At 45.2% G+C, this 107,416-nt stretch overlaps 3 protein-coding genes and 1 pseudogene across 8 annotated transcripts; 2 read left to right on the forward strand and 2 right to left on the reverse strand.

Moving 5' to 3' along the window:
• Positions 1–3,153: 3,153 nt before the first annotated feature.
• ODAD3 (outer dynein arm docking complex subunit 3) lies at positions 3,154–26,626 on the reverse strand. 3 transcript variants are annotated; one of them, XM_066616328.1, is made up of 13 exons: positions 26,531–26,626; positions 22,155–22,273; positions 20,952–21,029; positions 19,550–19,729; positions 16,585–16,686; positions 16,097–16,222; positions 13,180–13,302; positions 11,019–11,174; positions 7,445–7,605; positions 7,085–7,241; positions 6,473–6,628; positions 4,179–4,263; positions 3,154–3,652 (listed from the first exon to the last, which is right to left on the reverse strand). In XM_066616328.1, the coding sequence occupies exons 2-13, from the start codon at positions 22,209–22,211 to the stop codon at positions 3,525–3,527; spliced, it is 1,509 nt and encodes a 502-aa protein (XP_066472425.1). In that variant the 5' UTR covers positions 22,212–22,273; positions 26,531–26,626; the 3' UTR covers positions 3,154–3,524. The 3 variants fall into 3 exon arrangements, with proteins under 3 accessions (XP_066472425.1, XP_066472424.1, XP_066472427.1); XM_066616327.1 differs by having other exon boundaries at positions 22,155–22,276; XM_066616330.1 differs by lacking the exon at positions 26,531–26,626 and adding an exon at positions 26,018–26,235 and having other exon boundaries at positions 22,155–22,276.
• A 173-nt stretch (positions 26,627–26,799) lies between these two features.
• Positions 26,800–74,385, forward strand: PRKCSH (PRKCSH beta subunit of glucosidase II). The gene is made up of 18 exons (XM_066614015.1): positions 26,800–26,852; positions 30,043–30,158; positions 32,378–32,494; positions 35,225–35,320; positions 35,414–35,471; positions 37,595–37,712; positions 37,892–38,021; positions 40,676–40,760; positions 41,219–41,297; positions 43,731–43,817; positions 45,673–45,828; positions 47,180–47,276; positions 61,465–61,534; positions 67,045–67,134; positions 69,717–69,791; positions 70,308–70,407; positions 71,193–71,330; positions 71,628–74,385. Exons 2-17 carry the CDS (start codon positions 30,071–30,073, stop codon positions 71,322–71,324), a joined length of 1,578 nt encoding a protein of 525 aa, XP_066470112.1. The 5' UTR covers positions 26,800–26,852; positions 30,043–30,070; the 3' UTR covers positions 71,325–71,330; positions 71,628–74,385.
• Positions 74,386–84,631: 10,246 nt separating this feature from the next.
• Positions 84,632–103,148, reverse strand: ELAVL3 (ELAV like RNA binding protein 3). Of its 4 annotated transcripts, XM_066613630.1 has the most exons (7): positions 102,929–103,145; positions 98,750–98,853; positions 98,039–98,192; positions 95,911–96,136; positions 87,978–88,016; positions 86,144–86,146; positions 84,632–84,959 (listed from the first exon to the last, which is right to left on the reverse strand). In XM_066613630.1, the coding sequence occupies exons 1-7, from the start codon at positions 103,134–103,136 to the stop codon at positions 84,632–84,634; spliced, it is 1,062 nt and encodes a 353-aa protein (XP_066469727.1). In that variant the 5' UTR covers positions 103,137–103,145. The 4 variants fall into 4 exon arrangements, with proteins under 4 accessions (XP_066469727.1, XP_066469726.1, XP_066469728.1 ...); XM_066613629.1 differs by lacking the exon at positions 86,144–86,146 and having other exon boundaries at positions 102,929–103,148; XM_066613631.1 differs by lacking the exons at positions 86,144–86,146; positions 87,978–88,016 and adding an exon at positions 92,475–92,477.
• On the forward strand, positions 90,607–90,726 carry LOC136642560 (5S ribosomal RNA; annotated as a pseudogene).
• Positions 103,149–107,416: the final 4,268 nt, after the last annotated feature.

Genomic DNA, 107,416 nt, shown 5'->3' on the forward strand with positions numbered 1-107,416 from the left:
ATGATGACATGACATCACTTCCACTGGGACCTGACAGATTCTCATTCTAAAAAGTGGGTCCTAGTGCTAAAAGTTTGAAAACCACTGAGATAGATAAATAGATAAGTAAGTGGGGAAGGGGAGAGGTGCAACAGGGAATGATTTCGTATGAGGGCAGGAATAAAGCCATCTTCTGGTTCACCAACTGCCTCCTCTTGCCCCTTGGCACCAACCAGTCAGTGCCCAAGACCTACTAGGGCCTACAAAATTTCATGGCTGTCTACCCATCTGGAGTTGTGTTCCGAAAGACCCCAGTGGAAAACCTCGGGCACAATGGCCTCACCTTGTGCCATACTAAGTATGCCATAAAGCACATTGCTGGAGTCATCATCACCTCTGAACCTGAATCCTACAGGTATAGATAAGTTAATGAAGTGAATGTGCTTCATTCTGAGCACATCCAGAGTCAGCAAGCTGCATGAGCAAGTCATTCAGGCGATCTGTGTGGTCTGTATAGTCAAGATGTAACCACTGGTCCTCACCTCCGATGAAACATGAAAAAGAGACATCTGCGCCACTGATAAAGGGCCGCCTTATCAATGGCACTGTACAGTATCTGCTGCTCATATAGCACTTTCAAGTCTCAGCAATGGGGACATGTTATTCTTTCCCTAGCTACCCACCTCTGCACAAGGAATAAAAATGTTGCATTGCCCTATGTGAAAGATTGCTGAAAAGAAGTGGACCCCTGAGGGGGTAAAAGAAGGAATTTGCAAAAAGTGATTGCTCTGTTTTAGCTTGGCGTCAACACACTGAGTGAACATGCAATTGGATGAATCACTCACCAAAACAGAAGATAGTAGAGGAAATTTCTGCATATCAGGATCATAGAAGGGAAATGCAAAACAGAATTCCTCCAGTGGGTTTCACATATATATCATAAGAGTATGTGATCTGTACTTAGGTGAGATACTTCAGATGACTCAGGGCCAAATCCTATCCAATTTTCCAGTGCCGGTCCAGCTGTGCCAGTGGGGCGTGCACTGTGTCTTGTGGTGAGGGGGCAGTCACCCAAATGTTCCCTTACCTCAGGGCTGCATTGCCGCTGCACTGATGCTAGAAAGATAGGATTGGGCCCTAATTCATCATGAGCACAATTCCCTCCCTTTCACCAAGTACACTCAATCATAGTGATTGTGTGATTTAGCCCAGAGTCTGCCTGGAGGCATGAGACGGGATGGGGGCTTTGGATAGGAGATCCATTAGGCAGACTGGTGTAGTAAGGCATGGGGGACAGAGTATTCAGATTGAGTCCAAGTGCATCTGTTTCCTGATTGGTGCTGTAAAGCAAGTCATCGTCCCCTCAGCACTTCAGCCTGCTCCTGGGTTTCTCTGCATGTTACTATACACACCTACCCTGACTGCTGGATGCTGAAGTCCCCTTGCCACAGTAGATTCGTGCATGGACACCTTTTCCCACACATGACTTCTTGTTGCTAGATAACAGTGAATGCTGTTTTTTTTTTTTTTTGTATTTGCCTGGGACAAATATAGTTTATGTGGAGATGACAGTAGAGATTCGTAGGAGCTGCCCCAGTCAATCACACAGAATAATCTGTGTGTTTTCCTGTGTTCAGGGTAGCAGAAGGCAATCAGCAGCTCAGTTCAGCTCCAGCACCTTCCCATTTGTCCCCAAAGACCTCTCCTGTCTGTTATGCTACTTTCTTCTACCCTGAGCCACAAGCCAAGTGCTCTTAATGACTTTTTCTCAAAGAATAGAGAACCCATGATAAGGGGGTGCAGGGGGTAAATTGTAGCCAGGCCCAGGATCAAAAAGGGGACCCAGGAGCCAAAGAGGGGGACCCGAACGTTTCCTGGGATCTTACATCTCACCAGGGCCCTTGAAAGAGGGGTACAGTAGATATACCAATCATACCTGATTGGTATATCTACTTCATGGGATCTCAGAAATTTCCTGGAATCTCAGAAAATGTTTACATATACAGTACTGTGTGAAGACTAGCATTCACATTTTACATGAGCCTACATAGTCTTATATATCGTAATTTGTAGAAATTAGGGTGCAATGGAGAAGGGGAGGATTGTAGAAGTGGAAATCCTATTGGTCATTATTCTCTGCATGACGCACTTTCAAGAATGGCGTTGTGGAAGGGAAGAAGGCAGAAGCCTCCAACCAGAATCAGTTATACAAATCAAACAAATCTACTTGCACCTGATTCTTCTGCACAATGTATTTTGCTACCAGGTCATAGATTAAGGACTGGGAAAATGGAAGAAAACTGGGAATGGATGGGCTACAGAATGAAGAAAAAAAGAAGAGAGGCCAGGGGGTAGAACAAGGAGCTGTGCAGTGCACTGAGGACCCAATCCACCAGTGCTCCACCAGTGCCACTGACCTTGGCTGTCACAAAAAGTGTTGTAAGGCCTCATTGCCTGAAGACAGAAGGGGAGATCTCCCAGCGGTAGGCCGGCAGCAGGGTTTTTTGGGTGGGAGGGGCAAGAAGGAGGTAGAACTGGGTGGGGGGAAGGGAGGAGTGAACCCGGGAGGGGGGCAGAGATTGCAGAAGGCTCTGCTGCCATATCCCAGCCCCCCTCCCAGACCAGGAAACTCAATATGGGTCTCCTCGCTTCTATGCCAGCTCAATAAAAGGTGCAGATCCAAGGAGACCCATTGGGGCCACCTGGGTAAGAGAATGTTTATTGCCTTATCCTGAGAAGACCTGGTGCTGCCTCCCTGGCCCCATAGGATACAGCAGTCACCATTTTGGTGCCACTGTAGCCCTGGGCACTAGGGAAGCTTAGGATTGGTTGTCAATCCCCTCTCCCCCTCTTGTTTCACAAATGACTAAACCTTAACACTTTTATGTGTTAATGAATGCTAGGAATGTCACAACTGTCTTCTGCCTTGGCTGTCAGAACACTGGTTCCAATTCTGCATGTAATCCCACCCACCCTGGCAGAAGCACAGACATAGGGATAGGTTAGCCTGAGCAGGGTTTATTCTGTCATATACAGCAAACACAGCACTTGATGTCCCCACTCAGAATGTGACTGACTCCAAGACCGCCCCCCCCCCCCAATCTGGGTATGCAAAGGACATGGGACTGATAGTGGCGAAGGAGGCTCACCAAAAAAGCAGCAGACAACAGAAGGGAATAGTAGAGATTTCTCTGTTCAGGGCTTACAGATTCTGGAAAAATGTCATTCACTTGGAGCATTGTCCCTGACAAGCACCAGGATCAGGCCCACACCGTTGCTTCTCTCATGGCTGAGAGCTGAAAGACAGGGACAGGAGCTATACACAGGCTGCAGCTCACTGTGGGTCCCTGCCTGCTCTCCGCAGGGGTGGGGAACAGATCCACAAAGAGGGTCATGTTTCGCTTTTCCTGGGGCTTGCAGTCTTGGTGGGAGTGAAGTGTGGAACTGGCTCACACAGGAGACCAGTGACTAAGGAGGCACTTTTAATAGCCAAGAACCCTGAAGCACAGCAGGAACTGGGAAAGGCAGGGCTACACAAAGTACAGTCACTTCCCATCCTTCTTCCTGTAACGGGTGCGACGTTTGGTCTTGGCCTCGATGATCTGCTGGGATTGACGCTTCAGGGCTACACGTGTCACCACATCGGCATCATCATCCATACTCTCCTCCTCATCTGTAAGGAGATCAAAGAATCTATGATGCTGTGGAGCCATGTGACCCCCTCCCCCCCAAGACTTAGGTCCCAAGACCAGAGGGGAATATCACACCATGGCAGGAGGTTAGCATTACAGCAGTAGATTCCTCAGCCATAGAAAAATGCCTGTCTCGTAACATGACTTGTAGCCAGAAGGTCACAAAAAGAAGTAGTCCTGCAGCAGTGGTTTCACTGAGGAGGGACAGGACTTTATGCAGAGACACTAGAGCCATCTGTATAGGGACCAATAATGCTGTGCACAGAGAAGAATCATGCCACACAGCGGGGAAGTGCTTGCACTCTAAACAGAATCCATTCGCTGCAGACTGCCAGAATACACAGAACCTCCAGTGGGTTACAGTCAGGGCTGTATGGATTCTGTGCAAGCAAAAATGCTTCCAGTCAGTACAGTAGACAATCCTGACTTAAATGGTCTAATTCAGGATAAGGCAGCTTCATATATGTTGATCTGAATACCCCTCCCAAGACTCAATTGCTTACTCACCGTAATACATATCTGGTTTTTGTGCAGTGGGGAGTTTCACTCTGGTGTTGTAGGCAGGCAACCTCCTCTCGAGTTTAGAATGGAACTGTAACAACACAAGCTAGAGTTTAGTCTGGGATTTGGGTTGGGGGCAGGGGAAGAGCATCTCCTGCTTGCACGTTGGGACAGAGCTGGTAGCTCATCAATTCAGGTCTGGACTGTTTTCCACCAGGCTAGATATGCCTGTGCCATGGGAAGATTAGAAAATTATTTATTGAATTGCACAGGCCACTTCACCCCTAAGGCTCTGTGGCACAGTGGCAAAGACAATAAGCTGTTAGTTGAAAAGAGTTCCCAGTTCAAAAATCAACCAAGAACTCCCTAGGTAAAGTTGTGTCAATGTGGGGGGCAGGGTTACGGGACCCTGGGTGGCACTGCTGCCCCTAGTACAGTGATCTGGTTGCTATGGTCCTGTGTCCTTCCATCCCCCCTGCCGCCCGCTTAGAGAGAGGCCACCCGCAGAAGCAACCAGCCTCACTCCAAGTGGCATGCACCCACACTCAGAATGACTGAATGAACCTGCCCGCCCCTGCAGTCATTCTCGGTGTAATCAGTCAGATCAAAGCCAGCCGCTTCTCTGAAAGGGACCGGCTTTGCTCCAGCTGCACCAGAAGTAATTGTGGTGACAACATCACATCATTGCCATTACTTCTGGGTTGGAGGGGGTGGCAGGCTGACTGGCGTGCCCCGGGGTAATGCGCTGGTCATCTGTACGGTTGCCTAGGTAAACCAAGGCAAATCCCAGCCTTTCATGTGTAATATGTAGAGGTATTTGTTTCTTGTGAGTAAGAAAAGAATATAGCCCAAGTCTTACTGAGCACAATGGGTTTACTTCTGAGTAAAATAAATAACAGTTTTCAAACATGTCTAGTAATATGGAGTTAATACTACCGGTGTATCTTGTAAAGATTACTTAAAATGTATGAGTTGTGATTACTCTGAACACAGATCTTCTGCTTATAGTGCCCAACATGTCACTTGAAAGGGTCAAACATTTAACAAAAGAACCCTAATGTTTCTTATAGTGCAATTCTATCTTGCACTGGAACAGGCAGGCCAGGAGGCCTGCGCTGTATCCCGCGCAAGATAGGGGCCCGAAGTGGCTCAGCCAGAGGCAAGGGGAAAACTCTTCCCCTCACCTCTGGGTAAGCCACCACAGCCCCAATGGGTCTCCTTGGACTTGTGCCACCTCCAGAGGTGGCATATGTCAGAGGGAAGCAGAGCAGCTTGCAGCCTCTCCGTGCTACTCGGGAAATGGGGTTGGAATTCAGCATAACAGCCAGGTCCCAGCCCCACCTCCTGCTCCCTGCCCATTTGCCCCTGGGACTGTCTTCTGCTTGTCCTCCCCCACCCCAGAACATCTCCCTTCCACCTCCTCCCTGCCCTCCCCAGACCCTTGTGTTGCCTGAGGTTGGCTGACACAACCCTCCCTGCCTGAGGCTGGATTCTGCCTCTGTGGGCTGGCATGCATTCCTGCGCTGGCCCAGCCGACTCTTGAGGTGGAGCAAATGTGCTTTACAGCACGTTTGTGACCCTCCTGGGCCAGCGCAAGGGACTTGTGCCAGCCCAAGGTGCACTCAGGATTGCGCCCTTAATTACTTGGATGCTTTTAATTACATAGGCCAACACACATTTTAAAACAGTAAAATGTTAGACCTATAAGTTAGACCTATTCATGAGTATATTCGGGGTGCTGATTCCCAAAATGGCATCAGTTTTACCCTATCACATCTAGTTTTGGAGATACGGCCCAGCCTCATCAGCGAATGATTCAAGCAGATTCCTCATGAGGAAGCCTAAGCTATAGCTTCCTCACAAGGAAGCTGCATGAACCACTAACAAGGCTATGCCATATTTTCAAAACTAGACAAGGCAAAACCGATGCCATTTTTTTGGAATAGGCACCCCAAATTTATATAAAACCTCCATAAATTTAGGGAAAAGTTTTTGGAACCTCAATTTTGCAGGTGTTATCAGAGTGTCAATAATGCAACACCACTCAGTACTAAAAGAGTGGAGAAAGATTTTGGAGTCACCCTGAGCAGACAAAGCAAAGATAGGCTGTAACTAAATTTTAAGCAGTGGCAGGGGTGCACTCGAGGAAGGGGCACAAGTCACTCTCTTTGGAGACCCTATGCAGGATTAGAGGCTGCACTGCCTGCCTTAGGAGTCTTCACTTGAGTATTTGTAGATAATGCAAACATGACAAACGCACTCAAATCTCATCCAAAGGAAGGAACAGTATCTGGACCCACCTCCACTTCTTCGATTCTCCGGAGAAGCTCTGCCTTGTCTTGACCTTCAAGGGATTGCAGCAGGTACAGCAATTTCTCTTCTGCTTGGTTCAGGAGGTCAAGCACATAATCGTTGGCCTTCTCATCCAACTGAACGGAAGCAAAGCGGCTATTTTCCTAGGGGAAAGGAGAGGTGCATAATGGCTCCTGGTCCAACAGGGGAACACTTCCACTGCTGGGGAAGTATTTTGTCCAGAGCCACAAAGAGAAAGAGAGAGAACCAGGACAGAATCCAGTAACACTGCTTCCCAGTTGCCATGTCTTTAGCTTCCCTCTTCACTGATGAAATCCTGCTAAAGTACTAGACTATCCTGCCTCCCCAGGGTTGAAAAAAACACCCAGGTTTCATTCCTATCTCACCTATGGATCCCCCCCACACTTTTGCAAGCTGCTGTGATGAATGACATGGCTTAAAGGAGCATCCCAGTGCTGTTATCAAGCATTACAGGTTGGAAATCTGTGTCAGCCTTCATCAGGCAGAGGCTCTTCAATAAGATACTGGTCAAGCCCCTCACTAGATTTGGGGAGCAGGTAGCTTCCAGCAGAAACAGGTAGACACAGCTGAGCACTCACCAGCTTTATGTGCTGCAATTTGGAGGACAAATGCTCCACTCCAGCCTCGGCACTGAGCATAACCTGGGTCACCTTTTCTAGCTCTGCCTTGATTGAGTCACGCTTCTTCTCCTCCTTCTGCAGGTGGCCACGCAATTCTTTCATCAGATTCTCATTCCTGGGTGGGAGAGGGTGCAGGATGAGTGCCCCAAAAGAGGACCCAGTTTGTAGCCAGCCCTTTGTGTTTCCCACAACTGGACAGCAAGAGGCAAGGAATGCCATTCCACAGAGCTAGTGGCAAAAGTACATTACAGTCTCCCCCCCCCCCATACAGGTACAAAGTCTGTTGCCCAGAAAATGCAAGATGAATAATCCACTTACCCCACTTGCCGCGCCTCTCCAGAGTACTTCAGGTGTTGAAGCTGAGCTTCCATTGCCTCCTTCTCTTCCTGAAGTCGAACCAGAGACTCTTCATTCTCATTCTTCATTTGCTCCAGTTGTTTGAAGGTCTCTTCTTGGGCCACGAAACAGGCCACAACGTCCTGCCAAGAAATCACAGGGATTGACAAGCTACCAGAACCAAACTCATCTGCCTCCTGCCCATACTACAGGCCCCTGCTTTACATGCAAATATAAGGCAGAAGCGGGCTAGCAGGTCCCACACAGCAGTGAGGTAAGCCTGGTAAGTGAGATAAGTTCTTATTGGCCGTGTCTGTCAGACTTTCCCTCCCACCCAGATAAAAGGGGAATAGCAAAAGGGAATAAAAGAGAGAAAGAGGTCACCATGGACAGTTGCTGGCCTGGCTCTGCTCTATCAGAGGCTAATTCTCCGAAGGGGTTAAGTCAAGAGAGTAAAAGTGGTGGAATGACTTAGGGCACAATCCTAAGCAGGTCTACTCAGAAGTAAGTCCTTTGTGTTCAATGGGACTTACTCCCAAGGAAGTGAGGCTAGGATTGCAGCACTAGTGGCCTGCCACCAAATCATGGCAAGCTCAGAATGTGGCATCGATTTAGCTTATAGCTTTCAGAGCTCTGGGTGGGATGTTCTTAAAATGCCTGGAGAGGTCAGTGGAGGGCATTTGTCAGGTCTGGAAATAGCATGTGCATTACTGTTTCTTCTAATATTGTTGCCTCTCGTTTGACTAGCCTGGGTGCCTTGTAATCCTTCTTGTGAGAACAAATGTGTTGGAAATTGGTCCATGTCATATGAACCTTGATATGGATCTCAGGGGGTTTCAGACTTTTTTAAGGTGGCCCTCACCCCTGCGTGTTCAGAAAAACAGCTTCTTACAGAGTGAGGCATGAAATGCCAGGCATGAAGGATGCTGGAACAAGCATTTCTACCCAGAGCAGGAGACAGGTGGGGGCTCCAACATTCATGATTTTTACCATCCTGCCAGGCTTTATGGGTTGAAATAATCCAGCCCTGCCACATGCATACTCCCCCCCACAACCTGCTCAGAACTGCTAGAAAAGATCTTGATTTTACATCCTTGGCTTCTTACCCTCCAGGTATCAGCCACGGAGGTTCCTCTTACGGGTCAGTGGCCCAGATAAATGTTGTTTGCAGGTCTGGCTCTTGCCAGGAATCAGCAGTTGATTGCAGAGCAATAGTTTGGCTGTGAGCCTGCTGCTGGCACAGCAGCATTCCTGCTGAGGGCACAGAGTAGCTGGCCTGGCTGGGGGTGGAGACAGGCAAGCAGTTTGTCTACAAATGCTTTCATTCCCAGAGCAAATGCAACAGTGTCTTTGGAAAGCACTCGCACAAACCCCAGTGTAGCACCTGGCTTCAAACTAAGCCTGTCTGGCCATGATCATGGGCAAAATCAATTCCAAGGCCAAAAAATAAGTTTATGAATGGAATTGCCTGGAAAAGCATAGGGGCACAACCTGCAATCGAGCAGGCTAACCAAGTCCTGATTGATTAGCAGCAGCTGGAACAGGGAAAGCAAGGAACGTTTTGCTGTCACACATGAATGACTGGGTGCCCTGAGCAACTATCGACTTGTGGCGTCAAGCGCCTGTCAGCAGGGAATGGGAATGGTCATGGGACGTGCAGGAGCTGCTGCAAAACTGGAGTGAGAAGGCACAGATCGATACAGAGTTGTATTATTTGGCTCTCTGAGAGAAGCCAGGAAAATATATTTTCCCTCTATGAAAGGGGCTCCAAACTGGCTTCTGTTTGGATTATCTTATGCCTCTGTTCTCTTTATTGTTAGGTATTCTCTTCCCATTGGGTTAGTTTGGGGGAAAACTCTTAGGCAAGAATTGTATAATGGTATATTTTAAGTAGCTCCTGCACTTGCTTCATTTCTGTTGTACTGGACACTACTGGGGCGAATGATGATTTATAGACCATTTTTCAACAAACATTCACAATGCGGTTAATTAATTTTTAATTAATTTTTTAACTAATCAAAACAAATGCATTTGGGCTAGCATGTCATCGATATGTGGATAAAAGAAAGATGTGCCCGCAGTAACAATGGCCTCTTTTGCATTAGGGAGTGCTAACAGGGAAGACTGTCCTAATGCAAGATTTGTGGGGTGCTTTTTCAAGCATTTATCATTTGAAGTGGGAAAATGTACTCCTTTAAGGACATAAGAACATAAGAAGAGCCTTGCTGGATCAGGCCAAGGGCCCATCCAGTCCAGCTTCCTGTATCTCATAGTGGCCCACCAGATGCCTCATGACAACAAGATACCTGCATCCTGTTGCCACCCTCTTGCATCTGGCATTCAGAGATTGGTTATCTCTAAAATCCAGAGGTTGCATACAGTTATGGCTTGTAACCTGTCATGGACTCCCCCCCCCAATCTATCTAATCACTGAATTCAGTGGAGCCCACTCCCATGTAAGTGCCCACAGAATGTAACTTCAGTGCCACACAGTGGGCTTGCCAAAATTCTCAGAACATCTTGTTTGTGAAGATGAGGTGGGTAAGGTATGAAGATGCCTCAAACAGGCATCTCAAATCAGTTCTGATCTGTACTAAACAGATAGATAGATACTTTATTAATGGTCATCCGACCAGCTAGTCACAAAACAACACAACAAAATACACAAAATTAAAACCAACATCCCTTTACACATATATAAAATCATAAAATCATCAATTTATACTCTCAATTTTCTTTCTTATCAACTGTGCAGCATGGCAGAAACGGGCCACCCTGAGCGATATATCAGGATTTACATCAGACAGCAGAAAGGCAAGCTGCTCCTCCACCTGCATTCCCGTTACAGCGCCAAAAACCGGGGAAATAAATTTATATTGCAAATCATCATAATTTGGACATTGCAGAATAATGTGGGCAGTTGTCTCCACCACATTATTATGGCAGGGGCACAGTCTCTCTGAATAAGGACGCTTTGCGTAACGCCCCAAAAGAACTGCTGATAGGAGTGCATTGCACCTGGCTTTAGTAAAAGCAATCCTGAATTTTGGAAGAACGATGTTATAAAAATACCTGGCAGGAGAAAGCATAAGAGCTTGATCCCCAAGAAAAACATATGTAGAAAGTCTGGCTCTCGCAGATCTCATTTCAAGATCCACCAACCTCTGACGCAAAATTTCTTTTGCGTCTCCCAGGCTCATCATTGTTAAAGACTCAGGGGAAAGATCGCAAAAATTAAAGTAGTCCAGGCACCTCTTTTCCCAGGAGCCTATAAAGGGATCCAAAAAGATCAAATGAGTAAAATTACACTGTCTTGAGAGAATCTTCAAGAAATAATGCAAGGCATTTAGCCACATCGACATCTCTATACTTGGGGTATCTGTACTAAACAACTGATGCTAATGAATGGCTCCTAGACTGGGGAACTAGTACCCTGCATCTCATCCTGAAAAAGAACGGTAGGTTTGACTATAAACTAATGCTGTTCTTCCTCAGCTAAGGATCAAGGAGTCTGCAAGGAAAGGGCTTAGGAGGAGGAAGCAGGCAAGGCTCTCACGTCAGCATCTGTGACACCAGTAGCTGTTCGAATCTTGTCAAAGGCCTCTGTTGCAGTCAACATGGCCTGTCTGGCCTTCAGGATGGCTCCTTTTTTGATCTGGGGATCTCTGAGCGGGTCTTCAGCCCCAAATGGGATAAGGTCCTTCTTGGAATGCTATAAGAAAAAGACAGAACTCACTGAGAATAAGTGAAACAGAGCACTTGTGCCCAGACAACCAACCACTCCCTGCCTCTTTGCAGGATGGGCTCTCATTAGATTTGGGAATAACTGCTGTTGGTCCAAGGCATTTTCATTCCTTTCCTCCTCCATACTACTATATACTGTATTATGTTCCTATTTTCATTTTTAATGATGGTCATTTCCTCTACATTTCCTTTACAACTGTGACTGTGCCCTGGGGATCAGAAGACTTTTGGACATGTTCCCTGGTATGCAAAAGGCATCACCCAGCTAGTGAGGTGTGACACTGCCTCTGAGACATTAACATAGCTCAGAAGGAACCCCAGCAATGTTTACCTGCCAGGCAGTTGACTTGAGTGCTCAGGAAAATCAAGAAGGGCCTGAGACCCTCTCTAAAAGCAAACCTCTTTGAATGCAAGGTTGGAAACCTGTGAAAGGAGCTCTGGCTGTTCAAATCACAGGGCTCAAAGATCATCTAGTCCAGCCCTCTGTAATAGCAAGATGGACTTAGCCACATCCATTCTGATTAAAGCTCACCACAAGCAGCAATGAACAAAGTGGCCTCATATTATATTGGGGGGGGGGGAGCTCTAAGATTGCTGATCAACCTTGGTAAGGAAAACATGATTTTTTTTTCTCTATGTGTAGTTCAACTCTATGCAGAAGTATGAACAAAAATCCAGCCACTGACTCCAAACAGGAAAATGTGGTGATGGAAGAGGAACGTTGCTGGGGGAAAGCACTTCACAGTGGGATGCTTGGCCCCCTCCCACTATGAACTGGGACAATTAGCAAAGGCACTGATTGCCTTTGCTGACTGCCAAAGGCACTGAGTGGTAGGGAGAAGTGTCAGGTCTATGTTCTGGATAAGGCAGAAACACAGCCAACAAGATGGTTTAGGAACAGGTGCAGATTGCTGGAGTCAGCAGGATCAGCAAACACCTGTGACTGCCTCACCCTGGGTGTGGCTTAGCCTACACTGATTGGCCACTCCAAATACTTAATGTTTGGTATGTTGAGTTTCCAGTGCAGCAGTAGGAGTCTACTGAACTGCTGCCAGTAACTTGGGAGGCTGGATGTGAGTATATACATGTTGTTACTGACCATGGAATGAACTTTGACTGTGTATCTTGGAAAACTGATTTGGATTTGTTGTTTATGGACTGACTGCTCATTGTGCTGACTAGGACTGTTTACTGATTACTCTACCTGTGATAACCCTTGCTCTGAAATATAACCACTGCATTCAAAGAACTCTGCTGGTGTATGCTGTTTTGTGTGCCTGCTCATCCAAGGTTCCATACAACTCTTTACCAGACAAAGGGTTGCAACTCTAACAAGAAGGAGGTCCCAGACTCCAATGGCTAATTAAACAAACTAGCAAATGGGCCCAGGAATTTCCATATCCAAGGCTGTATGGCACTGCTGAACTTCATGGCCTATGCTGAAGGATCAAAGTTTAGATGTGGAGAAAGCAAACCTGGCAGTAATTACCACACTTTCAAAAGGAATGGCAGATTCCTGGGTGACAAACGCATGCATCCGTGCGAGCGCAGGGGTGGGGACTCAACAGGATTTCTAGTGACTGCAGCACAACCTCGCACAGTTTCTTTACCCTCCTCTTGGCTATCCAAAGCAAGGCTACATATAACATGCGGGTTAAGGAATTCAGCAGTTCAAGTGTCAGAATTGTCTAAGCACATCCAGCCCTGCTCAGAGGGGAGCTACTTGTCCATTCTGGTCTTTTCAGACCTTCCACTAATCCAGAGCCAAGAATTTATAACATTTCAATTCTTCTTGTCAATGTCAGGAGAAATACAGGCTAGCCACACGTGTGAGAGGAAAAGAGAACAGAGGAGGCAGCATACCTGGTCTGCCCTAGGGAGGTCTGACAGGCAAGGCAGCTAGCCTGCAAAGAAAGAATGGGCTTGGAAAGTGCCAGGCACTCCGCAGAGAGCAGAACTCTCCATCTCTTTACCCGTCTTTCCGCACGTTCATTCTGGGCTCTCTTCTCCTCCGCCAGCTTCTTCAGGTCCTTCAGCTTCTTATCACGCATTTTCCGTTCTCGATAGATGGTTTCTTCTTGGCTCTGGAGCTGCTCCTGAATTGCAGGGGAAGAAAAAGTGACTTACTGCTGGGAGCATCAATGCTTTCTTCTCCCTAAGAACCTGGTGCTTATTTGAGTCACACTACCACCAAACTTCCCATGGAAAACCATGATTGAGCTCTCATCCCTCTAAATGTTTTTTTTTTTTAAAAGTGGGGTGGATTGGGATCCAGTCATGTGGGGGGGGGGGGTTTTAACCCTGCCTCCCCATGGCATGTTGTTATGGAAAATCATTCCCCTGTTGCTATTTGACCCACCAGTCAATATATTTACCACATAAACAGAAACTCTGCTGACTGTTTCACCATTCTGGATACCGAGCATCTCAGTTTTTAATTTTTTTAAAAGCAGGGTTCTAGCTGATGTGGTTGCTTAAAAAACTATCTAAACTAAAAAATATCTCAAACAAAGCAGAAAGTATTTGAACACCTGAATCATGGAATCAGAATCATATATGTGAGTGTGAGTGCAAATATCGTTAATATTCACAATTACTAATGACTGCAAAATGGGTGTTTTCTGGTCACAGAATCGGAATAATTTTTTTTCTCTATCCAGAATGCACACCTCTTATGTTCTGCGTGGCCTGACCTGGAGTAAACAAAGTCATTAACACCACAAAAGAAAAGACTCCAACCTTAGCTTCCCTCACCAACTCCATGGCCAAATTCAATCAAGGAATCCATGCTAATGAAGCCACTGGCCTCCAGAGCTTGTCATGAGTTCTGTGTTGTACCCTTGGTATGATGCAAAACAATAGCATCCTTTTATCACCAGGGATGAACAATCAAAGGCCGTCAAGCAACAAAAGAATGAGCTTACCCCACAAGAAATCCTACAAGCATCAATGGAAGAAAAAGGTTTAAAAAGTTGGGTCACCAGACCCATGTGCTTTTGTCCCTCACTTGCCTGCCTGCCTGTGTTGAAGCTGCTGTATTCATTGGACCTACTGATACTATGTTAAGCCAACCGCTTTCCAGCTGCTACCTGCCAAGTAGCCAAGTTGTGCCAAGTTGGTGCCCAGGTCTGGTAACCACCCACTCCCCTTCTCATTTCCAACTTTCTTCCCTGCTTCTCTCCTTAAGTGCAACCAAAAGTTGCTGTGCCAGCACAAGCTGGACAGCCATCCTTCAAGCTGGACAGCCATCCTTCATGGGCTGCCTTGCAATGCACCTCTGTCACTCGGAAAAGCAGTTCAGGCTCTCTTGCCCTGCTTCCCTCCTTGAATCACCTATGCCTACTACCTAGCCCATGGGCTTATTTCAAAGTCCTTTCAGCCTTTCACATCCTGCTCTTGAACAGGAGATTTGCTTGGTCTCAGTACTCGAGCCCTGTGACTCTTCCAACATAGTGCACACAAATCAGCACCAAAAGGACAGGAAACCTGGCATCCTTGGCACAGCCTCATCATTGACCCAGAAAACCAATCTATCTTTCTGTGTCTCATGTGCAGTCAAATTGATGACAAATTGATGTATTACTACCTTAAATTGCTTTAGGTGAGTACTGTGCATGTGTTTGTGAGTCTAGGATGCTTGGGCCATCTTTTTTTTTTTTTTACATTTAGAGCAGCATTTACATTTTCAGCCTTTCCCATCTCACTGCACAAGATGCTAAAATTGTCACAGCACACCATCAGTTTTTCACAACTGCCTCCATTTGCCTGAAGATTAACATCCACAAGGTCGCCAGTTCTAGGCCACTGGCACTGTGCGACCTTGAAGCAGCTGGCAAGCTGCAGCTGAGCTGTTCCATCTGCTCGGAGCGTGGGAGGATGGAGGCCAGAATGTTAAACCAGATCGGAGTGTAACACCTTGAACGTGGTGGTTCTTGAAAGAGAGAACCTTCTTTCAATTTGTAAAACTCCCTGCGTGGATTTAATAAGCCTGCCTGTGTAAACCGCCTTGAATAAAGTCTTGAATAAAGACCAAGAAAGGCGGTATATAAATACTGTATATTATTATTATATTAACTCACAAGGCACACCACACTGCCAGCCAAGGATTCATATCCCCAATGGCCTTATACTAACAAATTACCCTCCCCCAAATGGTGCACCAGTGGCCATGGCACATTTTTTGAAAACAGCTGATTTAGAGCCTAGCCACTTGAATGACTAAGGGCGCAATCCTAATCCCTTATGTCAGTGCTTTCCAGCACCGGGGGGGGGGACGACATGTGCTGCACCCTGCAGTTGGGTGTCACACAGAGGCCTCCTCAAAGTAAGGGAATGTTTGTTCCCTTACCTCAGAGCTTCATTGCCCTTATGTCAGTGCTGGAAAGCATTGACATAAGCGGTTAGGACTGCGCCCTATGAGACATTAAATTACTTTGATTTTGATTTCTCTTCCCCAATTTGTAAAATTATAATAAAAGTTGACTGCATCTTCACCCTCATATCCTTCATCCTTCCCTGCTAAACCACTGAGCTATGTCATTGGCTGCTGCATAGGTTCCCAGCAGAATTCCTGTGTGCACACCTTGGTATGTGTCTAAAAAGCACAGCTGGTAACATTTCACAACAGGGAGACGATACATGGATCTCCTTACAGTGGGTTACTCAGTAGACCCTAAGAAGCTCCAGCATCTCCAAGGTCTCTGAATGCCCTTGCCCACACTCCTTTGGCATTATATTACTCCCCCACACCACTTTTTTTTTTACTACAAATCCCCATGCACCTTTAGTACCCATAATATATTGCTTTCACAATACATTAGTGGACTAGTGTCATGCCATGTGTTCCTGGCAGTACTTCATCCTGATTCCCATGCTGTTGTGACTCCCTACCCTGGCTGCATCACGAGCATGTAGTGCATCAGTGTTCACGCTTTCCAGGTCCTTGAGCTCATGGCGCAGGCGGAAAATCTCAGCTTCTAGGGCATCCAGCTTGTTCTGGAAGTGCAAACTCTCCTCCTGAAAGGAGATGAAGAATCTTAGAATGAATTCGAGAGCAATCAGTCTTGATGCCTCTCCCTTTCATAACAGGCTATGCACAAATATAGCAAGGGACACAACAGAAATCCATGGGGAGATATGAGTTTCCTAGAAGCCCCTGTAAACAATGCAGTGATTAACTCACTAGGTTTTTCAGGACTAGTCCCCACCCTCAGTCAGGCACAGAGCAATAAGTGGTACTGCTGCCTTTCGGTTATTGCAAAATAAACGGCAACACACCAAGTGCTGAAACACTTCTCCCCATCTCTAGGATGGAGAGGAGTGTACCAGAATAGGGTACTTCCTCTTAGCAATCACCTTGAATCATTTGTGTGTCTCACCTGCATATGTGCCTTTAGCTTCTGGTACATGCTGGTTATGCGTTGTGCCTCCTCAGCTTTGAATCGAGCCTTTTCCAGACGGTTCTCCAGGGTACGCAGAGTCTGGATGGAAAGAGCAAACTGAGCTAGCAGATAGTTGGGGAGCCTCCCAAACACCACCCAGTTCAAAGATGACCCTACTCTAAGGGTGGTGTATGGCTGTAAGAAGGTAGGCAAATTGCATGTTATTTGTTAGAACATATCCTTGTCCAGGATCTTTCCTACCCTGCCTCCCTTAGGTTGCCTTGGGCTGAACTGCCATGCCCTCTATAACTGAATGAGAATTCTCCGGATGGCCCTCCAAAGTGTGGGGAATGAACATGGAGGTTGCTCGCTTCATACAGGCCAAGGAAGTGATGGTCCCAGCATGTGGTCAACTTGGAAGGAAATGCAGAATGCCTCAGCTGGCAAGAGGGACACACTTTTATTTACATGGTGCAAGATTCCCACAAACAGGACAGGATCTTAAGCAGAGATGCTGCCAGGGACTGAACCCAAGGCCTTACACATGCAAAGGATGTGAAGCATCACTGAATCATGATTCCTTCCCTAGCTTCAAATTCTTAATCACTCATATTTTAAAAAGGGACTGAGGTTATTCAATGTACAGGTCCAGCCTATTTATGCACAGATTTTTTATACACGGATTTGACTCAACACAAATGGTCACTGTAAATGAGAAGGAATGTGCTGATTCCTGGAGAAGGGGAAAGTGCATCTCTTTAAAATCAGTTTAAAAAACTGAATGGCCCTTTAACAACAGCCTCCTTAATGAGAGAGAGAGAGAGGGCAGCTGGCTGAAAATCCATCAATCCTTCTTTCTCCAGGCGACCCCTCCCTTCCCCCTGAGCACTTGAAAGAAAGGTGATCACTTTGCATTGGTGAAGGGAGGGGCTGAGTGAAGTGTCTTTGGAAGACTGATTGATAGATTGTCTTCTTAATGACTCTTATCTTACATCACAAAGGTCAGCAAGGCTGTTTTAAAATCACCAGAGCAAAGAAACTTTGTTTTTTAAATGGATTTGCGATAGTGCATTTTTTGCCATCCACTTAAGTGCTTGGAATGGAACCCACTAATAATGAAACCTGCAAATGATGAGGCTCAACCTGTACTGTGAAATATGGGAACATAGTTCAAATGTTTGGGAAGGCATGCACCTGTGTAGCATTTGCCTATATATCCAAGTGCATAAGGCATTCTAAATCTGAGTAAGAAAGACCTAAAAACAGCAGAGCAGCTCTACTACTAGCTGGAAAGGCAAAGACATCTGGTAGATAAATGCTTGGGAGTCAGGAGGTTAACCTTCTGTCCTCAACTTGGCAATCAACCTGGTCTACTCATCTTCTTCTCTTCACTTTGGTGTGAATAGGGTCATGTGGTTGGTCCACCCATGGCATGAACAAAATGTCAGCATGGGGGAGTGGATTGGGAGGAGTGTCAAAGAAATGTCTACTGCCTCCCTCCAATCTGCTGCAGATTGGAGCGACCAGCCCCATTATCTTGCTCCTTCCTCCTCACAGGCTCTTTAAACAAAACAGGAATTTTGGATTGTGTCAGGAAAGCTCCCAGCATGTTCTGCATTTCCTGCTTTGGTTAAAGCACCCATGTAGAGGAAGGAATGGTATGAGAGACGAGCAGTCTGGGGAAGGTAGCAGCGGGGAGAGCGGCACTATTGGGTTGCCTCAGGCAGGCAGCCCATTAGCTTCGGTCAGCCCTAATACAGCACATAATGCCACCCCTTCCACACACGTGAAAGCTATGTAGCTCTCAGAATAAGGACCCATTTATGGGACAGTAACACAGAGGTTCTCTGCCTCCCTCTTGTGGTGTGTCCATATAATGTGCTAATAATAGCTGCAATTATAGACTGAGGGTCTTTCTAGAACAGGGGTGTCAAATTCATTTCAAACAGAGGTCCAAATAGCATTAATGATGTGTGCTGAGGGCCGGAAGTTCTGTCACTAGGCAGGAAGGGATGTCATTAAACAGGTCATAACCAAAAATAAGCACTTTTTTCTCACTTAGGAACTCATTAGCTGCAAATGACAGAAGAGAATATGTGCAAATTTTGATCATATTTCAAGATATAGGAGAGCCCAATTTTTATGTGGGCTGCCATTTCAGCAGTAATACCTCAGCACTGCTCAGCAGCTGAGAGCCTGAGGGCTGGATAAAAAGTTTCCACCGGCCACATCTAGCCCCCAGCCTTATGTTTGGCACCCCTGTTCTAGATTATCTCAGTGTGATAAATGCAAAATTTAACAGTGTTTGGGGGCTTTGGAATGCGAGGTTAGGATTCTGACTTATTGGTTAGGCAACTGTATTTTGCACTTAGATGTAATTTGGTGCTTGTATTTTGGTGTTTTGCAACATAAATAAATCCATAACCATGGGGGATCCAGATATCTTCCCCTCAAGGAAGCACTTGTATTGTGGGGCATTCCATTTAGTGCCCAGCTGAGCAAACTTCCTAGAAGATAATATCTGATTTAGGATAATCTGGCCTGTCCAGACATCCTGCACTATGAACTTGGCTTTTTGGTTGTTTGTTTTTTAATAAAAACAGTCTTCATGGTCTGCACACTTCTCTCCTGTAACACTGAAGCATGGGAGGCCTCATGGGGCACATCAGAAAAAGAAAAGAAGCAAATGCTGACAAGGCTACTTCCTCAATTCCATAATATTTGACTTTTAATTAAAACATACATGCCCAAGAGAAATAATATCTATATTTCAGGATCGTGGGAGCTGGAGGAGAGACCTGAACAGGAAAGCAGCTACCCGTTTTTATTCTGGCAAAATATTTAAACACAGCACTTCTTTACATGCTCAGACGTCTTCTTCACATTCCTAATTGATCGTGTGAGTCATGTGGCTAAGCTTCTGGTGTCGGCCTCAGCCTTCTAAGGATCAGGCTTCTCTCACCTTGGCTGCCTCAATGTTTCCTTCCTCCATTTCATGCATGTCATGGATTTCCTGCTCCTTGCTGCTGTATTGAGTTTGCAGCTCAGCCAGCCTGCGCTTCCGCATCTCCACTTGATGTTTCAGGTTGTTTAACTGATTGATTTTCTCACATAGCCTGTGATTAATAATCTGGATAGCACCCTTTTGGGTGGAGAAGAGAGGAGTGAGACAGTCTGGTCAGTCACACAGACAGTTCATTGACCCAGGTGAAGCATATTAGAATGGAAACAGACAAGGAGTTTTTAAGAGAGCTAAAAAGCGTTTGAGCGAAGCTTTATTTCTCATGTTGCACATGCATGCAGGCATGTACCCACTTATTTTGCTGCATAATGAATAGCAATCTCTCCCTCAAACCACCTTTGAGATTGAAAAAAATTATCATGATCTGCCTCTAGCTATGTTGTTTTCAGAAACCAAAGGGAGGAAAGTCCAGTCACCCATATGCCCTGAGATTCATTGTTAGTGCTCTTCTTTTACAGTGCAGTCCTAAGCATGTTTACCCAGAAGTAACAGCCCAGTCCTGAGCTCCCATGGCATGCAGCTTTGGCAGCACCAAAAACAGGCAACTTTTATCCCCTTCTCCCGGGTATGGGAAGTAGCCCTGCAATGGGGCTATTCAAGTTACCGCCAACCAAAAGGTAAACCTACATGGGTAAAGGCCTACATGGTTCGCCAAGTCCCACATGAATGCACAGGATCCAGTGGAGCAGAGCTCCACCGGACCCGCCTCCCTCCCCCCAGCATGTCTCCTGCCCACCTTCTCCCCGCCTCCCCGTCACGCCTCCTATCCACCCTCTGCCTGCCTCCCTTCTCCCTGGAACGCCTCCTCCCCGCCCCCTCCCTCCCCCTGCTTACTGTGCTGCGGCTCTGCGGTCCAGGTGACTGGAGACCGGCACTTGCCCGGCACTAGCCTTATGCTAGCCTAGCGCCAGCCAGCGCTGAGCTAGCACAGGCACTGGCCCAGCAGTAAGACTCGCAAACGTGCCTTATGGCAAACATGCCTTATGTGTGACAGTACGCACAGGCAATCACTTTCCAGCTTCACTGTCGCCACAATGCAGGCCCGTGGTAAGGGAACACATATTCCCATACCTTGAGGAGGCCCAAATGACTGCCCCTCCACCTCTCGATGCAGTGCGCGCCCCACTGGCACATCTGCACCAGCACTGGAAAATTGGATAGGATTGGGCCCTAAGGCAGCAATCCTCTGCACACGTATTCGAATGTAAACCCCACTGAACTCAATTAAATTTACTCCTCAGCAAACATACATGGGATTGTGTTTGACTCCATTTCCAGTCCTGGAAAACCAATTTTCGTTCTTTGCACTGATAGAAAGGAATTCACCTGGACAGTCACCTACCTCTCCAGTTTTATTTTTCACAGATCCTTGCTCAGCTGGGTGTTCATGAAAAGCAGCCCTGATGACTTTCTCCTCTCCCTGCAAAAGTGAAACAAACCATATTTCAAAATCTTGCTTAAATCCAAATGCAAACACTTTCCCCGGATCAGGAAAATGCCTCCCAGTTCTTACAGTCATGCATGGGTGAGACACAGCACAAGCAAGAGCAAGGTAAAACCGAGGAGGTATCAGGGCCAGCACCAAGGACCAGCATAGTCAGGCCCCATGCCAGTTTCCCAGCCCCACTTTGCTGTTGCCATCAACTGGCTGTTTGTTTGCTTGCAAGATTTGTATCTTGCCTTTCTCCCACACTGAAGGGGATTCAAGGTGGCTAACAACATAAAAACATTACAACTGAGTTAAAACAATGCTAAAAACATAAAGCTTAAAAACAAAACATTAAAATGTTTCATGCTCCCCCTCTGCCCCAGAAGAGGCAAGTGAGTGAGTGACATTGGAGGAATAGCTGTCATCTCCATCTGGTCTCTCACTCACTGCACTGGAAAGTGATGAGGTTAGATCCAGAGCCAGCTCAGACTGCTGCCCAGAGGAAAGGCAAGGTGGATAGCAGTTCCTCCTTCTCCTGTTCACCACTTGCTTACTTGTCCACTCTCTCTTGAGAGAATGAGCATACAAGCAGAGACAGCAGCAAGGAGCAACAGTAGAAGACAGTGGGGAGGAGCAGGGAGCCCACTGAGGACATCTTGCTAGACAGCCTCACCAAACCTACAGTGGTCAGTAGACAATACTGAAAGGTAATCTGAGCAAGGGTTGCAAGGTGAAATACTGAACAAAAAGCAAGGAGAATTCCCAACAGTTTGGGTGTCAACTTCTGATGGTTTGACAAACATGGACCATGTGTATTCTACATCCACACCCTTCCTGCCAGCAAAACTCACACAAGTATGGCACACTTAAAACTCACACAGTAAGTATGGCATGCTCTGCAACGCTCCGTGTAAGTGGCCCCACTCCCTTGCGTTGGAGCCATTCAAAGCAGTGATGCTAAGTTGCAGTCACTGCCTGAATGGCTCCAATGCTAAGGAGGAGGGGCTGCTTACACTGAGCGTTGCAGAGCTTGCCGTACTTACCGCATCACCCTCCCAACTCTGCTTCTGAATGGCATCCATTTTTCCCAGGGTCGAACACTGCTAGGAGCCTCACCGCTAAGAGATCTGCCAGCTTCTGGTGCAACTGCTTATTCTCCTGCCTCAATCGCATAATTGAGTCCTTGTTCTTCTTGATATTCCATTGTGAGTTCTCATAGAAAGCTTTCCGGTCACCTTCTGCAATGAAAACAAATGAAATTGCTCTGCTGACAATGTATGTATCGCTAATTCAAAAAGCTAAGCAAGGCTAAACTGGGCCAAGAAGGACCAGTTTGAGCAATATCAAGCCATCCTCCTTTCATTTCAGGGTACGCAGTGGTGAAATTCATTATGCACTGAATGAGAAAAAAAAGTAATATTACACTTCAAGATATACTTGGTAGAGGTGTGTGAATTTCTGTATTTCTTTGGACTCAGAAGTGCAGCCATGGACAAAAAGAGGCTTGACACACAGCCTCTTTCCTGTAGACAGAATAAAAACAAATGAGATTTTATTTCCTTTGATGTATGTTTACAGCCTGAAAACAAAAGGGTTTTATATATTTCTTAGCAGTTCCTTCCTGTGACAAGAAACAGGTTACCTTTGTCAATCATTCATCTGTTGTATGAAGGTCACAACTGACTGAATGTACCAGATTTGTATATTTAAATAGTATCTTTAATACCATGGGGAAAACTGGTATTGACTCACAGTCAATTGGATTAATGATACCAACATTCCTCAGTGTTTAATGTGCCCTGACAGTGGCATAATCATGGCTACCACATGGCTGTTCTTGCATTCTCTGACTTTAGTTGAAAGAGTTTTTACTCAAAAGGCACAGCAGTAGTAGAACCATGCCAGGTTCTTGCTATGCACAATTAGGCAAGAGAATAATTATCGCAGTGTTATTCAAACTGTGTGGCGTGGCTCTTTAGGGAGGCACCAGGAACTCAAAGGGGTGGTGCGGGATGTAGATTTTAAAGCAGAAGAAACAGGAGTTGCTCAGCTGCAAGAGTGGCTGCTGCCACCCGCCCTCTTCCTGCATGTTGTTTGCTCAGCATGCAGTCCTTAACCCTCGCTGATCCTTGTCTGGTTGGTTCCTAGTTCCCAGTCTGGGATTGCTTCTCATCAAAGTGAAATTTCTCTTTTCAACTGCCTCCCTCTTCCACTCCCCCCTTTTGATCTCCAATCCTTCCCACTTTCCTCCCCCTCCCCAAATAAAATGCTTCCTATTTTACAAGTCACCAGGGGTCTTAAAGTTGTTTCCATGCAGTTGGCAAATTGGGGTGGGTGCGTGGGAAGCACACTTTACTTGGCCAGGAGCAGAAAAGGTACTGTTTTAAAAGTGATTTATTAATCTTGTTGTTTGACTGAAGAGGAGAGGCTGTATTTTTAAAGTGATGAATCTTGCTATTTGAAGGGAATACTTATCAGCCATTGATGAAGTGATTGCCAGCCCAATCCTATCCACACTTTCCTGGGAGTAAGCCTTAATGGGACTTACTTCTGAGTAGACATGCATAGGCTTGAGCTGTGCATCTCCTAGTATAGGAGACAAATCAGCTTCCTAACCAAACCCTTATCAGCTCTGATATATTTTCATGGTCTATTTTTGTTTTCCCCACCAGCTACTGGAAAAATTTAATTTCATTAAATTAATAAAGGGTTCAATCCTATCCAAGGAGAATGGGAGAAATGACTAGTTGGATTGGGGTCCACAGGGGTGTGTGTGTGTAATGTTGGTCAGACTGGTTGTTCACAAAGTTCATTTGATAAAACAATTCTATTGGTATGCTTACAAAGTTTAAAAAAATGAGTCCTCCTGGACCAGACAAAATCTACCTACTCCAGCATCCTGTCTCCAACAGTGATCAGCAGCTGATCATTTATAAAGCATGTATATTGCTGTTTATTAATAATATATTTTTAAGATCTGCATTTAATTAATGATATGATTAATATAATTAATATAGTTAATATATAATATAATATTATAATATAGTTAATATTTCTGGCCACTTCCTGTTTAATGATGTCACTTCCAGGCCTCAGCAACATGATGGGGAGTCATGGCCAACAGCCACAGGTGTCAAGGGAGCCACTGGCCGGAAAAGTTTGAGTACCACTGAATTATAATTAGTCTTCATTTTACTAAGACTCGCAAATAGCCATTTGCCTGATTGTCACATAATGTATAAGACTTGTTTGCAGGAGATCAACCAGGGAAGTTTTTTATTCTTCTGTGTCAACAAATGACCACTACAGATATGGACAACAAAGTAGTAAATAATGTGGGTGACAGAAAAACAAAGTTTTACAGACAATCACAGAACTAAACTTACTATAATCAACACGCTCTTTCAATGAATTCTACTATAGCAGGAACCTCCAGTGAGAGCCTCACCTACTCCAAATGTTCATACACACAATCAGAGTGGATTACTAGTGGTATTCAACTTCCTCATAGAAGAGCTTTGAGGAAGATCAATGACTTGCAGCACAATCCTATAGGATTGCAGCTTTAGAGCAGACTGCACAGTTCTGATCCTAGCTCACCTATAACTCCTGTGCATCTTTAAGGAGGACCCTTCCCTTGTCCATAAGATAGTAACTCACAAGGTGTTAACGACAGGGTTGGCCCATTCACGAGGCTGACACTGAGGCAATTGTCTCAGAGAGCAGATTGGCAGGGATGCCTGCTTCCACTATTCCTCCTCCTCCTCTTGCTCCCTAGATCTGAAAAGCAAGAGAGAAATGGAATGAAAGAGGATTTGTGGAGGGGAGGAAGTTTTCGCTCCACCATATTTTCTCTTTCAACCTGTTCCCCTCTTTCTTTTCAAACCGAGAGAGCAGAAGAAGAGCACTAACAACTTGTGCACTGCGGGCAACAGGGCCCTCTTAGGGGGCACCATTTGATGTATCACTGCAGGCATTAGGAGCTTTGGGGCCAGCCCTGGTTCAAGGTACTATGAAGTGAGGTTGGAGTAAGAATGAATGAAAGAGATGAAAAAAAATATTACTACTTGGACCTGATGTTTCACTCACATAGTATAAACTATGTATTTATGGTAAATGAACCACAACCATTTCTGCCCAATGTTGCATATACACAATAGGGATCAAATGTGTATACCTGTGGGCAGGGAAGAAATGAGTTACACAACCACCTTACCTGTATTAGGACCCAATCCTATCCAGCTTTCCAGTACTGATGCAGCTGCAATGCTGTCCTGAGGTACAAACAAGGAACAAACATTCTCTTGCCTTGAGGAGGCCTCTGTGACTCCCCCCCCCCCCATTTGCAGGATGCAGCACACACCCTGTTGTCACAGTTGCATCAACACTGGAAAGCTGAATAGGACTAGGCCCTTGGGGCCCAATTCTATCCAACCTTCCAGCACCAGTGCAACTGCAATGCAGCCCTGAGGTAAGGGAATAACTGTTCCCATACCTTCAGGAGGTCTCTGTGACTGCCTCCCCACCACAGGACGCAGTGCACGCCTCAATGGCACAGCTACACTGGCACTGGAAAATTGGATAGCATTGGTCCCTTAGTCTTGAGCCTACATGGCAATTCACAATCAGCCCAACCTTATGCACATTTCACCAGAAGTAAGAAAATCCCACTGTGCACAAGGAAGCTTATTACTCCTTGGTAAGCATACATAGGGCTGCTGCTTGGTTTATGGAGACTCTCTGCTGGGGAATGAGGGCCCATCCGGTTTTCCAGCAGCCGCAATGCAGCCCCAAGGTAAGGGAACAAATGTTCCCATACCTCAAGGAGGCCTCTGTGACTGATGCCCCACCACAAGATGCAGTGCATGCCGAAGTGGCACAGCTGCACCAGCACTGGAAAACTGGATAGGATTGGGCCCTGAGTGGTTCTCCGTGTCCAGTGTCTCAAAGGGCCTCCAAAGGCCTTCCCTGGTCCTTACCTAGGAGCTGTATCTTGCTCTGCAGCTCTGTGATCTGCTCGTGGACGGGGGGCTTGATTCCTTCAAGGTGCTGCGTGGCTGGCATGGCGGCCCCAAAGCAGATCGTGATGGGGTGGTGTGTGGAGAGCCAGGGGGCTTGGCAGGTGGGGTGGGGGGGTGGCAGGCACAACAGGGGCAGGGCTGCTGGGGCAGAGGGGCAGGTGGAACAGTGGGTGTGGAGGAGGGGCAATGAAGCTTCCTCACACACAGCTGTAGGGTGTCAGCCTCAGCCCCCCACCTCGCCCAGCGCTTCAAGGCAGCCTCCCGCCCCTCTCCAGCACACACGACCACTTCCCCCTCCCCAGGCTTGCTTCTGCCCCTCTGCCAGCCTGCAGCCTCTTCACTGGTCCAGCTGCAGCAACATCCCTAGCCTTGCTCTGTCTCCATGGCGACCAGCACTGATGCAAAGCTCCCATTGGCCGAAGGAGAAAGCAGCCCGAGCGGCACGATGGGAAGAAGGTCAAGTCACCACACCTGGGGAGGGACTGGCGCCCGGTTGCTACACAGCGGTGGAGTCCCAAGGGCCCCATCTTGCCAGGGCGGGGGGTGGAGCCGGGGTCTTTTGTTTTTCCCTCGGGAAAAGAAGGAAGCGTTAAAAGGAGCCCATCGAAGTAGTTCTTCCGCCACACAAGGCCGCTGTCAACTTGCCACGCTCAAAATGGCGCCGGGGAAAAGGGCAGGGAAAGGCCCGGGAAAGGCCCCGCCCCCTTCCTATCTCCTAAACCGGAAGTCGTGTCGTGTCCTTCCGGTTTCTGGACAGTGGTCCCCCTTTGCACGAGGGCTCCCGCGGCTGTTGGTAAGAAGGGGACCGAAGGCGTGTTGGTTCTGTCCCAGAGGGGAGGGCGGCTGAGAAGCAGGGGCTGCCCCGTGCCCTGAGCTCGGTTGCGGGCGGGGGAGGCGGGCGGCCAGTCCCTGCGGGGTACTGAGTGGTTGCCCTTGTGTGGTCTGGGCCTGGAGCGCCCGGCTGCGTCCTCCGCCTTTTGGTCTCCATGAGTCTCATCTCAAGGCCAAGGGCTTGAAGCAAGGGGGTGTGTGTGAGAAAGAGTGGGGGGTGGGGGTGTGAGTGTATGATAGAGTGTGAGGGAGTGGGTGTATGTGAGTGGGGGGGTGTGAGAGAGGGAGTGGGTGTGTGAGGGGGAGAGTGTGGGTGTGGATTTGAGTGTATGACAGAGTGTGTGAGAGGGAGAGTGGGTATGTATGGGAGAGTGAGTGGGTGTGTGTGGGAGAAAGGGAGTGGGAGTGTGTGTGAGAAGGAGTGGATGTTTGTGTGAGAGAGAGATGCAGGCAGTTTCTTGTCTGGCTCCATAGGATCCTTTGCTGTTACCTCCACCCATGCCTATTTTCAGATTCCTCTCCTGTTTCATCACTCCCCCAACCAGTTTGTGTGGACTTCCTCTTTCCCCCCACCAGACACTGCTGGGCTGCACAAGACTCCAACCCCTTGATGTAAACCGGTTCAGGTCCAGTGCCCACCCCTGCATCTCAGGATCTGAGTCCTAGCAGCTCTGGCCACAGGATGTAGTCAGGCTTTGCCTGTTAGCTCCCACTCCTAAGTGAATCTGAAGTTTCAGGGTTTACTTATTTAATTTTATTTAAGAAATTTGTATCCTGTAGCAAATGCCCAAGGTGGCTAACAAAGCTTGATAATCATGTACAAAGTATCGCAACAGGTAAAAAAAAATAATCAAATAAGGTATTAAAACATAAAACATAAATTTTAACATTACATAGTGGAGCGCAACCAAAACAGAGCAAAAACTAACAATTATCATTGGGTCAATGGGGAACAAGTAAATCCTGCAAGATGGTCAAGTCACAGCGGTATTTCAGAGGCATAGAGGGCAAATATCCACTCAGCAGTCAAATGCCAGACAAACAGGTATGTTTCAAGCCCTTGCTGAAAAGCCATGAAAGACAGAGTAGTTCTCAATTCCCCTGAGTTTAAACCTGAAGTGGCAGTGTTTAACTTCTGGTAAAGGAGTTAAATCTTACAGTGGAGAGCCTGAAGCAAGGAGGTAACCTGTTAAACCTGCAGCCTCATTCCCACCTTACTCTAAATCACAGTGAAAAGGAGAAAAGATCTGCTTCTCCCCTGAATGCTTTGGCAAACTTGGAGTACTCAGTGGGGTGGGGGGATAGGTTTTCTCTCTTTTGCACTGGGGTTGAAGAAGGTGAGAAGTAATTGGGAGTCTTTTCTGAGCAGGAGGAGAGACTTCTGCTGTTGCCTTACATACTTGGAGATATTTATTTCTGTAATTTAAACCGCTTTATATATCATATATCAATCAAGATGGCTTACAGTTTTATGCTGCCTCTCTTCCAAGCCCTCTTTGGATTGTAGAGCATGTGGAAGGGGGATTGTAACGTTGTGGAAGTAGAACCAGTTGTTGGAAAGAAAGGGGCCATCCCCATTGATTAATTGCCCAGATAGATTGTGCCATTGTCTCTTAGGGTGCAATCCTAACCCCTTATGTCAGAGCTTTCCAGCACTGACATAAGGGCAATGCAGCTCTGAGGTAAGGGAACAAACATTACCTTACTTTGAGGAGGCCTCCATGAGTGACACCCAACTGCAGGATGCAGCACACATCCCATTGGCACAGCTATGCCAGTACTGGAAAGCACTGACATAAGGGATTAGGATTGCACCAGGAGTTGGTTAGCAGCTGAGCTGAAACAAATTTTGAATGTAAAACTCATGAGCATTTGGGTTTGATGTGTAGGGCCAGAACCATTGTGTTTGGGTGTGCAAAGTATGTTTGCTCTTGGTTTCAAGAGTTGGAAAAAATGTTAACCCACAAAATTACTGATGTGTATGCAATTATTATTTATATTGTTATTAAATTACCCAAAGATACCCTAGGTATTGTGCAATAAATAAGACGGGTATTAGTTTAGCTTATGTATTGTACACAGAGTGATTGACTTGCAGAGGTTCAAAAAGCTGGATAGGACAGAATTGACTTTGTGACTGAGAGAAGGATCTTCCACTTGTTTATTTGTTTTAGGCATTTACACCCTGACTTTTTGTTATAAAATCATGCCCATGTGCTCACTCCCAGACCACAGCTGTGCTATAATCAGAAAATGAAAATGCACTGGTTCTGCTGTATACCATGTGACCCGAGATCAGTAACTAGGTGTTGTGCTTTCTTCAACCACAGATGCAGCAGCTAATTAAGATGCAGATGTACAGCAAAGTCCACCCTCTGAGGACCAGAACACATGGTTGCTATGGGGATGCTACCTAGGGCCTCCCTGCGAAGAGTCATCCCTGTTTCAGCCAGAATATACAGAAGCATTTGCTCTGTGAATCTGCATCATTCTGTGGTGAATTGCCACTTGCAGAGCTTAGAGATTCACAATTTGTTGCTGAAAATCCATGGGATAGGTAGCTCTATTTATCATGGCTGGAACAGGATCCCTTTCCACACAGCAGCCTTTGTCAGCATCCCAGTAGTGTTTGTAATGAGTGTTTTCATTCAATTACACCTAAATATCACATGACCTATATGTCTTTCCTACTCAGCATTATGTCTGCGGTTCTGACAATTCCTGATGACCTGTATATTGTCAGACCCTTTTCATCATCAAAATGCATCACAAATGAACTGAGAAGGTGCATCTCAATTAAAAAAAATGAAAGCAAGAAAAAGTACTTCAGGATATAGATTATTTGTGCACCAGCCCTGTCCTGTAAGGTTGAGAAATCACATTTTAGGTATTTTCTTCAACTGTGACAAAAATCCTCAATTATATTTATTCTGTCCTGAAACTTGGATCATTAAAAAAATGGAGGGCAGGCTTTTAATTCAAAATTGGCCAAATAAAATAAAATATCTTCATTCCTTTCAACATGTTAAATTATCATGTTGAAAGGAATGAAGCTTTCCTTCATTAAAAAAGAAGGGAATTCTGTTTGCCCTTCTGTTGGTTTGTAGTCACATGGAGAGTTTTTCTAGTAACAACTTTTCACTTTCCCTCAGGAGCTACTGCTGCTTTTCCCTGTGGATCATGCTGCTTTTGCCTGTGCTGCTCTCCATACTTTCTGGCCTGGCTTCACCTGTGGAGGTGAAGCGACCCCGAGGCGTCTCCCTAACCAGTGAGTTCCTAGTGGGTGAAGTAAACCACATTGCTTGGTATTGCCTTCTGTGATGGACACAAATGTATACTTATTTTTCTGGTGCAAAGACTATAATTCCAGGAAGTTGGAGGTAACTCAGAATATGATTTGGAAATACAGGTGGTGCCTCTGTATCTTCAAGGGATTTGTTCCTGGGCCCTCAGCAGATACTGTAAATCACGGATAATTATATCCGTGTTTTTTGGAGCCCACCTGAGCTCGGAATACAGTCGGAGCTTTGCTCCAGTTGTGTCCTGAGCTATTCCATAGCCTGCAGAGGCTGCACACATCTGTCTGCGGCCTCTGAGGGCTTCAGAATGCCTCTTAGAGGGAGGAGAATGATTCAAATTTTATGCTGGCCATCATTTTCCATTCTGAGCACCAGACTTCTTCCAGTTCCAAAAATAGGACTCTGGAGTCTTATTTCCTGTCTTACAGCCACATTCATGCATACATTGTCAATAATTTTTTCTGTAGAAGATAGGCATGTTTCTTCTGGTAAGTACTGTATCTTTAGAACTGTGATCACCTTGGAAGCGTATTCTGATTCTCATTTCTTTCTGAACAAACTCAGTTCTTTCGGTATCAAATAATAGAGGAACCAACCTTCAATAATATGTCCAGATTCATGTCCCATTCTTTTTTTCCTGCCACACTATGTTTGTGAACCTTCCCAGCCAGTGCATTTCCTTACTACCCTCTTCTGCTAAAGAATTGGCTAGCTAGAATGTATGGTGAGAGGATGGACATGGTCATAGTCAGCTGAGGTGTGTTTGAAAGCTCAGATCAGTATTTGTCTTGGGCAAGCATGTATCTCACCCTGTTGAGAGGCCAGTCTAGTTTTTGAGCTGTCTGTCATAAAATGCTGAGATTTTATCTCTGTGCATCCCTAAAGGGTCTTTTGAGCCTCTTTTATATTACTTATGTCCAGATCTCCAAGAGCATGGAAGAGAGACTGAATGTGCATCTCACCACTGCACAGTTACATCTACGTTTATGGAGCAATTTAAGGGCAAGATGAATTCACCCTCTTGAGAAAGGCACTTTGATTGGAGCTCTCAGTAGGTGGTGCTACAAGTAGGCCCTCCATATCTGTGAATCAGGCTCAAAGCGGGTCCCCTGGACCCATGCTGAACCAGACTTGATCCAACCTGATCCCTCTGGAGGTGATTGAACCTGTACTCTGGCCACCCCTGGAGGGCTTTCTGAAGCCTGCAGAGGCTGTGCACATCTGCCCGCTACCTCTGGGGACTTCAGAATGGCCCTGGAGTGTGAAAAAAAACCTTGGAAGTGACGGTTTTTGCCCTTACAAGGCATTCTGGAGCCTGGGGAAGCCTGGAGGTCATGTTTTTTTTTTGCGCTCTGGCGCCATTCTGAAGCCTGCAGAGGCAATGGGCAGGCAACTTCAGAAAGTCCTCCAGAGGATTTAGCAGTGCCAACACATGGATTTCATTATCCATAGTTTTTGGTAACCACAGGGGGTCCTAGAACAGATCCCCCGTGGATACCAAAGCACTACCTGTATATTCTTTTTCTGAAAACTGTTAACAGCCAGAATACATCAAATACTTCTGAGTGACTTTGGGAGAATTCTAAATAACATATAGGCTTGTGAGAGGTCAGGCTTGTTTTATGAATAAATCCTGAATACTAAATGTTTGCACATTTTAGCAGCACTCAAAACAACCTTCTTTGGAAGATACATAAAGACTGAGTTACTGTTCACAACTGAAACATTCTTTCAGGAGGCACTAGCCATTTAGCTTCTTGAAGCTGTCTTTCTCACTCATTCCACCTGCATACGGTTGCTTCTTTCTCCTGGCTTTGGTTGCAGTTTTTGACATTTGAAAGCTACACCTTCTCAGTCCTGCCCCGCTTCACTGTGGATTGGGTGATGGGTGATGTCAATTATGATTATGGCTGTTAAGCTAGTGTGTGGGGAAAGAGGTAATAGCTGTGGTCTAATTAGCTTCAAATTTAAGGTTGTGACCTTGTCGTGTCCCCAAGCCACATATACAAGTTCATACCATAATACTGTGGTTGATATTGTTTTGTCACCTAAAGGATTGTTTATGCCTTGAATGTTGGCGGTACTCCTTGAATTCATTTCTAGATTGGACTGTTTGCACTTTAGTTCTTTCTTGTCTTTGAATCCAAGTTCTCTTTCTGAATCAAAGTTTTCTTCCCGTTGTTTTCAGACCATCATTTCTATGATGAATCAAAGCCATTCACTTGTCTGGACGGCTCTGCAACGATAGCCTTTGATAAAGTCAATGATGATTACTGTGACTGCAAAGATGGCTCAGATGAACCAGGTAAGTGAGGCTTGTCCTTCGGAGTCTGTCTTCCATGGCACACACCTTACTCTTGCTAAAAAAAATAGTGTGGCCATGCAATTAAATATTTACTAATAGGAGGCACCATAAGGTTAGCCATTTTCCCTGGCCTTGCTTCTCTCAACATGAGAGAGGAATGCACTCCAATTTTCTTATCCCCATTAATCCTCTTAGATGCTCAGCAGCGCAGTAGGTTTCCTTTCCCTAACCTCAGACATAACAGAATGCCCACAAATAAAAAGAATTGTTAGCAGGTGGAACTAGATCCGATCTTGTCCTTGAGTGACCTGTAAGGTGTCAGTGCCTTCATGGAATCTTCTCAGAACCTTGGTGGATCCTGACCAGCTCAGGACTGACTTGCAGTCCTAACTTGCATTGTATCTTGTGGCTGCATACATAACTCACAACAGAGAGCTTGTGTTGAAGACTGAAGTAGGTGAGAGATGGATTGGACTCAAACTAATGTCAGAGAATGAGGCAGAAAAGCTGAGTGTAAGAGTTGTTAATAGAAGATGATGATGATGGCATTAATTTTTGGAGTTCTGGTATCTCCTAATTTCCTTGTGATTTAGACTGTGAGGCTTTGTGGAAATGATTCATGTCTGGATATTGTAGAAAGGATTGAGAATAACTGCAGGCTTTTGTGCAGGCCGCTATGCCATATCTCCTAACAGAGTGATTTTGGATTATACTTTTTGTTACTGCGAGATCACAAAATAATTAGGTCTCCACATTTTCTATTTGTTGGATTTGGAATTTATCTGGCATTTCTTGCCTTAATTTCATGATCATAGATCGTTTTAAAGTATAAATTGATAGGACAAAACAGTTGGCAACCTTCAGTTGGCAACCTTCTGTCTCGAAAGACTATGGTATCGCGCTCTGAAAGGTGGTTCTGGAACAGCGTCTAGTGTGGCTGAAAAGGCCAATTCGGGAGTGACAATCCCTTCCACACTGGGAGCAAGTGCAGTCTGTCCCTGGTCTGTCTCCCTGGCTATGGGCCTTCCTTCTTTGCCTCTTAGCCTCAGACTGTTGGCCAAGTGTCTCTTCAAACTGGGAAAGGCCATGCTGCACAGCCTGCCTCCAAGCGGACCGCTCAGATACCAGGGTTTCCCACTTGTTGAGGTCCACTCCTGAGGCCTTCAGATCCGTCTTGCAGATGTCCTTGTATCGCAGCTGTGGTCTACCTGTAGGGCGCTTTCCTTGCACGAGTTCTCCATAGAGGAGATCCTTTGGGATCTGGCCATCATCCATTCTCACGACATGACCGAGCCAACGCAGGCGTCTGTTTCAGCAGTGCATACATGCTAGGGATTCCAGCGCGTTCCAGGACTGTGTTGTTTGGAACTTTGTCCTGCCAGGTGATGCTGAGAATGTGTACATTCAGTTTCCTCTCCTGTTGTGAGTGAAGAGTCCATGACTCGCTGCAGTACAGAAGTGTACTCAGGACGCAAGCTCTGTAGACCTGGATCTTGGTATGTTCCGTCAGCTTCTTGTTGGACCAGACTCTCTTTCTGCAGGAGACTCTCTTTCTCTGCAGGAGAAATGCTGCAGACTCTTTCTCTGCAGGAGAAATGCAGGGAACAACGACAGCCACTCTTTATAGCCTTCATAGATCTCACGAAGGCATTCGACCTGGTCAGCAGGGATGGCCTCTTCAAGATTCTCCCCAAGATTGGATGTCCACCCAGGCTCCTCGGCATCATCAGATCCTTCCACAAGGACATGAAGGGCACTGTTGTCTTCGATGGCTCCACATCAGAGCCCTTTGACATCCGAAGCGGCGTGAAGCAGGGCTGTGTTCTTGCACCAACCTTGTTTGGGATTTTCTTCGCTGTTCTGCTGAAGCATGCCTTTGGAACTGCAACAGAAGGCATCTATCTCCGGACCAGATCAGACGGAAAGCTCTTCAACCTCTCCAGACTGAGAGCAAAGTCCAAAGTCCAGCTGAAATGTCAGCGTGACTTCCTCTTTGCTGACGATGCAGCTGTCACTACCCACTCTGCCAAAGATCTCCAGCAGCTCATGGATCGTTTTAGCAAGGCCTGCCAAGATTTTGGACTGACGATCAGCCTGAAGAAAACACAGGTCATGGTTCAGGATGTGGACTCACCTCCCTGCATTACAATCTCTGCACATGAACTGGAGGTTGTCCATGACTTTGTGTACCTTGGCTCAACGATCTCCGACATTCTTTCTCTCGATACCGAGCTAAACAAACGCATCGGTAAAGCAGCTACCACGTTTTCCAGACTTACAAAGAGGACAAAACAGGAGGGCGGTATAAGCACTGGAAATTGTATAGGTGTATGTTTCTTGCAGTTGTAGGGAAGAGGGTGGGGCTTGCAGTTATTATCATGTGAGTTGTCTTTGCTGAGCACAGATCCCAAACCTTTCCCACAGTTCTTGTTCCTTACCCCTATACCAGTCATCCCTTATCAATTCATGATGCTAAAACAAAAGGAAACCAGTAATGCAGTGCAAACAAATTAAATCTCTTGCTAGTTTGTCAAATTTATTCCAATTACAGAATTTAACTTTTCTGGAATCGTGCGTGTGGCAGGGAGGATTGAATCTGGTTCTGTAGACAGTTGCAAGTGTCCTGTGTACAGGAGGGTGGGGAACTTCATCCCATTTTGGGATGTTTCCTCTTCCCTCACTAGGTAGATTTGATGCATGTACCCAGAGTTCTCTTATTTGTCTGTCCAGGGACTGCTGCATGCCCCAATGGTCGCTTCCACTGCTCCAATGCCGGTTACCGTCCTCAATACATTCCCTCCTCCCGAATCAATGATGGAATTTGTGGTAAGCTTTATTAGTTCATGGCAATGAGGTTCTCTAGGCAGCTAAGCCCAACTGGCTGGATGCTAATGACTCTCCTTGTCTTTTCCCTTTCAGACTGCTGCGATGCCACAGATGAGTACAACAGTGGCATTGTGTGCGAAAACACCTGCAAGTAAGGCTCAGTCTACAGCTTTTCAGGAAAGCCTTTTCTCTGTTTAGAGCAAGAACAAAGGCACACCTAGACTGGAATTGGGCTAGTTTAGAAAAGGATCCAGGATGGTGTAGAGTCGGCACCAGACAACAACTCCCTCAGGCAGTGATTTTCACCCTTTTTTCATTTTTGCAGCACGCTGACAGTGTGCTAAAATTATCAAGGCACACCATAAGTTTTTGGACAATTGACAGGGCACGCCATGCTGCCAGAAGGGACCTCACACACCCCAAATAGCCCTACTGCCCATAGCGCCTCTGTCCCCAGAAACCTCTGTAACACCAAGGTTTTTCAGGAGACAAACCGATGTGGAAAGGGTTCCCTGGAGGTTGAACTATGAAAGCCACTGACTTTACAGTAACAATCCAGCCCAGTTTTGTTTTTTAAAGTACTGTCTGTTGCACATATTTGCAAAGGGGAAACTTTAACATGTGATGGTATAAACTTGTGAAGAAGTCCTAAATTCTAGGCAAGCTATCTGTTTGTGTATATGCTAATGCAACGCTATTCATAGTGGTGATCCATTGTCTGCCAGTCAATGAACTATCGGCTACTGGTCTGTGGTGAATTTCCAGGGAAAAAAATAAACAATAGTAATAACATGGCACAGATATGGTACCAGCCTCTGACACATTGGGGGCAAATTGCTAGTGACATCAGATCATTGGAGAAGCACTGCACTAATATCTATAGGAGAAATAATCCCTTACTTGCATTTCTGTCATGGTGAGGATACTTCCACTTTGGCAGAGGCAGAAATGGACGTTGGAAGTCAATGCTTTTCAAGAATCCTCCTGTCCTTCCAAGAATCCTCTTTTCCATTGTCTGGTTATAGTTGAAATGGGCCCCCAAATCTGTAGATAAAGAGGTTTTGGAATGTTCTAGGCTGTCAGAGTTGCACCTTTGCAGATGTTAAGTTTCGTTTGCAATCCCATTCTAAAGAACTAAGCCTAGAGGCATTTGGTCATGGTACTGCATCTGTCTCATCTTTGGAAGCTTTGCCTTGTAAAGAGACTTCTAGTCATTGTTGTGAAGATCAGTTTTAAAATTGTTTAAGGTGTCTTTCCCAAAACGAACGTAGATTTTTGTCTTGCAGTGAATGTTGAGATAATCAGTCTTGCATTGCTTCTTTTACACTCCTCCAGGTCTCCCAATAATGTTTGTTCATGGCTTACCGATAGCTCTTGCTGTGCTTCCGCACCATCCTGCACATTTTATATATATGGAGCTATTCCAGTGGTTCCTAACTTTTTAGTGCCAGAACCCACTTTTAAAAATGGCAGTCTATCAGGACCCACCCAGCTTTGTGAGACTTAAAAAAAAAAAGTTTCACCTTACCAACTGCTCAAGCCTCTCTTTTTGTCATTTTTAATATGGTGGTGGAGGCACTTTCTGGAGTGTTTGTTGATCTCCACGCTCATCAGATCAGAAACATTCTGGTGGCATTGTATTTCTCTGTACTTGACCTTTAATAGGAGCCAAGACACACTTGCCTACTCATGACTAAATGCATACCTGCGCTCTGTTTGAGTTTCCATAAGGCTCAATACATTTTCCTGGTCAGCTTGGGGGGGGGGGGCACTTCCTTCTCCAGTGGTTTTTGGGCCTGATTCATTGGAGTGGGATCATTCTAGTCACATTGTGTTCCTCTTGGCCTGCCCTTCAAAGTGGACTGAGGCACATTTACCTGTTCACAAGTAAGCATACACATGAGGCTCAGTGTCGCTTTCCATAGGGTTCAATACATTTTCTTGGTTGGCATCAACTTACCAATTTCAGTTTCACGACCCACCAATAGTCAGGTCATGATCCAGTGGTGGGTTTCAAACCATAGTTTGGGAAAGAATGAGCTATTCTGAATGATTTGCATTATATTTTTAATTTGAGAGTTTGTGTGGCCCAAGGTAGTCCTTTTTTCAGAGTGGTATTATCTGAGTTGTGGCCTTCGTCAGTTCTGCCGCATACTGGTGCCTGGAGCCACAGTCTCTTCCGGGATCTCTTTCTGTGTACTGGTTGAAGCTGTGTTTGGAAGCTACCTTTTGGGCTAAATTCTGGTTGTCTTTTTTCACATTGCCCCTGTGTAGAGAGATGGGCCGAAAGGAGCGGGAGGCACTAAAGCAGATGGCTGAAGTGGCCAGAGAAGGCTTTGAACTCAAGAAGGCTCTAATGGAAGAAGCAAGTAAGAGAAAGGAAGAAAAACAGGTGAGGAGCCTGGGGCAGGGAGCAGATGGAGCTTGCTGGTAGAGAAACCATGTCTTTTGCAGTTTTCTTTTGCAGGTGTACTTCTGAGGCACCTGAGGAAGCCAGCATATGGCCACTATTCAAGCAGACATGAAGGCTGGGGTTTGGGGTGCCTACAAACGTATTAATTTTTCTCTTAGAAAAAGTTAGCAGAGCTACAGGAGGGAAAGAAGTCTGTGGAAGAGCAAGTGGAAAGTCTGCGATCACTGAAGGAAGCTGCTGAGAAGCCTGAAAAGGAAGCCAAGGAAGTGCACCAGAAAGCCTGGGAAGGTATGTTGGGAAGGTTTGGGGTGGGGGAATAAGGATTTCATGATGTTGAGAGTTTGTGTTGCTAACCAACAGCCATCCTCTCAAAGAACTGAGTCCAGACATGGTAGTCTTTGAGTGAGAATCAAGAAAGATAGGTCACTTAAGGTTTAGGAATGAAGATGACACAGGGGGTGGTAGACCTGCAATTTGTGACTCTTATGTTGGGACAGGCATACTGCCTATTCATCAGAACAGGAGGAGTCCTTGTATAACCTTGGACAGATATAATCTCCATCTCTCTCCTACCCTTTCTCCCCTTCTGGGATGGGTGGGTGGGTTTACAAGCATTTTTCACTGCCTCCCTCACCTGCCCCCCCTTTTCTTGTGATTTTTTTTGGAAGTGAGAGGTCTGGTAAATAATGAAAGGTGTAATTTTCCTGAACCAGGTTTATATGTGGTAAAAGGAACCATCATGCTAACTCTCTCCCCCTTCCATGCCCCAAAGAGCTAAATGTTTCTGAAGTCATGGTAAATTTCAAGTGGTTTTGTTAGCAGACAGTGTAATGGTGGCTTGTTGGGAAGCAGGCTTGTCTCATGCATGCCTGTGGGGCTGCTCCCAACTGCTTTGCTCCCTGCAGGGCCTTCCCTCCATGGTCTGTGATTCTCACAGCTGGGGTAAGGCTGTGTTAGTAGAGTTGTAGAAAAATACCCATTCACAACAGAATTGAGTTACATGAAGTGCTTTACTTACATATTTACTTACATATACATAAAATGTTTTATACACATCCCCTCAGGGGCTTGGGTGGGTGGGGACTAGGGAATCAGGGGTGGGCTAATCAGGTAGGGTAGTTGTTTGGACGTAAGGTGAGTTGGGTTCATTGGGGGTGACTTTAGATTTGTTAAGCCATGTTGGGACTATGTGTTGGGGTGATGGGAGGGGTGCAAGCACAGCCGCTATTAAAAGGGTTATGGGCCAGGGGAGATATAGTAGTGGAGGTCAGGCAGGCTGTTGCAGGAGATAGGCAGACTGTTTCTCTTTTTGGCCTTCCTCCAGCCTGTTAACCTGACTCTGGCAGCAGCCCCATCAGCCTGAAGCTGCTGTTGCTAAATGTCATGTCAGTAAATATTAAGACCAGCCTTATCCAAGATCTGATCCTGGTTGAGGGTGCTGATTTGGCATGTAACATGGAAACATGGCATGTATCACAGAAACCTGGCTAGAAGATGGGGATGGAGTTTCCCCTCTTCAAGTTATGCCCACCAGGCTTCTGTGTGCTCCAGCAGCCGTGGCTGTAGCTACAGGGAGGAGTAGTCACGCAAGTCCTTCTGCCAGGTAGCCTATCCAGCAATGTGCCAGGTTTGAATGCCTGGGTGTAGCATTAAGTAGGCATGGCAGGACAGGTCCACCTTGTTGTCCAGCAGAATCCCTTCCTGAACTGTCTGATGTGATCTTGGTGATTTATTTTTTTTAAAGCCTTTATCGGCAGTAGTGTTGGGATGACCTCCATTCGTTGTGCCAGGAATTTCAACATCCATGCCGAAGCCCATAGTATAGGTACAGCTCAGGAATTCATGGCCGCTATGGTGTGACCATGGACCTAACCCAGTGAATTGTGGCCCCCACACATGTGGCTGTGCATATTTTGGACCTGATTTTCATTGTGGGGCAGGGAGATGTTGATCACGCCCAGATCACTGTCACACCTCTATCACTTCCTGGTAGGCAGGGTATAGGGTAAGCAAAGGGCCTGATTGTGTGGTCTGCCCCGGAAGGCTGATCAACCCTATGAATTTCCTTAGGGCTTTGGGGAATTTTCCTGACCCAGTGTCTCATCTGCTGCTTTGATCAACCTCTGGAATGAGGAAATGGCCAATGGCCAGTAGATCAGATTGCTCCTGTGCTACCTCTATAATGCCATAGAGCCAGGGCAGCTCCTTGGTTTACTGAGGAGCTGCAGGCAATGAAACAACTTGTTAGATGGCTAAGAAATGGTGGAGGAATACTCAAATCCAACTGAACATGGCCTTGAACTCCTTGTAAAGCCTACTCTGTGGCGATGATGGAAGAGAAAAAGGCTTACTTCTCTACCATCATCGCATCTGCCACTATGTTGTTTAGCTGAGCTGTTTGTAGTGAGGGGTTTAAAACATCTATTCTCACATGGTGGTTGGGAGGATTGCTGTGTTGCACACTCTGGTGATTTTATGAGGCATTTTGTTGATAAAAATCACTCATATTCATCAAGACTTACTCGTGTTAACAGTCTGTGTTAATGTCCCTCAGGCCTTCACCCAGCCTGTGTTATAGATTCTTTTAGGTTATATAACCTGAGGATGTGGTCGGAGATATCTGGGGTGTGAGGCCATCCACCTGCCCTTATGACCCATGCCAGGCAAAAGCCCATTTGAAACTCAAATGTGTGTGTTTTATATCTATGAAACTTAATAAGTTGAACATGTGGAATGTAAATTGGATCTTAAAGATTGTCTGTCTGAGGATCCTAGCCCCTTACACACATTCTGCTTCCTGTTGTCTTCTGGGAAGCAAGCTCTTAGAACAGGATTTTGGGGTCTACGCGGAAATTAAAAGTGATTGCATGGAGCAGCAGACTTGGCAGGCTGTTCAGTTTTTTATATAAAAGGAAGCTTCATATCTGTCTACTTTGCAACAGAACTGAAAGCAGTTGAACAAGCGAAAAGGGACCAAGCCAAAGCTGCAGAGGCCTTTCAGGAGCTGGATGACGATGCAGATGGAGTGTGAGTCTTTTGAGTCAGTAGCCAGATATTGTTTCAGTGCCTGTGGTTGAAACCTATAGCAGGATAGTTGGTGATCCAGCTACAGATTCCTTTTTGTTCTGGTGTCAGATACTAACTAGAACATATTTGGTGCTTTTCCAATGACTGTGTTGGCTCAGGTGGCAGTAATGTAGATCTGATCAGTGCATGATTTCCAGCACTATCTAAATGGGAACAAAGCCCCTCCTGGGGATGTGTTTTGCCTTGCTTTACAATACTCTGTACAAAAGGCATCCCCATGCCTGGCAAGCTGTTGGATGATATTGAGGGCTAGAAACTTCTTTTCTAGCATTTCCTAGACAAATGCTGGGAATCTTAAGAACCAAAAATGCATTTGATATAGCAGTACCTGTGGGTTACTGTACAGCTACAAAAGTCTTGGTTAGCACCCTAACTAACTGTTTGTTCTATGTTTTTAGGGTGTCTGTTGCTGAGCTTCAAACACACAGTGAGCTGGATGTAGATGGTGATGGAATTCTCTCAGAAGCTGAAGCTAAGGTATGACTGGGCATATGACCCAGGTGTGAAAAGGGGCTGTCCTAATGCGAGCAGTAGTGGCTTTTGGTAGTTATCATTGGCTCTTTTCAGGAGATCTTTTCTTTTCAAGTGCTTTGTATGATTTGGAGTTCTCCCTACCCTTTCCTCTAAACAGACAAATAGCCATCACCTGATATTTGGAGGGAAGCAGCAAAGTTATGAATAAAAGCAGGGTTTATTGCCAGGCTATTTACTGCTGCCTCTAGAAACTTAGAGCTTGTACAGGGGTCAGGGAAGGGAGTGGGTAGAAGTGTCTTCTGGTGTCCTGAAGAATTCCATCCTGGTTGATGCATCTTCTCCAGACTGTCCCAGCATGCCTTGGCCTGCACACATAGTAGCGCTTTTTCTGGAACTTATTACACTTGCCAGTTGCTGTGGACCTTTCCCAGATAGTGCTTGAACTCTTGTACTGGCGAGCCTGTTCAGCTGTAAGAGCTCTGGTGAAAGCATACATGAAAGTGTCATATAAACTACAATTGGTGAGTGTTGTTCTCATTTTACAATATTTTTTTGGAGCTGTTGTAAGCCTTTGAAACATTGTGATATGAAGTCTTAAACTGAAGTTCATAGCCTATGATATCTTCACACACCCCAAATTAGACCCATTGATGTCTAATTTGCCATACTTGTGGCTGAGTTATGAAGCTGTGTTCAGTAATTTTTGTGGAAGCTCAGGGTCCTACTGGTTACCATCACTGGAGTTGGAAACAAGGCTAGTGATCTTCTGCTTGGGAATGTTGCTTCATTTTCTATTGCTTGGAAGTTGTCTTCAGGCATTTGCTGCAGAGGTTGCTGTTTGTGGCATGCTGCAGTGTGGATTCACTGGATTAGTTGCTGGGAAGAAGAGTCTGCCTTGCAGCTGTAGAGGGTTGTCTTGGCTGGGAAGCTCCAATAAAACTTTTTGACTTCCAGACCTCTCCAACCATGGTAGTTACAGTGTGAAAACTCACTCCCTGTTGAAACATAGCCTTGGCCATCAAGAAAACCTACTTAGAGGATTCTTTTGAGCTTTCTGTAACGATTTGGAGTGATTCCACCAAAAAAAATGTTCCTAGTTGTGGTTGGCCACTAATTGAATGATTGGACTTCACTTGGGGCAGATTGACTCTTCTTTATATGGCCCTCAATCTTTCTCCTTTGCAGAATAACTTTTGATTTATCATAACCACACAAAGGGTTGAGGTTCAGATTTTGGTTTGTTAATTCATGGGAACAGGCCTTGTTTGATTTTAAGAACAGATGGCCCCAAGTCATCTTTGATTGGAGAGTGGTGATCTTTGCCCATAGTGTCCACAAGATGGCAGTAATGTTGCATCTGCTCTACTGCAGAGTGTCTTTGCAGACCCCTGTTTGCTGGCTGCTGGACTGGAGTAGAGGAACTGCAGGTCACTCCCATTCCATTCTAGCTCAGTTCTGTATAGTTACACAGTTCCAAGCAATTAACCCTTTCATTTTCCCCTAATGAAACTGATTCTCAGTAGATTGAGGACAAGAGAATACTGTTATATGGCACATAGTTAACTTATGGAATTTGTTGTCTCAACATGTGGCGATGATGGCCACTAGTTAAGATGTTTTAAAGGGAGATTGCAGAACACCTGCCTGTCCTTGGCAAGAGGCTGCTGATGGTTGTTCCTCTTTTCCTTAGTTTGCTGTCTTTGCTGTTTAGCTATTAATAGTATTTAGGACAAGAGTAGAACAAAATGGCTTCTGATTCCTGTTGTGCCAACTAGAGTACATGTTTTTCAGTACCATAAATGCCTTAATTTGCCACATTTCTGAAATTCAACAGAAACATGACAAGTTTGCAGTTATACCACTCTTTTGGACTTCCTGGAAACATCTGGCTAGACGTTATGGGAAACAGTAACTTGACTATATGAACCCTTGGTCTGACGTTGCCATCAATGATCTTGTGTAGTCCGCTTAGCTTGAGAGGGATACCTCTGTATTGTGTGACCAAAGTCTATTCCTGCTGTGGAGTGGAGAGCAGGGAAGAAGCTTGCTTAATGGATACATTATATCAGTGCTTAATTTGAATTACGGTTCACTGTTGGAACATGTGAAATACTAATTCATAAGAGTGCTTTGGTGCATGTCCAGAGTAAATTTCCATCCTTCACAATTTCTGGAGCTAAGGGCCAGTTCTTGTACTTGCATCTTGGCAATCAAACTGTGTGTTTTACTGACATTTGTTTTTACATCACTTTCTTCTTTTAAATGAAAAATGCCTTAAAATGGCTATTTGGAGGCAAATTCCTATTTGGAGCGGATTTCAGTGAGATTATGGATTCCGTAGCCCAGTTTTCTGAAACATATATGAACTGATGACCTTCTAAAAATACATGGGGAACAAGAAGCCAGTCATGGAAGCAAACCTGCTTTCTCTTTCAGACCTTGCTGGGCAACTCCTTGCAGGCAGACGTGGCCAGTTTCCAGGATGCAGTATGGGCGTTGATCAAGGAGAAGTACAAAGCAGAGGTTAGTGTGCCAGGCTTATTTTCCTCTATCACAGTTCCAAGCAGTTCAGATGATCCCACCCAAGGCAATTCTTAAGGTCTTCTGAGTGCCTGCCCTTAATTCATCCAGTAGTTGGAACTACAGTAATTTGAGAAGGGCTCTCATTAGGAGAAGAAATTGCATTTTTCTTATATGTGCACCTGCCCAGTTCTGTTGCGTTAGGGGAGTTGTAGAGACTGATGTAACCCTTTATCATTTCATGTCCCTGGGCAGTGAGTAGTTTGGGGAGGGGGGGTGTTGTTGTGCTGAAGCTTGTACTTCCTCCCTTCTCCACCTGAATGAGCAGTTGTATCCATTCCTCTTGCATCAGCAGATGTTGGCTTCAACATTGAACTTGCACTCTAACCTAGAAAGATTTTTGCCAAAATCCTGTGTCCTTGGTCATCCAGGAAATGGTAGTGTTGAGGTGGAATTTGTTGCTTGACTGTCTTTCAGTGTGTTACAAAGTGGTTTTATTTAGTAGATTTGTATTCTACTTTTAAGGGATATCTGAAAGCAGCACGTGGCTTACCTAAAATGGGACCTGTCACCTTGCATTTTGATAGTTCAGCTGAAACTGGACATCCTCTGATCTCTTTGCCTGATCTCTTTGCCTGATCTCTTTGTCCTTTTCTGAGTTTCCCCTCAGTCTTTGAACCTGTAGTGGTCAGGGATTGACCACTATGGGTCTGGGTCTGACTGGGGTGTGTGTGTGGTGGGTTTTTTGTGTTATGGTGATCTTTGGTTGGGCAGTTTGGAGCTTTTCCAGGGCAGATGGTAGCCCTGACTATGGCAAAGGAAGAGTTACAAGCCTACCCTCTCTCACTGGGTTCATCTGGAAGGAATCCCCTCCCCAAAGAGATAGTAGCTGCAGCTAAACATCTTAATGATTTTAGACACATGCCTTCTTCATAAATACAATCATCACTGTATTACATGGGTATGTGTAGTTATGCTCACTGTATCATGTTATCTATATTTAAGAATATCTGTTATCCTTTTGCATTCTGTGTAAGAGAAATAGCTAGGGCAGTGGTTCTCACACATTTAGCACCGGGACCCACTTTTTAGAATGAGAATCTAACAGGACCCACTGGAAGTGCTGTCATGACCAAAAGTTACATCATCAAGCAAGAAAATTTTTTTAACAATCCTAGGCTGCAATCCTACCCACATTTAGCAGGAGTAAGTCCCATTTACTAGCATTGTTAAAAGAATATACATTGTAGCTTGTTAAAAGTACAGGTCTGTAACATCTCCCCTAATGCAGTCACATCCCATGGCAGCATCAAGTCTAATATATTAAAAATAAAATATTGAAATGAGTGGGGACCCACCTGAAACTGGCTCGCGACCCACCTAGTGGGTCCCGACCCACAGTTTGAGAATCACTGAGCTAGTGCTTTGTAAAGAGATGCCATCAACCACTGCTCATGTATTTCTTTGTCCGTCGCCTGCTGTATGTTTTTGTCTGATTCAAAAGAAGAGGTGGAGTAGAAGTAGTTTGAGCTGGTGAGTTGATTGATGCTGCCTGCAGCTCTAATAAAGACTGATAATTTTGGCAGAAAGCAGGTTTCTGAGAATCACAACATTTTAGCAGGCATTTTTCTTAGGCTTCCTCCTACTGTTGGGACGGGAAAGGCCCTCTTACACATTACAAAACCTTCTATGAAGACTCGGCAGAAAGATTTCTGCTTTTTCTGATCCAGATATTCCTGAACTGACATCTGTAATATTCATTCTCCCTGTCCTTCAAAATTATTAAAGCAGCAGAGTTGGGTTTGCTAACAAAGGGCAGCCATTTGGCATGGTTTGAGTGAAAGTCTTTTCTCTTCAGAGTTTGGCTGATACACAGCCTTTACCGACAATCCCAGTGGAGGAGGAGCCAGACACTCAGCCTGATTCCCATGTGGACCAGCTACCTCCTGATGAGGACTATGATGAGGAGGAGGATGAAGAGGATGACACTGATGAAGACAGCATTGATGAGGAGGTAAAGTACCAAACTGAACAGTAATTCACAAGGGATATTGTGAGTAGGATTATTTGTCATTCTCTTCCCATCTCCCAAGTTAAATTCTTCATGCAGAGTTGTGCACAACAATCCAACTGCACAGCTATGAGGACTAGAAACTTTGTTTTTAAAATGGGAAAAAATGAAATGTCATCCTCTTCCCATCTCCGAACTTCAGAGTTGGGAGAGTTTAAGAGTTGAAGTTTTGACATTCCTTACAGTATTCTGCATATGTAGGATCCTAGAAGATGAACACACTGTTTCACACCCATTTGGATGAGAACTGGGTAAAGTTGGAGTTGCCCTCTTTTTAATAGGAATATAATGGTAGGACCTGTATCTTCTGTACGAGACAGATCATTTTTAGCAGGAAGGAGGATTGAATTCACTGCTTTCACATTTGGAGTTTTGCCTATGTTCTCTTCCTTTCTGAATCTGTTTATGTGATTGTACTTTTGTTAAACATTTAAGGTTCATGGGCCTATTAATTCAGCTGGATAGCAATTTGCTGCTCTGAGCCCTTGGAGGAGGGTGGGATAATATTAAATCCCAGTTAACTTATGTCTCCGCACCTCATATATTGTACAAGAAGCAGCTAACTACTAGTCCCTTAGTTCTACTAAAAGGAAAACTGATCATGTAGGTCATTTCCAATTAATATTAGGAGCTTGATAAGATCTGGGTGGACCCTTGAAACATGGTTTGTGTTTGCCTCTTTACCTCTTGTTGCACATGTCTCAGTGTCCCCTGTTCATAACAAAATATCCACACTGGTCTATCACGTGAACATCCCCCACCTCTCAGTCTTTCACACAGAGCATAATTAAAGTATACTTTTGCTTCCTTTCTCTTGCATAGCATCTCCCACTCATAAATGCAAGATCCTCCATTCCTGCCAAAACACTTGGAGCAGGAGCTGGATTGGACAGTATAGGGAACACAATTGGCTACTAAACTGCTGAGGGATTAGTGTTTTAAATGCTGGTATCCCATCTTTTTCTCTTTCCTATGGTGGTTGTCCATGTGGAACTGGCAGTATTTAAACATGCTTCCTACTAGTGTTAATCCAAACATGTTTACTTATTTGGAGTTGGCCCTTATATTACATTGGAAGCGAGTTGGGTGCTATCCCTAAGCTTACCCTGCTCTTCCTGCCCTTCAGACCCAAATAAAGCTGTTCTTTACTCTTGGTCACCTGGTATCTGTAAATGCCATCTATTATCACTGCTTGAAGGTTTCTCCCAATATTCTGTCTTTCCCTCTCTTGCATGTAGGTTGAGTTTTAAGCTAAAAGCTGCACTGGCAACTTGCTGCTTTGATGTCTCTGCAGGTTCTCCCTCCAAAGCCAGCATCTGATGACAAGTCAGTGGAGGATGAATTGGATAAGATGCCGCCTTACGATGAAGCTACACAAGCTCTGATTGATGGTAGGCTATTCTGCTGAAACAAGTGCTTTAAGATGATACTTTTTAGTAAACTAAGGCCTGTGCACAGACTGGGGGGTAGAAAAGAGGCAACCATTTCAGCTGAAGGAATGGTGGTCGTGAGGGGGCAGGTTGATGTGGTTCTCTGTTCCTCATCTGTAAAATGGGAGTTGCATTTGCCCCCTTTGCAGGGTTACTGTGAAAGTGACATATAACCTGGAAAAGTGCATTGTATTCAGCAGCTATAGAAAACATAGCATTGAAGTTGCCCAAGGATCCACCTGGAATCTAGAAAAGAGGCGTCTGAGGGGGGGAAATGATTGAGACATACAAAATTATGCAGGGGATGGACAGAGTGGATAGAGAGATGCTCTTTACACTCTCGCATAACACCAGAACCAGGGGACATCCACTAAAATTGAGTGTTGGGAAAGTTAGAACAGACAAAAGAAAATATTTCTTTACTCAGCGTGTGGTTGGTCTGTGGAACTCCTTGCCACAGGATGTGGTGATGGCATCTGGCCTGGACACCTTTAAATGGGATTGGACAAGTTTCTGGAGGAAAAATCCATTACAAGCCATGATGTGTATGTGCAACCTCCTGATTTTAGAAATGACTCTCCCTTGCATCTGGCATTCTGACATAGCCCACCAGGATGAGGTCTCTTGTTATCTGGTGTGCTCCCTGAGCCATTTGGTGGCCGCTGTGAGATACAGGAAACTGGACTAGATGGGCCTATGGCCTGGTCCAGTGGGGCTGTTCTTATGTTCTTAATCTGCCTTTGAATGGAACTGGGAAAAGAGAGTGAGCAAATAATTGCAAGTGTTTTCAAATAGCTAGGTCTGAACTCTCTTATGGAGAGTTCCAGGAGAGAAAGAGTGACTAAGCACATTACTTCTAAAACAAAGTATTAGTACATGCAAATCAATGGTTGTCATGGCTGCTTTTTTGAGGGTATCCTGCCTGATATGGGAACTAACATGCATGATTTCTTGAAAGCTCTGTGCCAGAGGGCTGTGGAACACTTCTATTATTATTATTATTATTATTATTATTATTATTATTATTATTATTATTATTATTATTATTATTAACAGTATTTATATACCGCTTTTCAACTAAAAGTTCACAAAGCGGTTTACAGAGAAAAATCAAATAACTAAATGGCTCCCTGTCCCAAAAGGGCTCACAATCTAAAAAGATGCAAATGAATACCAGCAGACAGCCACTAGAACAGACAGTGCTGGGGGGAGGTGGGCCAGTTACTCTCCCCCTGCTAAAAAAAGGAGCACCCACTTGAAAAAGTGCCTCTTACCCAATTAGCAGGGGTTAGAGGTAAAAGTGCCTCTTACCCAATTAGCCAGGTAACCACTTCTATCCTGTGATATGGTTACCTGGCTCCCTCTTGAGCCATAAGGTAGACTGGTACCTGGCCAGCTCTGCAGATATTTCTTCATATCTGCAGCTGGCAGTCTATTTTGGTCTTTCCCTTGGGTGCAGGGCCAGCAGCCCACTTAAGCTGTTTGCAGCCAAGTATCTTGGAAGCCCCAGTGCTGATGCCTGTTCCCCACCCCACAGGTTTGGAGCCAGTCAGCTACAGAAGGCTGGATGGACCCCCTTTCCCCCCCCCACTTTTTTTTTTTTTTTGCTGGAATTGCTGCTGCTGCACTGGCAGAAATAGAAGCAATATTGTTTGAGCTGGCATGCACCTAGCAATACCCCCCCCCCCGGCTCCTTGAAATACTACCATAGTGCACTATGTCAGTTAAGGGCATTTGTGGGTAGAAAAAATGGCAGATACAAGATGCTCACCAGCACGAACCATGTTATTTCTTCTGCTGCACTTACAAAAGAAATTAAGCCTGCCAAAGTACAGAGCGGGGGCCTCACAGTCAGTGGCCCATTGGGCAGTTGTGTTACTTACATAAACCAACTAAACTGCTGTTTCTGACCAGATCATCTTGTCTACTTGAGACTTTTAAAAACAGGAAAGACCATCATAGTGTGCACATTAGGTTTTTAGGTGCTTGTTGGCAGGGGTTTGGTGGTGATCAAACAGACTTGCCTTGTTTGGGAAGGCTTCCCCACATATGTTGCTCACAACTTCAGTGAGGGCTGCCTCTGTCGGGAGACTTGGCTTTCTCACTTTACAGGGAACAGAAACCTTTCAGCAGACCAGCACTGCAGTGGCAGCTTCCATGCCGAGTACTGGCACTTTGGGGCAGGGTGGCAGGTGCTGCTGCCTGTGTTATGATTTGGCTCCAAGGTGCCCACCAGATCATGCATTCTCTCCTGAAGGTGGTTGGAGTTTTCTTCTAAGAGCAGGGAAGAAGCACTCTGTGTTCCTCCGATTCATTCATCCCTCAGCTCTTTGTGAAAATGTACGCTGAGTAGGCCTTGTTTCTAGGTGGGCTTGTTCCAGCTGCAGTGGGGGCTTCTTCTAAGGCCAACCTGATGCACGTTTTTGGGAACACTGAGGATGGAAAGGTAATGGTGACTTGGTGGCAGGAAAGGGCAAGACAACAAGCAAGAAATTCTAGGATCAGTAGGTACTTGAGGAAGTTTGGGGCTGGGTTTGAGAGGTGGGTCAGTGTTTTTTGGTCCCTATGGTTCAAATCAGTACTTCTCCCTGTGTTTTGCATATTTTTTGCCTGTTTGGGACCTTTCTAGCACCTTGGAGCTTCAATGGTGCCTCAGCATCCTAAAAGGGCCGCTGAGCCATTTTAAGCCAGTAGCCATGTTTGCCCTGTTGTGGTGGTATTTGAGCATCTTCTTTTCCCCCAACTGACTTAGTAACAAAGGGCCTAGTTTTGAGCCAGCTCATTGAACAAAGAAGCTCACCTTATATCCAGGAGTGCTGTAATACCCACACTCTTGAACTCGCAGGTGAAACATGGTTCACGCCCACAGATTATAAAAAACAGGAGCCTGTGTCCTTGTTTGCACATTTGTTCATATTTGACATTGAAATAATCTGGTGCTTCGTGGAGGACTTACCTACTCACTTTGCTGTAGGTTTCGGTGTTAGGAGTCTGGAGCAATGTCAGTAACTAGGGTAGGGAAAGTTCCCAGAGAAGTCACATCCGTTTTTTTTATTTGTTCTTTGCTTTTAACATGTTTTCCAGCCTTTACCACTTTCGCCTCCTTTTATCGCCCCTTTCGCTAGTTTATCAGTGCCTTGTTTTCATCCATGCCTCCTTCCCTCCACTGTGTTGATATTCTGTACCCACGACTCTATTTCGACCTTCTTCTGTGTCACTAAGAAATCCTGGCATTTCCACAGAGCCTTAGATTTTGGGTTTACGGTGACTTTGTGGCTTTCTTTTTGGTATAGAATTTCTTATTCTTGTGAATGTATTTAAATGCATTCCCTTGGTGTTGGCCTGTAAAGTGGAAGGTCTTTAAGGGGATTGGAGGGTTAGGCTTTTCCCCAACCACAGTCCAACCTGCTATGTAAAACCTCAGTAACTTTCTGTTCAAATGTCATAAAGAGGCTTATGAGCTTATGGCAAGACGAATGTGCTATCCAGTCAGAAAACAAAAGCTATTTGCTCTAAGAGGAGATGAGCTGCTCCTTTTTAGCACATGACTGAATGGGGATGCTGTTTGTATCTGTAAGAAAATAGGCCTCCTCGTTTTCTCTGTGTAAGTTCTGAACAAAGCAAAGCTTATTAGATTGTGTTTGGGAGTGGGGGTGCAGAATGGGGACTGACTTAGATGTAGTTGTCAGGAGACGAAATCCTTAATTGCATCTGACTCCCTGGCTGTGGGTTATATATTCTCTCTCTTGTGTTTATAAATTGCTTTGGCTGAAGGCTAAAGTTATAATGGCTTATAATGATTTGGATTTATCTAGTTCTGTAATCCCAGTGCATTTGCAGGTGTCAGTCTTGGTGAAAGTGACAACTGTGGGCTGGGAATTCTGTGGGTGCCTGACCATGTAAGGAAGACATTGAGGCTAATAAACTTTGTCCAGACCAGGTCACCACAAGCACTTAGTGCTTTTGTTAACTGCTCAGTTTACCTGCTGATAGGTTGAATCTTCTCTCTTCAAGGAGGGGCTAGAGATAATTCAGTAGAGGCAAGCAAAAATTTAACTACCATTAGAGCAGTTGACCATGATGTGTGTGAATCAAGCTCTTTCTCCCCATTGGGGTGAGAGGACCTGTCTCAGCCTGTCAAGAGGCTTGTGGGTGAGAACTTGGTCTTTGTTGCTAGACTGAATGAGTAAGAGATGGACACCTGTTTGACTCTGCTGTACTCTGATAAGGCCATTGTTAACCTAGCCCTCTGGCCACATTCCATGATGTCTGTTTAGTGGGTGCCATGGCATCACTGTGCAGCCTCTGTTGCCCTGTCACAAGTACTCTGCTTTTCTATCCCACCCTTTTGGTGAGCAGCCTTGGTTGAACCTTCTCTGCCTCGCTTTGGCCCAGTTGTGCGAAGGGGTGTGCTGTCCCTAGTACACCACACCAAATAAAGGCTACTGCACAGATTGTTTCCGTAGCATTGAATCTCTTGGGATCATCCATTGCCTATATATTTGACTAGTCAAAGGAGCAACTCATGCAGACTGTGCTATGGGTGCTGCTAAAGGTTAGTCAGGCTGCCACCTCAGTGCTGGATGTGTATTTGACTTTCTGGACAGCACGTCTGGAACATACTAAAGGGTTTTTGTGCATTTTGAAGCAATGTCTGAGATTCACAGTCTCACAAGGCCAGTTGAAGGCACTCACACCCTAAAACATTGGTTTCTTAAGAGCCAGCAGTCTCCCTGTGCAGCACAGCTGAGGCCCTACAGGTTAGTGGATATAGCAGCTTTGCAGAAACTGAGCAAGTCTGCCTTTGCGAGTGCCTGGATGGCTGAATTCCTGGGATTTCCAGGTGTGCTTCCTTTGTTTAGTGCTGGGAGAAAGATGGGGTATAACATTATGAATCAATGCCCACTGCTTTCTGCCTTGTGGCAGAGTTGCCATCCCAACCAAATGAAAAGCAGACAAAACTAAGGACTCCACATCAGCTTTCTGAGGGCTTCTGCTTTTGCTTAAACCTCCTCTGTGCTTGAGGTGGTCAGCCTGCTTCCATGGGGTATTGAAAGACATGAATGCCTTATTCATTGACCCACAGCAGTAGCATGCCCCCAGAGAGGCATCATCAAAGGCAAGTTCTCCTCTTATGATGCTCTGGGTACTAGGAGTCAACATCACCTAGAACGTTGCAGTATTCTTATGCCATTGTTTGGCAACGTCTGTGCAAAGTTCATTAAAGTAAAACCGACATGGTTGGTGACCTCAGAGCAGTGGAATCTCTTTATTACTCTTAGCTTATTGATCTGTGCTCAAAGTAACTATTGCCAAGAACACTGGAGGAGGGGTGATTGTGATCCTAAGATCTATAAAATGAATGCCCAAGAGAGGCTCATTTGGGGGAACAGGAAGTGGTTCAAGAGTTGATACATATTTACAGTCCTGCCATTACACTTCATAGATCTTCAGGAAAAGCAGTGCCCCCAAAAAGTACACCTATATTCTTCAAGTGTTAGCATTAGAAGCAACATTTAGGAACTGATTCCCACTGTCATTTTTAGCTCCTCTGACAGAATGATGTTGGCCCACCACTGAATACTCTTGCACCTACTTTCAAAAGACTCCTCTAAGTATAGTGTCTGCATGTTTGTGCTAACCAGTAGTTTGGGTGTGCTGATGTGTAATGCAGATGTTGAAACAGTCATGTAAGTAGTCCAATATGGGGTGGAAGTGCCTTAGATTGGGAAGAAATTTCTCTTCCTCCTACTTGGGAGGCTAAATTAAAGACTTGCCAAGCATCTAAGTATGTTGTCAGCAGTGCAACCTCATTCACTTAATATGCATGCTTTGTCTGAATAATTCTCATTCTGTTGACTGTCTTCAGACTTGGGGATTTGTTACTGGTGTGGGAGGAAAGTTGCATTTTGGAGCAGTGTGCTGGAGAAGAACATTTTGGAGCAGTGAGCTAGAAGGAGAGAATGGGGGCCTGCTTCTTTTCTGCCACCTTACTACCTGTGTCTCATTTGTGCAAAATACAGGGGGGGGGGCCCAGTGCATGCACCCCCTCTGGAAGCGAGGGAAACTCCTGTCCCCTCACCTCTGGAAGGGCCTCTGAGCTCAGCAGAGGCCAAAGACATCTGTCCTCAGCTTCTGCTGAGCTCAAATTGAGCTCTGCGGCTAAAAAATGTCACTTCCAGTTTCATGGAGAAACCAGATGTACCTTTTTTTAGCCCCAAAGCTCAGTCTGGGTTCAGCAGAGCTCAGAGGCCCTCTGGAGGTGAGGTTCTGCTCAGCTGTCCGCGGAGGATTCCAGAACAGAACCCCTGCAGATAAGGGGGGATGCCTGTACTTACCAATTTCTCATCTCTTTTCCGGCTCTCATCCATTCTATTTTACCAGTACATTGTTTGTTTGGGGCTGCACAACATCTATATTCTTTTACCCAGGGGATGTACCTTTTCTGTTGGAAGGCACCACTTCACCTCTTAGATTTTTATGCTGGAAAAGCCCACACAACATCAAACTCTTATTTCATTATTGCAGGCTTCAGAGTAACTATTCAAGATCATATTCCTATTCTGTGTGATTGTGGTCAATTGATAGATTAGATTTTAGAACATGCTCCCACTATTGAGGTATAAATCCCCACCCAAATAACACCTCATCATTTGATGACAAACCATAGCTGTGGGCACTACTTCACTTCCAAAGGCCACTGTACCATGAAGACAGCATGGTGAATAGTCAACAAATGACAACAGATAGGCAGCTTTAAACCATGGTTTGCCTGTCTATTCAGCCAAACAATTGCTGTGTTGCAGTGGAGATGAAGCAATGGTTTGGCAATTTGCTTGTTACGCCAGTGCATAGTTGAGATGCATGTGTGTGCACCCACACAAAGAAGGGGTGCCAAACACAATCCCTTATACTGTGTTAGCATATTAATTGCTGTATGTGTTACTTTTAAATTTTTCTTAACCACTTTGAGTCTGTGAAAAGCAAGGCAACAACAGTTTAAATGTAAATAAATTAGTGTATTGCTTGTTCACTTCAGGTTCCATTTCTGCTCTTCACAGTGAGAAAGACAAAAGTAGGAAAAAGTTGAGTCATCACCTCCCTAATAATGAACTCCTTGGAAAGGGTGATGAAGTTGTTGGCGTCACCTGAGGTCTAAATATAGCTCTTGTGGGGAGGGTGCGGTTGGGGAGAGGGGGAATAAAGGTTCCTCTGAACAACCTGCCTCCAGAATTGGTCATGGAATCAGTTTTGTGTGACTGCAGCATGTCCATTTTTCCTCTGAATTTCAGTGGCTCTCCAAGCTGTCTCTGAACTGATCCGTTAACTCATACATGTCTTTTCACATTAGCAAATGGCCCTATGACTTTGCGAGTTGGGAGCTGTGGAATGTTTGGATGTACCCCAGATTACCCTAATGGCTTGGTAAAAAGCTCTCACTCCAGCAAGATGTTTAATCTTAATGTGATGCCACCTCTTTTAAGGGGCTCAGATATGGTGAAACATCTCACAAAGTCGACTACAGTGGGGTTTGCTGTAGACCATGGAGTGCCCCTTCCTATAGACTTGGGCAGTGGCAGAGGGCAAACCTTAATGGAGCAGTCACTTAAACAGAGTCTCAGGGTCTTGGTGTCCAGTTCTTTTGGAGCTTCCAAGTTTCTAAGCTGGGTCTGTTAATTCTGTGACACAGGGCTTGTCAGAAATGTACCAGACACAGCAAAAAGCTATTTTACAGCTGTAATAAAACAAACTGGAAGCTGTAGGCATGTCTGCAGTTTGTGTTCTGGGAACATGTGCCACCTGAATAGATAATCTCCATTAGCATTGCTAAGCAGAGATGCCATTTCTCATATCTCTAATGTCCAGGAAGCAAAAGGCAATCAATAGGCAGGGCTGGCTGTTTAAAATGGCTCATGCAGCTTAAAAGGAATGGTTTTCTCCCTATCTGCAGCGAGAGCCATCAAAATGTACCCCTGATTGCTTATAAAATATACGCACAGAGAAGCATTATGCATTTGTCTAACTTCTGTTTTGCCCACACTCCCTTTTTGCTGCAGTTTATGTACTGAAACTGATTCATTCTGTTTGAATGTTTCCAGCTACTTGGGGAAGGAGGTGTGAAGCATTCAGGGGGTGCTCAGAATTTTTCAAAAAAATGTAGCACCCATTCAACCTGTGATTTGGATTCTGTTCTGGTTGTTGAAGGTGGGAGATAAGTGATTTGATCAAGTTCTTGGATATTTTTGTTTGTTCTGTTCCAGTTAGAACTTGAACCAGAACCAAAGTACAGTTCTGAAGAAAAAAATATTTCTTGAGTTTTTGATGATGCTGGCATATTTCATAGTCCCATTGTAGACTTAAGTGGCATTCTCTCCTGTATGAAAGAACAAGAGGAAAGCCTCTTCTAGAATGTCACCTACCCCCCAAGGCTTTTGTACATTCCTAAATTTAATTTTTTTTTAAGGTTTTAAAAAGAAATCTGCTACCTGATTATTTGGGGGGCAGTTCTTTATTTAATCAAATGATTTTTAATAGATCCATTTATTTAGATTCATGCCTACACATAGCAACCTTTCTTAGTAACGAAAAGTGGCTTTTGCAGTCGTCTTGCCCTGTATGGGACCCTTTGTCGTAAGCACACTGGATAATTTTTTCATAAGTGATGCCAGTTCTGTGCAGAATTAACACACTGGGGTTGAGAGGCAGGGCAGCACCCAACACCTGACATGGGATTTTGTACAGTTTGCTTTTCTGTGATCTGTGACATCGGGGTGCAAATACAATATACTGTACTTAATTAGGCTTCTTCCCCTCTGGCTCAGATGCATGGGAATGCATGTTTCTTAAATGAAAGTGATACATTCCCTGCACTAGGGAAACACTAAGGTTCAAAATATTTAAATTACAGATATTCTTGTACAATTTCAGTGCAGTTTCTGAAATATGATTTTGGGGAAAGATGGATTTATGTGTTAAAAGTCCTATTCATTGGACCTAAAAAAGGCATTTAACTTAAGTCTTTGGGATTCCTCTGCTGGTATGCAAGTTTTGAATGAATTGAATGTACAGTACATTCAATTTTAAGTGAAGAGAGACTGTGTTCGCACGAATGCACACATATTCATACATATGTGTGTACAATATTTCTCTTTGGCTTGCAGCACATGAGCTTGCTGCTTCTTCTGATATCCAGTAGATGGTGCTAGTGCACCCCAGATTTCCATACTAGTTGGTGTATTCTTGGACCGGTAATAATTACTCCCTATCCCAAGCAACTACTCAGACTTGGAAATCTAAGGTAATGCATTTTACTATACGTTGGAAAGTTAGGAATATTAATGCCAGTTCAATCCAGGATTGAACTTAGGCCACAAATCAGGCAATCTAGTTCCAGCAGACTGATAGCATTATCCTCATTAATGGCTGAGTTGCAGGCAAAAGGCATCTGTTGATACTGAATATACACAGAGAAGTCTAGTTATGAAGAGTGGTGGTTTTCTGCCTTTGACTTTCGAAAGGATAACTAGGAAGGCACATTATTAGCGAGAATCCTGTAACAATCAAGGGTTTGAGCCTCTTAAAATTGTTCATAAGAGTGTGGAATCTATTCATTTGTCTACTTATTTTTGCTAAAGGTTGACTAATAGAAAAATTAATTTTCAGCTGCATGTACAGTGCAAGTTATTTACCAATCTTTTTTCCATATGCACACTGTGCAGATACACACAGTGCAGTCCTCTGCACCTACTCAGAAATAAGCCCCACTGAATCTTGTGGGTCATACTCCCAGATACCCACACATACCTGGGACTTGGTGAGGTTTACTTCTCACAAAGCTCACATACGTTTGCTCTAAATGTCCAACCTAATCACAAAGCTTCAAACAACAATCTAATGAAATGGTTTTCTTTAATAAGGAAGCACTCAGGCTCCTGTGCAGAATTTGCATAACTTGCATACACTGACCCTAGCTGTCCATAGGTCCACCACAACTGATCTCATTACTGTGTGTTATCACCTGCTCTGGTTCTTGACCTGGTGAAGCATGTCTTGCATGCAGAAGGCCCCAGGTTAAATTTCAGGTACGTCCAATTAAAGACCTTGGGGGCACAGGCAGTGGTGTAGCTAATGATTGTGTATCCCTGTGCTGCACTCAAAATGATGCCCCAGAAGTGGTGTCACAACCAGAAGTGGCATCATGCCCGGGCTTTTAAAAAAGTGAAAAATGGGAATAAATCCACCTCCCCCCCCCCCAGCAGCTTGCCACCCACATGCTATGCTGCTTCCCCCCAACCCAGCCAACATAGCTAAGGCATCTATCTGCTACCTGGGGTCAAAGAAGATTTTGCAGCCCCACCCCTCCACAACAAAATCAAATTTAATTTAGTAAATAATTGCTGGGCTGGTGTCTCTAACCCAGCCATTTTCAACCTTTTTCAGCTCACAGCACACTGTCAAGGCACTAAAATTGTCAAGGCACACTTCCAGTTTTTTACTTACATTAAATTACTACGATTTAATTGTAGTAATTAATTGTATGAATTGTAATTGTACATTACAATTAATTTTTAATTAATATAATTAATACAATTAATACATTACATGACAAAGGGCACAATCCTAACCAGGTCTACTCAGAAGTAAGTCCTATTTTGTTCAGTGGGGCTTACACTCAGGAAAGTGTGGTTAGGATTGCAGCCAAAGACTGGGGGGGAGACATTGGGGGGGAATGGGCCTGTGGGACTCACTTCGAAGTAGACATGCCTAGGATTGGGCTTTTGGTTGCACTCTTTTTTTCTCAAATACAGGAGCAGGCAGTTGGCACTTCTCTCTCCTCCTCTCCCCCACCCCACCAAACCCTCTCCCACAGGCACATTCCCCCCTCTCTTCTCATAATTGCAGTTAGCACCTCTCCTACTGCCCCTCCCCTCACTGGTCCACACCTTCCAAAGGTCCAGAATCACTTGCCTCACATTCCCCCCCCCCCATTGCCTGTTCCTGTATTTCTGAAAAAGTGTGACCAAAAGCCCAGTTCTAGGCATGTCTACTCAGAAGTGTCCCATTATAGTCAATGGGGCTTACTCCCAGGAAAGTGGGGCTAGGAGAGGATCCTGAGAGCCAAGCCCAGCTCAGGCATGTCTACTCAGAAGTAAGTTCCATTATAGTCAATGGGGCTTACTCCCAGGAAAGTGGGGCTAGGAGAGGATCCAGAGAGCCCAGCCTAGGCATGTCAACTCAGAAGTAAGTCCCATTATAGTTATACCCAATCCTAGGCGTGTCTACTCAGAAGTAAGCCCCATAATAGTCAACAGGGCTTACTTCCAGGTTAATGAGGATTGGGTTGCAGCCTTCCTCTTGCTGAGCAGCAGGAGATGCAAAGCAGCCACGGGTGCTCCTTTTCCAGCTACTGCTGCATGAGGGTCAAAGCAGCCGCTTCTCCGCCTGAGGCTGCTGCCTACATCTTCTGGCCTTGCAACACACCTGAGGCTGCTGTGTGCTGCGGCACAGTGGTTGAAAACCGCTGCTCTAACCAATAAGGGACATGCTTGTTATTTACTTAATTAAATTTGATTTTGTTGTGGAGGGGTGGGGTGGGGCTGCAAGATCTTCTTTGAGAGGAATGGTTATTCTCCCCTTGCTAAACATAAGAGGAGTACCACTTGTAGAAGTGCCTCTTTACCCAGTTAGCAGGAGTAGCTGTATTAGGATACATTGAAATGAGAGCTGGCTCATTTTAACGCCTTATTAGTTCTTTGCTGTATCATAATACCATCTCATTGTCTCTTGGAACAATCGGTCTCATAGGTCAGTTTTGAGTTAAGAAAATCCACTTTTTGTTCCATAAGACAGTTGTGTTTTCATTTTCTGGTTAATTGGCCATAACTTTTGATAGAATACAGATACTTCAGTGCTGTTTGTTTTGTTGCATTCTGCATTAAATTACTTTTCCAGTGATAGATATAACATAGTTTCATACAGTTTTCACAGTTTTGGCCACTAGCGTCAAGCGTAGCCAAAGCTTGTTACCTGGTGCGATTGCTATCCCCTGCACCCCCTTAGCTATGCTACTGGGCACAGGGCTGGGAATGGCCTTTGCTTGAGGAATCCCTGCCATTTGGAGAAGACATACCTGGGCTAGCTGGACCAGTGCTCTGGCTGTGAAGTTTCAGGCAATTTCATATCTTCATAGCAACATTTACCTCTCTCCCACGGGACTTGTAGTTGTGAAAGACATGGAAGCTAGAAAGGAGAGGTACCCACAGATCTGTGGCAGCAAGGTTGCTCAAAGTTTTTCTCTCCCCTACTTGGAAGGCTCAAGCATATCTCTTTCTGCCCTGTGGCCTCATTCCCCTCTATGCCAAGGGCAGAGAGATCAGCAGCATCTATCAGGTTGCTCTTAAGTGGTGTCCCAGTAGTATAGAAATGGGCCAGTGGTTAGCTTTCATTCTGTAATAAGAAGGAAATGACTTTTAGATCACCATTAATAGATGCAATCTGAACAGCAGGGTCCTACATTTTCTTGATTTCCCCTTCTTTGGACAAGACCGGGAGTTGTGGGGGAAGGAAATGCAAGTCGTTGGCTCTTCGTTGTCGTCTGTTTTGAAGGTTCAGAACAGCTCCCAGTTTTCCAGTGTGAAAGGCTTCTCTGTGCAGGGTACAAACCACCTGCTGTCCCTCTCCACGCAGGCTTGGTGAAGCTGGATATGTTTGCAAGGGGGAAATGAAGCGCAGCGGACAGAACTGTTAGACCCAGGGCTGGCAGCCTGTGGCAGCTCAGTAGTGCCACCCCTCCATTCTGCCATGCCCCCTCCCCCAAACCACACATCCCTTACCTTGTGGCTTCCTCTGCAGGCTCATTAAACAAAGAAGGAAATGCAGAGTGCATTCGTGTGTAAGAGCCTGCATGGAGGAAGGAGTGAGGTGGGGGGACTGGCTCCATTGGCAGTGGACTGGAGGGAAGCAAGGGACCTCTGACCTCCTCTTTCTCCTCCCTCCCCGGTTTGTTTTTTGCCCAGTGTGAACATTGTTTTTGTGTAACACATGGGCCAACCATGGTTGAACCCGAAAGGTACAAGTTCAAATACTGAGCCACATGAGCAAGCCACTCTCAACTCAGAATGAAAGCGTTTTGCAAAGTTTGGTAACTCGCACAACGAATTTTTATGACCCATGCTTTGCAAGACGAATTTTTTGTTTTGTTTTGGTTTGACTTAAGGGGCGGATCTTCATGTCAGTTTATGATCCCGTCCACCCTAGTAAGGGGAGGATCTTTATGTAAGTAAGTGGCTGTCTGCTGGTATTCATTTGCATTTTTTTAGATTGTGAGCCCTTGGGACAGGGAGCCATTTAGTTATTTGATTTTTCTCTGTAAACCGCTTTGTGAACTTTTAGTTGAAAAGCGGTATATAAATACTGTTAATAATAAGTAAGTCCCATTGTGCTTGCTCCCAGGAAAGTTTGCACAGGATTACAGCCTTCAAACTCCCCACTCAGCATCCCCCCATCACTCATTCACCCTCTCACTGCCCCATTTCCTTCATGTCCCCCCCCATCACGGCAAAAGCAAGCAATTGAGTGCAGCTGCTCTGTCCTCCCCAGCTTAGAGCACAGTCCTGTGCGCATCTCCTCAGAAGTAAGTCCCATTGTACTTACTCCCAGGAAAGTGTGCACAGGATTACAGCCTTCAAGCTCCCCACTCAGCATCCCCCCCCTTTTTGAAATCCTCTGTACAGTATGTATAGCACTTAAAGAGCACTTAATAAACACTTTGTAAACCAAATTTGACTTTGTTCTGACTTTTCTTGCCCATAGGAACGCATTAATTAAATTTCATTGCATTCCTATGGGAAAACGCGCTTCGCAAAACGAAAAACTCGCATAACAAAAGGACTCGCGGAACGGATTAATTTCGTTATTCGAGGCACCACTGTATTTTGCTATCTTTATTGTCTTTCCATGCCCCAGTACTTGTGGGGTTGGTCACTTGTATTTCTATTTTCACAGGGAAGAAACACTGAAAATGTTACTTGGCCAGGCCTCAATTCTGAGGTGCTGCTGAGTTGAAGGGAATGATGCACACACATTAGTGCAAGTTACCATTGTTATTGGATTTTGCTGCTCTCTTCTTATTTTCCTGTGTCTCTTCCAGCTGCTCAGAAAGCCCGGGAGCAATTTGAAGAGGTGGAGAAGTCCCTGAAAGAAATGGAGGAATCAATCAGGTATTACTTTGGGTGACATACTTGGTCCCTCTTCCTCCTTGCTCCACCACCTCTCTGCAACTTATCTCCAGGCATGCTTCAAAGACATCCATTAAGCCTACTTATTTTTAATGCCAGTCCTCTGATGAGTACTAGCATTCCTTAAAGGGAAAATAGTGCTCCCTATGGGTAGTTAAATACAGTGCATTTTCATAGGTTGGAATTCTGTTGTCTCTTGCATCAAGTCACTAAGATGGATGATGAACAGCAGGGGGAGTGACTGGAGAGGTCCAAATGGCTGCTCCCATAAGGTGTCACAGTATAGACCTCATATCTTTATTCAAGTCCAAAACAGAAAAGATGGCACTGAGTAATCAGCACATTTGTATGACCTGTGTCAGAGGAGAGGGAGAGAGGAGATAACATCTGCATTCTGATTACTTGTAATGCCCTAGAGCTGGCACAGTCTTACCCATATCAGTTGAAAAGATGAGACAGCAGAAGGCCACCTCCTTCCCCCCCCCCCCACTCTCCATTGTTGGACTCCTTGGGCAACATCCAGGGGAGTCTGAGCAACTTTCTGTTACTGCTTTCTATGACTTTCCTGCCTTGGAAGCAACTGTGTAGACTTCACTGTCACATCTGTACATCTCGCTGTCATTCACCAGTATCAATTGATCCACTGTATCTCGCCCCATAGAGAGATATGACATGCTTAGTAGGGTTCAGCTATCAATCCTGCAACTGAAGATGGAACTAGGCTTAAGTGTGCTGAAACTTCGAGGGGGCCACTTGCTAAACAACTTCTCCAAAAAGGAGGAAGGGCGATAGGTGGCTGGGGAATTCTGCAGATAATGTTTTCTTATAGCAAGTGCAGAACAATAGCTAAGCTTGAGGTCATGAAGTCAGCATTCTGCCAGTCCTGAACAAAGTGTTGGCAAGAGCCCCAACCTCTCTTAACTGAGCTCCAATTGCCTGGTCTGTTGCCCTCAAGCTCACTTTCATAACCAATGTTATTTGGGAGAGAGGAGTCCATGAAAATGGTATATAAGTCTCAAGTTCCTTGCCCCTTTTTGATGCTAGCATCTGGTGTACACAGACCTGGTATCAAGGTAGGTAGAATAGGATGCTGTTACCCTGCAGGCAAATAACAGCAACAAGAATGTTGGAGAGAGGACTCCTCTTTCCACAGCACCAACAGCCTCCTCCACTGAAAGCCCAGAGAGCCAAAACCTCTCATCTCATTTGCCTGATGAGGCCTACAGGATTCGAAGCATGTTCTTTTCCCCCCACAAAAGATCATTATGGAACTGCAGTGAAAGCTTTTAGAATTACGTTTTAATTGTTGTCCAGTTCTGTAAGTTGCTTTGAAAAGATTTTGTTGAAAATTAGCATATGCTGTAAATATATTCTAAGTAAAGCTCTTATGCGCCAATGAATTCTCTTCCAGTTCTGCAGTAGCTTTTCCTTCCTGAGGCAACCCTATTTTCCTTCCTTCCACCCTCACCTGTACCTCCCCCTCCCGAGGCCAACCTTTTCCTTGGTTCTCCAGGCATCCAGTGGTTTAGATAAAGCACTTTGATTCAGTGGGAAGAGGCAGCCCCCTTTTTCCTGCGACAGGGAGTCTTCTTTCCAGGATCCTGTTCCATGTCCTAGATCTAACCCATGCAGCCTTGTTCCCCTAGACACACCACCTATCCCCAACCTTGGCAAAAATGTGACCCCCCCCCCCAAGCTCAGCATGAGAACATTTGAGAGCACATGGGCTATGTCAGTTCTGCTGAGGGTTTCAAGACAGTTGGCTCTCCCTGATTAAAGGGTTAAAGGAGCTGTCTTTTTAAAATCCTGTTCTAATGCTGGCTGCTACTTTGCTACCTTGATGCATTTCAGCCTGAATATAAGGCATGTTACTATTGCTAATGTTTCCCTGAAGACAGGAAGAGTATTTCCTACAGGTTTGCTCCAGGGGGTTGGGGGTTGCTCTGAGATCCACTTGTCATTCAAATCACATCTTTTTCTTTCTTCCCTCCCCCCTCACTTGGTCCAGTCCTGATGGGGGAGGGGGAAGCAGAGAAAAAGGGTAGAAGCTGAAAATAAATTTCAAGCTGTCTCCTATTGATTGCATACATAATTATTGCTGTAATCACGCCACTCCTGAGCTCTTAGGCAGGGCAGGCTGATTCAGGGAGCAGATGGGAGACCTCGACATACTTAGTTTGGTTGACCTTGGTTGCAAGCATTTCATTTAGCTTCTGGGAGAGGGCATATTTTGTTGGTTTCTCCCCCCCCAACCCCCCAATTAGAAGGAGCCAGAATTCTACAAAGCTGAATACGTTGACTACCCTAGAGACAGCCCATGGCTGATTATTTCTGACCCCTCCCTTCACACAATCATGGTTGGTTTGCCACAAGAGCACTTTTTCATGGAATGGTGATTTATTTTGAAACCATAACCAATCTGATGAGAGAACTGTATCAACACCCATTTCTTCCTTTTTCCTCTTCATCTTGAAAATGAAAATACTTATTCCCGTGCAACTAGATTGAATGAGTTCAGATTTGTTGTGATTCAGGCCAATCAGCCGCACTTTAACCAAAAGCCTGTCTGGTCATGGAGGCTGCCTCCCTATTGCTCCTAAGAGGGTTCCCTTGGGATGTGTAGACGATCCAGCAGCATTTCTATTTGGGCTTTAAAAATAAAACCCCTGGCATTGCAATGTCACTGGGAAAATGTGAACCGTCTAAGGCAGCCCTGCTCTTTGTCTGCAGTAGTTCAAGCACAGGAAAGTGAACTGAAGACTGTCTGTGATAGATCCCAGTTGGAACGTGGTCTGTGAACAGGTTCAGGAGTGTAGCCCTTACAGGAAAAATTCCTAAGTTTGTGTCCAGTTTCCCAATAGGGTAGGCCTATTACCTTCTAGCAATTTATGTGCTCTGGGGCAAATTTCATTATGGAACTCTTAAAGGCACACAAGTTACCACCCTGAAAATTGACTCTGCTTTCCAGAGAGTCTTTGTAGGCAGAGCAGCTTTAAAACAAAACCTTCTGTTGTGGTTTTTAGCATGTAAACTATGTCTACAAAGGCTTAGATCTCACTAAGGTTTTATGGTTTTGCTGTAGCCAGGGGAATGGTTGTGGAGGAGCAAAGCTCCAGGACCTCTCCTACAGCAGGAACTGTTTCACCTTACCTGAGATAGAAGCATCAGGCTTGGCGAAAAGCAAACTGAGAGATTTGCAAGCTGAGAGATTTCATGGGCTAATAAGAGGGAAAGAGTTCCATTAATGTTGAAAGTCTGTTTAAATCCCAGTGCACACATGCATGTGAAAAATGTACGACTAATTTTTAAAGAAGCAGTCAATGTCCTTTATTTCTGAAGTCTGTTATATCAAGGTCCCAGTGAATCTAGTGTTCACTGTATGCAGCTTATGTTATGTGAAGGCCACAAGCCTATGCAAATTTACTTGCAAGTCCTCTTGAAATGAATTATAATGTTCAAAGTAGGAACAAGCAGCAGGGAAAGAGAGCATTCTAATGAAATGTAAAGGTTTTTTTCCCCCCTCTGTGTTAGTCTTAGTGGAGCATGCATGTGTGATGTTGAGCATTCCTAAGTACTTGCAGAAATCCTTCTGTGCACATAGAAAATCCAGTGCATGTTTGGGGAAAGATAGACTCGAATCCTTTTCCCTGATATGCTGCTACTTTGTGTGCAGGGATGGGTAGTTTTTGGGTTCGTGTTTTTTTTCTTTTTTTGTACAGTGAAACATTCCATTATGTGAGCTGCCCAGTTGCAGTCTGAAGTGGTGCAGCCAAGATGCAGGTTTGCCTCCTCAGTGAAAATTAGGGCTGAAAGAGCAGGTGCAAAACGAGAGCTTTAATTGAGTCCTCCTTCAGCATTGACTCCAAGTGGAGCATCTCCCACCCCGCCATAACTCAGCTGCAGTTGCAGCACAAGCTGCCCCTCCCTGCCCCAGGGGAGATCTCTAGTTTGGCCCATTAGGAAAGCTCTTAGTTGATGTTGGGGGGGGGGGAGAGGATGCGTTAGCTAAGTAAGTGGCTAATGGAAGTCTGGTGCAGCAGCTGAGACCTGTTTTTGTTGGTATCATTTTTCAAAGTGGGTTTTTTTCCTGTTTAGATGGTGAAAGGCTCCCAGTTTCTCTAAAGGAAGGTACATTCTTGGCAGTCAGTTTCTGTTGCTTATTTCGGGTAGCCGCCCACCTTTTTGCTCTGCCTCTGCGTATTTGCTTGTCTCCATGCAAGCAGCAGCCTTATAGCTGTAGCCTGCTTCTGTTCTTTTTTTTCACAGGTTGGGGAGGTGTTGCTGGCAGCTTGGCTTCAGGCCACCAAGCAACTCTCTGGCCAAGGCTAGGCCAGAACCTAAAGCATACACTGCTTTGCTGCCACAGACTGTAGCCTTTGACAGCCTGTGTATATTTGTGGCAGTGGCAGGGAGGGGTGAGAGGAAAGAATTGAGGATTAGTTACACAGCAGAGCTGAGAGCTCTGCCACCTTCCTCTCACTGGGGCAAAGTGTCTGAAAAGGCAGCCTTGATTAAACAAAGAGCTTTGCATCTCCGCGTGCCTGGGAGAAAGACCCATAATTAGGAGTAGCCTTGGTGACAGGGCCGTAACCATGTGATACAGCCTCCCCAACAAGTCCCTTTGCTGCTTTGTGGGGTCCCCGGGGGCTGCAGGCAGATAAGGGCCAGAAACAAAGGCAGCCACTTAACAAAGAGATTGGGCAAAGGCCACTGATCCCAACACAGGCCAGACCTGCCTTCCACAAACCTAGGGGAAGGAGGTTGATGCCAGGGCAGTGTTTGAGCCCAGATGCGTGGAGCACAGAGGCTGGTGCACCACCCACTTCCCTCTTTGAGCTGCCCAGTGTCCGTGTCTGGACAGGAGCCCACCCCTCAGATCCTTGCTATAGAGCCTAGAGTGCTCTGGCCTGTGATGGGCTGAGCAGAGAATTGCTCTGGCTCAGCATAAGCACCTCGTGTTTTGTTTTAATTCTTTAAATTGAGGCAGCTTGTGTGATAACCTGGCACGACTGCCATGTTTTCCTCTCTGTTCAGCAAATCCCCTGCCAGCCTTAAATCTCTCTTCAGAGCTTGCATATTCTACAGAGTCTTACCTTGGTGGCCGTATCCTTTTCTGCTCCTTGCTCATTGTTCCCATTAAACTCCTCTGCGCTTACCCTGATGTTATGAACCCCTCCATAAAAAATGCCAGTAAGAAGCTGCCAGAAGTTTGCCTCTTCCTCTATCCTTTCTGATCTCTGCCCCTCTTTATCTGACCACATTTCTCCCACACACAGGCCTGGTTGCCTCAGGTTTGTCAAGTAGCGTCAAATTGGAAAGAAACCTGGAACATTCTTTTGTTTTCTGAGGAAAGTGTTCCTCTTTCTATTAAAGGGGTTCAACCATATTCCTGCAACTCGCTACCCTGTTAGGCTGACTAATTCAACAGTGCCGTTAGTTCTGTGTGCAGTTTTTCATTTTTTCTCCAACAATATCTTCTTCTGTTTTTCTAGGAGCCTTGAGAAAGAGATCTCCTTTGATTTTGGACCTCACAGAGAATTTTCTTACCTCTATGGGCAGTGCTATGAACTTACCACTAATGAGTAGGTATCGGCTCCCTCTGGGGACTGGAACTCTGCTTTTTGCTCATCTGGTGACATGTGCTCTCCTTAGCTCTCTGCCTGTTGTGAGCCATCTCTCTAGCAGGACTAGGCAGCCACAAGTGCCTTGTCGTGTGGTGACCTGTTTTGAGAGGATGAAGTGACAGCTTTCTGGGCTGGGAATGAGCATGAGGTATCTGTGCATGAGGCTAGGTCCCAGTCAGGTAGGACTGAGGAGAGCCTTGATGGATCTGATCCCACCTTCTTCACCACTTCATAGCAACCAAGTTAGGAGACTTGTACTGAGACTTGTATGGTCTTGAACTTTTATTTATTTTGTTATAAAAAGAAAAAACAGCATACAGGCAGTCTGAGAAAACTTCTTGTAAGGCTCCTGTGCCTGCTTGCTCAAATTGTCTCTCCTTTGTGGCATCCAACTATATTGTCTTAGTCAAGTTATCCTATTGCCATGCTGTTACTTGTTGGGGGAATACCAAGTAACAGTTGGAATAAGGTGAGCTGGGTGACGTTGTGTAAAGCTAAGTAAATAACAAACTTTATTTGTCTGATTTTAATGTGGATGCTCTTGGCATTGAGTATAAGTAACCCAGCTTGAAGGGTAGCATCAGGGCAGTTCTGTTTGCCAGGGACCTGCTCAACACCTCATTTTCCATATCTTTAAAATGGGAACCACGTGCAGCCCCTTAAGGCTCCAGTCCTGCCACTAAAAGATATTGTCTTTGCCTTTTTAAAAACAAAATCTTGGGACAGTGGGAATGCTGGGCACAATGTGAGAATGTCCAATTTTAAGAGCAATAGGAACACACAGGACAAATGTATAGAACCTTCTACCTGACCATGGCTGAATTCCATATGTTCTGGTGTCACAGGGAGAGAAGATCTAGTGACTCCTTAAATTGAACTCTTTGCTATTGATATATGTGGCAGTCCTGGATTTAATATATGAATCTGCACCTGTTGCACTTAGTTGGGCCCTCAGTCATGTTTTCTGAGCCAAATGTGATTGAGAGGTGGGAGCTCATGGTAGGAAGAGTTGGGCGACTTGAAGGTTCTTTGCTTGGTGTCATGCAGTGGGCCTCTCCCTTGTAATTACAGCTGTCAAGAGCCCCGTATCATGAACATCACTTAACGCAGCATGTTTCCTGTCCTAAATGGAAGGAAAAAGATCAACCAAAAGGGGTCATGCCATTTTAAGGAAGGTCAGCTTGAACCAGTAGTTCATAGGGAATATGATAGGGAATAGGGAATATGGATAGGGAATATGTTTTGAGAAAGGCCAGTTTTATCTCTGAAACTGAAGCAGTTTCTTTTTGAAATGAGTTCGGCTCCTTTCTGATCCAAGTGCTCTTTAGCAACCTTTTTGTAAGGAAAGATGGAGTAAAGCTTGCCTCCCAGAAATTGACTATGAATCCTATGGGAAACTAGGACTCCTAACTTGAAGTCCTGGATCCAGGTGAGAGCCTGCCATCTCCCACTTCTTGACCTGCAATGCATATGCCACCCAGGGTTCATATACCAACCCTGGGTATTCATATACTGTATTGGTATAGACCAGGGGTGCCCAAACCCAGACCCGGGAGCCACTTGTGACCTTCGGGGACTCCCAATCCGGCCCCTGGGGAGCCCCCAGTCTCCAATGAGCCTCTGGCCCTCCGGAGAGTTGCTGGAGCCAGTGCTGGCCCGGCGCAACTGCTCTCAGCGTGAAGACGACTGTTGCCAGAGGTGCCAGAAGTTCCATCACTAATATATTCACTTATGTAAATTTATTCAAATTTGAAATGTAAATTAATCCTTTTTTTACACAGTGTCAGGGAGATGATGTAGCCCTCCTGCCAAAAAAGTTTGGACACCCCTCGTATAGACACATGAACAGTGTTTCCCATTTCCATGTGGAAAGCTTAAAGCTGCTGATGGTGGTTTATAGAAGTGCTAGCAAAGGCTCGGTGCTATTTACCTAATTGTGAAATGCCAGGAGGGGATTGTCCCTGGCACGGTGATTCCCCAATTTGGACTGATAATAGTGTGAAAAAAGTTTAAAAGTTCTATTGAGGATCACTTCATCTTTGGCTATGGAGGATACCAAGCCAAGAACCAGAAGTCAGCAGGAGGGGCTCACATCTGTGCTGATTGAAGAGAAATGTATTCCTGTCACTCCACTACCAGTTTCTCAGCCTTTAGCAGAAACTGCTGAAATACTTTCATTTTTCTTGGCATTCATGAGAGCTAGAAACATGCAATTGCTTTAAAAATGATCCTTTGGATTCCCAGGATTCTTGCACATGCACTATTCTGCATACCATGATAAGAATCCAGCTACACAGATTCTTAGATCCCTGCCCTTGCAAGAGGACTAGATTGGGAACTTGGGTTTTGTGTGTGCTGAACTTCCCATTTCTTCTGATCTGGGCGACCCAAGCAATGTCCTTGTTAGAGAGATTTTGATCTGGGTCCCCACTGGTTTGGAGACCTCAAGCATTCTTCCTGTAAGGAGGTGATCAAATTGTGACAGGATTGCCAGGTGTAAGGCATGGGGATTCATGGCACTTTTCTTTCTTCTCTTCCAGATATATTTATCGTCTGTGTCCCTTTAACAGAGTGTCTCAGAAACCCAAGCATGGTGGCTCAGAGACCAGCCTGGGGTAAGAGGCTCTATGGTTCTAGCTCAACACCAGAAACAAACAAGTGGTACCTATGCCACATTTTGCAGTCTGATGTCGCCTACCCTCCAAGTTGGGATGGTGTAGCATATTGGTGACAAGGTTGAGTTATGAATCGAAAATTCCTGGTTTGAAGTTTGCCCATTCTGTGATTTCACTTCTTGGTCTTTGACAAGTTTCTCTCTCAACTTCAGCTCTTTCCCCCTTCTGCTTATTTGTGGTTTGTAAATTGTAAAACAACCCTTTAAGGTAGTTTGATGCACTCTGAAGCTCTGTATGAATGCTAAATATTATTGCTGTAATAATTTTTAATAATGAGAGCCCATTAGCACCAGCAAGCATAAGAATATCTTTCCCTCTACCATCTGTGTAGTTCTCAAACACTGAAACCAGCCAGTGAACTCCTTGAAGAGAGGGACTTCCTCCTGTCCCATTGAGCTGCAGTACTTTCGACAAGAGGTGCTTTAGGTACTATGATTTGCCTTGCTTCCCTTCCAGTACATGGGGCTCCTGGGCTGGTCCAGATGATAACAAATTCAGCATCATGAAATATGAACATGGGACGGGCTGCTGGCAGGGCCCAAGCCGATCCACGACGGTGAGTGAATTTTGGTGGCCACAAGAGACAGCAGCCTGGTTTGGATGACAGGCTTGCTCAACATGAAACTCCTTGAGCCAGTCACTTCTAATGTTTTGCTATTGAACAGGTGGTTGTGAGGTTAAAAAGGAAGAATTCCATAAATGCCACCCGGAGCTCCTTAAAAGAAGAATGGGATACAGATGATCAGGGCTGGCCATAAAATGGCCTAAAACAGCTGCAGTGAGTCTGGGCAGCAAACTGATGAGTACCCTACCCATCCCTGCATCCACAGAGGAAGAAGGAGCACTGCCCACTTAACAAAAGCAGCCAAGTAGACAGACAGAAGCAGAGCCCACTTTACCTCTTCTTTCAGTGCTCCCTCTGTCTTCCAGTACCGGTTTCAAATAAACAAAAAGAGCAGAGCATTCTGGAAGTTCCACACTTCTTGTTTGTGAAACGGGACCTGTGCAGAGAATGGAGGTGGTGTGGGATGGGACAGGAAGAGAAGGCAAGAGGGCTCCCTCTTACATCCCCTCTCATTCACTGGGGAGGGGAGCACACGAGGGTGGCTTTGTGTGAGATTTTTTGTGCATATGGCAGGGTGGCACTTTTTGCCCACCTCGGGCACCAGCCAACCTTCGGCCAAGCCTGGATGCAATTGTTAGATACGTGTGCAGGGGCTTTGCAGTGAACCAATGGAGGAGAGATTGGAAATCAAGTTTGTGTCCCTCACTTTTTGTAGGCCCCAGTACCTCACCATGGATAAGATTAAAAGCCATTTTCTTGACTTTTCTCCCACAAAGGTGAAACTCACATGCGGCAAGGAGACTGTTGTCACAACCACAACAGAGCCCAGCCGTTGCGAGTACTTGATGGAATTTGTCACCCCAGCAGCCTGCCATGAGCCAAAAGATCTCAATCATGATGAACTCTGAGGGAAGGTGAGTTTAATTAGCAGTCCTAACCTTAAGGTTGAGATCAGTTACTGTCAGCCGTAAAGAAACCCATAAGAAGTGGGACAAGAATTTTCCATAGGGTCCATCTTCTGAGTTATCTGAAGCAGGGAAACTTCTGCCCCTGGCTGGAAGATTGTGGCTCTGCCTGTGCCAGAATGGACCAGAAGAGGAGTTGTGACCTTCTCTTTCCTGCTTATGAGTCCTCCTGGATACACTGGAGGATAAATGTGAATGACACTTTCCCCCTTGACTTACTGTCCTATCTGCCTTTTGTTCTTCCAGATGTGCACAAAAGCGATTGCCGGTGGGACCAAGTGCTAACACACCTGATTCCAAGGAATGTTGGTGGATCTTCTGACCCAGAATCCACCACTCTTAATTTCTGAGAGCCCACTTTTGTGGACTCCCCACATGGATTTCAGCATCCCTTCTTCACCTGCCTCAGTGGACTTTGGAGTTTTGAAATACTTACCTGGTTTTTTCCTGTTCAGTACTGGGACTTGACCCTTCCCTTCCCTGACCCTTTTCCAGGGTATGACCTGATCATACTCAACTGCCCATACTTCCCCCGCCCCACCCCCACCCCCACTCCTGGGAAAGGCTTCCTCTGTCTCTTACTCCTGTTCCCTTGTGAAGGATGAACAGTTACTTTGCAGCCATAGCAAAGAGATCTCTGTTTTGCCCCCAGGCCTCCTCCTTGAAGTGCTTTCCCCTGCTCGCTGTTTGCTCTGAGACAGATTTCTATTTGGCTTTTGTGCAGGTGGAGGAAGCAGACTGGAAAAGGTACCTGTGCCCAGCTTGCTGCATCTGCCAGCAAGAACTTAAGTTTTTTAGTCTGCTCATTGTTGTCAAACTCTTACAAATGCATTCCCCTTCCAATAAAAAAAAACATCTCTCCTATCTTGCCTTTCTCTCTAGAGGGCGCAGGGTGGGGGTGAAGAATTACCATTGGACTGAAGGGGTGTTGCAAAATTGGGGGGGGAGGGGTGACTCACTACAGCCATTTTCAAGCCTGCCTTCAGTCAAGCAGCTGGTATCAGCTGCCCCAGCATGTGTTCTCTCCCCCCCCTGCCCTGCAGACAGAGGACTCCTTCTGTGAAAAGTATTGTGGGGGATGGGTTAGAACCAATAGCCCATCCTTTTCTCCTTCTCCAGTCCTTGGGGAGCTGGGCCTCTGTGCAGAGCTTGTCCTCTTGATAAAGGTTTGGGGGAAGGCAATGCTGGTGCCTTTCACCTGCTCCCCTTGATTGCTGTCAAAGCCCAGCCATTTCCATAACAAAAGGGAGGCTCCTTTTCTTGAAACCGCCATTGTTTCTATCTGAGTCCCTCTCTCCAAAAGCAGGTGGTCCTTTGCTTGCCAGGGTGGGGTGGGTGGTTTTGATGAAAGGTCTCTCTGGGGTGTGGGGAGAAGTTTTACAGTGCAGGGTTTAGGTCTCCCCAAGATATAGTGGGAGGGGAAGGCATGTCCAGTTTGGGTTATTGCTGTGAGGGCACCACCCTCTTATTCAATCTTCACAGGATAGGGAGGGAAATTTTCTCCTTACCTCAAAGAAAGCATGGGTTTAAAATAGCATCATTTCCATCCTCAGCTGGTCTAAGTCTGTCACACCACATTCCCTTCATTTAGATCAGAATCCGTGCTCAGTAAAGACTAACTGTTGTCTCTGTGCTGCCCCACACATATGCCACCATCACTACCCTATCCTACTGTTGTTTTTTCAGGACTTGGGAGAAGCAGCTTGGGTTATGTCCTCTCATTAGCCTCTCTCAAAGTGGGGAAAGATGTAAAATGAACTTTCAACTTTCTGTCAGCCCTACCCAGTTGGTTCCACAACTGGATCACCACAGTGGAACAAAAAGATCCCAGCCACTGTCTTGTATAGATTTGCTAATGAAGTGTCCATTACTATGTGCAGTGCAGGTTTGTGTGGCATGAAGCAATGGTCCTTTTTTGTGTGCATACATGTGGTGTTTTGGTTTGTTTTTTAGTGGAACCAGGTCACCAACTGAACTGGCCCCATGCAGTATTTTTATCTTTGCTTTTTTCAATCAGTAAAAGGCTGCACTTGGGGAAGCTATCATGGTGGGACTTAAACACACCTGATAGTCTCAGTGTCAGAGGTGAGATCAGGTTTTGCCCACTGTGTACTGTATCTCTGCAGCTCATTAGTTTTCCTTCATTAAGCTCCATCAGAGCCATTGAGAACTGAGCCCATTCTTCTCTGCATCCCTTCCATATTGTCTGTCAAGCAGTAAAGTGACAGATCCCAGGAACTTGGTTTTGCAAGTAGCTACTCTTCACTCCCTCCTATGATATGTGATCAAGTTTAAGCAATACAGGTCTTGTTCTGTGCATCTCTCCCATCTAAAGTTACAAGCAGCATAAAAACTCCTGGGAGCCTTACTGAAATCCATGTGAACCTTCCCCCTCCTCCTCATCTTAAAATAACCTATTAAATGGGGTCCTTTTACAGTCTCTGAAAGTTTTCAGAGATGCCTTAAGAGAGTGATACAGTGCCAGTAATATTAATGCAATTTGGTTTGTAGGCCACAGAAGAGGAGGGGAAATCAATGTAAAACAAATGGATTTTTGTTCATTTACACACAAACCTGTGAGATTACTGTTAGGAAATAGACCATAGACTATCTCTTGAGCTGTAGACTTTGCAAAAAAAAAAAAAACACTTGCTCATCAGCCTTATTCTGCTCAGAAGGTGACAGCTATGAGGCCAGGCTCATAGACTAATAGGAGAGATTTGCAAGAGTATGCCTGAGTGATAAATTAGAAAGTGGTCAGGATTTTGTGCTCTTCTAAATGTCACATTGTGTTTTGTGAGGATAATCCAAGCTGATCAGTGTTGTGTGAAGGGAGCAGCTTCATGCTCCTCTGCTCTGCACTGCTTGAATCCTCTTCTGCCACATGAAAGACACACACATAAGATTCTGAACTTTTTATTTTCTGGCATGAAAAGTACAAATAATTAAACAATTCCATGTAAAAGATTCATACAGCCGCCGTGCCTGAAATCCCAGTAATAAATAGTCTAACCTAAATGCAAAGTGTCATTTTTTTCTTATTTTTACAGCAGTTTTTTAAACCTTTCCCACATCAACTGACTCTCTCGTGATTTTTTTTCTTTAATATTGTTTTTAAAAACTGTCCCAATAAATAAGTGTGAAGCTTAAAGGAGCTCTGGAGGTCAGGCACTCACGGCCTGTCATCTACTCCCCTGAGCCCCACCATGCTCTAAACTAAATACATTGGTGGGGAGGGTGGGGGGCATGTATAAGGTTCTTAGGATCTTGCCATCACAACAGACAGTTCTTTAACCCTCTGCTCCCTTCAATGTTGCACCCTGACCCATCATTGGAAGCAAATTTTCTTAGCAAACCATAAAGAAATGTCACGAGCCCCTCTTGCTCGCCTTCTGGTGTCTGCCTTCTTCATTATGCAAAATACACTTTCCCTCCCCATCCCTGATCCAACCCCCTAATCAATCCACTTCGCTTTTTAGTAAACTCAAACTGGCACTTATTGCTACTTGAAAAAATATAGTTGAGAAGAGGGTAGATTGCTGTGATCTATTTTTTTTTTTTTTTTAAGAATTGACAGATCACAATAGAGAAAATTTTGTTTGCCACTAAATGCCCTTGTTGAGATGCAGGAAAGGGAGTCAGATGCAGGGTATGGTTGCAGGATTAGAAATCAAGCAGGACCTGAACAGAGATAGCCACAAGGCATTTTGACCAAACAGCTGGAACTGGAGAGAAAAGTTTCCAGTAGCTGAGCGTTACTAATGCGCAGCTTAACTCGGTGGCTCTGGTTCAGAAAAGTTCTTTAAGCACAGAAGTGGTTTCAGTGGCTGCATAGTCTATACAAAGGGAGCCAAGCTTCAGACTGTTTTTGGGTGGCCCTGAGGAAGAGAATGTAGTTGAGTTTCCATTTTCTATTCACCAAAAGAACTTAAGTTTGAGGAAACTTTCTCCCCTCCTTTCTGCCATTCAGGCTTACATTCAGGGGTATTGAGAATTGTCCCTTGTAGATGGGGGGAGGGCTGGCTTTACAGGCTCCTTGGCAATACTGGAACCCTGAGCAACTGCTCATCCTGGTAGGACTTGCTTCTGCTACAGTGTGATGCTGTTTTTGCATGAAACTGATTTAAGGGCCTGAATGTCAGTTTCTGGTACCTTACATGGTAGGAAAGAAGTGGCTATGATCCTACATTGGCCATATGGAATCCTATGCACAGGAGCAGCCTCAAATTCATGACACTCTCCTCCAAGATTGGGCTTTGACCGCACTAGGTTCCAACCATTCACTTGAAGGGACAATGGAGCAGCCTTGTGAACTATGTCCCAGCTTCCTTTGTCTTGGTGCAGAGGATGTAGGAATGCAATTTCTCCTACTGCACACGGCCCTCTACGGCACTTCAAAGTAGCCAGAGGCATACCTCTTGGGTTGTTTAGGACAGTCACATGAAGTGGCAAGAGTTTGGGGTGGGGCCACCCCTGTTGCCCACTCACCTGTAGACTCAACAGCTTGGGTGTAATGATTATTGCTGCTAAAGTGGGATTGTCATCCCCAAATAGTGGTTTACTTAAACATATTGAAAAAGTAGAAAAGTGTGTGTGTGAATAATGGCATCATTAGAACATAACACGTCTAGATAAAGGAGAAAGAGCAGGGCCTTCTTCATGGCATTGCTCTCATTATGCAACTTCCTCTCCAGGGAAGCTTGACAACCCAGCCTCTCAATGGGGGGGGGGGAGAGAGAATGTGCCCCACTCTGCTTTTCAGCAAGGCACTTGGGCCAACAATTTTTTTTTTTTTTCAACCAGCTTTGCTTTACAAACTAAACTTTCAGTAGTTTGGCCAGCTTTGTTTGCTGGTGCCATCGTCTTTCAGATTTTATTTTAATGGTTAAATTGATATTTTGTTTAGACTTTATTCTTATTCATAAGCTGCCCTAAGAGCCTAAATAAGTCACACAGCTGGGGTAGACATGTAAAGAAAAATAAATCATTCATTTGACTGTTAAATTTTGAGAGAGGGGCTTTTATGCATCACTAAAGGTCTTCATCTAAGTTTTCTTTGAGGTGCAGTTATCACAAACAAGAGGCATTCAGCCAATGTGAAACCTCTTGGAAGTGGGCTAACTTTATTTATAGCTCAATCCTATGCATGTCTATTAAGAAGTAAGTCCCATTATAATCAATGGAGCTTATTCCTAAGAAAGCTTATATAGGATTGCAGCCTTAGTGGCCAAGATGCAAGCTCTTGCGAACCCAAACCTCTTCAAAGAAGAAAAGCCCACAAAAAGCCATAGAAGCAAAGTGTTTCGCATTTTTGTTTCTTCAACAGATGTTGGCCTTCCAAGTCATTGTCTTCCTTTTTAAATGTCAGAAAATTTAATTTTCAAATATATTCATCAGATCTGAGTATTCTGAATATTCAGTTGATTTTGCCTAATTTCAGTTTAGTTCAGCATAAATGTCTCCCTTTATTTTAAAAGGTCACTTACTATACATAGTCTAAAATCTTAGGAAGTGACTTTTCCCCTACAATATTTTAAGGCGGAAAGAAATTCACACAGTATTTGAAATTCTGTTGTTGGGACTTTCCAGTTCTTTGCTCTTCTCAGAAGTAATTCCCACTGGTAAACATCCAGAGGTCTGCAGCCACATAAACATAAGATATTATTCATGTTATATAAGCAAAATCTCCCCTTGTGCTTAAGGATCTCAGCAAATCAGAACCAGAGAGGGTAAAGATTTCCTTTTATGCCAACAACTTTCAGCTGCCCGTGGTGGTTGTTTAAAAAATTTAAAATAAAAAAAGCAAATTGTCACTGAAATAATTTCTTTTAAGGTGTAGGAGGGATGCTGAGTGGCAGCATGTGAAGGGCAGAGGGCACAAAATACAAGAATCAATAGAGGAACTGACAAGCTACAGCATCCCTCCCCCCGTCCCTTAACTTTCTATTAGGATGAAGACTCAAATGTATGTTTCCCAACAAGACAAAAGTAGATGATGTAACATCAAACCCCACAAACAAACTTGCCTATAAAGACTTTGTTCTATATGCCACATTTGTTGGTTGTTTTAAAACATTTGCCTCTGTGCACTTTGCCCTGTTGGAGAGCTTGTCATTTAAGCTTTTATTATTCTTATTATTGTTTCAATTTTGTTTGCTATTTAATAAATAAATTAGGAATAATCACTCCTCAGCAAATTAAAAAATATTTCCCTTTTAACTTGCAACTCTGATGAGAACATAAATATACACAAATGTACTCTTACAAGGCAGTAATAAATATTTAAGTTAACAATAAGTTAAAACTACAAGAAGCTAAAATTCGCAAAAGGATACAAGAGTTAATGGTGCCGGTTTTTTTGTTCTTTTTCTCATTTTATCGCAAACAGAAGCTGCCACAGACTCTTACAAAACACAAGTGAACACATTTATTGTCAAAAAATCAAGAAATTCTAAACTAATTTCTAAATCATTAAACAATTAAAACTCGAACTAATGCTAAAATGTTTAATTATCATTAAGTTCGTCTTTTAAATGTTGTTTGTTTTTTGTTTCCGTTTTTGCTTTTAAGAGCCAAAGAAAATAAAGTCCCTTGCTCAAGTGCCAAGGATGCCAAGGAAAACGTTGTTTTCAGCAAAACAAAGATAAATAAATAAATAAATAAAGATGGAAAATAGCTGATGTGCATTTTCAAGGATGTGATTTGTGAACACAGATCCAAAGAAATGCCTTTGGGAAAGGCAATAGCAATTGTGTCCCCTTTTAAAAGTTGGTTTGTAAGAGAAACTTCCGTTCTTGTTCCCTTGGAAGGGTAGGGAGAGTAAATAAGAAAGAAATGTGGACATGGATGTCAGTGTAGTACAACCCTTACAAGTGGATTAATCCCATTTCAAAGCTCCGTTCTGAAGGGAGACAGCCATAAACTAAAATAAATTAAATAAATACTTTTTAAAAGCAGCAGCCCTACAGAGCAAAATTCTGACAATTAAAAGTCCTTCTCAGCTCTTTTGGCTTAGATTTGAGAAAGTGGGTGGTACTTCCGCAGAAATGGCTAAAACTCCCAAGATATTTGGCATTTATGGCTGCCAGACGGGCTAATAACACAACTGTTCTTTTCTTTCTTTTAATCTTCTTGCTTTTAAACTGCCTAAGTAAAAAGAACTTAGCCAGTATTATGGAGGAGCTGTCCAAAAACGAATGCTTTGGCTTTTATTTCTCTCCCCACGTGAACCTGTAAAGGGTAACAGGTGGCCTGTTGAGGTCAAGCAAGGAGCGGAAGGAGGGTGGGAGGTGTCTTTAAATTGAGGGCTGGACTCCCTCCTTTGCCACAAGGCTCATCTCTTCCTGCACTATGAGAGCACCTACATCAAGAAAAGTTACATGCGGTAACAGAGATGACTTCTTCAGGCATTTTGGTAACTTTCTTAAGAATGGGGAAACAACAATGGAACAGATTCAGTGTCAAGAATGGCCATGAAAGCCTCCCCCAAGCCTTTGACCTAGGGCCAATACAACCAAGGACAGATGGGGAGGTATTGGAGGGGTGAGTTATTTTCCACAAGAGGGTGTGGTACTTTGTATTTAAATGAATTAAAACACTACCTCCAGCACAGAAGATCTATTTGGTTTGAGGCGGTGGTGAGGGGACAGGGGTCATCTTGTTTTTGACTTGCCAACTTATTTACAATAGTCAGAACAAGATGACTTGGTGGACACACACAGTGGGTGGCCAAGTAGGGGGCCCTGCAAGTAGGGATCAGACTCTGAAGGTCAGCAGAGAAAATGCCTCCTCTATTATTGGGCACTAGCCTTAGGCATGCTGGGTTATCTTGCTACCATGGTAACAGGCTATAGTGAAATTCATGGCCCAGCCTTCTGACTTGCTCTGGCAGCAACTTGGTCACAGACAAGCAAGGCCAGAAATGGAGGGGCTTAGAAGGGCTGCTGGGGTCCCTTTTCACTAGTTGTTTTGATACATGTTTTCTTCTAAGTTGGGTACTGCCCCTCCCCCCCACCTGGCTGTGCCAAGCATTGCCACAGCTGTAGAAGGCAGCCCTGGGCATCGAACAGGCTCCAGCACTGCCATGGGATCTGCTCAGTGGGCTTGGACTGAGGAAGTTATTCTGCCCTCAGTGCCAAAGAACACCCAGATCCACACGGCACGTTGCCACCACTGCTAGGAACTGAGCACGTGTCTTTTCTGCCCTCAAATACAGTGGGCAACTCCAAATCTCTCCCCCCATCCACACACGCATGCACACTGAGTACAATGTGGTCAACTACCACAGGAGGGGGCGGCAGGGACAGACAGTCCTCCATTCACAGAAGGGAATGTCATGCTAAGAGCTAGGTATCCAGCAGACAAGAAGCATGTCTTTGGCAAGGATCCAGAACGGAAGTCTAAGGAGCTCACCTTCCTGTGAGATGAGCACAAGGTAATCAGACTAGCCCATGCTGACACCATTGGCGCATGCTGCCTCAGGCTACAGGGGAGGCCGAGAACCCAAGGAGGAGTGTGCATCTCAAAAGATGGACTATTTATTGCTGCCAATAGGAAAAGAGAAGCCCCCTGAGAGAAATCTTAAAGCATGGGAATTGCAAAGCCTTCCTATGGTCAGACTGCTCCACAATTGCCTCACAGCATAAAGGAGATATCTGATCCCTTCCTCTCAATTCCTCTGCACCAGCTAGTTTCTGCTGGAGGCCAGAGGAGATCCTCGGTTGCTTTAGTCTATACCAGCAAAGTGCAATGTGGCTTATAGGGATGATTGGCCATTTCACAGCAGGCACAAAATCTAGCACTTAATGTGGAATTTTTGTGCCATTTCAGAGCTGGGTGCATTGGTTAATTTGGATCAGGACGGAATGGTGGTGGAGGAATCTATCCATCTGTCAATAGTGTTTCAGGAGACAGGATGAATATTGGCCGAAACCCCAAGCCAAGATTTGACATAGATTTTTGGCCCTTGCTGTTGCCTCCACTGCTGAGTCTGATGGGAAGCAGGAGCAGGTGCTGAGAGCTGTGCCCCTTATTGAAAAGGAAGGCATGGCACAACCCTGTAGCATCACCATTCTGCCCCCCCTTCCCAGGCAGGTAGCAGCCCTCAAGGATCACAGTGGGTTCCTTGAAACACACACTGCTGTATAGCTATTCTGATGCAGTGTGAAGTTTACACTTGGCTGCTCCAAGGAACCAAAAGGCAAAGTGAACTAAGGCATTACCAAAACAGTCCCCAACACCACCAATCCCTGGGGAAAGGAAAGCGGGAGCAGATTCAAATGTTTGCTTACATTATCTTGTCTGGTAAGGGCCAGTGGGCAAATGTTCCAACTTTCATCCCACTTGCTGTGTGGAAAGGGGGTGAGAAGTCAATGAGAAATTAATGCCTCCCTAGCAACTACTTTGTCTTCCTCCATTGAGTCCTTCCTCAGAGAGGCCATGAAAGCTCATGTCCCAAGGCTGCCTAGCCCACTGCAGCTGTGCTCCTCTACAGCACCATCCTAAGAAACAGTTTATGCCAGGCCCAGAGGGGAAAGTTTGAAGATTCTCCAGCCAACATCTACAAGACATTCTTCGTATCTGTTTTCCTGCCCACCCCACATTTCAGGTTGTCAGATCAGAAATTCAAAGCGAGAGACTCTTTTGGGGGGACTAATGGAACCATCGAGAACTGGGGAACCTCTTACATTTTTTCCCTGGATATTAAATATGCACAAAATGCATTAAATAAGAGACATCCCTTAAAATAAAAGAAACTAGCACCACTTGCGTCCTTCTCATGTTCTTCCCTGATAAGCCTACTGGGGCAAGGAGCCAATATAAGTCTGTGCAGTACTTAACATATTGTTGGCATTAACTTAAATGTATTGCACAGAAAGCTCCCAAATTGGATCAGGCTGTCTCACCATTGCAAGTTCTAACAAAAACCTGCTTTTCTGTAACAGGTGACCATTGCATCACATCCTTTTGTCTTCAAGAGCTAGTTCTCTCTCTTCTTTTACATATGCCAGTAGTTCCCAAACTTTTTTGACTGGCAGCTCCCTTGACCTACTGGCCCAATGGCCACAGCTCCCCATTAGGGCTACAATCCTATACATTGTATAGGGCGGTGGGTTTTTCACAAGGATTCCACGGCTCCCCTGGCTGGATTCCATGGCTTCCTGCGGAGTAATGGGTCACAGTTTGGGAGTCGCCGATATATGCCACAAAACAGTCTTGGAAATCCAATTTAGTTCAACCAGCGCTGGGCAGGGATGTCTGTGTTGATTCTGGGGCTCTTGTCCTCAGCAACAGCAGAAGGAACCACTTGCTGCTGGACCCCTGTTGATAAGCTGTGCTTCCTTGCTGCACCACTGGGTGCATACCTAAGGGCTGCCCTGGGGTTATGCATGCATTGGGAGGTTGGTAGCACAGTTTCTCTTTCCCCATGTAGCAGGCTTTTTCTAGCACAGCAAACTTTTCTGTGGAAATCAGTTTCCACACAAGGGCATTATTCACTGGTTGGGGGTATTTGTATTTTAATTTTGTTTAGTCCATCTCTAAGGATTCAGAATAGAAAGCAAAAGAAATGGGGGGAAATGTTTTGTTTTAAACAAAAACAACTATGAAAATGGATATGAATAAAAACTAATGTTGGCTACTAAGCAGATATTCTCAAACAAGTTTTGTTTGTTTCCAGTTTCTAGCTTTCTTTTGGCAGGGGGATGAGTAGTATAAAACCCACGGTTACAATTAAGTGATTAGAGCCTTTCTTCTCCCCCCCCCCACTAACAAAAAAATTAGAATTAAGACACACACACACTCAAACCCACCCCTCAAATCCTGAAGAGTTTGGTTCCTCCCCTGCCCAACAGGAGGGGAGACAGAATTGTCCAAAATCTTTGGGATCTGAGACACCAAGTGCTGCTCTTGCACAAGAGTCTCAAGGCCTTTCCAGGCAATTGTTTCATTTTTCCCTTGGTGCAATTAAAAATATGTGTAAGTGATACTAAGTTGTTTCAAACAATTCAGATATCATCACTCAATGCCTCTGTCATAGATAAATGCATTGGCCCAGTATTTGCCTGTTGCTATTTGGCATGCTTGTGGCATATGGTTCTGTGTCATGGCAGGCACCTATTGGGTAGTGCCCGTATTACCACTGATGAAAACTGATGCCAATCCGTGCTCCCAATCTGTGCCATTCATTGAACTAGGTTTCTTTTTAATCTTCTGGTTTAAATCCCTTCTTTCATGTCTTTAGATGGTGTAAGCATCTCTGCTGGATTTGGAGCACTCAGGTATAGTTATTGTTTATTTCATCACACATGCACACACAAATACACACCCTTGCCAAAAAAAACAACAAAAAACACAGGACCAAGACATTCAACACCACCCCTTGCATGGAAATATTCTTCTATTTCACAAACCTGGGTGAAGTTGACAATGGGAAAAGAAGGCTTCCCACCACCCTACCAGCAACAAAAAAATCATGGTTGTCCCCTACCATTGACATCAATACTGTTCCCCTTGTAGAAAGACTAACAGCCCCAACTCCAATTCATTATATGGGGTCTCTATATCACACTTCAGGCACTGGATGGGGCTTCTTCGCCCTATGCATAATCTATGGGTGCTTGTTTTATTCCTTGTCTGGAAAGGCCCTTAGGAATGGATGAGTGTACTCAGCAGCACTTAGTGGCTTGCTCTTTTTCTCCCTTGGAATTTATTTTTTTTTGTGAGTGTGTGTGAAGTTCAAGAATCCCCGTAAAAATTCCCAACAAGGTCTCTTTTCCTTTTTTATAAAAATAGATTTTTTAAAATCTTTTTAAATTTTTGTTGTCTTTTGTTTCCTATTTTAGCCTTTTTAATGTATTATTTTCCCCCTTTCGTTCGGTCATTTGTTCGATCTAAGAATGAAAAAGAGAAAGGAAGACCCCACCCATCAGCCCATCCCCACTCCAGCACCTTGCCCTTTGCCAAAAACCTTTCTGACTTATCTAAAGTCAATGGACACAACTCTGGGATTGGCTCCCTCCTCTGCCTCTCTCTCAGATGACGCCATGCTTGGTCCTGCAAATTCTTCAGCTACACATTTCCTTAGTTTAAAGAAAGAAAAAAAGAAAGAAAGAACTAACGGTTTTGGAGAGGAGGCCAAACAGGAGGTTTAACTGTACCACTACCTAACCCTCAAATAGTGAACGAGTCCACATTTTGGATCCTAACAAAATTTGCCCATCTAGTCCATGAAGCCTGGCTAAATGCCTTTGGACTCTTGGAATTTTGGACTCCACCAGATCCCACCCAGGCCTCCCTGCCTGATATCTCCATGAACCCATGCTCTTAGCTGAATTCAAAATATTCAGGGAAGTAAGCAAATTATTAAACCTGATTTGCAAATCACAAAACAGAGCTGAATAAAATGGGCCTTTGCTTTTCCCAGAGAATGAGGCTTCCTGGAGGGCAGGCTGGCAAGACCCTCATTTAGGACAGATGAGACTGGGTTTATGTCCCAAATACAACATCATTCTAGCTAAGGGTCAGGTAAGGTGGTGCAACTGACAACCAATATCACGAACATTTGAGACCAAGGGATGAGATGAGTGCAGTCTCCTCCCACCACATTTGTCCCTTTTTTGAAACCAAGGAGAACAAAGGTGGTGGGCTGGATCAGAAGAACTCCTCCCACTAGAGTAGCTCAGAATAGCAGGCAAGACTTTCTTTCTTGTATTTGCTGACCCACAATATTCTGGCTCTTGCAGAAATTGGGAGGGGGGGTGTTGTTTCTATCACACCTTACAGAGAGTGGCTTTTATTCTCCAGGGTCAGGAAATCTGTCCCACCAAAGGAGCTGTCTAAGGGGTCAGAATTCATAGGATGAAAGAAGGATGGACAGAACTGGGGAAAGCCTCTGACTTGAAGGACAGGAAAGCCGAGGAGGGGTGGGGAGGGTCACCAAGCATAGAAACAGAGAGGTGTCCTATTCTGAGTGGATGTCTCCCCTGCACGTTGCCAGAACAGGGCTTGACTTTCAAAAAGCAGCTGACATTTTGCCGTGTCTGTGCTCCCCGCTGGGCTGTCGGGCACAGGGGAGAAGGAGGGGGAGGAGCCTCCTGCTCCCCAGAGAAGATCACGGTGTCTGGCGGTTTAATATTCTGCAACATTGAGTCAATGAACATTTCTGTTCTCCTGGTGAGTTGGGGAAGAGGGCTGTTTCCAGCACACTTGTCGCTCCCCCCTCCCCCCTCCTCTCGCGCTCATTTGCTCGCTCATGCCTTGTGTTGCTTACTGGTCTTGAAGGAAACCTGGAGGATTCGGTCACCCAGTCGGTAGCCATTGAGGCTGGCGATGGCCATGGCTGCTTCGTCGTAGTTGGTCATGGTGACAAAGCCAAAGCCCTTGCACTTGTTGGTGGTGAAGTCGCGGATCACTTTGACGTTGGTGACTGCCCCAAAGGGACCAAAGAGCTGCCACAGGACGCTCTCGTCTGCCTCTGGAGAGAGGTTGTACACAAAGATGCACCAGCCAGCACTGGAGGCCCCCGTCAGGTTGACTCCCGCCAGGCTGGTCATGCTGTCGATCGTGATGGGAGAGAACCTGGAGATCAAGGAGAGAGGACTACTTTGGGTGTAAGGCTGGCATTCTACCAGCATGAGCTCACTGCATTCTGGACAGGTTTGGGGCAGCGCTGATATTTTCCCCAGGGGATGATTTCAAGGAGAGGCACCAGCCATTCAGCTCTACAAATGTCACCAGCAACACAGGGTATAAGGGGAAGGGCCCTGTTCGCGGAGGTGGTTCCCAACAGGTTCCCACACCTGTGCCAAGAAGACGGCGGAAGTGGGTGGCGCTTGAGGACAAGCACAGCGCAAGCTTTTGCCTGCAGAATTTCGCCCACTCGCCAAAACATATCTAGGTCAAATGTGTCTGTGCATTTTAACTCACACTCTCCCTTCCAGAATATTCCTGCCATTAAAGTTTCCAAATTCAGTGTTTCCTTTTCTGCTTGTAAGGATGCCAAGATAATCTGCCTGATCTTAGACTTAATGGGTTCTTGTGACTAAGTATTCCCATCCATACCATGGGAGAGTGCATAATAATAGAATTTCCTTTGCATGGATAAGATTTATCATTCCAGCATGGAAATAAGAACTTGGGAGCAGAATTTGGCATGGCGAGAACCTCAGTTTCCATGTTTAGTAACCCATTACATTAGAAACAAGGCGATGGCTGGGTAGAGACTGCTGTGACAGAGATGGGGAGGCAGGTCCACTACACACACTCCTATCCCTCCCATAGCCTTGGGCTATTGTTTTATGTCTTGCTGCTGGTGATCTACTGCATCCCAGTCCCTTCTCTGCCTGTCCTCTATTACCCCAATCTTTGCTATCATTGATAACCCAAATCTTGGGGTTGCTTCACACAAATCACCCTGTGTCATATTTTTTGTCCCTGCTCCAGAACACGCCATATTTGTGGCTGACATCTTTACCAGGTTCACATTACCATAGTCAAACCTTTTCAAGTACAGGAAGAGATACTTGTGCTGATGATGAGTGGCTCAGATGACTTGTTCACCTCAAGCCAGGTGTAGCAGAGTGTGTTGTGTAACCTTCTGAAGCTGAAGGCATATAACATATTAAGCAAGTGTCTTTCCAATTTATTGGATTCTGCAATCCTATATACTTGGGATAAAGCTCTGTTGTCTCAGTGGAATTTTCTTCTATGCAGAGGACTATGCTACTAAATCATCTGGTGCTGAATTGGGGGGTAAGGGTGACCTGCTCACAGCTCTGATAAAAATCCCTCTAATCTTTTTTGGGAGCAGGAAGGGACTGAGTAACAGCAAGACTGCAGAAGAAGCAAGGAGTCCTGCAGAAGAAGCAGGACTGCTGAACCCAAGGAGACAGCCAGGCATTGCCAGGAAGTTTCAGGGCCCTCTGGACCACAGAAAGGATGTTGACACAGCAAAGCCTTTATGGCCCAATCCTAACCAACTTTCTAGCACCGATGCAGCCTCAATGCAGTTCCAAGGTAAAAGAACCAACATTCCCTTAACTTAAGGAGGCCTTTGCCCTCCTACCATAGGATGCAGGACACACTACACTGGCATGGCTACATCAATGCTGGATAGTATTGGGTGCTATGTATCTTTTAAGCACAGACTTAAAATTAAGCATTAGGTTTGATTTGGGTCCCAGTAATATTGGCCTGGAAGCACCCAATGCTGTATATATATTGGCAACCTTCAGTCTCGAAAGACTATGGTATCGCGCTCTGAAAGGTGGTTCTGGCACAGCATCTAGTGTGGCTGAAAAGGCCAATCTGGGAGTGACAATCCCTTCCACACTGGGAGCAAGTGCAGTCTGTCCCTGGTCTGTCTCCCTGGCTATGGGCCTTCCTTCTTTGCCTCTTAGCCTCAGACTGTTGGCCAAGTGTCTCTTCAAACTGGGAAAGGCCATGCTGCACAGCCTGCCTCCAAGCGGGCCGCTCAGAGGCCAGGGTTTCCCACTTGTTGAGGTCCATTCCTAAGGCCTTCAGATCCCTCTTGCAGATGTCCTTGTATCACAGCTGTGGTCTACCTGTAGGGCGCTTTCCTTGCACGAGTTCTCCATAGAGGAGATCCTTTGGGATCCGGCCATCATCCATTCTCAATGGATGTAGCATAGACCCAATGCTGTAGCATTGTTGAAATTCAGCTAGTGTGAACCTGACAGTAGCCTGGCTTAGGAGGCCAGTTGGATGTCAGCTGCCTCTGAACTTCCTAAGGAAGAATGGGGTAAACATATAAATAATAATTGTTCAAATAGGTCAACAACTTTCCAGTTCTCACAGGGTTGCTGCTATAGCTTTAAAAAAAGAAAAGAAAAAAAAGGTCTGTCCATTGGGTTTCTCTCTTCCCAGTTCACCTTAAGAGTAATCACCTGAACTTCTTTCCCTCAAGCAATGCAGCTAAAATGAAACTAAGAAGCATCCAACACAGTGACAACAAAGAGAAACACAAGACCAAAAATCATAAGGCACAGCCAGTCCTCTGAACAAAACAGCAAGCCCTTCTCTCTCTCTCTCTCTCTCTCTCTCTCTCTCTCTCTCTCTCAAGCCAAACCCCAAACAGAATGAAAAGAAAGTCATGAAGTGCGTCCCTAAGACACACACATCCAAATTCTAGGTCTAGGGCAGAGGATAGAAGGAGTCTATTGTTTAGCTTTTACTCTGACATTCCCATGCTCATTGGGGGAGGTAAAAAGGAGGGAGGGAAATAATTAAAAATTAAAAGTTAGTATTGGGGAGAAAAATACAAGCAACCAAAAGTCAAGATGCCTCTGTTATTTTTTTAAGAGCTTGAGTCAATTAAGGAAACAGTGATCTGCCTTAGGAGACTCTCCCCCCACTCACGGTTATGCCTAGTTGTGAACCCCGTGTTCTCTTCTGAAAAGGACTTGTGTGGCTACACTGAAGAGAGGCCTGGCAATCTGGTATGGCAGAAGGAAGGCTCTTGTCTCTGGGGCTGTGTTGACAATCACCTTTTTTAAAATTCCAGCCTTGTGCTTTGGGCCAAGGTGGGAAGGGAGAGGGGGGAGTGGCGAGGAGCGTAGGCTTTGGAAGGCTATTTACCTCTTGACGCCGTATGCCATGTTTAGCAAATTGTCGAGCCTGTGGGAGGAAGAGGAAGATGAGGAGAGGCCATTGTTAGTAGACGATCTCGTAACAAAAGGGTCCTGCGAGGTCATCTGGTTTGGTTATTGGTTGGCCACATGGATTCTGTGGCTAGCACAGATTGTCATTTGTATGTGTGCAAATGCACTTTTGAGGCCCTGGAAGAATGTCATGTCTTACATTTGGAAAAAAAATGTTGAAAAATAATAGCAATGGGAAAGGAGATCCAAAATAAGCTACTTTTAAATCTATTTTTCACATCCTGAGGGAGGGTTATGGGAAGTGGGCAGGCATTAATTACTTAAGGGCAATGGAAGCTGCAGTTCAAACATGATGATGATGATGATGAGTATGATAAATTATCCTATTAAAAAACACACCCAGAACAGCACATGGCAAACATTGTTAAAGTCATAACTTGCCATCTTTTTTTTTTACTACCTATTTTTCTGAGCAGAGCTACAAGTCCAGCATTTATTGTGACAACCCTTTGACACTGCTGCAGTATATTTGCTCCCAAAATCTGCATGGTTGCTGAAGAATCTCAACAGCTAATGTTTCAAAAAAAATAAATGTCTAGCCTTCATGGTTGCTGGCAAAAATTTCACATCTCATCTAAAGTTTAGGGAGTCACATTTCTCACGGCCGTTCCTAAGGTCTACCTCCGGATCATCACCAGCTTCCTTTCCTAAGTATGGCAGCCACATTTCTAGATGAGGCTTCAAAGAATGGGAAACCAGCTGGGTAGGCCTGAGCCCCACCCCCTAAAGTCCAAGATGGCAAGGTGTGGTACCACCCCCATCCTACCCCTGCTGTGCAAAGAACACAGAGCTGCCTGCAGTCTGCCTGCAAAGAACACACCAGTCCTGCAGCATGTGTAGCATGCTACTCTTCCTTCAGTTCATCCCCATGGCACATCGAACACACTGCTCACCACCTTTCGTACCCCACTCCTTTGGTAGACACTCTTTGCCAATGTACCTTCTTGTAGCACATACACTAACATGTCAGGGAGAGTGCCAAGGTGGAGAAACTGTATGGCAGACAGTAGAGGTAGCGGATGGGCCTGGAGCTCCCCTGACATTCCACTACCTGAGGTGGTTACCTCAGTGAACTCATGTGCAGGCTGGCCTCAGAAATCCAGGCTGTCCTGAGAATCAGCATAAATGCATGTAACAAGCTATGCTAAAGTTGTGAGGGTATGTGGTGCAACTCTGGGGTGCTTATAGTGCTGGCCAGCTAATTGGAGTGTGAAGTTTGTTTATTCCTTTCTTGGGGTTCTGCCCCCTTCATTTTCCTTAGTCAAGAAGTTATCATGGTAATGAAAAATCCATCCTGAGCCAGGGAAGTTCTTGAGAAGGCAGGTCAGGTGGGTAGAGTTTGGAGCATTACTATACTTTTGTGGGAGGAAAGGGGAGCAGAGCTGCCAAATCCCCCCACCCCCAAACTACGTTTCTGTTCTTAAAACAAGCTCTCTTGTTTTTGGATCAAGTTCTTTGGATCAAGGCTATCATGTCACAAATGAAAAAAGTCTCTCAAAAAGTCCTTGGTGGGGTAAAGCAGTGCTCTAAGTGAGGTAGGGCATCCATTGGCCCCACCATGGCCTTCCTGTTCTTACTATTCTCCCTGTACCACCCTACAAACGTGTATATGCTTTGTCCAGAATTCCAGCTCTTCAAAGACATTGGAACTAAAAGGTAAAATTTTGTCAAGAAATCCCAAAGAGTGCAGTGGTGCAAAAGGTGCAAATTCTAGTAAATATGCCCAATGAATATAATTTAGGGCACAATCCTAACCCCTTACGTCAGTGCTTTCCAGCACTGACATAAGGACAATGCAGCTCTGAGGTAAGGGAACAAACATTCCCTTGCTTTGAGGAGGCCTCCATGAGTGACACCCAACTGCAGGTTGCAACACATGTCCCATTGGCACCGCTATGCCAGTGCTGGAAAGCACTGACATAAGAAGTTAGGATTGTGCCCTTAGTTGTAGAACTTTGAATAACCCCCCCCCTCCAGACCTTCCCGAGTTACATTTCAACTACCCTGGCCTTTGTGCTGGTTTGCATAAACTAATGTGAGCATAAGGTGGATAAACACAACATTTTCAGACCCAGGTATATGTTTATAGTTTTATCTTATGTTTATCATGAAGGGACATTACCTGAGCCATGTACACAGAAAAAGAAAAAAAACCTGTTCACATGTTCAGTGGGTATGAGTGACTTTTCCATGTGTGTCATGTGACTGCATATTGCAGCCCATACAGATGCCATGCCTTTGTACAACATCTGTGTAATGGGAATGTTCCATCAGAGATGTATGAGAAGATGTTTGAACACAAGTGATGCAAAATTACCATTCAGTCCAACTTTAATCCACAGAACAGAAACAACATTTTATCCTGCCTACTGAACTTCAGCAAGGACTGAGCCAAAGCAGAAAACTGGGCTGGCAGGGAATATCAAATAGATAAAGCAGAATTTCCTACGGGCAGATGTGAGTGTGTGCAAGCCTTCCAGCAATACAGAGCGCCTAATCAGGCAGAAAGATAATGCAACTAAGTTCCCAGCAAGGTTCCTTTCTGATGATGCAGCAACTGTTACCCTGCACATGCCTGATCTTGTCTGATCTTGGAAGCTAAGCAGGGTCAGGCCTGGTTAGTACTTGGATGGGAGACCGCCTGGGAATACCGGGTGCTGCAGGCTTATACCATAGTCTTTCGAGACTGAAGGTTGCCAACCATTCCTTTCTGATGAAAATAATTCTAGGCTCTTCAGGCAAATGAACCTGGATTGCATAGACTGGTCCATGTGTGTGAGGTGGAGGGTTGCTGGGTGAATGAGCCTGCCTTTTGGGTAGGGGCTGAAACTGATGGCCTTCTGGTCCCATCAGACTTCTTGATTGTATAATTCCAGAATAGTGGCCTAACCATACACAGCTGCAGGCTATTTAGTGGTTATATCATTCTCCACCAAAGAATCAGAAAATATCTGTGTTAGCTTGCTAAATTTCCTATCCCCACAAATCACCAGCACATCTGCCATGTAAAGTATTACCACAGATCTATACGGCAGCTGGGGAAGAAACTGCACACTATTGTTTCCTGGTCCCCAAACCTCTTGGAACATGACCTTGAGCCGAGATCAGCTGCCCTGGAGGCCTCACAGTCCCTGAATCCTTCAGACATAGGGCAAGAAGGAAAACTCCCCACATACCTCTTTGAGAAGTTCTAGAAATGATCTGGTTCTGAGCATGGGTGTGAGACCTTTCAGCACATAAATCTGAATTAGCTCATTAATTCCCCCTATCCTATGGGGGACTAACAGCAACGGATCTTGCAATCTGCTGCCAAAAGTCTTGGTGTGTCACTGCAAGTACAGGACGGCTGGCACAAATGGCACGAGGCCCCATGCACAAGACAACGGCTCACCCAAGCTGCACCAGAGCAAGCAAGGTGATAGTGGGGGCAAGTCAAGTGTAGTTTGGAGGATCAGGGGAGGGCACAGGATGGTTCAAGTGCAGGAAGGGATGGATCAGCAGCAGTTGTGCATGCCAAGCTCCCTGACACTCCTAAATAGCTGGCATGGGCTTAAGGAGACTCATGGGTGGCCAGGCCCACCATAGGATACAGCATGAGCTCCACTGAGACCACTGCATTGCGTAGACTGGGGGGGGTAGGATTGCCTCTCTGTTCCCCCAACCCCTGACTGGTATTTCATTGGAGAAGGCAAAAGTCACAATTTTAGCCCACTCAAGGGTACCACACTTTAAATGCTTTGCTACTTCCTCTGAGGAAGGGGTGGGCTCTGGAAACTGTCTTGGCCTGCTTTGGGATACAGGGACTCTACTCAGTTTTAGATTCAGTTGGATAAACTCCTGCTATCCCTTGGCAACATTCCCAGGTTCTGCAGTGCCTTCACCTGGCCAGCAGCCTCTCTACTGCCATATCTTGCTATTGGTTGCCCTCTGCTTCAGTTTGACCCTTCTCAACACACTGTGGGCTCTTAGCCTGGTCAGAGACATGGGGTATGGACAGAGAACTAGATGAAGGCAAGTAACTCTGTCTAACAGCAACTTGCAAAGAAAAGTAGCAACATAAGGCACCTAGCACAAGATATTGACTCACATATTTATCCCTGGCTCTCTAGCTCTAAAACGGCAAAAGATAGCTTCACCAAAAATGACTGGTGAATTTCAAGTCCCAAATAGGAAAAAAAGGATACTTTTGGGGTTCAGTCAAGCCCCCAAAATGCCAAAGCAGCACAGGATTTCCAAAGAAACATTTTCTGCCCAGTTAAAGAGCTTAGAACCAGACACAACATTCAATGTAGCAATGATCTCTAAAGGCAGTAGGAGGCATCCATCATCCCCTCTGGAGGCACAAAACAATCCCTAGTACCGAAAGTTAGCAACACCCAACACTTTTCAAGCCCAAAGGCAGAGCTCTTTGAACCTACTTCACCTCAGTCCTCTTCTATCATACCTGAAATGCTCCTGGTGTCTAGATGGCCTTTCCTACTAGAGCCATGTCCAAATGCATCATGCTTAGCAATGCCTCCTTATACAACCTCTCACACATTCCGCCTTCTCATTCCTTCCTTTCTCCACACCAGCTAGCTATGGAAGCCTCAAATCATGGGTTTCCTTACAACAAGGAAATCTGCTGTAGAATATTGCTTCCTTTACAGCCACTTCCTGTGCAAGAGTGCACTAATCTTGCTAGCATTAAATGTTCAAGACGATGTGGACTGGCCGGTGTATAGCATGATGGATATAAATCTGAGAGACCCAAGCTAAACCCCACCTTAGCCATTAACCCACTCATCTCTCAGTTCTTCAGCTGTATAAACAGACCTATTACATCATGCTAGAGAATTGTGTGAATGCATAGACAGCCAGGATGGTGTAGTGATTCTGGTGTGGGACTTAGATCTGGGAGATCCAGATTCAAATCCCCACTCAATCACACAGCTTCCTGGGTGACCTTGGGCCAGTCAATTTCTCACAGGCTCACCTACCTCACAGTGTTGCTGTGAGGACATAAGGAGGGAAGGAACCATATACACTGCCCTGAGCTCCAAATAAATAAACAAACAACTGCTGGGCCCTGAGGACAATCAGCATGGATTATGAATCTGAATAAGTTTGTGATGATTATATACCACATAATGGGTGCCATACAGTGTTCATTTGGAAAAGGAGTGAAAGGTCGCTTTACACATGATTTTCCTACCTGGGTGGAGAGAGGAAGCCACGTAAATCAAAGCACACAGCCACACATGAAAGTCACATGTGTCTTCTTTACCATGTTTATGTGAATAGGGAAGCTATGATTGGCAGCTAGGAAGTAGATATATGTGCCATCTTCACACACATGAATGTATTGGGAGTGTGGGGTTTCTCCCTGCACCTGTGTACAGCCATGTGGGGAAAATGTCACATGTGAAGCACCCCTAATACATAACATGCATGAAGAACATGGAAGAAAACATACTAGGTCCTGAACATGTGCTGCAGTCCTGAATTTCAGCTGCAACTAGGTGATCAAAAGCAAAGTGGATGAAAGCTAAACAGCTTCTCTCTTTTGCTTGTTTGGCTCTGGGTTTTCAAAACTGACAACAGCCCAGGTTAAAGGACTGACTGGGGACTAGTTCGGTCCAGATGCATTGTGTCTCCTTCAAATGACCTCTAGAACCTGTCCCTCCCCATCTTTGCTAGAGAGTAAAAAGGAAAGGGGATGATGTGAGAATTCACAGGTTTGTCTTTCCCAAGAAAAACACCCTCCTGCCTCAGAGAGTGTCTGCCCCAAAGGGAAAGAGTTTGCTCAGCAGTTTCACTCCTTGCTCTGTGAGGTAACACAGTAAGTGGCACAGACTGGCATTACTCTATGGAGGCTGAGGGTTCTCTGTCCACTTATACCTGATAGAAATCTGGCTATGCATTATATCTGGCAGTATGATGGAGCTTCTAGTTATACAGCTACTAATCCCTTAAGTGAGCACTGAGGTGCAGCAATTTCAGGGGTGGAGCTATGGGACCAGCTGCTGTGGAAACTGCTATAAGAAATTCCAGGGGGGTTTGGAGTGAGGTGTCATCAGTATGCTGATGACACCCAGCTCTATCTCTCCTTTCCTCCAGACTCCAGGGTGGTGGTTGAGGGCCTGGAGCGCTGTCTGGAAGCAGTGAGGATCTGGATGGGGGCTAACAAGCTGAAATTAAATCCGGTAAGACAGAGGCTCTCCTGGTTCGGAAATCCTCGATGCAGGTGCTGGATTATCAACTTGCTCTGAATGGGGCTGCACTCCCTCTGAAGGAGCAGGTTCGCAGCTTGGGGGTCCTCCTGGACTCGCAGCTGCTCCTGGATTCCCAGGTGGCGGCTGTGGCTAGGGGGGCCTTTGCTCAGCTTCGGCTGGTGCGCCAGCTGCGACCGTACTTGGATCGTGCAGACCTGGCCACAGTGATCCATGCCACGGTGACATCGAGGTTAGATTACTGTAACGTGCTCTATGTGGGGCTGCCCCTGAAGACGGTTCGGAAACTACAATTAGTACAGAATGCGGCGGCCCGTGTGGTCACCGGAGCCAGGCGGTTTGACTCTGTCAGCCCGCTTCTCCGGGGGCTACATTGGCTGCCCATTCGCTTCCGGGCCCAATTCAAGGTGCTGGTTTTGACCTTTAAAGCCCTATACTGCAATCCGGCTCGCCATCTCAGGTCATCAGAGAAGGCGTTTTTGCAAGTGCCGCCACCCAAGGAGGTCCGGGGGGCGGCTGCAAGAAATAGGGCCTTCTCGGTAGTGGCACCAACATTATGGAACTCCCTTCCCCTTGACCTGAGAATGGCTCCCTCTCTTGAGAGCTTTCGGCGAGGCCTGAAAACACTGTTGTTTAAACAAGCCTTCTGATTTCTGGCCTTCTTAACTTTTTTATACATCTTTTAGTTTTACAGGCTTGATTCCTCGGTGATCTGTTCTTTTACTCTTTTAATCTGACTGCTGTTTTTATGGCCCTGTAGTGTGTTTTTAAATGTTTTTATCTGCTTGTATTAATGTTTTTAAAATCTATTGTTTTTTTAATATGTTGTTAGCCGCCCTGGGTCCCGTTAGGGAGAAGGGCGGGATAAAAATAAAGATTTATTATTATTATAGGTAGGTAACAAGCTCATACACACTGGGACTATGACTAGAACTGCTGTTTAGCCCTAACCCATCACCACTGATCCTTCAGCAAAAGCCATTTTAAGATGAGCATTACTCTTGTCTGTGGTTCCAACAGATGCCAGATGCCCTCTCACAAGAACTAACCTGTCTCGACCCAGCATCTCACACATATGAAGATGTTCATAGCCTGGTCTCCTCCTGTCCCACAGCACTGAGCATGACGAATGCATTTGTAGCCAATGGATGGTACCATTTCTTCCTGCCCTGTTTTGTGACTACCCAACCTGGGTATGAGGCATTGCTAAAAATTAGGAAGGGATCCAAGACTGTGATAAGAAGCCTTCAGGGCCCTATTGGTGTATGGACCCACAATGTCTGAAGGGATAGTATAGAGCAGAAGAGGGACACTTCACAAGGCACAAGCCCAATGCATCAGCTTTGTGAGAAGCGATCTCTTAAGGAACCACCAATGAGATTCTGCTATGGGGTGTGAGAGAGTGGAAGGGTGTGAGAGAGTTTAACAACATATCTCCACCATGTATATGGCTGTGGACTAACAACACTCCTGGCATACAGACTATAGATGAATGCTTTAGTGTATGGTACTCTAAGTCCCACATCCTGAGAAACAAGGGAGATAACACCTGTCAGGTGCTGGGTTTAGAGGAGGACCTGATCTCTCAGCCCCTCTTCCTCCCCTCCCACTTGCAGAGGAGAAGGGAAGGCATCTCACCTGAAGCGCTGTGTCTGGTGGTGCAAGGGTCCTGTGTACCGCCGGGCTGTGGTCTGATACAAATGTGTAAGTAATGCTTGCCCTGTCTTCTGGCTGGGGTTGTTGGCAAACTTGACTGTGATGGGCTCGCTGGCACCGAGTGGTTTCTGCCCATTCAACCCCTTGATGGCCTCCTCAGCTTCTATCCTCTTGTCAAAGCGGATGAAGCCCACCCCTCTGGAGACACCTGCAGCAGGAAAAGAGGTGGAATCATATGTGGCTACAAGGATAGGATAGGAATGTTGATTAGTATAAGTTCTGAATTAATGATAGAATACTAGAGATAGTACATATCTTCCATCTGAAGCCAAGCACTTTGTATTTATGTTAATGTTTATTTTTTTAAAAATGATCTGTTTTAGTAAGCCTGAGGAAGACCACAGGCTGAAATGTGCTAAGCCATCTTTACACAATAAATTGCTACTTTTGAGTACTAGCTTAAGGTGCTTCTTCCTTTGATTTTTTTGAGAGCAGAAGGCATATGGGGGCAGGTACCATGGACTCACTAGGAATTGTGCACAAAAGTAGGTGTTGATTCTGCACTCCACACCACCCACATAACTAGGAATTCTAAAAAGAGATGCACACTTTCTCAAGCACTTCCTGTTATTTTCAGCAGTGTAGGTTGGCTATGGCTACGTGATATGGAAGTTACATATGCTCAGAGGCATGCATATATGATAATTTCACATTTTTTCCCCAGAGGGAGCTGTAGTACACCACTGGGTTTAGACACCACATCACTAGTTCAACAGACCACTGTGGCAGCTGTACTTGGAAAACTATGTTGAATATCTCCTACAAACCAGGGTTGGAAAACAGAATCAAACTGTGGTTTGCAATCTTGATCTGTAGAGAATTTTCAAACCACAGCTTCTCAAATCAGACACAGTGATCAAACAGTGTCTCAAATTGTGATTCAAAAAACCAAGCAGTCTTCTATGAAGCTAGGCATAAAAGAGGAAAAGAGGAAGAGGGAAGGGGGAGTAGGGAGCAGCAGAAGGAGCAGGATGAAAGGTAAGGGAGGAGAAAACTGCAGGGGTCAGTATGGGTCAAAAAGGGGAAAAAGGGATGGGTGCCCTCTGTGTACCCAGGGAGGTGGCTGAGGGAAAGGAAAAGCTGCTGATGTCATGGGGGGAGGAAGAAATTGCCTGGAGCAGTTGTGTCTGAGCATGCTTCATGTGTCCAGAGAGATCAAGATGGAAAAGACATACGGGATAGTCTTTGTGTGCTGGGAGGAAGGAGAGGGAAAACACCTTGGGGGCCTGATTTGATCAGAGAAGTAGCAAAAACCATGGAGTGGGGTGCTGGGGAAACAGCATGTCAACTCATTACTCAAGCATTGTGAGGGCTTGGACTGCAAGTGATCAGACAAGCATCTATCTAGTCCAGCATTTTGTTTATAGCACTGACTAGCCAGATGCTGTGGTCCAACTAGTCAAAATTTTTGCATCGCAGCAACGTGTCGAGGCAGGTTCAGAAGGAGCCATGCCTCTGAATGCCAGTTGATGCAAGCTAGGAGTCAGCTCTTCGAATACCAGTAATGCTTATAGGCTTCCTGTTGGGGCATCTCATTGGCCATTGGGGGAAACAGGGTGCTAGCCTAGATGGACCTTTGGGTATGATCTAGCAGGATCCTTCTTAGGAGAGGAGGGAGTGGCTCAGGGCTCCTTCATGATCCAACAAGGCACCATTTGAACCAGTGCAGAGACAGAAAGGACATATAAACATAGACACATGACTGGATACATATGCCTAGCACATTCCCCACAAGAGCATACTAAGTATGCTATGTAAACTACTTTTTGCTGAAAGCAGTATATAAATATTCATAGCAATAATAATAGTAATAATAATATGACTCTGATTTGATCTATCTGATATCTGATATGATATCTGATATGACACTCAGGTATCATTGTGTATAGGCAAATGCTCAATGCACTAATGCACACTCATGCTGCTCCAATTGGAGGCCTCCAGGATAAGTTTCCATCTCGTCCCTTCACTCCCTGCTTGAGTTTTTTTTGACACTCTTTTTCTACCAGTGGAACCGGTGGTGGGTCAGGTATCCCACTCTTGCTGTTACCTGTGACCTGATCGACAAGGATGCGGGAGGTGATGATGCGCCCATACTGTGAGAACAGCTGCTCCATCTCTTTCTGGCTCATGGTCTTGGGCAGGCCACTCACATAGAGGTTGGCATCACGGATGGAGGCTGAGCTAGGTCGGGCATAAGATACCTAGTAGGTTGGAGAAGATGGTTAGAAAGGCTCTAAAGATAGGGCAGAATCAGCCTCCCGCTTAATCCAGGAGGTCCCTGCCCTAGCAATCACTTCCTTCCTATGAGTCCAGGATTTCCACCTTATTCTTCCCTTATTCACACTCCTCTGCATCTTCTTCCCCATCTCCTGTGGCAAACTTTAGCCTGGAAGATCTTCAAAATAGAGAGCCTGTGCTTTAACACAAAGTATGTGCCTATGCTTTGTTATTCTGCCTTTCCCCTTTCAGTGCAATCCTGGGGACCACAGATGTTTAGCTTGGCTACCAAAGCCAGTGAAAGTGTGCGGAAGTCTGTACCCACTCTTTACTTACTTCCATAAACTCTGGTCTTTTTCCATCATCTGCACTGATCTATTTAGATTTATGTCTTGCCTTGTCCCAAAGGCTCAATGTGCATAAAATGTAATTGTACATAAACAGATGGGTTCTTGCCCCTTTCTACACTAGATATTTCCATCATCAGCCTTTCTTGCACTTATCTTGAGAGTCCCTTCCCACCCACTTTCACCCTCCTTACCTTGATTGTTTTTGTCTGGAGTTTGAGACCATTCAGCGTGTTGATTGCTTTGTCAGCGTCATTGGGGTCCACGTAATTGACAAAGCCGTAGCCTAAACTCTGGCCTGGTGTGGATGGGGAGAAAGAGGCTACAATGAGGTAGACGCCAAGCAAGGGGTGGGGAGGACAAGGAGAATTTATTCTGCCCCAAAGGGGGGAGGAATGGATAAATTCAGTACTACTTAAACAGTGGGTCACAGTCTGAGGCCAAGTGGATCATGAGTTGGGCCCGCCTTTCTCTGTCTGGCTCCAACTTGGAGCCAAACGGATACAACTGGAGGTCATTCTGGGTTGCGGCTCACCTCTGGAAGCCGCTCCTGCATTGCACCCAAGACAGTCTCCAGAAGCCTCTGCAGGCCTCGGAATGCTTCTGGAAGTGACTTTTGGGTCACTTCCGGTTTTGCGAACGCAACTTTGGTTGCATCCAGAGGTGTTTCTGAGGCCCCATTTCAGGTCACAATGTCAGCAAGAGGCCGGGGGGGGGGGGGTCACGGCTCCATTAAGTTTGTGAACTGCTGGACTAATTTGAAGATAATATTTCAAAAACAGAAGTGATATGACAACTGACACCATTTCAAAACAAATGAAATATGATGAAGTTCCATAATGTACTCGTAATTTAAAATTTGATGGCAAAATCTGGTCTGAACCTTGAATATCAGCTGCAAGCAAGGAAAGCAGATTAGGGGGTCTTCAGTATAAAAAGGTTTAAGAAGTTAAGTACTGACAGAAAACCATTTGAAGTGCAGCGGATGATTGACCAAATAAGATCAGATATGATGGTAAACAGTTGCAGCGGAACTTGCCATTTCATGTATGGAGGATGCTATTATCTGCACAAAGATGTACTTGCATAGGACAACCACAGGGGTTATAGATTTTTAAACAGAATTATAAAAATATCTGGGTTATAAATAATTCAGATTTGGTCTGACATTTCGTACAGCTATGAAAACTAATTAAAAGGAATTCCAAATTTGGTGTGTGTTATTAATAGAAACACCAGGGATTATCGCTTTCATGATATGATAGCACAAAGATGCCCAATTTTCTGTATGTGAAAGAATCCAACATTGTGATGGTAGAAACAGTTTGTACAGTACTTTCCTGCCATGAAACAATCATGTTCTAAATTTCACAATTCAATGAAGCAGGAAAAGCCCACTTTGGGAATGTGGGTTTGCATTTCATTCACATGGGTATTGCTCTACCTTAATGTAGGTTACTTCTCAATGTTGTTATCAAGACCAAATGTGAATGTGTACATCCTAGATTCCCGTCCAAACATTTCCATCAACAGGTGCTAACTATTGTCACTAACTGCGAGTGCATCTGGGACATATGACCATATGGGACACATCTCCCCAGTTGTTGAAACAACTTCACTGGCTCCCAGTCCATTTCCTGGTCAGACCGAAAGTACTGGTCATGACCTTTAAAGCCTTAAATGGCTGGGGACCAGAATACCACAAGGGCTGTCTTCTCCTGCATCAACCTGTTTGGAAACTGAGATCTGCCTTGGACATCCGGCTCTGAGAACTTATTCTATTTGAGTTCCACTAGGGGGAGGCTCACGGAATTGACTTTTCTATGATGGTACCCCACTTACTGAACTCCCCCTAGGGAGGTACATCTGGCACCAAGTCTGTATTCATTTCAACACCAGCTAAAAATATTTTTATTTGCCCAGGTTTTTTAGTTAGTTCATTTTTCCCCACTGGTTCCATGTGTTTATGCCACAGTTTAATTTTTGTTGAGTTTTTGTTTGTTTGTTTGTTGTGGTTGATTATCATCACTGATTCATTCATTCATTTATTTATATAAGCTTCCCTGAAAGATTTCTTTCATTAAACTGGGTAATTTTTTAAAAACATATTTTCTTTGGATTTCCAAAGTATGTCTTGAACTCTCTAAGCCTCAATATGCTTTAGGTGACATACTGCTGTGTTCCGCAAAGTTTAAGAGAGACTTTCAGCCCAATCCTATGCCTGTCTACTCAGAAGTAAGTCCCATTAGAGTCAATGGGGCTTACTCCCAGGTAAATGGGGATAGGATTGAACTGGATGGAGGCTTTCAGGTCTTACACTGTCAAAGAAAAGACCTTTTCACCTCAGTTAAGAATAATGACTGCCTTTTAACTTGGGTAGGACTTTCTTTCTGTTTAAATAGGGAAGTTGGTGACAACACTCCTTAAGAATATGTGTAGCTTGAAGTCCTTGAAGTTCATTTGGTCATGAGCAATATCTGTGAAAGTGGGAATTCTCCCTCTCAAATACTTGAGTAACTAGTTCTGGGGATTGGTCAGTCTGATAACCTTATACATAAAGTTCATATGCAACATAAATGGATGGCCAAGATGGTGTAGTGGTTCTAGAGTTGGACATAGTCCTGGAAGAACCCGTTTCAAATCCCCTTTCACCCATGAAGCTCCCTAGATGATCTTAGGCCAGTCACTATCTCTCAGCCTCACCTACTTCACAGGGTTGTTGTGAGGACATAAGATAGCAAAGAAGTATTTATACCTGTTACCTTCACTCTGGGGGAGGGGTGGGCAGAACGGGGCAATGAACAGAAAGTCAAATGGGGATGAAGAGGAGAGTGGATTGCACTTGGCAAAGGAGCGTATTTGGCAGCAATGGCTCTTGCTGAATCCTAACCGCCGTCCCGGCCCCAATCCGTCTTGATGAGTCAACACAGACTTGTACCAGTTCTACAGCTGGAGCAGGTCTAAGATAATTCATGGTGGTTATTTGTCCCAGGGCAAAAGGACAAATATTCCCTTAACCGAAGGAGTCCTCAACATGCCAAAACTCCCCCCAGGATATAGCGGAAGCTGTGCTAGTGCCGCTGTAGCACCGCACGGGCAGTTACATAGGACCGGGTTGTGAGATGATGGCTAAGTCAAACACTCAAAGTTCATCTCTTCCCAAATGCAGACACAGGAACACCAACATTTCAATTCTAAGTCTACACTCATGCAGGATCAGCACACAGCAACTTAAAGCAGACTGCCGAGGCCACCCCTTGATCGCTTAACTTGGTTGTGATGCTGCAACCACTAAACAGAGAAGAGGAAATGAGATTCTCTACCCCAGCTTTACTGGTGGCATGCCCCACTTCTACACCTTCCTTATCTGCTCCCTTCTTTTGAAACTCAGTGCAGAGTTTGGAAGGGGGTGCAGCTGTTTTCCCACCTACTGGCTGTGCTCAGCACCTTGCTGTTGTTGCCCAGTGCTATTGCCATATCTTGGATGTGCTGTGGAGAAGCACTTTTTTTTTGGGGGGGGGGGGGGGGCTTCCCTGAATCTGCTGACAAATAAATTCATCTGTTCAATCTGAGTTCTAGTATCATAAGTGAGTGAAAATGACTTTCCTCTATCCAGTCAGCCAACCCTCATGCATAACTGGGCAAAATGTTATCATGCCTTTTCCCGTTTTCTTTCTAAATTAAAAAAGCTGCCAATGCTTTAACTTTTCCTTGGAGGAAGGTTACTTAAAGCCTCTGATATTTTTGGTTATCCCTTTCCCAGCTCTGCAATGTCCTTTCATTATTGTTGCTATTTCCATTAAAAGGATTTTTAAAAAGTCACAATTATAGATTAAAACAATAACAGAATTAACCTACAGACCTCCCAACTCTTCCTTTTACTGTAACAGTCATACCCTCACACCTCTGAGCTATATCCTCATTGGTGCTTTAAACCCATCCCGCCCACGTCCTACCCTGACTCCCTAGTCAAAGCAATTCATGTTATAACCACAAGAAAAAAAAGAAGACAAGGGGGGAAAACAATTACTTACAAACCAGAATGAGAAACCATGAAGTAGATTTGCAAACCATGGTTTATGTTAAAAATTGCTTGGCATGAAGTCAAAATTGACAAACCACAGAAGTTTCAAGAGACTACTGCACCTCGGAGACATCACTCTGGAATTGAGTGCTGAGTATATAGAAAAGAATAGCCGACAAAGAGCTGTAATCCATGGCTTGCCCATGGTATGCTTGGAAGCTCAAACCATAGCTGTAGATTCTAAACTCTTAATTAGCACAAACTGTTCCTTGGTGTAATGACTGAACTGAGAGTCAGAGTCTCTCTCTCTCACACATACACACACATGTACACACACACACACTCTTACCTGTGATTTTGTCTCGGACTAGTTTGCAGGACTCAATCTCCCCGATGCTTCCAAAGAGACTCTTGAATTCTTCCTGCGTCATATTCTGGGGCAAGTAGTTGACTATGAGGTTAGTTTTGGAGTCATCGGTGGCGCCATTAGCACTGATCAGTGGCCCGTTGGGGAGGGAGCTGTTGCTTGTGGGGCCGTTGGACACTTGGGTCTCCATTGTGCTGATTATCTGCTGAAAACAAGAGGAAGTGAAGGAGGGGTTACTGTTACGAAAGAATGATAAGCAGAACCAAGCCATCTGTCTCAAATCTGGATCTCTTCATCTGTAGCTCTTTCAGAACAATTGAACTGGGTTGAGTCAAATTAGGTTGCCTTATGTTTGCTGGATTGGATCAGATGACTTCCTGTTCTTGTCTATCTAGGGATCCTTTTGACCAGCCTGCTCTTCTTCCACAACCTGGAAGGAGAGGTACTTGCCCGCTGGACACCATGCAGGTAAATTACAGCACATTGAGCCAAGAACCCATGACTGCCATCAGTCTCCCGGCACCTTAATGGTGTTACTGTTTTTTCAAAGGCAAGGGCACTTGAAAATTCTGGGAAAGCAAGGACAGGTGCTGCAAGTGGAGTAAGAAGATGAAGCCAAGATTCAGCCAGGGGAGAGTTCTAACCATATTCTTGGAGGAATCTTTCAAATCTGAGTGCGTGTTAATACCACACCACTCTCTGTCCTTCCACTTCTTTTAAATGGCTTGGAAGAAAAGAAGGGCAGGAGGTTGCCATAGCAGCACATGCTGATTGATGACCACTGGGCAAGTAAAGAGGAGGAAAAGAAGGAACAAGAACTGTGGCAGTGTGGTTGTTTCCTCTTCCCTGCTGAGCAAGTGACGGTGAGTCTCATGTTGTATGTTGGGGTTTGAAGTGGATCTCAGCTCCTGACAAGTTGAAGTCCACTGGTGTAGACAATGCACAGAGACTTGCAATGGAGAAGGACTAGCCTCCAGACCCATATGTACTTGCAGAACAAACACTAATATTGCACTGCAAATGAGGCAGGCTACATGGATTTTTTTCCCCTGATGCAAAAATTATCTTCATGTAGGAAAAGAACTTCATGTGTGGTAGTGTGCCCCACAAAGGCTGCATGCAAAATACAGTCAGTGAATGGCACAACTAGGTATTATGCAACATGCCCTTACTTTATTTATATCCCACCCCATCCCAAGGGGTCTGTATAGGAACAATCACACACCCCCACATTACACACAAAAAAGCCACTACTTCCAAAAGATATCCATGCTTGGGCTTTGGCAACTCTCCAAGGAAAGGGAATTTCAGTATTGAGGAGGGGGACAAAAAGAATGTCTTTCTGCATTTATAAACACATGTGCCATGTATGTGCCAGGACAGATCAGCTACATATTTAGTTCTTAACGCTCACTTTTGGGTTTACCATCCCAGCATCACCTTATTGGATTTGAGGCATGGAGCAGTACCAACACTTGATCCTGGAACCCATCTTTGGTTCCAAAGTTGTACCCCTGTAGCATGTGAAGTGATAAAGAAGATAGTGCCTTGAGCATGAACAGAGTGCACACGGAATTAGGGAAGTAGCTGTCATAGATCCCTAAAAAGTAGCCATCTAGATGAACCTGCACAAAACAAAGAGGAAAATTCTTTGCATTGGTCATTTATGTTGCCTGCTTATGTAGCATTATACATCTCATAATACATCATCAAAGTGTATGAAAACTCCCAAAAATCAAAACGCCCTAATACACCACTTGTATGGGATAAAATGCAGCTACAGCTTGCTCCCCTGCCATATGAACACCCAGACATCTGCACTCAGCCCGTCTCCACATCTGCAGCAACTCGCAGCAACACATTGTGTATATATATATTTAAATATATTCTAATTCAAAATAATCCATTATCTTAGACTGAAAGTGTATGCATTTGGGGGGTGGAAATCAACAAATTCATAAGCTGCATGTTCAGAAGCTCCCTCCGCCTGCTCTGTAGGTTCCAATTCCAATCTTAGGAATGACAAACCAAGGTGGAAGATACTGGCACACTCCAGTTGCCTCCCAGGACTTCTCTCTTGATGGTCACAAAGCCTCTGTTCCAAGTATCAGTTTCCCCAATGCCTTCCAGCTGGCTGGTGCCCTGGTGGCAAAGCAGTGACGCCCTGTTAAACTATCGATTAAGCCATTGATTCTGCCATTATCCTAAGCCTCAGGCCAGAGGTGGAGATGATCACAGAAAAACACTTTACTGCCCCTGCAGGGCCTGCCATTAATTCTGCCTGCTACTTTATCACACCATCTTAATGCATATCCAGTGATACTTACATGGTTTGGGGATCTACATTTGCAACCTAGGAATAAGTTACAAAAGTCTGAAAGTTAGGAAAGAATAGAACTCAGGCATCCTGACTCCTAGCTTGTATTCCTCAGAGTTAATTCACTCGTCCTTTTTTTAACGTATTAAAATCAAAACACGATAGGATTTTCAAGAGAGGTGCAGAGCCTCTCTTGTGAATAGTTTGATGTGTGCTTCAGTTGCAACTTAAATGCAACCCGGGTCAACCTACTCTTGTAAAGTTTCCAAGGCTATATTGTAGCCATATACTGGAGCACTCACAAGGCAGCCTCAACACATCAATACATCATAGCTCTGGAAAGCTCATCTTGGGCTAATTGATCCAATATTACATGGATTTGTCAACATGCCTTTTAGTGGATAAGCTGGGGCTCCTGTGACTCCAAATCAGGGCTATGTACCTTGGTCAGAAATCTTGGCCTCTCCAGACTGTGTTTTCCTTGGGGATCTTCTAGCTCAGGTTTCAACTTTTTCTTTGAGGAGTGGGGGATCCCCTTTGCTTGTCTATGTCATTCTAGATACAGAAAAGTGACAATGCTAAAGGCTGTCTGATGAAGGGCTCAGCATTACACATTTTGCAGTAGCTCTCTCCAAAGATGTGTAGGTTGCCTTTGCTGAAAGGAGACAATGTGCTAGCTTGTTTCTAAGCCACAGCACATGCAGCCGAAAAACCAGAAACCCAAGGAGCAGCCAGGTTCCCTGCCAGTTTTCAGTCCAGCCCAACACTGAAAGCGTATGGGGGACACACATGCTCACCATTTTGTAAATCAAACAAACATTAGGCAGAAAGAGAAGATGATGTGCCATCTCAGAGCCGATTCAAACACAGGTTTACCACAAAGTATACACAACAGGGAGCTGCAGCCAATCAAAGCTCTCTGACAAGCGTGCCTGAAGGATGAATGCATTTGCGAACATGCGCTTGTTTCATTCACATATCAGCAATTTTGATCAGCACCATACACCAAAGCATGCAATGTGTGAAATGGCCCCAAGACTTACATGAAGGCAGATGTAGAAGTGATAGACAGAAACTGTAACTGAGTAACAGGTAGCATTGACTGGCAGTCAAATAGTCAGGCATAAGCAGTTGCAAAATGAAGAAAAAGCATCAGAGCAATTCTAGACCAACATTAAGGCTGCAATCCTATTTGTGCTTGCTCATACTATTCTTTATTAAGTGTTTCCATGTTGTGCCAGATGCTGAGAAACACTGGTTTTTAGTGGGATTTACTTTCAAGGAAGCACGTTTAAGAGGGCAGTCAAAGACTGAGCAGTTAATGCTGCAATGTGTATAGATACTGCACAAATATTCGGCAGTTTCTAGAGAAACACATGTGGACACAGGATGTTGACTACCAGCAGGGATGGGAAAAACCAGTGTGGCTTGACTCGAGTACCCCCACAACTCAACTCAAAAAAGGGTCCTAATGGAGGCACTTCTGAGGTTGCCAAGTCACCCTTTAGTGACTCTAAGGGCGCAATCCTAACCCGCTTTCCAGCACCAACATGTGGGTAATGCATTCCCTTACATTGAGGAAGCCTTCGTGAATGCCCCCCAACTGCAGGATGCAGCACATGTCCCATTGGCACATCTATGCCAGTGCTGGAAAGTGGGTTAGGATTTGGGCCTAAAGGACTCAAGTTGAGTCACCTCCCCACCTGCAATGTGGAAAAAGGGGGCTGCTGCCATGTGTGTGTGTGTGTATTTGTGTGTTGGAGCTCTCTTTGAATACTTCCCTGATGTCCCTGCCCATCTGTAAACAAGGCAGGAGGGGGTGGGAGGGACTGCGAGAGAGCAGGGACAGAAGCGGCAAGAAAGAGGAGGGTCATACAGAACAGCTGCAAGGCTTACCAGGACGACCTGACCCTTTGCAGCCCTACTCAGAAGCAGTCCCACTGCAGCCAGTCATTCAATTAGAATTCCTCCTCCCTTTCCATGCAAGAACCCCTCCTTGGCTCCTCCTCCTGCTCACCTTCAGCCAATGAAAATATCAGAATGCCCATCCTTTGTCCAATAATCATCCATTCCTTCCTATCAGAGGTGGGAAAAGAGAGTCTAGTCCCACCTCCCCCATTCATTGCAACATTAGCCCTTTCCTGTCTCCCAGA

Source organism: Tiliqua scincoides, chromosome 2 (assembly GCF_035046505.1).
Source record: "Tiliqua scincoides isolate rTilSci1 chromosome 2, rTilSci1.hap2, whole genome shotgun sequence".
Classification (NCBI taxonomy): domain Eukaryota; kingdom Metazoa; phylum Chordata; class Lepidosauria; order Squamata; family Scincidae; genus Tiliqua; species Tiliqua scincoides.

What these genes read in the sequence shown, in the direction of transcription:
- ODAD3 (XM_066616330.1), bottom strand. Translation starts at nt 26,102, where the DNA reads ATGCCAGCCACGCAGCACCTTGAAGGAATCAAGCCCCCCGTCCACGAG. An exon ending in TGAAAAATAAAACTGGAGAG is followed by an intron (nt 19,730 to 20,951) that starts GTAGGTGACTGT and finishes TCCACCCAAAAG; the next exon opens with GGTGCTATCCAGATTATTAA. An exon ending in ATGCTCGTGATGCAGCCAGG is followed by an intron (nt 13,303 to 16,096) that starts GTAGGGAGTCAC and finishes CCTGCAATTCAG; the next exon opens with GAGCAGCTCCAGAGCCAAGA.
- PRKCSH (XM_066614015.1), top strand. Translation starts at nt 30,071, where the DNA reads ATGCTGCTTTTGCCTGTGCTGCTCTCCATACTTTCTGGCCTGGCTTCA. An exon ending in GATGACGATGCAGATGGAGT is followed by an intron (nt 40,761 to 41,218) that starts GTGAGTCTTTTG and finishes CTATGTTTTTAG; the next exon opens with GGTGTCTGTTGCTGAGCTTC. An exon ending in GAAATGGAGGAATCAATCAG is followed by an intron (nt 61,535 to 67,044) that starts GTATTACTTTGG and finishes CTGTTTTTCTAG; the next exon opens with GAGCCTTGAGAAAGAGATCT.
- ELAVL3 (XM_066613630.1), bottom strand. Translation starts at nt 103,136, where the DNA reads ATGGAGACCCAAGTGTCCAACGGCCCCACAAGCAACAGCTCCCTCCCC. An exon ending in TCCAGACAAAAACAATCAAG is followed by an intron (nt 98,193 to 98,749) that starts GTAAGGAGGGTG and finishes CCAACCTACTAG; the next exon opens with GTATCTTATGCCCGACCTAG. An exon ending in CCTTGTCGATCAGGTCACAG is followed by an intron (nt 96,137 to 98,038) that starts GTAACAGCAAGA and finishes TTCCTGCTGCAG; the next exon opens with GTGTCTCCAGAGGGGTGGGC.